The sequence below is a fragment of the Eptesicus fuscus genome, chromosome 12 (assembly GCF_027574615.1).
Source record: "Eptesicus fuscus isolate TK198812 chromosome 12, DD_ASM_mEF_20220401, whole genome shotgun sequence".
In the NCBI taxonomy this organism is placed as follows: Eukaryota; Metazoa; Chordata; class Mammalia; order Chiroptera; family Vespertilionidae; genus Eptesicus; species Eptesicus fuscus.
This window is the reverse complement of record NC_072484.1, coordinates 31024966-31169144: the sequence shown is the minus strand read 5'-3', so window position 1 is coordinate 31169144 and position 144179 is coordinate 31024966. Positions and strand designations below refer to the sequence as shown.

Here is a 144179-nt window from a genome sequence, read left to right as displayed (position 1 = left end):
GAACTCTTGGCCAGAAGGTCAAGTTATCTCCAGGTGTGTGTGTGTGTGTGTGTGTGTGTGTGTGTGTGTGTGTGTTGAGGGCAGAGAAGGGTACTTCTCAGAGGCTGTGAGTCCCAAGCTTGTCATGCTCTTTGGGTTGGTGGCCGAGAGTGCCAGACTCCTCAGCTTGCTCTGGCAAAGTCCCATGATCCTGGGACAGGGACACCAAAACACATATGTTCACAGCCAACTTCCAGAACCCGTGTATCACTGAATCTTTGAACAATGGGTTCTTTGAAATTTTTAACCCTGGAGTCTTGGAGGCCTAGAATCACCCAGCTCAGACTCCCAGGCTGTAGAAACTTTCCAATCTAAAATAAAGGCGGGAGCAAAACGTTTATTGAGCACTTACTATGCTCTAGACACTGTTTACAAACATTAACTCGGATAGTCCTCACAACCATTCCATGAGACAGTTACAGCTATGCTCCTTAATTTACAGAAGTGGAAACCGAGGCACCCAAAGGTCATGTGTAATCTGCCTAAGGTCATCTAGTTAGTGGGGGTGGGGCTGTCAGTAGACAAACCGAGGCCATCTGGCTTTAGGGCACACTGCGCTGCCTCGGACACTTAAAAATCATTGAGACTCAGAGTGTCGGAGTCATAGAAAGTTTCAGGCTCTGAGAACCACTGAATCTTAAAATCAAGCGCTTGAGCACCCACCATCACTGACCTGTCAAATTCTGCAGTCATAAAACCCAGGCATTTTACAATCCTGGAATTCTACACTCTTGGGGGCCTTCAAACCAGAGAAGTTTGGGTTCTGGGATATTAGACCCAAGGTCAGCCCTCTCCTATGGCAGAAAGGAAACTGAGGCCCACGGAGAGGCAGAGCCTGGCAGACTTGGCGGTGGTATTGGAGAGAGATTCTAGTGAACAAAGAAAGGCAGACCTGGGCGCGCAGGGATCTGTTTGTGATTAGCGGTGGGACTTAATAATGTGGCTTAAGAATGTGGCCACGTTACCGGTACCCCTGCAGGTTGCTGCCTCCTTTCTTCCCCCTCCGTTGCTGTCCTCCAAGCCTGCCCTCGCCAGGCTCGATATCCTGTTTATATTACTGACAAATTGAATTTTCAGGAGTTGGCCTCCTAGCAGCCAGCTTAATACAGTGGAGGTTTTCGGTGCCTGCGTGCTGTTATTTGGTGAGGTGCCGGCTCTCCAGGATCCCAGAGGAAGCCCAGAGAGGTTGTGAACATTCAAATCACCAGCCTAGGAGGGAGGAGGACAGGAACCATGGAGAGTGTGGTGGGGGATGGACGGGGCCAGGGGCAGGAACAGAGATGGGTGTCCCAAAGGGGGAGATGGTAAGCCCACAGGGGCTCCAGGCCGCTCAGGCTACCTGCAATTGCAGGTCCTATTTGGGGGCTCTCAGCCTTTCAGAGACATCAACCAAGTAGGGCTTGTCCAGAGGAGAAACAGGGGAGAGGTGGGTGGGAACCCTGAGCACTGTGAGGGTTTAGCCTGGAGCAGATGGGAAAGCGGTGTGAATTCTGAAGCGTAGCCTCTCAGGCGCTGAGCATCTTGAAGGCCGTGGAAAGACAGGTGGAGTCCTTGGGGCCAGATCTAAGACCGAAGGGTGGAGACTCCCTGGAGAAGGTTTTGGTTCCATTAAAAGCCATGGTTCTCTCATGGACACAGACAACAGCATGGTGACTACCAGAGGGGAAGGGCTGGGGGGAGGTAGAAGAGGGCATAGGGGGGATAAATGGTGATGGAAAGAGACTTGACCTGGGGTGGTGAACACACAATACCATATACAGATGATGTATTATAGAATTATACACCTGAAACTTTTATTAACCTTTTATTAACCCATGTCACCTCAATAAATTCAATGAAAATTAAATCATTTAAAATGATTGCATTAAAAGCAACGGTTCGTGTTCATTAGATTCCACATATTAATGAGATCATATGGTATTTGTCTTTCTCCCACTGGCTTATTTCACTTGGCATATTCTCCAGGTCCATCCATGCTGTCCCATAGGGTAAGACTTCCTTTTTTTTTATAGCTGTGTAGTATTCCATTGTGTAGATGTACCACAGTTTTGTTTTTTTATCCACTCATCTGCTGATGGGCACTTGGACTGTTTGCAGATCTTAGCTATTGTAAACAATGCTGCTATGAACATAGAGGGGCATATATTCTTTCTGATTTGTGTCTTGAGATTCTAAAGAAGGCGAAGGAAATAACTAAAGAACATACATGCATACCCCATGGACATGGACAATGATTTGGCAAAGGCCAAGGAAGGGGTAGACAGGGAGGGTGGAGGTGGGCAAAGGGGATGGGGAAGGGGGACTCCCGCAATAATGTTAACATTAAAATTTTTTAAATAATTAAAATAAAGGCAATGGTTCTTAAGGTACAATCTGAAATCCTTGGGAATGTGGGTCCACAAGGTCAAAACTACTTTCATAATAACACTAAGACATCATTTGCCCCTTTCGCTCTCCCAGGAATTTTCCATAGTTGATATGATATGTGGTAGCACCATCACTCTGAAATCAATGAAAATAAGTAATGTAAAAAAAATTAATGCCCAGCCAATGTGGCTCAGCGGTTGAGCGTTGACCCAGAATCGAAGAGGTCACTTGTTAGGTTCCCAGTCAGGGCACATGCCTGGTTTTGGGTTCGAAACCCAGTAGGGGGTGTACGGGAGGCAGCCGATCAATAGTCCTCTCTCATCAATGTTTCTATCTCTCTGTCCCTCTCCCTTCCTCTCACTAAAATCCATTAAAATATTTTTCTTAATTTCATGTTGAACAAATATAAAAAATGTTAAATAAAGACAAGATCTACATTATTGATTTTTTCCTTTTGCCTCAGTCTCCAATATGCATTTTCAAAATATCATTAAAATGTTTATCTTGATTACTGAGATTTGGGGCACCCCTTAAATTTCATGCCCTTTTAACTCACCCTAGTCCTGGCTCTGGTTATAATCCACATGAACAAAAACTCTTTGGGTTCCTCAATAATTTTTAAGGGTGTAAAGGGGTCCTGAGACTAAAATGTTTAGGAATCACTGACCAAAGGGATCATGTTCCTTCAGCTCAAACTACCCAACAATGGAAGAATCACATTCCAAGGTACAGAATCCAAGAGGGATGAAAAAAAAATCACGAACAGGGAAAGGGGACAAACATCCAGCATCTCTTGTCCAGATGCCTACAGCATCTACCCCTCAGACCTCCTGTTGCCCATCTTTTCAACTGAGAGATCTTCACATTTTCCCACTTAAAACCTCCCAATGGCTTCCTATCAACTGACCAAAACTCAGCTCTTCACCATGGCTTACAAGGCCCTGAATGCCTGGCCCCGTCTCTTACTCCTAGCCTCTACCTTGCTTCAGTCTTAACACACTGACCTCTTTCCAGGTCCTCCACAGGCCAAATCCTTCCCTATACCAGGCTGTCACACAAGATGTTCCCTTGGCCTGGAATATTCTTCTCTTCACTCTTCTCAGAGCTGTTCCTTTCACCTTCCTCTGCCTGATTGTTATCTCTTCTGGGGGCCTTCCCTGACCACCCTATAGATAGCAGGATTTCTCTGGCATCATCTCTCAACCTCTTGCTTGCTTCCTTCACAGACCTCATTACCAGCTATTTTATCTTTATTTTATTTATTTTTTTGGCTGAGATAGTTCTCATCCATTCTCCCCAGGAGACCATGAGCTCCTCCAGGGCAGGGATCCTGGCTGTCTTGATGCTGACATAGCACCTGGCATGTAGGAGGCCCTTGAGAAATGTTTGTTCAGCAAATAGACAAATTCATTATGAATGAATGAATAAGTAAGTGAATAAATGATTAAACCTGCTGTGCACTGATGCTCAGGCACTCATCAGGAAGCCCAAGGCAACACAGAGTGCTGGGAATGTCAGTAACCAAAGCTGGATGGTATGTGAGGATGTATGAAGCGTTAAGTGTTCACCCCACTACCCATCAGCATTAATCAAGCGGGAGAAGAGAGAGACTGGTCTGGCCAAAGAAATGGGTTGGGGCCTTGAATACGAACCTCTAGGCCTTTGCGAAAGCAGTTGCTACTGCCTGGAATGCCTTCCAATCTTTCTCTGACGATTCATATTTTATTCACGATCAAGGCTCAGCTCAAATAGCCCTGCCTCTAGAGCCCTTCCTGGACTCTCTTTGGGTCAGAATGAATCATTTCTTGCTCTGTGTCCTTTTTAATAGGACAACAACCCTTGTCTACTACCTAATTTGAAGACATTAGCTTATAGAAATGTCCCAACAGCCTAGATGTCATTGTTCACACGCTGCCTAACCTCTCTGAGCCTCAGTTTATCTTTTTTTAAAATAGTCCTCCTGTTACAGGGTCACAAGAGTTCCATTTCTACCGAGCTCTTAGGAAGAGCTCTGCCCAGCACACATTAACATCTCAGTTCCGGTGGCTCATTCTTGTTTGATCTCTGTCAGCCATCCTACCTAATAATAGACAAATATGCAAATTGACCGTACCTTCACTATGCCCACGATTGGCCAGGAGGCGTGGGGGGGCGGGACTTGGGGTGGCTGGGGTGGCTGATTGGGCCGGCGGGCCGCTGAGCTGCGTCGCCAGCGGCGGCACGAGCTCAGCGTTGGTGCAATGGCTGTGCTGCGGCACAGAAGGCACCGCGGGGTCCATCAAAAGTGGGGGAGCCACGCCGGAGGCTTCTGAAAGTCCTGGTGCACCAGCGGACAGGCACCCAGCTCCCCCACGATCGAAAGCAAAAGCGTGGGAGCTGGGTGCCTGTCCACTCAGGCAGCAGGCCTTTCAGAAGCCTCCGCCATGCCGGAGGCTTCTGAAAGGCCTGGTGCACCAGCGATCGAAAGCGTGTAGGGGACCCTACATGTGCATGATTCAATCATGCACTGGGCCTCTAGTCATGAAATAAAAGGCCATAGGATAAAACTTTCCAAATGGGCAAACCTTCTCTGATTTCTAAAAAGTCTTGGGAAACTTTAAGGCTGCAGAGAAGGGGACCTTAGGAGTAAAATGTAAAAATGGTGTCCCTGCAGGATGATTTGTAAACTGCCTTCCTCATCCCTTAGGAGGGATTGCGTAAGAGGTAGCATTTATGAGCACCCCAGAGACCTCAGGCTCTATGATAGGAGCTCTGCGGCACCCCTTGTTGATTTTTCCCAGCCCCATTATACAGTTGGCACCACTGAGGCCCACAGAGGTGAAGGGACTTGCCCAAAGCCCCACAATGGGTCAGAAACAGAGTTGGGATTCAAACTCAAGGGCAGGCCCCACAGCCAACACCCATCACTAAGGAACAAGGGTAGTCATGAAAACCAGGGCAGGAAGAAGGCTGGAATATTCCAGAGACCCAGAACTGGACTGCCCAGCTTTGCCCAGGCCAGTGTCTAAGCCTTCCTGTTCTGGGCTTTCTTTCCATCTCCCACCCTCCCAGATTCCTGCGCCATTTTCCCTGTGCAGGAGTACTAGAATTTCTGCCACGCCTGTTATCTTCCATTGATTCCTCATGTGGAGGTCGGTATTCAGGGATTTACCAGGGAGGGCTCTCAGCATACCTGTGAGGGAGTGCAGAAGGCAGGCCTGGGATGACAGAAAAGCTGACACACAGTGGAGCTGCAGCACAACCCTCAGCTGGTCCCACAAGGAGCTCTGGAGCTGAGACGGCCTTCAAAACGTCCCCAGCTGGGGGGAGGAGTTGAGTGTTTGTATTGCACACCAGGTAGGGGCTGGGCCCAGGAAAGGATGATCCCTGGGCAGGGCAATTCCCTGCTTCCAAGGGCAATTCCCCACTGGGAACCATCAGCAGCTGATATTTCCATCACCTGGAATGGGTCGCCCCAGCCTCTACTCCACATTCACTGTGTTTGTATCAGTTGCCTCTTGGTTTCAGGAAAACAGCTCTTGAGAAAAGGAGGGGATTTACTGGATTGAAAAGCTCAGGATGGAGCTTCGGGTGTGGCATGGTCTAGGGCTCAAATGTAGTCATGGGAGTGGGTTTCTCTCCATTGTTCCACTCAGCACCCTGCCGAGTTGGCTTCACCTCTGGGACTCCTGTGGAAGCAACATGGCTGCATCAGCAGCATCTGTCTGGACCCGTCACTGTGGCCGAGGAGTGCTACACCTGGTTTGGCTGAGGCGTGATTACACTGATCAAAGAGCAGGAAGGAAATGAGACAAGGGGAAATTTTGGAAGAAGGGGGAATGGATTCCAGGGAGGTAAGCATCCAACTTTGACCGTAGGAGCCTACTGTACACTAGGTAGCTGTTGTTCACGTTGCTGATTTACAGATGAGGAAATGGCCTCAGAGAGGCAAAGTCATGCTCACAGTTTTGAAGGGGCAAAGGCATGCTTTGAACCCATCTCTGTCTGGCAGCAGAGCCCAAACTCTGATTGTGCTCCGGCATCCTGCTTTCCAGGCGACATCTGCTAGAACTCGGGCTTGCTGCTGCGTAATTAGGGCGAGGATGGCGTTCCCAGGAGGCCTTCCTGGACACCCTCTCAGACAGCCTGACAGCGACACTTGGCAGCACTGGCTTTAAGGGAAACCACACTCGGAGCAAACTCGTCTGGGACTATCTGGAGAGACAGACACAAGAGCTGGGAGGCAGCAGCCACGGCCTGCTTGTCTGACCTCAGACTAGCCTGGAGTAAGAAAAGGCTCCACGCTCACAGGGCTTCGTGGGGTTATTCTGAATAATGGTAACATGTAGTGAGCACTTTCTTCATGGCGGGCATAGTTATAGGTCCTTTGCGTGTGTTAACTTCTTTAATCTTTTCAGCAACCCTGTGAGGTTGGAGCTGTTATTAATCCCCATTGTTGGGTTGTGGAAACTGGGGCACCATGTGGCCTGCGCTCAGAGGAAGTGCCCTGAGTACATCCTGCTGTTTATCATCATTAGCATCAGAGGTTCTTGAAGCCTTGGATTCTGTGGGTCTCTCCAGGACTCAATTTCCCCATTCACAGCTCCTACCATCTCTCCAAGACTCAATTTCTAGCACATCATGAAACCAGCACATTCTGTTCTCTTTCTTCTCCTCTTCCCTCATTCCAATCAAAGAAACAAAGGCCAGAGTTTGGAAAGGGGGTATCCTGTACTTAAACACAAGGTCACAAAGTTAATGAAGGCAGAGCTCAGATTAACCCCAAATCTCATAGTCAGCAAAGTAATACTTTTCATTATTACTTTTCATCATATAACAAAACAAAGGCTGAAGGGAATGAAATGAATGATTTATTCCTCTCTATTTTAGCCTAAGGTACAAAATTGGTGCCAGATAGATCTTGGATAACCCTGTATAGAAAGGACAGATAATGTGTGTGTGTGTGTGTGTGTGTGTGTGTGTGTGTGTGTGTGTGTGTGTGTGGTGAATGAATGGATGAATGAAGGGGTGAATGGGCAGGGGAGTGAATGGATGACTAGATGGATGGGTAGGTGGAAAGATGGATGGATAGATGGAAGGTTGTCGGGTGGATGACTGATTATTGGCTGGGTGAAAGGGTAGATTGGTTGAAGGTTAGGTAGAAAAATGGGTGTATGGATAGGTGGGCAGGTGCTTAGATGCTTGAACACTGGGGTGGTTAAGTGAATGGATACGTGGAAGAGTAGATGGGAGGACAGATGGAATACTGTTGACAGAAGCACAGGCGAGTGTCTCTGGCCTCCTGGCTACCTCCTCCCAGCTGCCTTTTCCAGTGGAAAATTGAAAATCACGGGCCCTGGGAAGACATTTCCCTGTGTGGTCTGTTAATAGAGGCCCAGAAAGGCCAGCTGAGGCTGTCAGCTCACCCCCCACCAGGACCCTGTTATTAGCCATGCTCCCCCACCCCGCCCTTGGGTGGAAGTATGAGCTGGTGGCCACTGAGGAGGTGGGCCCACCCGGGCCCCTCATTAAGCCTTATTAAACCCACAGAGGGGGAGAAAGAAAGGGAGGGGAACTTTCTCCCAAAGGTCAACAGTTGGAAAAAGAAGGTACAGACGTACTCAGGGGTGGTCGTCTATTCCCGGCCATGAATAATGTGGAAGTTTGTCAGGCCCAGCCTGCTCCACCCCCATCTTGCACACTGGGAAACCGAGGCCCATACAGGAGAGAAAAGGGGCACACACAGAAGTCAGGACAGAGCCAGACTCAAACCCAGGCTTCCCAACTCACAGACCGCAGCCTAGCTTTTCCCTGAAATCGGCAACCTCAAGATCGACACTGGAGCAGGAAAAGAGTTAGCATGCAGATGGCTCCTACCCTATGCCAAGCCATTAACCAAGCATGCGTGTTCATGAAGTCACTTGTCTTCTCTGTGTCCCCACAGTTAAAATGGAAATTGTGCGTCCTTTCACTTATTCCACATGTATTCATGAAATATTGTCTATTGGCCAAACTCTGATCTAGGTGCTAGGAATATGGCACTAACTGAATTAACCAAGGTTTCCACCCTGCAACAGACTTACTTTCTAGATGGGGAAAGAGGAATAAACAAGAGGGTAAATAAAATGCACTATGAAGAAAATAAAATTGGGCCATACTAGATGGACAGGGATAGAAGGAACATTCTTTGGGTGAGATGGTTGGGGAGGGCCTCTCTGAGAAGGTGGTCATGGCCAAGGTATTTGTTTGTCAACCAAATCCATGATTCACATGTATGGGGAGCTGGCAAGTGGCTGCCCAAGCAGGGGCAACATATCCTAGCCCTCTCTGCATCCAGGTGTGGCCATGTGACCAGCTCTTGCCAAAGGGATGGGAACAGAAGTGATGAATGTCACTTCTGAACCTAGGCTTTCAAAAGTGAGTGAGCTTCCTCCAGGTTCTCTTGCCTTTTCCCCTGGCTGAATTCAAATGACAGCAAGGCCCCAGGATGGAAGAGCCTGGATCTCTAAATCACCACATGGAAGACAGCCACCCATTGCACTGGCACACCCATTACACCATTGAGAAATAAACTAGTGTGCTACAGCCACCACGCATTCCAAGGTCTTTTGTTACAGCACTTTAGCCTAACATAAGGCACATCATACTGTTTGAACTGGGGCCTGAATGACACATGACAAACTGGGTTAATGCATTGCAGGCAGATGCAAAAGTCTCAAGGTAGGACTGAGCTTGGCATAAAACAGGAACAGAAAGGATGCCAGTGTGACCATAATGAATGGCACAAGAGGTGAGACATGCAGGCAGTGGCCTCAGTCATAAGTCCGGGCCTTAGAGGAAGCCACTGTGAGTGGGACCATAGCAGGGAGAAATCCCATCTAGTTCACATTTTGAAATGACCCCTCTGGCTGCTGTGCAGAGATGAGATGGAGGGAGGCAAGAGTGAACACGGGACCAGACAGAGGTGGTGTAGTCATCCTGGAAGTTGAGCACTGTTGCCTGGATGAGGCTGGGAGCAATAAGAAGGAAGTGAAGTAAATTAATTCAGGGTATATTTAGAAGGGCTTGCTGATGGGTTGGTTATGGAGGGCAAGGGGAACTAAATAATCCACAAACCATTGAACAAAATCTAATGCAGGAGCCAATTGATATTAGTGGATACTTTGGGGGAGTCTTTTCAAGTCATCTCCACCCTTCCCCAAGTACCTCCCACCCATGGTAACTCTGCTTAGCTCATAATCTGGTCCCTCCCCTGTGGCTGATTGGATCAGAGATGGGCTCCTGATTGGAGCTCAGCCAATCAGATCATCCTGGCTGTCAGAGGTGTGGCTGAGATGGGAATGGGACCAGCACCTAGGGCTATCTCCCCAGTGAGCCTAGAAGCCAAGAAAGAATGAGTTCTCCCAGGCCTATCCACCTGCCCATCCCAAAGAAGAAGAAGCATGTAGCGCAAATGGAGTCAACCTCCCTCAACCCCAGCTGTAACCACCACCAGCTGAGCATGGAGAGGCTCACTTTTGCAGAGACCTAGCCTGGCAGGGCAGCAGTGGTCTCCCAGGGCAAAGGATGGGAGAGGCGGGCCAACTTCTGGGCCCCAGGCTAGGAAGCATGACCACTGGGTTCTGTCCATGTGTAAACCTAGACAAGACATTCCCTTGGGAAGGGGAAGGGAGCTCCATTTCCCCCATCTGTCAAGTGGCTGAGTGTGGCAGATGGTATTTTCCAAAAATGGCCATAAACGTATTTCCATTTCCACATGCATTTCAAGAACATTGCTCCTCTCCTCCACCAAGAAGAAGAGTCTATTTCACCTCCCCTGGAACCTGGCCAGGACTTGTGACTGATAGTGAATAGAATGCAGCAGAGGTGACACTGTATGACTTCCAAGGCTGAGTTAGAAAAAATAATACGGCATGTCCCTGGCTCTTTGTCTTGGGAAACTAGTTGCCATGTTGTGAGGAAGCCCAGGCCCCATGGAGAAGCCTGATGTAAATGTTCAGGCCAACAACCTAACTGTGCAGGTCTTAGCTCCTGCCTGGGTTCAAACACATGACCCTCGAAGCATTCTTTCACCCTGGTTTCTTCATCTGTAAAACAAGGATGACAATAATAATACCTCCTTCCTTGTTTTATCAGGATCACGTGACTTCATCCACTTATGCAATTAGAATAGTGCCAAGCACATAAGTTATGAGTAAACCTAAGCTAGTATTAAAGTAAGGAGCAATAGCTACAGAGCCCTAGACCAATACATACTCAGTCAATGGTGGGGAACCTTCTTTCTTTTTCTTACATGTATCACCACTCACCCAGCATGATATTTATCTGCTTATGTGATCACTGTCCCTGTCCTCCACCGGAACGTGAGCATCATGAGGGCAGTGATTATGTCTGTTTTATTCTCTGCTTTATCCCCAGATAGGTGCCAGGACTGAGCAGCAGACCCTGAGCGACGGATGAATGGATTACTCTGACACACGTTTCTGTGAAAGAGAAGGCTAAGGGGCTGCCTGTCAAGAGGCACCAGACTGCCCTGTTCACATGCCTCCTCGGGCTTTTATTGTAACAACAGCTTGAACTAAAATTAATCTCTAGATACAATCAGCAGGGTAAGTATCCTTGAGAAAGCACATGCTTCTACAAGGTCGTGTCTAAAGACTAAACATAGAGATTCCAGTAAAACACCTGGGGGCTTGGACTTGTTTGGAAAAGTCAAGGCAGGGGCTGCCGCCTTCAGCAAGATCCCCCTAGAGGTCCCCAACCTTTCAGAGAATCATCCTTACAGACTTTCCAACCAAGTCCCATGCTTCCCCACAAGTAGGTACTCAAGGAATATTTGTTGGATGAATGCATTTCTATTCTAATTTTTAGATTCATGCACACAGCAAGTGCTCAATCGATGTTGGTCCTTCTCACCCCTACCAGCCCCATTTCCACCTGCTCTAGAAGCCCTTCTGGGCCTTACCACATCCACTGATGGCCTTGTGGCCATAGGTTCTTAGCCATCCAAGGCCAAGTTCTCCACTGCCCTTCTCAGCCCACCTCCCACACCCTTCATGCTTCCTGTTGAAAACACTCACCTTGCTCCCCCAGCCCTCCGGCCTGGCATGTGTGTCATTACAGGATTTGGGGACTAGAATCAACCCAGAGAGGAACCTCTGCTTCCCTGCCCACCCCCAGCCCCAGAACAGACACACTCTTGCCTCTGGACAGACCATGGAGATTTCCCACATTGCTGAGGGCCACACAGTCAGATGCCACTAGCTCCTCCTTCCTCCTCCCCTCCTGGCTGCAAGGGCTGCAGTCCCACCGGGACCAGAGCCATCCCCGTGCGTGATTCTAACATCTGTAATACTTTCCCCTCTCCTTGTAGACCTCCTCCTCCAAATTCCTCCTGCTTCGTTATTAGTATATATAAAAAATAAGAAAATTAAGCTGTCTTAATCATTTTCCATATTAGCTGACAGCCGGCTCCCATATGCCTGGGAGTGAGACCATTTCTCCTATGTCCCCCTCCACTTTTCCAACATAACCAACACCAAACAAGGCCCAGTTGTCAAAAACCCCCGGTCTTGGAACCTCGACAACCCTGTCTCCTGGAGGTCCTGTCTGGCTGGTGTGGCCTGAGTCATAAGCAAAGGATGGAGGTTCTCTTATGTTCCCAGTAAGCACAGACATCAGGGCGGGGCTGATCAATTCCGGGCATTATCACTCACAAAAATGTCTCCCTTTTCACTTTGTCTGCTTTGTCCAGCCCAGAAAAGGAAAGAGCACGGATTTTGAAGCAGACAGATCTGAGTCGGAACTCCAGCCCTGCCATTTACCATCTGTGTAACCTTGGGCAAGCAACTTAACATCTCTGAACCTCAGTTTCCTCACCTGTACAATGGCAGAGACAATAGCACTGTATGGTCAGTGCTGGGATAAAGAGTCAAGAAGACACCCTAGCTGGGTTGGCTCAGTGGATAGAGCATCAGCCTGCGGATTGAAGGGTCCCAGGTTCGATTCCGGTTAAGGACACATGCCCAGATTGCGGGCTCGGTCCCCAGTTTGGGTGTGCAGGAGGCAGCCCACCAATGATTATCTCTCATCATTGAGGTTTCTATCTCTCTTCCTCTCCCTTCCTCTCTGAAATCAATAAAAAAATATTTTTAAAAGGAGTCAAGAAGATCATGATAACAATAGCTAACATCTGTTGAACCTTGCTATATGCCAGGCACTGAGCCAGGCCCCTACTTGCATACTCTCATTTAATATACACAACAACCTGCTTAACAGACAGGGAATGGAGAGGCTGAGAGATTGGGAACTCCCCTGAGGACAAGCAGCAGGGAGGTGGAGCAGCTGGGATTCTAACCCAGACATCCTGATCCCAGCCCTTTCATCTTCAGGACCCATCCTGGTGCTGGCCCATTGCAGGTGCTCCATTCGTGCTCACCCTCCTCCAGAGCTTCACCTCGGTCTTTTCCTCTGTCTTGGCCTTGAACCTGGGCCCCAGGGATTGGCAGCTCTAGTGTGTCCTGCCCCACTCACCCACCCATCCACCCATCCCCACAGCTAGGCTGTGGGCATCAGGGGGGCAGATAAGGGCCAATGGTCCATGCAAAGGTGACTCAGATGGGCCCAGCTCCACGCTGGCTGTTCATCAGAATTGCCCGGCAGCCCTTAAAAGTGCACTAGTAGACATCTGTGACCCATCCCTGGTATTGAAAAGATAGAAGTCCTGAGTTTAACTTGAATTGAACATGTGAAGTCTCAAGCCAGAGGAGATAAACTATTTTTACAGACCTAAAACTTGGAGACTAATTTTCTTTTTCCTTAATTGTAAACCAAGCTGATTTCCCCCCCAATATATCACCTATAATTTAATCAAAATATCCCAGATAGAACTTGCCTAAGATAGGCACCCCTTCTTAGACTATTGATATTGATATTGACATGTCAGAAAGACTTCTAATATTTCCTCTACAGTTTTGATCCAAGCCCTGGCAGTTCTAGTGTCTGTATATTAAGTATTATTTCTGAGCCAGGCACTTTGCATATTTAATTTCTCATCCTTTCTATACCCCCTTGAGGGAAGACCATTTATCTCCATTTTACAGATGAAGATATTGAGGCTCAGAGTGTTTAAATGATCTGTAAGAACCCGGACTGCAGAGCCATGTTTTGCTAACATCGCCGCTGCATGATTCTCCAGGAGGCCCCTGCCCCACAGTCCTGACCCATAATCCAGGAAGTCTCTCGCCTTAGGCCAGCCTGATGTCTTCACTGAGAGCTCCCTGGGCTCAAATCCCAACTCAGCCATTCACTAACCATGACCCTCAGACAATCTTTCACCTCCTCAGCTTCTGTGTCCTCCCACGTTCAATAGAAATACTATCCCCCACCTCTTAGGGCTGTTCCATGGAATGAAGCAGTCATGTCCCTAAAGTGCCTGCACAGAGTGACTTAGGGAAAAGCCCAAGACTGAAACTCTACCTCCATAAGCGGAGACCCAAGCAAGAAATAGGCCACTGCAGTCTGGCTACTGACATTGTCTGTTAAGGGAAACTTACACATGAGCCGTGTCTTAGGCAGCAGCAAGAGGAAATGGATTCCTGCAAAAAGCATGGTGGGGGCGGCGGGGGGGATAGTCACAGGGAGTAGTACATGAATGCTACCAGGTATGGAAATTACTTCACACGCTTGACCAGGTTAGGACAACAAGCTGTTCCAGGAACCAGCACATAGCAGGAGGCAGGAGAGGGGTGCTGACTGATGTCAGGATGATCATCAATTAAGGCCAGTCTCTAAGGGGGGTTTGCATAAAGCAATCTCCGTTCTGGCCCGGGTCCAGCTTGCGGGACAGACAGTGCTCATGTCAGGGAACAGTCTCTCCTCCACACAGAGTGGCTAGAATTCTTATTGTACTTCTAAGTCCCCAGTGGGTGCTCAAGGAGTCCTTATTTGTGGTAAAAGACTTGGAACAACAAAAACAAGAGACTGGAAAGAAATGTCACCAATGCTGGCAGTAGTCTCTCTGGGAATGAGATTATGGATGACTTTGTTGTCTTCTTTGTGATTTCCCCCTTCTCCCACCACTCCCCCCACCCCCACCCCCGAAACTCTCAGCTTGGAAGAATATTATGCCATGCTTCTCTAATTCTATGATGCTCTGAACTTTGAGATGCCTTGTCAACTGGACAGCATTGTTTCAGAGAGAAGGAAATCCTCCCACATGAAATTGTAAGATTTCTCCAGATTTCAGCAAAGTTCAAGTCTAAGGGGAAGGTGTCTTAGAATCAAGGAAATGCATTTGTAATCAAGTAATCAAGATTGTGGTCTGCAGGGGGAGAGGAGGATAAAATTTCTTTTCAAAAGGAGAAAGGATACATCGAAAAGTTTATAACTTTTCGGAACCCTGGAAAGTCAGCTTAATTCTGCCTGCACACACCTGACTGACCTGGTTTACTTGAAAATAAATACAATACCTGGGCCATCCGGGTCCTAATGCCCCAGCATCTCTGTGCTGGGACTTGGGGATCTATATGTTCAGCTGACGGGGCAGATCCTTGGACCTGTGTTGGAATCAAACTCCTTCTTACTTTCTGTCTCATCTTATAGATCAGAAGTCTGAGTCTGGGGGGGAGGGGGAAAGGGGGAGGAGGGAGGAAGGGCGCGGGGGTGGGTATTAGGACCCTCCTGCTTGAGTGGCATGAGCAGCCAGTTGTTTCCTTCACCCCAATGGGTCTTCCTCATCCCTTGCTCATCTTGCTCTGTCCGCCTGGAGCTGTTTCATCCTTCTCTTCCTAAGGGAGTCTCCCCTGTTTCTCATTAAGGAGACTCTGTGTATTTTTGTCTCTTTGAGGACTGAGTTCTATTGTCAGCAAATAACTTTAAATAGAAAAAACATGCCCCAAAATTAAACTGGAGAACAGAAACTAAATAGCAAGGGGGTGGGTAGAGAGTCAGCCTGCTCTTGCGTGCAGCGGGTGGGCTCTGAGCCTCCCTTCCCACATCTCAGAGACGGAGGTCCGAGCAGCCACCTCCTGGTGCCGTGAGGACCAGATGAGAAATGCAGGCCACGCACCTTGTACAGAGCCTCTAAGTGGCCATCACCCACCGGAGACACTAGCCAGGCGTGCTGCTTTGCGTTTTGAGACAATCATGTGGAGAGAGTGTCAAGGGACCCAAAGTCCTCCAGTTAACATTTCCCAACCAAGAGCCATTTTAAAACACGCTGTCAGCTGTCATTTTTTAAAATAGGTACAATGGGGAGACCATCCCTCCACCGCCTTCTACCCCATCCAACTGTTCACAGCTGAGAGGGATCTTCCGAAAGCCTAACCCAGATCTCATGATTCTCCAGCTCCAAAACTTGCCAAAGCTCCCCATTGTCACAAAACGTAGATCAACACAGTCAGCTCCAGAGGCCTCCAGGGTAGAAGCCACAATGATTTCAAATGTCAAGTTTCATCTTCCTCGACCTTCCTCCCGGCCTCTGCCCAGCCACACAGAGCTGCCCCTCGGTTCCCCAAAGACCCAGTCACTCCTTTTTTCCTTCCAAGTGCAAGTCAGGTGCCGAGAGCCTTCGCTCCAGCCGCACTTGTTACTGTCAGAATGAGGCCCCTCCCTTGATTTATCCTTTGTCCCTTTCATGCCCCATCCTTACTCTAATTATTCTCCATCCCAGGACCCCCTCAGACACGTGTGGTGTATGTCTTTAAATACGCACATGTCCTTGAGAAGGTGCAATGTTGCTTTTTGTGTGCATGTTATTAATACCACTGTTCATTGCCCTTTTCACTCAACACTATGTTTTAAGATTTAGCCTCCATGTGTGTGCAACCGTTTCCTCTGACTCCCGAGTAGTCTGCCACAGCGGGCATCCTCTATGCCTTACCCGCCTATTCTCCTGGGGTTGGAGGGTTCGGCTACCTCTAACTCCCTACAAAAAACCTCTGGACCACTCACTGGTTATGAAAGAGAACTTAACCAAAGTTTCTACTTATTGCATAAGCCCGCCATCCTTTAGTGACAAATGGCAGATGCTCAACTCAAAGACAAGGACAAAAACATAAGACAAAGTGTGGATTTGTTAGCCAGAAGAAAGCTTTGAAAGGAAGGGTGGCATCTATGAACTCTTCTCACGGGCCTGTCTCTTTTATGAGGACACAAAACATCTTCCCCAGAACCCTCCCAACAGCTTCCCTTACATCTCCCTGGGCAGCGTGGGCCACATGGCCACTCCACTAGGTAAGGGAAGTGGGGACACCAGTATTAATTACACGCTCGTCTCCAGCCTCCCTGGTGAGAGTCAGCAAAGGAGAAAGGGGTAAGATTGGGCTCCTGGGTGATCAGCCCAGGCCTGCCTTTCTACCGCACAGAATTTTGGCAAAAACTTGGGTTTGCGCCCTAGCTGGTTTGGCTCAGTGGATAGAGCGTCCGCCTGCAAACTGAAGGGTCCTGGGTTCGATTATGGTAAGGGCACATGCCCAGGTTGCAGGCTGGATCCCCAGTGTGGGGCATGCAGGAGGTAGCTGATGAATGATTCTCTCTCATCATTGATGTGTCTATCTCTCTCTCCCTCTCCTTTCCTCTCTGAAATCAATAAAAATATATTTCAAACAAATTTGGGTTTGCTAATAGCACTCCGAAGGCCACAAGCGTTTTATGCAACTATCTTTATTGTCACTCACGACCTATTAAGAGAAAAATAACATTGGAAGGGGCAATAATACTTTACATTTGTTTAACAACAGACTTTTCAAAGGCGGAGAGACCAGGAAATACTGAGCACAACCCAGGCCCCCAGACCACCAACGCCTACCGGCCAGCCCTTCTCCTCTGGTGACTGTGTCAGTCGGGCTGAGCAGACTCTGCCGGGCCACTCAGGATCTCCACGCTATACAACCTGTGTTCCTATTCCTGGTCTTATATTTATTTGAATCCCCCTTAGCATTCATGATATTTTATTTGACCAGTCGACCACTCCCATCTTGCTACCATAGTTCTGTTCTGACTCCTGAAGTTCTGCAGTCCTGGCTGCTTCCCCCACCTGGTTGCCAAATGCAGACTGACTGACTGACTGACTGACTGACTGGGGACTCACAGCCGAGCCCTTTGCTTCTCCCCCCTCCACCATGTATCCCAGGGCTTCTCAATCTTGACACGTAGCCACATTGCCTGGAGGACCTGTTAACATAACATGGCTGGGGGTCTCACCCCATACATCTGGGATGACACCTGAACATTCGCACTTCTAACAAGCTGATGGTGATGATGCTGGTCCTGAGACCACACCTGGAGAGCCAGTCACTGTCGCAACCAGCATTCAGAGCGTTGGTTCTTAGCCTTGACTGTGTATTGGAATCTCTGGGAGAGCCTTAAAATACGGATGCCTGGGCCCAATCCCCAAGAGTTTCCAATTTTAATTATTTGCCTTATATCTTGGGTACCTAGAGTTTATAAACCTCCCTAGGTGATTCCACTTTTACCCGAAGTTGAGAGCCCCTGGTTTGGCTCTCCTAACTCCTAAATGCTCATTCCTCCTAGATTTATTTCCTTTTCCCAGTCTCATCTTCTGAGTTTCTGCCCAGGGCATCCACTTACTCACTCACTTGGATGAGTTGCAAGCACCTCAACGTTAGCACATCTGAAGGGGAACATGCTGCTTCTTTATCTTCCCCATCTCAGCAGACTGCAACTACAGTAAGTCTCACTTAACATCATGGATAGGTTTTGTGACTTCCAGCAAAATGACCTATAACAAAACCAAATTACCATAGGCTAATTGACAGAAACAAGAATTAGGTTCCTACGACATCTCATCAACATCCTAACAAAATGACTGAATAAAATGATGTTATCAAAGACCTGCTGTATATCCCTCTAGTTGTCCAGACAAAAAAATCCTTAGCATTATCCTTGATTTTTCTCTCCCCTTCAAGCCCCATGTGCAATCCTTGGTTATACCCTGTCAGTTCCACCTCCAGAACATGTCCCCCAGTTCTGTTCTTGAGTTCTGTTCTTCTCTCCACCTGCACTGCTAACACCGGGGCAGGATACCCCAACTCTCCCCTTGGTGGTGTCTGCAGCATCTTCACCTCATCTGCTCCTGCACCAATGTACTCTCCAGACAGCGGCCAGGATGATCTTGAACATCATAAACCAAACCATGGCTCACTCCTACTTACTAGTAAAGTCCTGCAACACTTCTCCTCTCCCTTGGCATAAGATCTCAGCTCCTGCCCCCTTCCCAGCCTGATCTATTCCACTCTCTCCCTGGCATATGGGCTCCAACCATACCAGTCCTCCTTCTGTCCCGGCTTAAACACATCCAGCTGTTTCTTGCATTTGTTGTTTCATTCACCTGCTCTTCTATTTCCCTGGGTCTCTGCTTGACCAGCCCCATCTCATCCTTTAGGTCTGTTTTTGTGTTCTCTCTCCAGAAAGAAGAACCCTGACCCACCTGTTATTCTTTATCATCACAATCTTCATCCTTCTCAGCACCTACAAGCCTGCAGTTCTTTGATTTGTAAATTGACTGGTTCTCGGGCTTCCCCACTAGATTCCCTGAGGGCAGACACTGTGTCTTATTTATAGCTGGAGCCTCTGTGCCTGGAAGAGAGACAGAAGGAAAGATACAGGTATTTGGGGAAAAGGAAGCGGGGGATGGGAGAGAAGAGAGAAAAATGGGAGGAAGGTCTGGCAGTGCTCAAGAGTTCATAAACTACCCACCACACCTTCCGTGCTTCTACCCAAGAAATGTTCAAATCGGAGGTTAGATCTCAGGTCTCCAGCTTGGTAGCTCAGAACTGCTTCCGCTAAGACGGGAATATGTGAAAATGCCTTAAGTTCTTTGAGAGCAGCAACCACGGCTTGTTTACCCTTTTAACTCTGGTGAGTGTACTGACCTGGCCCTGAGCAGGTGTTCAATATGTTTCACGGATGCTTTGAATGGCATTTACCTGAAGGAACTCTGATTGTCTTGTCTCCGTGTCCCCATTAAATGCGGCAAGCAGTTCTGATATCCCTGCCCCAGAGCTGCTGCCACCCTAAGGAACCCAGGCTGGCGGAAGGCTGGTGGCCACCTCCACCTAATGGGGATTGCTCAGCTGCCCTCACCGTCGCTGCAGCCCTAAATCTCCCAGGTGGCCCCGGTGGGCCAGCCTGTCCCGGCAGCGGAGCATACCTCTAGTGTGAGCACTCTGCAGGAGGATGTCTCCCTGCCTTTGCTAGCACACAGTTAATCCCCCAGGGGCTTCCTCTAATTAAACCCAAAACCACAATTATAGCTGTATCAAAGCGCGTGCACATGGTGCTGCTTACCAGGGACAGATTTACAAGGTGTTAACAACTCCAGAGGCAGTCCTGCCCCAGCACCAAGTGCTACAAATCACCAAAATTGCAACCAAATGAGTCACTGGGGCTCCAGATATAATATCCAGGGAGGCCTGCTGGGTGGTTCTAAGAAACTTGTGAGGGTGATTTAAAACACGCTAACGATACTCCTGCCACAGGGCCTTTGCACTTATGATTTATACTTAAGTTGTCTCACCTTGGACCAGGGTCCAAGTTGGCTCCTGAGTCATTTTACCATGTCTCCATTAGAGTTTGTATCGAGTAAAACTGCCATGTGGTACGACAAAATATTCCAGGCTTTTCTTCCAGGCCCTCATTTCCTGCCTCAGACCCAGAACAGCCATTTCTCTGAGTCCTGGTTCCTTTTAAATGTTATTTCAAGACCATGATCTGAATGCTAGAGATGCTCATTGATACTAGTCAGGTCATTATTTCTAGTCTCTGTTCATACTGGTATTTTCAATTCTAACTACGAACTCGGATTGTTTATTAAACTTCTTTTCAATATATTTGTATTTTTTTTTCTCACCCACTGACAATTCTAGTTCTTAATGGCACAGGGATGATAGCAATAGTCCATTATTAGTCATGTGCTTGATCCATGCTACACATACAACTGTCTTAAATTAATAATAGTATTACTATCACCATTATCTTCTCATTTTATCTGTTCATCTGAGTTCAGATTGAAAATTTTTGCATGTTTTGAAGTCCCCATTTTTAAGCTTACACAATCAGATATAAAACCTTTAATGCTACATGCTCTTCCTTTCAGACATCACCTAGTCATAGGTCTATGAAGAAATGTGTATGAATGTTGGCCACCAGCCTTTATTTTTACATCTATTTATTTTTGTTATCTGAAGTTCATTTCTAATAGATTCTTCAGGAAAGGGTCAGGGAAACAGTATTCTCCAAATTCTCATATGTTGTTAACAGTTTGTGCCCTTTGTATTTGAAAGTCAGTTTTGATGGATACAAAATCCTTGGTTATTGTTTTCTTTCCTTGAGTATCTTAAATATGTGGCTCCATTTTCCTCTACCATAAAACCTTGCTTTCAAAAAAATCTGATGGCAATCTAGATTCTTTCTTTATGTAAGGACTTTTTTGGCCTCGTTACCCATCTTTTGTTTATTTTTCTTTAAAGTATAGTAATTTTACTGGAATATGCCTTGGTCAATCAAGGTCAATATTATTAGGTGTGTAGTGTCCCCTTTCAATATATAATTTCAATTTTGTTTTTTGATTCAAGAAAGTTTTTTTGAGTTGTGGTTTTTCATATTTATTCTCTTTGGTGTTTCCCGTTGCTTTTCCCTCTTAGCGCTCTTATTATCCATATGATATGTCTTCTTTGTCTACCAATGTCACTTTTTCTTGAAAATATTTATGCTCTTCTTCATTTCTTTTTGATCATTTAAGAACTTCCCCATTCTCACCTTATTTATTTATTGTGTTGATTCACTCTGTTCCTGATAGTTTAGACTTCATTTTTTTTAACAGTGTTCCTTTTATTTCTAAGTGTAATTTCTGAGTTTTCACTAAAGTATTTTAGCTTGATTGGAAGGAGCACATTGCAGCTCTAGTCTACTTTATGAATATGTTCCTTTGGAGTGCTTTCGTTGTCTGTAGGAACCTTATTATCTAGATTGTTTTAAAATAATACTTTTGTATGGTATTTGACCTCCATACTTTTCTGAGGCTAAGTTTTATGTTAAATTAGTTTACCTGGATATTGTAGGAAGAAACCATTTAGAATAACCCCACAATTCAGGTGACCTTTTTGAAATTCGTAGGGCTCCCTTTTTTGTTGCTTTGGTATAATGTCCCACAAATACAATGGCTTTCTTTCTGAGATAGTCTGGTTCCCTTCCCCAACTTTAGTGGGGACCTTCTCTTTATTTTATCTGCTCATCTCTATCCTGCTCAGTTTTATACCTGTTAGCGTTGGGGTTTACTTTATGTTCAGTGTCTGTCAGACACTTATTGCTTACGTTGGCTTCTTCTGTCACAGACTTAACAGCCCACAGATTTTGAGACTATTGATGGTTTCCCCACAGTGTGCTTATGCTTAGAGTTAAAGGGAACACTTTGTTGCTTAGTTTTGCTGTAATTGTTGTCCATTGGGTTTTGGTTTGCTATCTATCTGCTATGAGTATATTTATGTGTGTGTGTGTGGGGGGGGGGGGGGCGGTTAGGAAAATCCAAAAACTGTGCTTCTATCCTTGCTGCCATCTTCCCAGAATTTTCCCCCCAAATTTTTTTTTTTTAATTTAGGCTGGACCAAATTCAAACCTGAGTCTTTCACTTAAGACTATATGGTGAACATCAAAAACAGGCAGTGGTGGTGGTTGTGGTAGTGACTGATGCTGCCGTTGCTATTGCATTTTAAAAGAGAATATTAAATATCCTATCTAATAATAGACAAATATGCAAATTGACCATAACTCCGACACAACCACAAGCCACGCCCACCATCCAATGAGAGTGAGTATGCAAATTAACCCAAACCAAGATGGCTACAGCCACAGAGAGCAAGGTTTCCTAGGTAACAGAGGAAGCCAATCTTTCCGCCTGCCCTTGCCAGGCCTAAGCCTCCACTCAAGCTACAAAGTTTCAATTATAGAAAGTAAACAAATTCAAACAAATGGCGGCAGAATGGAGCTTGAGAGAGCAGGCCAGGGTTGCCGCCGGCAACAGGGGAAGCAAAGCTTTCTGCACACCCTGGCCGGGCCCACCCGCTTAAGGCAACAAAGTTTCAATTATAACCCCAACACAAATGGCTGCCGGCCTCAGAGGGAGCCCCAGGCTTGGCTCCGCTCCAGGCTACAAAGTTTCAATTGTAGAAGGAAAATAAATTCCAGATACCAGGGCCTCCGCTTGGGTTGCCAGGGGGCGTGGCCGGCCTGCAAACCACCACAGGCCCCTTGCCCAGGCCGCCCCACACCCCAAGGGAACCCCCACCTGATCCGAGACGCCCTTCAGGGCAAACCAGCTGGCCCCCCACCCCTGTACCAGGCCTCTATCCTATCTAATAAAAGAGTAATATGCAGATTGATCATCACTGCAACACACAATATAGCTGCCCCCATGTGGTCAAAGATCCTGCCCCCATGTGGACACAAGATGGCCACCACAAGATGGCCAGCAGGAGAGGGCAGTTGGGAGGCACCCGGCCTGCAAGGGAGGGCAGTTGAGAAGGACCAGGCCTGCAAGGGAGGGCAGTTGGAGGTGATCAACCCTGCAGGAGAGGGCAGTTAGGAGTGACCAGGCTGGCAGAGGAGGGAAGTTGGGGACAAACAGGCTGGCAGCAGAGTGGTTAGGGGGTGATCAGGCTGGCAGGCAGAAGCGGTTAGGGGCAATCAGGAAGGCAGGCAGGCAAGCAGTTGGGAGCCAACAGTCCTGGATTGTGAGAGGGATGTCTGACTGCCCGTTTAGGCCTGATCCCGGTGGGCCTAAACAGGCAGTCGGACATCCCTTGAGGGTTCCCATATTGGCGAGGGTACAGGCTGGGCTGAGGGACAACCCCCCTTCGTGCACGAATTTCATGCACCGGGCCTCTAGTTTTCAAATAGTTGTCAACCTTTAATAATAGCAAGATTGCAAATAGAAGTTCAGCTTTCTAACTCCTCTGAAAAAACTGGAAGTTCTGGATACACTGGGCTTACACTTCAACATGGCAACAGTGGGCTGGTCTGTACAGTGGTGACCCCATCCTGAGGGTATGTGTTCACTCCAGGCACCACAGCCCCATTCCAACTGGCTTCACGTAGTTATGTATCTGCTTGACCCCACAGGCTTTTGAGTTTGGCACCCCTGAACTATGAAGACCTGGGTTTTGTTAATTTCATACAACTGGTATAACAAAGTCCCACAAACTCGGTGACTTGAAACAAGAGAAATTTACTGTCTCATAGTTCTGGAGACCAGAAGTCTGAAAGCAAGGTGTCAATGGGACCTTACTCCCTTCAAATGCACTAGGGAAGGGTCTGTTCCAGGCTTGTCCTAGGTTCTGACAGTTCCCTGGCTTGTGGCAGCAAGCTCCAACCTTTCACATGTTCTGCCTGTGAGCATATCTGTATCCAAATTGCCCCCCTTTTATAAAGACAACAGTTACTTATATTATACTAGAGGCCCGGTGCAAGAAATTTGTGCACTGGGGGGTGGGGTGGGGGGAGGGTCCCCTCAGCCCAACCTGCACCCTCTCCAATCCAGGACCCCTCGGGGGATGTCCGACTGCCGGTTTAGGCCCGATCAGGATCAGGCCTAAACCGGCAGTCAGATATCCCTCTCACAATCCTGGACCACTGCCTTCTAACCACTCACCTGCCTGCCTGCCTCATTGCCCCTAACTGCCTCTTCCTGCCGGCCTGATCGCCCCTAACTGCCCCCCCCTCCCCTGCCAGCCTGGTCGCACCATGCAGCCTGCTGCTCAGTCGTTTGGTCACCCCTCATTAACCCCCCTGCCGACCTGGTCACCCCACGCAGCCTCTTCGGTCATCCATTCGGTTGCGATGGTCGCTTAGGCTTTTATTATTATAGATTAGAGGCCCACCCTACTCCAGTATGACCTCATCTTAGCTAACTAAATCTGCAGTTATCCCTATATCCAAATAAAGTCACATTCTGAAGTACTTAGGGTTAGGACTTCAACCCATGAATTGGGGGGGGGGGGTGCAATTTAACCTACAACACTGCATTTCCTCAGTTTCTCTTTGGGAGAGAATCTATAGGCCCAATGTCCTTTGAGACTCCAGAAAAATCAAACCCAAGCCTATATCTCTCCAATCATTTGGAGGGGAAACATATTCCCATTGAGAGTGGTAACATTTTATCTGTGTTTCTCCAAGGCAGTGTTGAGGGTCCCTGATAAGCCTCTTGCTAAACCAGATGGGGAGAATTCTCCAGATGAAACTGATAAGGGAGGGAGAGGGGGCAGACATGAGCAGCATTCTTTCCTAATAGAGCTGGAGCCCACACCAGCTCATACCACAAATTAATCTTACTTCACTTACTTTTCTTAGATCAGAGAATGGCCCATTGAGTCAAACCTAGAAAAGGTAAGGGATCCAGCCAAGCTACATACTAGTAGAGAGATGGGGAGCTGGAACCCCCTAGTTCCAAATCACAGTCCAGAGTCATCACATCATATGAATCAGCCTTAAAACATGAATTCTAGAAGAAAACTTTTTTGGCAGGTCCATTCCCGTAACCTTGGTGATGTTTATTTGAGACAATCCTCACTTCCCTGAATTCAGCACCCAGCTGAACTGCCCAGCTGTGCCCTCTGCCACAACTCTGAAGTATTGTATCACTATGGTATGGTTTGGCCAGATCCACCAACATCTGGTCTTTTATTGACTCCATATTTTTCTTTATGACTATTTTTTTCTTTCTGTAAATAAATATCTTAAAATGTATTATGTTCTGTGACTTTAAGTGAAATGACATATAACAAAACCAATTTTACCATGTTAATTATTACAAACAAGAGTTAAGTTCCTATGGCATCTCATCAATGTTATAACAAAACAACATAAAATGAAATAACATTATTTGAGGACCTGCTATATTTAAATAGATATATTTTAAAATTTAGAAATCACATCACAACTATAAATAAAAATGCAGTACCCTTGTTATGACTCAAAGGTATCTTTAAAAGTTAATACTCTAAAAACTAAATAATGTCATTAAACTCTTGCTAGATGCTCTTGCCTACCTCAAAAATTTGAACCTGAGACAATCTCTCTTTGTTAAAAAAATATATATATACATATCAGTAAGTGATGGAGAGATGTGAAAAACACATATAGCACCTTCTTCAAGTTATCATCCGGACCAATGAAGAGTTGGAGGTGGACTAACACTCCCCCTGTGTGCTTCAGTGCCTTTCAGAACTCTGCTGAGTCCCGCATAGGTCCCCCCTTAGGTACTCCATCCTCACTTGAGGAAACTCTGAAGCAATGGAAAGAGAACTGGAGGGAAACTCATTAGTGTCACTAAGTCACTTCCTTATATCAATCAGGAGTTGATGTATAACAACCACCCCAAAGCTCATTGGCTTAAACCAACATTTATTATTGTAGTTCGTGCAACATTGGATCAGCTTGAACTCTGTTGATCTTAGTTGGATTTGATCATGTGACTGTGTGCTGGGTGGGGCTTTGTATAAGACATGATATGCTTTTAAAATAGTCAAGATTCTAGTATTTTTTTTGTTTGTTATATTCTTCTAGGACTCAACAACTAGTCAATGTAACTACATTTCCAAAGAATCTGTGTTTATATTTCTACTAGATGCCCGATGCACAAAGATTCATGCAGAATGGGCCTTCCTTACCCTGGCTGCTGGCACAGCCTTTGCTCCGGCCTGGAGCTGCCTTTCTGCCTTCCCAGGCTTCCCAGAGGCCTGGAGTGGCTGGGGCGGTGCAAAACGCCTGCATCGTCGCCATGGTGACGACACAAGCATCCCGCCCCTCCCCCCCCGCCGCTGGATGCCTGTGTATGCAAATTAACCTGCCATCTTTGGTGGGTTAATTTGAATACTCACTCCTGATTGGCTGGTGGGCATTGTGAAGGTACGGTCAATTTGCATCTTTCCCTTTTATTAGTGTAGATGATTCTTTGGATTTGTTTCCAAGGTTCAAATACTTGGAATATTAACTGAAGGAATTTTCCCTTTACTTTTTATAACCTTTGTCCTATTTCCTCATGCAGAATAAAGTCTATTTTAGTGAGAGTTCCATGTGTCCTTGAAAAGGATATGCATTATGCTGTTGTTGGGTTGAGTATTCTATGTATGTCAATTAAGTACAGTTGTTTGATGGTGTTGTTCAGTTCTATATCCTTGCTGATTTTATGTCTACTAACTCTATTGGTTACTGAGAGAGCAGTATTGAAAGCTTCAAAAATAATTGTGGATTTATCTATTCACTTTTCAGTTTGCCAGTTTTATTCCTGTATATTAAAGCTATTTTGTTATATACACTTTAGAATTGTTTTGTCTTCTTAGTGAATAGACCAAATTATTATGATGTAATGTTTTTCTTTATCCATAGTGAGTTTCTTGGCTCTGAAATTCACTGTGATATTAATATAGTCACTGATACATGTGGCTTTCTTATGATCAACTAGTAGCCCTACACATGAATCCATGCGCCAGTAGCTCTCTGTGGGGCCTGGCCACTCCGTGCCCGCTGCCCAGAGGCTCTCTGCAGCCCAGAGGCTCATCCATGGCAGGCGCGGAATGCTTGCCTTGCTGCTGGGGCAACGAAGCAAGTGTTCTGCGCCCCAGCCTGGCCAGAGGCTCATCCGTGGCCGGGCGCGGAATGCTTGCCTCATGAAGTAAGCATTCCGCCAGGCCGCTCATGCTGCCCGCTCTCAGCAGTCCCCCCCCCCCCCCCGGACTGGGAGACTATGACGGGGCTGAGAGGACCAGGCGCTGCCATCTTGTGGCTATGGGCGCTGCCATCTTTGTGATGGAGTGATGGTTAATTTGCATATTACCCTTTTATTAGATAGGCTGCTTGCACAGTATATCATTTTTCATCCTTTCAATTTTAACCTGCCTATTTTATCATATTTCAAGTGAATTTCTTGTAGACAGCATTCAGTTGGGTCATTTTTAAAAATCCATTTTGGCTATTTCTGACTTTTGATTGGTATGTTTAGACCATTTACATTTAATGTATATGTTGATATGTTTGGAGTTAAGTCTACCATTTTATTTCTATTTCTTCCCTTGATTTTTTTTTATTCCACTGTTCTTCCTTTCCTGACCTTTCTTTTATTTTTGGTTACTTGGACATGTTTTACTATTCCATTTTAATTTGTTGTGTGTTTTTACTGTATGTTTTTGTATAGTTTAGTAGCTGCTCTATTGATTAGGGTACATACTTAACTTGTTACAGTCTATATAGAATCAATATTTTATCACTTCAAGAGAAATTTAGAAATCTTGTCATCCTATATATGTGTTTAACCTTCTCATTTATGTTATAGTTGTCTTATATATTACATTTACATACATTAACATTTCCAACACAGTGTTCAAAGTTTCACTTTTAGTTGTCAAAATATTTTAAAGAACCCAAGAGAAAAAAAATGGTCCATTATTTTTACTAAGATATTTACCATTTTATGGCCTATTATTAACATTTATGTTGTTCTTTCATTCCTGATCTTCCAAGTTCCCTCTGTTTAAAGAACTTCCTTTGGCAATTCTCTGAAAGCAGAATTAATGGCTATGAATTCTCTTACCTAACAATGTCTTTATTTATCTTCATTCCTGAAGGTTATTTCTGCTAGGTATAGAATTCTGAGTTGACAGTTCTTTTCTTCCAGCACCTTACACATGTTGTTTTATTTCCTTCTCATCTCCATGGCTTCTGATGTAAAATCTGCAGCCAAAAATGGCAAAGTATTATACAGGAATGTAATACAGTTAATAAAAATAGTGTTATTTTTCTGGATTTTGTATTGTTTGTAGTATTTGTTAGATTTTTAAAATTTGTGATTTATTTTCATTTTCTTCTTTCATTCAAAATAAATATTTACATTCATACCTAAATATATAGTCTTAATTTTTATCTTTTTTTTAAAAGAAGGTTGCTCAAAATGGTGTAAGCTTTGACCTCACATAAATTAGATCAAGCCCTAGTCTTCCATGCCTTCAAGGAGATATCAGGTATTGGCTGAGTCCCAGCCAGATCCCTCCCTCTTGGCATAGTACATAGCTGAAAAAATCTGTAGGAGGTGCCTAGACAGGCAAGTAGCCTCCCACAGATTCCCACAGGTCAGAGAGTTGAGGTGAGCCAAGCACCTGAAAGAGGCACGGGTGGGGCACCAAAAGCCAACAGTCCCAACTGGAAATCAGAATCAGGTGGGCATAGCAGGATCAGCCAGCATGGCTGCAGGACTAGATGCATAACATGAAGGTCCAGATGCTCCCTCCCATCTTATGGAGCCCCTTAGGATTTAGACATAACCCAGTAGAAAAGAAGAATATTAAACTGACTGAGATTTCAACCTCAATCTCTCCTCCTCCTCCTCCCTCCCACCTCTGCCCACCCATCCATGTCTTGCCCCTGTTTCTCCCACAATAGGCCACGCACACTCTAGCCCAGCCTCAGGGCCTTTGCACTTCCTGATCCTTCGCTCAGATGGGGCCTTCTTCCCTGGGTCTTCATGAGCTTCATTCCTTCAAATCTTCCGCCGCCTCGTGGGGCATGTACACCCTGGGTAAAATGACACTCATTCTCCATCACTACATATTTCCTCCTGCTTGCTTTTCCTTCAGAACACTTATCACCACTTACGACATTCTCTCGTATATTTATTTGCTTTTCACCTGTCTCTTCTACTGGGATGCAAATTAAGCTTCCATAGTGGCAGAGATTTTTATCTGACATGTCAAGGTTATACTCCTACCCCTTAAGAAAAGAAAATACCTGGTACCCAGGCGCCCTTGAGACACAATTGTTGAATGACTTAACTAATTAATCAAACCTCAGCTACCTATATGAATGGAAGTTAATACTAAATAAGTTTATATTAGGAAAAAAGAAAGTTATATTTACTGGAATTTGGACCTAGCTCATCTATGCTTAGTGCTTAGGCTGGTTTTTAAGAGTCTTGCTGAGTGTAAAACTCTATAATCTGTCCTGCATTGGTTTCAGAGTTTCTATAATACTGTGATTCTCTGTGTCTGTGTCAAGGATCATAGACATCCCAACCTTGGTGGCTCTGGACAGCTCACCCTGAAATAGAAAGCTGGATTTTAATGACTCCAAGCTGTACAGGATAAGCCAAGGGCACCCAGCTTGATTCACACAGCAGTTCCAGCTTGGAGGGATAATTGGAAAGATTATCACCAGGAAATTGTTTACAGGACAAGCAAGCTCCAGACACAGCCATCACCACCCCCAGCCTTGCCTGGTTTTTATTTCATGTAAGTGATTTTCTGAGCAGAGGAAAGGGTATAACCCTGCTTAGTTCGGTGGACTTACAGAGCTCCAGGGACAAAAAAGGGGGCACCCAGAGAGGTCAGGGATGTCCAGGCCATCATGACCCCATTGGGTGCCCATGAGGCTATATGATGGTTCTGGCCCTGGGCCCGCACACCCACGTGCCCATGGGGACCAGGCAGATGACGTAAAAGAGCAAAGATGGACAGATAGAAGCCAAGGCAGACAGGACATCCATATCCCTTCTCAAGTGGGCAGCTCTGACCAATTTTTGCCAAACAGGGATGCCAATGTGGCCAGATTTTTTGATTTCTCATTAAAAGCCAGAAATCCAAATTTGTATGTGAAATTTCCCAATTTTAAATGTTGGCAACAGAATCAAAAAAATTTAAAGCACTATTTTCTCATTAATATTTCCATGTAACAAACCACTCCAAATGTAGTGACGTAAAGCAGACATTTATTATGCCCATGGATTTCTGTGTCAGAAGTCTGGACGGGGCACAGTGGGGACGGCTTGACTCCGCTCCACAGAGTCTGGGGCTTCAGCTGGGAAGATTCAAATGGCCGGGGCTCGAATCAGCTGGGGGCTTCTCTGCTCACATATCTGGTGCCCCGGCTGGGATGACTCAAAGGCTGGGCTCAGCTGGACTGTCCACTGGAGCGCCTACATGTGGCTTCTCCATGTGGCCTGGGCTTTTCACACCATGCCCTGGGTTCTGAGACAGAGTGCCCAGAGAGCCAGCACTGCATATGCAGACAGGGAGCATTGAACATCCAGAGAGGGAGCACTCAAGGATGGCCTTTTATGATCTATCTTTTAGTCTCATAGTGCCACTTCCACCTACTCTACTGGTCAACATAGCCACAGACCCACCCAGATTTAAGGGAAAGGACACACAGACTTCTTGATGGGAGGAGGGTCAGAGAATTTATATCCATTTATAAAAACATCATGCACCGCGTGGCCATGCCAAATGGGTCTGCAGGCTGGATTTGGCCAGAATGTTGCTGGCAGCATCTCCCAAGGGCAGAAGTGAAGGAAGACCTGGCTTACACGGTGAAGTGAAGACTAGCACCAACATCCCCAGAGCAGAGATATGGGTAGGGAGCCAAGAGCAGATGGGTGTCTGCCAGGGAGGACTTCCCTTAGAACACACAGCCAAGTAGGACCTGGTCCAGACCCCAATCCACACACCATCATGGTGCCTGCTCACCGCCATCCTTTCCCCTGTGCACAGACTCGGGTCCATCCCAAGCTACATCCTGACCCCAGAACACATCCTCAGCATGCGTGAGGCATCCACTTCCTCATGGACCCAGAGCCCCAACCATTTTCTCTTCTCCTTCCTTCCTAAGAGAATCTTAAGTCCTGGGACACAGAAGGCTGATCCCACTCTTTTTCTGGAACCTGACATAAGTGCCTCTGGTGCCCAAGTGCTCCCAAGAGGGAAATTCCTTCCGGACTGATCAATTACCTTCTCAAAGGCAATCCCAAGGGGACTGCACAGAAAAGGGTGTGCAAGGGAAGAGCGAGCACAGACCATGAGAACTGTACTCTAGGACTCCTTATATCCACTCTTTCATGTATCACAATGACCTTTGGGAAGCAATGGTTTCCATTTAAGAGATGAGCATATTGAGTTTCACAGAAAGTACATAACTTGCCCAGGGTCACTCAAGCAAGTGGGTGGGTTCATTCCAGGTGGAACCATGGGATTGGCTCTGAACAATACTTGTGTGCGGGACAAGAGATCAGCCTGCTTAGAGTGGAGGAGGTGGGTTAGGGAGAAATGAGGTGGCCCAATGGGGGCCAGACTATGAAGAGACTTGCAAGACCTACAGAGAATCCTCAACTTGATCAGTCAGGCCACAGGGAGCCACTCAATAACCTTGAGCTGAAGGGTGACTACTAATTAAGGCCAGTGATGATGCAAGCAATTCCTTACAGAGTGTCTTATTTTGCAGATCTTCTTTTCCATGCATTTCCTCATTTGATTTCCACCCAAAGTGATTAGGCTCCCCATTTGCCAGATAAGCAAAGTAAGAGTCCCAGAAATTACAATATGCCAAGGCCTCCTGTCTCCCCACCCCAGTCAGGGAGGGGCAGTGGAGACTGCCTGGTACTGGACTTCTGCCATTATGGCCACCTAGCATCACAACCCTGTCCAACCTTCTCCTTTTGGGAACTCTCCCTTCCATCTCTGACTCCGCGGGATTTTAGTGGGACTGTCAGTCATGTGTTCCTATAGGGGTGGGCACAAGGCCAGGCTGACCAATCAGAGTCCTTCTCATGGATGCTACGGGAGAGAGAGTCTCCGCGTTTTCTGTAGGGATACTAATGGTGAGAATCATGTAAACCTGGGGCCATTCCTGCCTGAGGATGAAGCGAACAAAGAGAACAGCTGGCCAGAGAGGTCGATGGAGGGAGACTGCCCTAATGACACCAATGAGAAGCCCCAGATTCAGCCATGCCTTGCCTCTGAGTGTGAGAGCCACTTTGATTTACTTTGTTTCTTGTACTCAAAGCAGCCCTGACACACAGATTTAGGAGTTAGTTATGATGCACTTCAAGTTTTAGAACCACTGGTCCACGCAGCCCACGTTGGTTCCTTTCCTCTGACCAGCTATTAGCTCAGAGAGACATTGGACAAAATTCTGGACAGAGATGTGAGGGGAACCTGTAGGGAGGGAGCTTCTGGGAAATGTGTACGTTCGTAATAAGAGACGTAGGATGAAAGGTTGTCCTCATTAAGATGTTTTTGGTTGCAAGCAAAAGAAAATCCAGTTCTTAGGAGCGTAAATAAATAGGGGTTTTATTCTTCTCACTTTCTAAACTTCTAAAGGTGGGCAGTGCCTAGCATTGCTTCGATGGCTCAGCAATGTCCTGTGACTCTCTCGGTCTTTCCCTCCGAGCGCAGGATGGTTGCCACAGATCAGGTGTCACGTCATGTTCCAGACAGGAGGACGCAAGCAATCTCTGTCCCTCTTACTGGGGAAAGTGGAGGCTTCCACGTATGTCTCACTGGCCAGAATCGGCACATGGGCACTTCTGGCAGCAAGGGAGGCTGGGAAAGTGGATATTCGGTTTTTCCAACCTTTATAGTGGAGGCAGACAAAGAAGGCTGGGGATGGTTAGGATGGGCAAATCCACAGCGTCCTCTCGCTGAGTTGAGTTCCAGCTGAAAAGCTTCCGGACAGGAAGTGTTACCTGCTTCTTCCTCAGTAGTTGGGGGGTTAATAAAATGGTTCGGGAGTCAGGCTCAGGTTTGGTATGCAAATAAATGAGGCTTCACCACAGCTGGTACAGACTTCTCCAACATGTCTGTCCACTTCTCTTATCTTACGGTCTGTTTCTCACAGAATCATACTTCCTGGAATATCAGAAGGATGGGCACCCAGAATTTACCACAAGAAGTGAACAGGATAGAGCAGTTTGGGTTCAGTTTGGGTTCAGAAGAGATAGAGCAGTTTTCATGCTGAGTGACCTTGGGCAAGTGGCTCTACCTCTCTGAGCCTCAGTTTCTTCATCTGTGAAATGGAGCTAATGAGAGTCCTTATCTCCCCCCAGAGAGGTTATGAGGATGAAATGAGATCAACCATACGAAGCAATGAGCTCTGTGTGGTATATAAGGTAGGTGCTCAGTGAACTGGTACCTATTAAGGTCATTACCATCAATTATGTTAGCACACGACTAGTGTCGTAGAGTTGAGGAAGTTGCTGTTCAGATGTCAGGACATGAAAAACTAATGGGCAGGTTTCTTATTACACCTGCATTAACAATATGCAAAATTAAATTCTCTTTGGCACTCACATTTCCATGTAAGTGAGCCCCATCATCAGCATGACTATGGTACCCTTGAGTGTAGGGGAGGGTGCCTTCCCTCTTAGCTACTTTATCAGAAGCTCAAGCCTAGGGGAGGAGGGGAGGCCAGTGACTGTCCCTCCTCCCAGGATGGATGGAGGTGGCAGCATTCTGAGCTGCCCTCCACACTTCCTGACATTTGTGGTTTAATCAAGTCCCATTAATCCCCTCCCAGTTTCAAAGCCCGACACAGGAACCACAGACTCCCACGGCCTCTGACGGGAATCGTGGGGCTAAAGCCAAGGGGAACGCTTTGAAAGGTAATTAGTGTCCTTTGAATCCAGCGCTCTTTGATTTCGCTTCCTGGCTTTAAACGGTCACAGGAGATTTTGCGGCAGGGGAAAACATAAAGGCAGCATCAGGAGTTCCTTACTGGGCTTTCTGCTGCCTCTCAAATCCGGCCTCAGAGAGAACACTTGTGAATATGTTCAAGGATGGATGCATTGTTGAGTTGTATGGGGGGCGTCGGGGGAGGAGATATTCATTCATTTAGGCTGACACGCTGTGCACCAAGCGCCAATTCTAAACACTGGATATACAGTTTTTATTGATCATTCATTCAATCATTAATTCATCTCTGTGCCAGACACTGAACTAGGCCCCAGGGCTGTAAACTTATTGTTTAGTGAAAGAGGCAGACAATAAACAATAAATAAAAATAATTGCTGTTGGGGATAAAGTACCAATAACTAATTAAACTGGGTGTTCATTCAAAGAAGAGTGCAGGGAATGATTTTACAATGGTTAGTTAGGGAAGGTCACTCTGAGAAGAGAACAGTGCCAGTGGACATCATGATATATACAAGCCAGTCACTTAAGTCAGGATCATAGAGGGTAGCTTATTGATACAGGGTTGCACTGGTTGCCATGGCAACCCATAGACGGTTATCAGCTCTGTTTGGGGAAAGCTTAAGGAAGCTTTCTTTTAAGAAGGAGTCAATACAGGCTACATATGCTGTTGTAACAACTCTGTCTTAAACCAAAGGTGGAATTTTGGTCCACACATCTAACATGGCTTGGCTGTGGCTCTGACCACACGACCATTCTCTCTCCAGGACTCAGTTCTTATGGCAGAAGGAAGAGAGAATTCTGGGGAGCCTGAACATGTTAAACGTTCCAAGCCTGAAAGAGACATGTGTTATTTGTACCCACAAATTACTGACCAGATCTTGTCACATAGCCCCAACCCAACCACAGGGAAGTGCCATCACAGGCTTCATGCCCAGGAGAACCAGCTGCGTTTGGGGAACAGTGTAAAGGACGGCGTTAGTGAGTAACTGGACTAAGCCCTGCAGCAGAGAAACAGGACATGTGAATTGTAGACAGAAGAAGCAGAATGTGCAAGGACACAGAGGACTAAAATAGTCTGAAGTGTTCAGGTAGGTAGAGTGCTAGCAGGAAGTAGAGCAGAAACGGTAGTCACAAAACCCTGTATGATAGGCACTATTATTATCTCCATTTTTGAGATGAGAAAATGTGTTCACAACCGGTATTTGAACCCATGTGGTCTGATCTCAGTGACTACATTCTTCATTTCTATGCCACATTGTCTATAAGGTAGGGAAGGGCCAGATTACAAAAGATCTTTAATGACAAACTAAGGAGGTTGGCCTCCTCAGGCCAGGCAGCCACATTTACAAGCTGTGGTGGTTGTAGTTGTTGAAAATGTATATATTTTATCTGCATATTAAATATACAGAAATACTCTTCTCCCCTTGGGTCTTCTTAAAATGGGAGGCCCTCTTAATGTATCTTTTCTTTGCCCTCTTTTAATACAGATGAGATTGCAGAGATATATTTCTCTTCAGTAAGAAACAGACCAAGGATAATTTTTTTCTCTCTGTTATATTTTTTTAATTTAATAAATCTTTATTGATCAGATTATTACAATTGTTCCTCTTTTTTCCTCCCATAGCTCCTGTCCACCCGATTCCCACCCCACCCTCTGCCTTTACCTCCCCCCCACTGTCCTCATCCATAGGTGTACGATTTTTGTCCAGTCTCTTCCCGCACATTTTTGTCCAGTCTCTTCCCCACACCCCTTTTCCCCCAAGAATTGTCAGTCCACTTCCTTTCTATGCCCCTGATTCTATTATATTCACCACTTTACTCTGTTCATCAGATTTTTTATTCAGTTGATTTTTAGATTCACTTGTTGATAGACATGTATTTGTTGTTCATAATTTTTATCTTTACCGTTTTCTTCTTCTTCCTCTTCTTAAAGAATACTTTTCAGCATTTCATATAATACTGGTTTGGTGGTGATGAACTCCTTTAGCTTTTTCTTACCTGAGAAGCTCTTTATCTGACCTTCAATTCTGAATGATAGTTTTGCTGGGTAGAGTAATCTTGGTTGTAGGTTCTTGCTATTCATCACTTTGAATATTTCTTGCCACTCCCATCTGGCCTGCATAGTTTCTGTTGAGAAATCAGCTGATAATCGTATGAGTGCTCCCTTGTAGGTAATTAACTGTTTTTCTCTTGCTGCTTTTAATATTCTCTCTTTGTCTTTTGCTCTTGGCATTTTAATTATGATGTGTCTTGGTGTGATCCTCTTTGGATTCCTTTTGTTTGGGGTTCCCTGCGCTTCCTGGACTTGTAAGTCTATTTCTTTCACCAGGTGGGGTAAGTTTTCTGTCATTATTTCTTCAAATAGGTTTTCAGTATCTTGCTCTCTCTCTTCTTCTGGCACGCCCATAATTCGTTGGTACGCTTGAGGTTGTCCCAGAGGCTCCTTACACTATCTTCAAATTTTGGATTCTTTTTTCTTTTTGCTTTTCCGGTTGAGTGTTTTTTGCTTCTTTGTATTTCAAACCTATTACTTGATTCTTGCGTTCCTCTAGTCTGCTGTTAGGTCTCTGCATAATATTTTTTATTTCAGTCAGTATATGTTTAATTTCTAGTTGGTCCTTTTTCATATCCTTGAGGGTCTCGCTAAATTTATTGGCCTTTTCTAGGAAATTCTTGAAAAACCTTATAACCGTGGTTTTGAACTCTATATCCAGTCGTTTGCTTTCCTCCATTTCTTTCATTTGTGATCCGTTTCTTTGTCTCTGCATTTTTGCAGCTTCCCTGAGTTGGTGGAGTAGCTTTGTGTGGTAGGTGTCCTATAGGGCACAGTGGCTCAGCCTCCCCAGTTACCTGAGGTGGACACTCTTGGTGCACCCCTTTGTGGACTGTGTGCTCAGCCTTGTTGTAGTTAAGTCTTTATTGTTATTGGTATCACTGGGAGGAATTGACCTCCAGGCCAATTGGCTGTGAGGATCAGCTGTGTCTACGCTGGGAGAACTTCTGTGCTGGAGACAGCCTTATGGGACAAGACTTGCAAAATTGCAAAAGCCTCTGTGCTCAGCTTGGATAGGGCAGAGTTTCAGGGTGGAGCCGACAGCCTTGGCTTCCCATCAGCCCTGCCCTATGAGGCCCCTTGGTCTCAGTGTCCCTCGGTAATCACTGCAAGCACCTCTGAGAGAAAGCCGCCCTCGAGTTTCTCACTGAATGAGTCTGGGTTCCCAGAAACTCGCCCGGAACTGGAGTTCAGTGCAGTCGGGAGCTTCTGTCTCCCTCCCGCTTTAGAAAGCCAGCCGCGCACTCAGCCGCCGTTCATTCAGCAGTCAGTCCTTTCTGTGCGCACGCGCATGCCTCCAGACCTCTGCCTTCTGCAGCTCCCCTGAGTCTCAGTGTGCTTTCTCTTTTCCTGACAGTCCAGATTCCTCCCCAAATGAATCTGGTTTCCCAGAGTCTCGCCCGGGACTGGAGTTCAGCGCAGTCGGGAGCTTCTGTCTCCCTCTCGCTTTAGAAAGCCAGCTGCACACTCAGCCACCCGTGCATTCAGCCACCTGTCCTCTCTGCGTGCACGCATCTCCGTACCTCAGCTCCTCTGAGTCTCAATGTGCTTTCCTCTTTCCTTCTAGTTGTAGTATTTCCACTCAGCCAGCTTTCCTGTGGTTCTGGATGGTGTTCGTTTTGTCTTTTAGTTGTAGTTTTGAAATTGTTGTGCAAGGCAGCAGTTTAGGTGTTTACCTATGCCGCCATCTTGGTTTCTCTCCGGATAATTATTAATGATCACTAAAATTCCGTTTCCCTGTAGGGATCAAGTAAAAATGGTAGGGAATGTAGTAAACTAGAAAGAATCATGTTCACCACTATTCTATTGTAACATGTAGAAATGTTGTATCATTTAGATATTTTAGAGATTTTGTGAAATGTCCCAATTTAACAATATTGACTTAAAGCATGGTGCAAGCCTAAGAAAATACACCTATAGATCAAAATGCTCAGAGGAGTGAGAGTATGCATCCTCCACATGGTAGCCAGTCTCTGAGATGGCCTCAATGATCCCATCTCCTGATATCTATTCTCTTGTATCATCCTTTCATATACTTATACTACAACATATATTTTATTTTTAACTTAACTTGTTAAAGGGAAAGATTTGATTAACAGCACAAAATAATGTCATGCAAATTGAATAATTAATTGCTGGTCTGAGGCTTGCCTTGTTTTACATTGTTTTCACAAACAGCAGAATCAATATTTAAAGGAATTTATAGTGACCTGTTCAAATGGGCAATCATCTTGGTGGCAAACTTTTGTTAAAATCTTACATAACTCAAGCTTTATTAAAAAGCCAACATAATGGCCCAGCTGGTGTGGCTCAGTGGTTGAGCGTCGACCTATGAACCAGGAACTCACGGTTTGATTCCATGTCAGGGCACATGCCTGGGTTGTGGGCTCAATCCCCAGTGTGGGGTGTGCAGAAGGCAGCTGATCAATGATTCTCATCATTGATGTTTCTATCTATCTCTCCCTCTCTCTTTCTCTCTGAAATCAATTAAAATATATATATTTTTTAAAAAGCCATCATAATTGAAAAATGGGTTCTCCCTCTAAAGGCTTAAGTAACCAAAGCTTGAAACAGTTAATTTAAAAGTAAGCAAACAGCCCTAACCAGTTTGGCTCAGTGGATAGAGTGTCGGCCTGCAGACTGAAAGGTCCCAGGTTCGATTCTGGTCAAGGGCATGTACCTTAGTTGTGGGCACATCCCCAGTAGGAGGTGTGCAGGAGGCAGCTGATTGATGTTCTCTCTCATTGATGTTTCCAACTCTCTATCCCTCTCCCTTCCTCTCTGTAAAAAAATCAATAAAATATATTTTTAAATAAAATAAAATAAAATAAAAGTAAGCAAACAAAACAACAAAGCCCCTGCCGCAGACCCTGCTGAAATACTTTAAAAAATCTAAATGAGCCCAGCTGGTGTGGCTCAGTGGTTGAGCATTGACCTATGAACCAGGATGTCACAGTTCATTTCCCAGTCAAGGCACATGCCCTGGTTTCGGGTTCAATCCCCAGTAGGGGACGTCCAGGAGGTAGCCGATCAATGATTCTCTCTCATCATTGGTGTTTCTGTCTCCCTCTCCTTCCTCTCTGAAATTAATTTAAACAAATAAATAAATAATCTAAATGAGCTTAATCTTTTCGAAAGTTATGTTCACTTAAAAGCTATAAAATCAGTCATCTTAAATCTACAAAGAAGGGAGGTCTTTATGGCACCGTCTCCTTAGAACCTCATCTTTTTCATCAAATTTGGCCACAAACAAATTTCTTTGCGCCCTTGTTTTCAGATTCCTCTTGCAGAAAAGGCCAAGTACAAACACGGAAGAGTAACTGCCTAGGCCCATGCTCGGCAAACTGCGGCTCAGAGCCACATGCGGCTCTTTGGCCCCTTGAGTGTGGTTCTTCCACAAAATACCACGGCCTGGGCGAGTCTATTTTGAAGAAGTGGCGTTAGAAGAAGTTTAAGTTTAAAAAATTTGGCTCTCAAAAGAAATTTCAATCGTTGTACTGTTGATATTTGGCTCTGTTGACTAATGAGTTTGCCGACCACTGGCCTAGGCAAGTAGGAAAGTGTTCCAAAATAGTATGCAAACAACAGAGTTCTGGGTTGGTCTCTGGAACTCCATCTGAACCAGGACTATGACTTTGAATGGGATCTAGAACGGGAACTTGAAGCTCTTCTGGGTGGAGGGACATACAATGAGCCTTCAAGGGTGGAGCAGGTAGGGGAGATTTGGAATGACCTAGATTTTTACTTAATATCACCTTTTGATTTTCTTCGGGGGAATGATAGAGAACGAGCCTGTTTTGAGGCTTCCCATACTCATCCTTAGACCTGTTTCGAGAGTGCAAATGGGAGCCCTGATCGGCCTTGGGCTTCGATTTGCTCTTTGATCTAGATTTCCAGCCTTTTGACCGAGACCATAAACAACCTTTGCTCGGAGACCTGGATCAGGAACAACTTTTTGAGATCCTTTGCCATCTGCTGTGGCTGCTCGACTTACGGCCTTGATCTGCTTCCAGTGTAAGCCGCCCTTGTCTAGTTCCTGCTTTATCTTTAACTAGCTTTCCCGTTGCAGGAAAATTCCTGCAATGGGATTTCCTGCTGCACTCTACCCCGCCTCCGTTCCTCCCTTGCCGCCCGCCTCGCCTTCTCCTCCGGCCCGCCCGCATTTCCCTTCGCCCCGGCCCCGCCTCCGCCCCGCCCTTGCCGCCAGCCTCGCCTTCTCCTCCAGCCAGCCCGCGTTTCCCTTCGCCCCTGGCCCCGCCTCCGTCCCACCCTTGTCACCGGCCCCGCCTTCTCCTCCAGCCAGCCCGCGTTTCCCTTCGCCCCCGGCCCCGCCTCCGCCCCGCCCTTGCCGCCGGCCCCGCCTTCTCCTCCAGCCCGCCCGCGTTTCCCTTCACCCCCGGCCCCACCTCCGCCCCGCCCTTGTCACCGGCCCCGCCTTCTCCTCCAGCCCGCCTTCGTTTCCCTTCGCCTACGGCCCTGACTTCACTCTTCCCTTCTCCTCCCCCCGCCCCCCTGGCTTGCTTGCTTCTTCGAAGCTTTACTCCCCTTTGCAGCTCTTGGCTTATTTCGACACTGTCTTGATATGCAAATTAGCCGCCATCTTTGTTGGGGCAATTTGCATATTCATCCTGATTGGTTGGTGGGCGTGGTTTGGCTGGTGGGCGTGGCTTAGGTGTAGCGAAGGTGCGTTCAATTTGCATATTTGTCTATTATTAGATTAGATGAGCCTAAAATTTTTGCCATTTATTTCTGTGCCATCCAGTTGATCCAAAGCAAGCTTCATGTGAGAGTAGGAGCGAAACTCAATTTTACTCCTTCGTGTGTGAGTTCTTTGTGAGCATCTGCATAGGTTACTTCACCTGCTTATCTCATGAAACGCTTTAAATCTTGCCAACTGCGACGACTAGAAAGATGTCTACCATAAGCCTGAATTCTGTTCCAACAGGTGATCCGATTCGTCTCTTCCCGCAGTTCTCTGCCTGCTGTATCCTGCTCCACCACCGCGGCGTCGGTAGCTGTAGCCATGGAGATAGCGCCCTGTGCTCCGTGATCACGCACCCGCAGAGGTTCTTGCCATTCATCTGTGTAGGGCAAAGGGAGTCCTCCAACTCCAGGAAGCAGTACCCATTTTTAAGGTCTGTTTCGAGGAGTCGGCCATCGTCACTGAAAAGGTGCTGGATGTCCTTCTCCCAGACGTGGTAGTAAGGGGTCCCCATGGAGACATGGCGTATCTGTGGCTGACGCCCTCCGCGGCCCCCCCCCCCCCCATCCCAGCACACACCCCTGCCACCACGACCGACAGGGCCTACCACAAGGCAGAAGCCGCGGTCCAGTGCTGGATGGCAAGAGCCCAAATGCGCACTTCACAGGGCAGCCGCGGCCAAGTCCAGCACAATGGCTGCAGCCTCTCCTATACTGAATCAGGGCTGGCTCATGTGATCAGTAGAACGGGGCGCGGCAGAAGTGACAGTGCATGGGATCTGAATGCAGCTCACAAAGGCAGTGAGATGCTACCTTGTCCTTTTAAATCGCTTACTCTGGGGAGAGCAGCCACCATGACAGGAGGACACTCAAGCTACCCTGTGTTGAGGCCCGTGTACAGAGGAACTGAAGCCCCCCACCTACAGCCAGCACTGACTGGCCAGCCCCCTGAGTGAGCCTTCTTGAATGAGAATCCCTCAGCCGCAAGTCAAGCCTTCAGATGAGAGCAGCCCCAGCAAGTCCCTAACTGGAACCTCAGGAAAGACCCTGAGCCAGAACCACCTGGCTGAGCTGCTTTCAAATTCCTAAACCCATAGAAACCATGAGAGATAAGAAATGATTAGTATTGTGTTAATCCAGGATTTGGCAAAACTTTTACATAAAGAGAGTAAAAACATTTTAGCCTTTGTGGGCCACATAGTCTCTGTCCAAACTATTCAGCTCTGCAAAAGTAGCCATCGGTTATACGTAAACAAATAGGCATGGCCGTGTTCCAATAAAACTTTATTTGCAAAAAACAAGCAGCAGGCCAGGGATTTCCCTCTGAGGACAATGGTTTGCAAAGCCACTTTGTTTTGTGATTTTTATGCCGCAATATAGAACTAACCCCCTCCCTGAATTTGTGGAGTGACCTGAACGAACACCTCACATTTCAGACAAAGCACACTGTCGGTGATTTGGAGGCCAGATTAGAAGCTCCTGGCAGGGCAAGCATAAAAAGGCAATGGTCCCAGGAAGGGATGACGAGCCAGGCTGGAGTGGGAGCTGTGTGGACCCAGGTGATGGCATAGATGTCTTTTGTGCTTCCTGCCAATTAACGGCACAAGAATGATATTAAAGCCGTAATGGAAACCTTTCCCTTGAACTCTCCCTGCACTGTCTAGTGCTGACTTTAGACGGTCTGAATAATGAGCAAATGGGACAGTGCTGAGCAAAGCTGGCATGGGGCAAGCTCCTCAGCTCTTAATGAGAATGCCGACATCAACTGAGCCATGAGCCTAGAACAAAGAACCACCCTAAGGAGGGTCCTAGGAACACTGCCTGTCACCCAGTCTCTGCCCCTTCCATGTGTCCTCTGCAGCCTGTTCCTCGCAGCTCCTTTGAGGACCCAGTTCCCACCCTTGCTAGGATCAAGGTTACAGCTGGGCCAGTGCACAGCCTGAGATAGACCTGAGCCTGAAACATCTGTACATGTGGGGATAGGGCAGCAGAGGGAGCAAGATGCTCAGGAGCTGGGGAATATGGGGGCGGGATGGAGAGGCAGAGGATGGAAAATTCAGGAAAGTAGGAGGGAAGGGAGGAAAGGGGAGGGAAGAGAGAATCAAATAGGCTAAATACAGCATGTAAACAACACTTCAGAATCTGGCTTCTCTCCTGGCCCATCCCTGTGGATCCCATTCTATAGCAACCTAGGTAGCACCAGCCTTTGATCCCAGGGCTGCACAAATAGTGACAGTCATCCAGGAATCCCAGCAGCAGTTTGGGGATTCGCTCTAATTGGCTCTCAGTGCCCATATGCCCAAGCCAGTCACTGTGACTAAGAAATACCTAAGTCCAGGGCTCCATCCCCAGTCCTCCTGGACAGAGGGAAGGAAACCAGGGCATTTTCCAGGAGAAAAGGGAATGGATGCTGGGAGGATGGAGTCACAACCATGAATGCCCCTTTAGAATTTACTGGCTGGTCAAGGATTTCCTATCCGGTCCCTTCCTTGTACAAAAGGAGAGATCAGGCTCAGAAGAGGGAGGGATGTGCCTATTGTCAGACAGCTTGTCAGGGGTGCTATGGCCTGAATGTCCGTGAGCCTCTAAAACTGATACGTTAACGCTCTGACCTCTAACACAATGGTATTAGGAGGTGAAGCCTTTGGGAGGTAATTAGGTTTAGATGAGGTCATGGGGGCAGAGCCCCATGGAGGGATTAGTGTCCTTGAAAGAAGAGGAAGAGACCAGTGCCCTCTCTCTCTTACTGCCCCGTGAGGACACAGCAAGAAGGCAGCTGAACAAGAAAAAAATCTCATCAGACAGTGACTCTGCCAGCACCTTGATCTTGGACTTCCCAGGTTCCAGAACTGTGGGAAATAAGTGTTATTTAAGTTCCCCATCTATGACATTTTGTTACAGCGTCCTTAGGGGACCGAGACAGTGACAAAGCCTGGGCAAGATTCTAGGCCCTGCTCTCTGGCACCTGTCTCCTCAGGGGCAAGGCCAAAAGAGCCAGGCCCCCAGGGAGCCAATGGGTCTGAGGCCACCAGTTAAGATGTTCAGGGAAGGGGCTGTGAGGTCTTACACAAGGGCTTGAAGTATGGGCCGAGTTTGTATGTGTGGGGAGCAGGGAGGAGGACAGGGGTTTCCTCAAAGGGAGTTCTGTCTCCCGGCTCTCTCTCCTTTGAGAACCTAACAGTCTGGTGGCAGAATAAGACAGGTGGACAGACAGTGGCCACAGAGTGTGACCAAGCTATTATGGGAAAAGCATTTAGAGAGGGTGTAGGGCCCTCGCCCAGCTTAGGGAGATCAAGGAGGCTTCCTGGTGGCAGTGATGTTTAAACTGGATTTTGAAAGATGAGCACCAGTTAGCTAGGAAGAGAGGAAAGGCCTTACCAGTGATGGGAACATCATGTACAAAGGCACAGAAACACAAAAGCTCATGATGTGGTTGTAAAACAGCAAATAGTTCCCTATAGCTAGATGTGCCAGAGAAAAGTAGGCAAGGAAGCTGGGGATGTAAGCAGGTGCTGATGGCACAAACTGTGTCTGAAGCTGGCCAGAGCCCTAATTTTATTCCCCTAGCTCTGGGGGAACAGGGAACGGTAGATTGTAAGATGGGCAGTCGCCACTCATAAATATACAAGTGGCTTTGATCTTGGGAGGCCTGGAAGTGGCACCGGTATGTAAATCAGGACTCCTGGTTGTAGAGGGCAGAAGCTGGCCAACTCAAACCACCTTGGCCCAAAGCACAGTTTGGGAAGGATCCTGGGATGACTTGTGTCATCCATCCAAGTTGTGTGAAACATCTGTGGGGAGATGACTGTGTACTTTCTTTCTGGAAGACAGTTGAGCAATATGAGCTAAAACCTAAAACATACATATTCTTCAAACTTCAAATTGTACTTCTAAGAATTTATCCTAAGAAAATTAGTAAGGATGAAGGCAAAGGTTTAGCCTCAAGGATATTCATTGCAACACTATATAGGAAATAGCTGGAAACAGTCTGAATGTCCAACAAATAAGAGTCTGGTCTGGAAATCTGATGATGGGCTATGCTTTACTCATTTGATCTGTTGCTGTGGTCAAGATTGACAGTTCCCAGATGTTTGTCCATGGGCCAAGACTGCTCAGTAAAAAAGTGTTTGCTAGTCTGTGGCAAAAATCAGAAAAATAGGAACAACAAAAAGATGTTCATAAAACTTTTTTTTTTTCCTGTAACATTATCTCCATTTTACTTCTTTGGCTTGATGATGATAATGGATAACTTTTTACTTCTTTCCAAGCTGCACATAACAAAATATTATTTTCAAGGTGGCATAAATCAATAGGAGCTTATTTTTTTCATGTTAAAAGAAGTCTGGAGACGGTGACCACTGGGGAAGTTTCGGTGCTCACCAATGTTAGGCAGATAGGAGTCTCTGTGATTCTTTTGCCTTTCCCTCAGGTCCCAAGAAGGTTGCCACTGCTCTTGGCATTCTATCCATGGGTCAAGGTAGGAAGAGGGGGGATGAGATGGTACCAATGACATTTTGTGTTTTACAGGAAAGCAGAAGCATTCTCAGAAGTCTCCAGCAGACTTCCTCAATGTGTCATTAGCTAAATTAGGTCACAAGGCCACTGTTAGCTGCAAGGAAGTCTAGGAAATCAATAATCTGGCAAAAGAAAATGAGATTACTATGTTGGATTTACTAATGACGATTAATTGTCTGGGATTGAGTGCATGGCCCCTCAAATAAAACAAAGAAAAAAAGGGGTAGAGAGGTAGGAAGCAACTATGGAGAGGGGAGCGAGCCATGCCTGCCACACTGGATGAAAAAATAGTTGGTAACTCTAGATTTTTGGAAGGTGGAATTTACTAGTCCATGAAATGGTGAAGACTAGGGACCAGTGGAATAAGATGACTGGTTTTCAAATCAGATTCCTGTGTTGCCCAGAGTTATGTAGAGGCTACTGTTGCGTGATAAAGTGGCAAGAAGGGATGGAGGTACTAGCACCCAATCTTTCTTTAACCCAAGCACTTACACATTTATCTGAATATTATATTGAGTATCCACATAAAAATCTACTTGCTGTATGTGTATATGTGTGTATATGTATGCTTTTGTATATCTTTATACATATTGATACATGTACATATATGTGTACTTTAGATAGATAGATTGATAGATAAATAGATAGATAGATAGATAGATAGATAGATAGATGATAGATAGATAGATAGAGATAGATAGATAGACAGATAGATCTAGTAAGATAGGCAGCAGTGATTTCAAACTGGTAACCCTTGGAGTCCAAGTCATTATTTAAAATCTCTTTGACTTTTAAATGTCTACACTGGCTATCTATTACTCCACAGATTCAAACATTTCTGATATTTTTAAGATCACAGTTCACATATTTATATTAATTTTTGTATAAATTAATTTACCCTACTCACACATTTACATTCATTTTAATACCATCCAGTTCACATTACATTAACTGCCTGGCCCCTGAGCACTTGGTTTATGACTCCTGAATACGCCAGGCATTAACAATGGCTCTCTCTGGATCATGGTCGTTTTTAATTTTTTCTTTTTCCTGGTCTGGCCTGTCTAATTTTGCTAAAATAAACAGACATGGCTTTTGTAATAAGGGAAAAAGACGCCCTTTTAATTAAAAAGTAATAACAATGTGGCCTGTGATCCTGAGGGCTGTTTGGGCCACGCTCCATCTGCCCCCACCGAGCCTGGCTCTTCTGACTGCTGCCTCCCCATCCTGCCTCAAATGTGTCGCCAAGTGAGTGGCTGGGGTCGCGCCCTTGACCTATGAGTGAGGCTCTCCCCAGAGGTGTGAGTGGGAGCTGGGGGCTGGATGACCTCTGAAGAATGGGCCTTTCCCAGAAGAATCTGTAAACCCAGTTGGAGTCTGAGGCCCTTTCGAACACCGAACTCAAGCGTGGGGCACTCAGTTCCTGCAAATGCCAACTGCTTTGCTCTGATGACTGGGGCTGTTGATAGATATATTGCTCTCAGCTAGTGTGGTATTATCACACCACAGTTTCACTCTCTGCTACTGCAAGTCACCAGGACAACATCTGCTTTGAATCTTTTCTCATTATGATCTAAAAAAAAAAAAAAAAAGAAAAGCTGAAATCTAAGCCACCCCTTTAACACGCTGTGTCTCTTCCTCCTTTCTTCCTCTCCCTTTCTTTCCCCCCTTCTCTGTCTCTCTCTCTTTTCTTTTTCACTCCAGAAACTTCATACCAGGTCTGAGTTTTGAAACTGTCCAGCCCAAGTGCCCTTCTGCCAGTTCAGCAGATGAGAACACTGAGGCTCAGGGTGGAGCAGGGATGCGATCACAGAGGTTCTCAACTGACCTGCTAAGTAACCCGTGGCAAGCAGCTTGAGTCCCTCCGCTTCCTTAGCTACAGGGCAGGATGGTGCTAACAACCTGCCCACCTCATCTCGTTCCAGGATCCCCTGCAATCGCAGATCCGATGGTGGACAGAAGGCCCTGGTGATCAGCAAGGCTATGGTCATTGTCACTCAAGGGCTTCTAGGTAATTGGTGACAGAATTAGGCCTTTTTAGAACTCAAAAATCCCCCGATTTCTAATTGTGGCATCCTCTACAATGTACTAGGGAGGAAGGACTGAGAAGACACTAACAATAAGATCTTCTAGCCTGGGAGTGCTAACTCAGTGCCTTACACAAAGGGCAGCTTCACCTACGAGCAACGTTCTGCAGTCAAGCTCTGACCTCGAGCAAGCACAGCACTCTCTCTAGCTCAGTCTCCACGGGTGAAAAATGAGGGCGAGAATGGTGCCTACCTACTGAGCGTAGGATGAGGATGAAATGAAAGCGCGTGAGCCCAAGGTAGCACAGGCATTCAACAAAATCACGCGGCTTCCAAGACCAGACTGATCCGGGTCTTCCCCCAGTTTGCACTTACTTCCGGAGCAGCTGCCACCTTTGTGAGTCTCGGTTTCCTAACCAAAGTTTATAACAGTCTCCTCTGTATCAGGTTGTGAGGATGAAATGAGGCGACACACACACAAACACGGTCCTTCGGCATGGGATGGCTTCTCCCCACAAGAACAGCCTGAACCCTAAAAAGAGACAACAGCTTGCTCTGTGCGAGGCCCCATTCTAAGCACTCTACCAGCTCACTTCACCTTCACAACCACCTGGGAGGCAATATAACTAGTAACCCCATTTTGCAGACGAGGAAACGGAAACCCAGAAAAGTTGAGAAGAACAGCACTTTCCCCAGGGTGAGAAGTCTGGAATCTCCGGGCCAAAATGGGCTACAGACAAAATTACAGGACACCCTTCTGCGGTCTGATTCTGGCCCTGCTCATTGTCTTTGAGCTCCATTGTGGCTCTTTGGAAAGTGTAGGTAACTGATACAAATTCTGTCTAGTCTGATACAACTGACTTTCCTTCCCTTGTGGAAAAACTAACTGCCTCCATTTAGAACTCAATTCCCTTGCTCTGTACACATTTGCACTTTTCTTACTTTCCCTTTGAACCAATTATAACATCTATCTGGTTCTCTCAGTGTTTAACAAGTAAAATAAAATCTTTAACACATGATTATACCTATACTGGTAAGAGAGTCATGATTTTACCATTTAATGAAAGTTTCTTTTAGCGGGGCTTTAGAAATCAGTGTCTGATTCTATGGCAATAGTCCTGAAAATCAATCCTTCCATTGCCCCCTGCTCACCTCTAGGGCTGAGGACTCAGCCCTTCCATGTGTATTTTCTAGCTAATCCCCATACAGGTAGGAAATTGGAGCCCAGAGAGGCAAGGCAACTTAGTCACAGTTACACAGCTAAGCCAACACTTTCTCTTTCTGGAGGAGTGTGTGTGTGTGTGTGTGTGTGGGTGTGTGTGTGTGTGTGTTCTGCCTCCTTGAATAGAGTGTGAATCCAGCTCCAGGTAGAAACCCAAGAATTCATTTGGGAATTTCTGGTGTGTGATGGGAGCCAGGTGATGCTGTGGTTAAAGAGCAGGTTCCAGAGGCGTTGGCAGGTGGCTCAATCTCAAGGGAGTGAGGCTGCAGCATCACGGTTGGTGGTGTCCTTAATTCCTCCAAATCCTGAAGAACAGTCCACGCCGATGTGGTGGCTCACTTCTGTTCCTTCCTAGATCTCTCCACTGAGAAACTTGCCCAAGGTCTTAGTATTTGTAAGTGATGGAGACAGGATTTAAACCCAGAAAGTCTGACTTTGCTTCAGTCTGCAAGACCTGGACTTAACCCAAGTTTGTTCTTCCCCACTGTGTAATCCTGGCCAAGTTACTTAACCTCTCTGAGCTGCTTAATCTCTCATGAAGTAGTTAGAAAAATTGAATCTCTATATATAAAAGCCTAAGCGACCAAATGACCGAATGACCAGTCAACCTGTCGCTGTGATGCACACTGACCACCGGGGGCAGATGCTCAATGCAGGAGCTGCCCCCTGGTGGTCAGTGCACTCCCACAGCAGGAGCACCGCTCAGCTGACCCACAGGCACCAGACACAGCTGCTGGAGCGTCGCTGCGGCGCCTCTCCCAATCGGGACTAACTGGGCACGAGCCTGCAGCAGGCGCAGCAGGGCCGGGATGAGCGGGAGTGGCAGGCAGGAGTGGCAGGCGGTGTTGGGCAGGCGGTGTTGGACTGCAGTTTAGGCCCGATCACCACAGGCCACACCAAGGGACCCCACCAGTGCACGAATCTGTGCACTGAGCCTCTAGTTAGATAATAAAAGCCAAGTGTCAGACACATGGTAAATCCTCAATAAACAGCAGCTGCTTTCCAAGGCCTCATTATCTCAAATAATGAGCCACCACTTAAGAGCCCCTGGCATGAGTCAGGCACTACGGGAGGCACTTTAGTGGCATCACCTTTAGGAATCATCCCAACCCCTGGGAAAATACCGTTATAATCCCTATTTGACAACTGAAATGATGTGACCAAAGTTGCACAAAGGGTAAGTAATGAGGCCAAGATGTAAACCCAGGTTGCTTGACTCCAAGACCTAGACACTTTTCCACTCTGTACATTCACTAATTTATTCATTAATTCAACAAATTTTTATTGGGCGCCTACCATGTATGCCAGGCACTGTTCTAGGAGCTACAGGTACAGCAGGGAATCAAACAGTCACAAATGTCTGTGCTCATGAAGCTCATATTCTAGTTAGGGGAGCATCAATCAGACAAAGCTTCTGGCCTTTAAGGTAAGACCGGTTGCACATCCCCCCTGCCTGACCAAGGTGGGGCAAGTGCCTGAGGGGGCTTTGGGGCTGGAGCTGGACATGGCTGGTGTTGGAGGCATGGGAAAGGATCAGAACCAAGTCTATGAAAGGATGGACACAAAGATGTCTGCTGAGGGGCATGGAGGATGTGGGAAGGAGAATGGTCTCAGAATCAAGCAGAGCTGACCATCCGTGCCCCCGGGGACTTGGGTTCTCTGAGGACTGTCGCTCCTTGAGGGTCAACAATGTCCAGAGCTCAACGCAGGCATTTCCATGCATGAAGACTGTGACTGCACTGAGGACAGAGCCTGCGCAGGTCCCCCAGTCTAGGGCTCCCGGGAACGTACTGCTAGTCAGGATAAAGGGGATATGCACCTCACCCTGCACGGCTGCCCTTGGTGGGCATTCGGGTGGGCCCGAGCGCCCTCTTGTGGCTTCCCTTGTCTGCATGGACCCTCCATGTGTCCTGTGGTTGGAGGGGCTTCCCATGCTTGGATCATTTCTCTGTCCCCAGCCTGGATCCTTTTCCCTAACCCAGCCTTTCTTGCCTCCAGCTCAGGCCCGAAAAGCAGTTCTCTCCCCCTTTCCTGTGGAGAACTCAGAACACAAAGCTTGGGTGCCTGCAAGCCCCTGTGATGCCATCACGGGCACAGCCGTGTGGTGCTGTAGCATATAGGCGGAACATCTGGTTCACATTTTGACTGCATCACTTAGGAGCAATTGTGCAACCTTGCTGTGCCTTACTTTTTATACTTTAATAATGAGAGTCCTAATTTCTTTTTATTTCAAATATTTAATGAAACATACTGCCAAGATGAAAGAGCAGGGGTTTTGTGCAAGCTGGTTACAGATCCATTTCCTAAGTTATTTGCTGATGAACTATTATCCGCCGTTTGCATTGACCGTTCTTCTGTCCTACCTTAAATCCCCGATCATAATTCATACTCCAAGTCTGTTTTAAACATAGAATCTAATATAGATATTAAATATTTTTTTAACTTTGAAGAACTTTAGTGAAAATAGTACACAAAAGTTATTTTTAAATTAGCTTTTAGGTTATCAGTGTTATACACCCACCTACTTTAAAGAGTTAAATGATTCTATGAAACTTCATAATAGCTTCTACCTTAAAGAGTTGTGGGATTAAATGAGATAATACTGTCCACTTTGTCTGTTAAAATCACAAAAACAGTCCCTGTCTCCCACCGGCTCACACACACACCTTCTGTATTGCAGGGGCCTGAAGTCTGACATTTCCCAGAATGACTTGCCCACTGGGTTCTGGGTAAAATTCAGCCAACAGGAGGCAGCAGAGGCACATTATTGCTTCTCCAACAGCAATGACAGAACCCGGAGTTTCAGGGTTCAGCTTTGCAGTCACCTCCGCAGGTTTTGAACGCTGCCTTTGGACAGGAGGGCAGCTGTGGTCATTGCCGGTGCTTTCCTGCCGTCCTTGCAACTTCCAGACTCCCTGAAAGCTGCCTGCAGCCTAATCTTTACATCCCAACCCACCCAGTGGTTTTGTAAGCGCCACATTTTTTCATGTTAAAGCCTTCCTGCTGGATGTGGAGTGGCCAGGGCTCTCACTCATGGCTTATAGGGGTATGAGATGGTACCGCCACTTTGGAAATCCACTTGTAAGAATTTACCCAAGACTAATGAGAACATATGTCCACACCAAGACCTGTATATGAATATTTATAGTAGCATTAATCATAATCACCCCAAACTGGAAATAACACAAGTGTCCATCAAGAAGGGAATGGATAAACTGATACATTCATACAATGGAATATTACTCGGGAATGAAAAGGAAGGAACTGATACAACAACATAGATGAACCTCAGACATAATGATGAGTGAAAAAATGCAGGCACGAAGAGTATTTTAAGTGTTAGCCATGGAGGGATAACAACCTCTCTTCAAGAAAGAAACTGCCAATCAGCTACGCGGAGTAAATGTCGCCAGCAACCTCCAGCTGTAGCACCTTTGGAATAATGCTCAGGCCATGCTCTTCACAGCAGCCCACCCAGTGATGGGCACAGAGCGGGTACAGAGGGACGCCTCGCCACTTCTGCCCGACATGGGAGTCTGTGAGGCTTTGTTCTGGGGCTCCGTGTTGGGCTGGCTGAGACTTTCTCACAACTGCACTGAAGCCTGAGGCCCCTCCTTTCCAATTCTCATTGTTCCCCTTTTTTCCCAGGTGTCAGACCTGCATCATAGTGTGAAAGTCCTCCCCACCTACTCCTGTTCTGCACCCCCTTTTTGGTTTTAATTTTTCCCTTTTTTTGTTAAATTTATTGGGGTGCCCCCCCTTTTTTTTAAACAAGCCTTATCTGTTATAATTCTCTAGCATACTAACTGTATTCTGAGATCGCTTCCCAGGGTCCCAGACCAACAGATACATTTCATTTTTGTGAACTTTCAAGAGGCTAAATTAACCAATAGAGACAGAAAGCAGACCAGTAGTTACCTGCACCAGAGGTCGGGGACATTGGCTGCAGAGACGTCTGAGGAAACTTTTGAAGCAATGTCAATGTTCTGCATCTTGATGGTCATGGTGACACTGGTGTATACATTTGCCAAAACTTACTGAAGTGTACAATTAAACTTGTGGTTTTATTGTATGCAAATTACATATCAATAAAGATGACATTTTAAAAATCTCTACCTTCCGGAAATATCTAGAGTGCCTGATAGTTACAGGACTGTGTACATTTGTCAAAATAGAATTATACATGAAAAGGGGGGATTTGTACTCTATATAAGTTATACCTTCATGAAAAAAGAATGAATCAGGAAAATAATTTCTATTTATTACTATGTGACTATTATTTTAAAGAATTTTGTCATATAGATGGGGGATCCATTGAAGGACCCACACTTCCTGTTTCAAACTTTATTGTAAAGTTACAGTAATCAAAAGAATGTGGTACTAGAATAAAGGTAGGTATATAGACCAAAGAAACAGAATATAGAGTCCAGAAATGAACTCTTTCATATATGGTCGAGTGATTTTTGACAAGGGTGCCAAGACCATTCATCCTTGGGGAAATGACAGTCTTTATAACAAGTGGTTCTAGGAAAACTGAATATCCACATGCAAAAGATAAAGATGAACCCCTACCTCATACTACACACAAACATTAACTCAAAATGAGTCAAAGTTCTAAATATAAGACCTAAAACGATAAAAGTATCAGAAGAAAACGTAAGGTAAAATCTTCCTGACATTGGATTTGACAATGATTTCCTGAATCCAACATCAAAAGCACAGGCAACAAATGAAAAAAATAAACAAATTTAACTTCATGAAAATGAAAAGCTTTTGTACATTCAAAGACACTATAAACAGAGTAAAAAGGCAACCCACAGAATGAGAAAATATATTTGCAAGTCATATATCTGATAAGGGATTAATATCCAGGATATATAGAGAACTCTTAAAATTTTCACCAAAAATTTTCAAAATCTATATGTGGAACACTACAAAACTCTGGTGAAAGAAATCAAAGAAGAATTAACTAAAAGGAGAGAGATTCCATGTTCATGAGTAGTAAGACTCAATATCGTTAAGATGTCAGGATTTCCAAACTTGATCAATAGATTCAATGTAACCCCAACCAGAATCTCAACCAATTGTTTTATGGAAATTGATGAATTTATTCTAATATTTATGTGGAGAGGCAAAAGACCCAGAAGGGCAACACTACATTGAAGAAGTTGAAGGATTGATATTATCCAACTTTAAAACCTACTATAGAGCTACAGTATTCAAGACACTGTAGCCCAACCAGTGTGGCTCAGTGGTTGAGTGTCGACCCATGAACCAAGAGGTCACTGGTTCCATTCCTGGTCAGGGCACATGCCCAGGGTTGTGGGCTCAATCCCCAGTGGGGGGCCTGCACGAGGCACCTGATCAATTATGTTTCTCTCTCATTCATGTTTCTATCTCTCTATCCCTCTTCCTTCATTTCTCTCTAAAAATCAATAAAACATGGTTAAGATATTTTTAAAAGACAGTGTAGCCCTAGCCAGTTTGGCTCAGTGGATAGTGCATCAGCCTGCGGACTGAAGGGTCCCGGATTGAATTCTGGTCAAGGGCATATGCCTGGGTTGCGGGCTCAGTCTCCAGTAAAGGGCATGCAAGAGGCAGCAGATGTTTTTCTTTTTCTCTCTCCCTCTCCCTTCCTCTCTGAAATCAATAAAAATATATTTTTAAAAAAGACAGTATAGTATTGGCGATGGTGTGAACAAATAGATCAGTGGAACAGAATAGAGACCTTAGAAACAGACCCAAATAAATATGGTCAATTTATTTCACAAAGGCAATATAATGGAAAAATTGTATTCTTTTCAACAAATGGTGCTGAAATGGGCATCTGCATGAAAAAAAAAATGAAGAAAACAGAATCTAGACACAGACTTTACATCCTTCACAAAAATTAGCCCAAAATGAATCATAGAACTCCTAAAAGATAACATAAGAGAAAATGTAGATGACCTGAGGTTTGGCAATGATTTTTTAGATACAACATCAAAGGCACGATTCATGAAAGAAAGAATCAGTAAGCTAGACTTCATTAAAATTTTTAAATTCTCCTCTGCAAAAGACATTGTCAAGAGAATAAAATGACAAACCACGGTCTGAGAGAAGATATTTTCAAATGACATCTGATAAAGGACATTAATCCAAAATATATAAAAAATTCTTAACAATAATAAGAGTTGTTCAGCAATAAGAAAACAAATAACCCAATTAAAACTTGGGTCAAAGACCAAAGAAAATATACAAAGGGCAAATCATATAAAAAGATGCCCCACATCATACATCATCAGGGAAATGCAAACTAAAACAATGAGATACCACTACACACCTATTAGAATGGCCAAAATCCAGAACATTGACAACATGAAACGCTGGTGAGGATGTCGAGCAACAGAAACTCTCATTCATTGTTGGTGGAAAGGCAAAATGGTACAGACACTTTGGAAGACAGTTTGGCAGTTTCTTACAAAACTAAACATACTCTTTCCATGCAATCCAGCAATTACACTCTTGGTATTTACCCAAAGGAGTTGGAAATTTACGTTCACATTTAAAAAACTGCACATGTATGTTTATAGCAACTTTATTCATAATTGTCAAAACTTGGAAGCAACCAAGATGCTCTTCAGTAGGTGAAAGGATAAGTAAACTGGCTCATCCATTCAATGGAATGTTATCCAACACTAAAAAAAAAAAAAAATTAAAATGCTGCCATGAAAACACAAGGAAGACTCTTAAATGCATATTACTAAGTAAAAGAAGACAGTCTGAAAAGACTACATACTGTATGATTCCAACCATATGCTATTTTGGAAAAGACAAAACTATGGAGACATAGTTTGCAAGATGAAAAGATCAGTGGCTGTCTGAGGTTAGGAGTAGGGAGGGCCAAGTAGGCAGAGCACAGAGGAGTAGGGCACTCTGTATAAAACTGTAATGGAAATATGTCATTACACACTTGTCCAAATCCACAGAATGTACAACACCAAGAGTGAACCCTAATGTAAACTATGAACTATGCTGATAGTGATGTGTCGATGTAGATTCACCAGTTATAACAAATGCACCACTCCGTGGGGGAATGTTGGTAAAAGGGAGAAGCTATTCATGTGTGGAGACATGGGCATATGGGAAATCTCTGTGTCTTCCACTCAATTTTATTGTGAATCCGAAACTGCTCTAAAAAAATAATGGCTATTTAAAACACAACCTAATTCAAAAATGGGCAAAGGACTTGAATAGGAATTTCTTCAAAAAAGATATAGAAATAGCCAAAGAGCACATGAATTGATGCTCAAAATCACTAATCATTGGGGAAATGCAAAACCACAGTGAGATACCACCTCATACCCATTAGGATGGCCACTGTAAAAACAAAACAAAACAACAACAAAACAGGAAATAGCAAGTGTTGGCAAGGATGTGGAGAAAAGGGAACACTTGTACAGTTGGTGGGAATGTAAATGTTACAGCCATCGAAGAAAACACTATGGAGGTAGCTCAAAAAATTAAAAATGGAATTATGATTGATCAGTTACTAGTATTCTATTTCTGGGTATATACCCAAAGTAATTGAAATCAGGGTCTTAAGCAGATATTTGTACTCCCATGTTCATAGCAGCATTATTCACAATGACCAAAAGGTGGAAGCAACCCAAGTGTCCATCAACAGATGAGTGGATAAGCAAAATGTGATAGATATAGATAGAAGTATTCCATTGTGCATATGTTAATGTGGCTAGATATAGACATAGACTATGAAATATTACTATAATATTCTGGCACGTGCTACAACATAGATGAACCTTGAAGGCATTATTTTAAGTGATATAAGCCAGTCACAAAAAGACAAACCCAGTGTGATTCCACTTATATGAGGTACCTAGAATAGTTAAATCCTTAGCGACAGAAGTAGAATGGTAGTTGCCAGGGATTGGGAGGAGGGAAGAATGGGGAATTGTTGTTTACTGGGCACAGAGATTCAGTTTTGCAAGATGAAAAGAGTTCTGAAAATAATGGTGGAAGTGAATGCACAACAATGTGAATGGACTTAATACTACTGAACTATACCCTTTTAAACAGTTAAGACAGTTAAATTTTATATTATGTGTATTTTACCACAAAAAAAAATCTTTCAAAAAAACGAATAGAGTGATATTAGTTATATTTTTAAAAAATAAGAGTTCTCTCTTCCAGATGTCAAATATGCTGGGCACCCCACTGAAAAGGGGAATAGGAGGTCTTGGGTTTCAGTTAGTGCTGAGCAGTACTAATCATGGAGAGCTTCCTTGAGGAGGTGAGGTGGTTGGGCTTATGCTAGGCATAAGGAACAGAAGAAGGATTCCAGTGGTGAATGATTCTACCTCCGGGTCCACATGGGACCTGCCCCTTAGCTCACCTCTACAGTTTCCAGGGAGACGGTTTCCAGAGAACTTGGAATACTCACATTGCTGTCACTTGGCAACCAGGAACTGGTGGCTGCAGCCACCTGCCACGTTCTTCCATCATCCTGGGCCCATGGGCTCTGCACTGCCCAGGCAGCGGGTGCCCAGCTAACGGGGCACCTTCCACCTGTTTACCTTCTCAGCCACACACAGGCCTCACAGGAACAACTGAGATTCTTGGTAACAGAGGTAAGTCCACAGAAAGTGCTGGATGGATGGCCAGGGTCCTGTGGGGCCCTCCTGTTTGTTCCCATCCGTGGAGAACCATGGAGACCCTGAGGTCCAGGGTGGACAGAACACAGTCCTGGCCCTCAGGGGACTCACAGCCTAGTGCAATAGTCAGAGCTTACCTTATTCTTTCCATACAAATGTTAGTGCCTACTCCATGATGGCTGCTGGGCCAGAAACTTTCAAAGACCTGGCTCACCCTTAATTGGGGAGGGGGTGGTAGCAGATGCCACAGTGCCCCACTCACTCCTCAGCACTCGCCACTAAGCACCAAAGGCTGCTTTCTCTAAACTCTGCAATTCTCTGCCCGAGGGCTTTTCATGCCCCCAGAAGCAGCCCTCACTCAACCTGGGGCAGACAGGGAGTGAGGGAGACACCCCAGTTCCTTTGCTCTCAATTGGGACAACTCATGCCCAGGTGCCAAGGGGTGAAACCTTGGCTTGATCACATGACACCTAAGGCTTAACTTCCCTTCCTTGTCTCACTCCCCTCCTCCCTTATTGCTATATTCTGGAATCAGGTCCCAAATGAACCCTTCAAATCCTTGTCTCACATTGGCTTCTGAGGGAACACAAGCTAACAGGGATGATGATGTATAACAGGGAACCATAATTCTGTGGGGTCAAGTTATAACCAATTGTACACAAAGCAGTGGACAAACCAAGGGGGGTGGGGAGCTGTCTGCCCAAGGGCAGGCAAGGGTGGGAGCACATTGTCTGTAAAAAAACAACTTTAAAGCAATAATAAAACTGATCAACAGCCAGTCTGCTTTTTATTATCACCATGAACCAGACATTTTAATCATCTTGAATGATAAAATTCTCCTCCCCACGGAGTCTGCTAGCTCTCTCTGTCCCATGCCCGCCCTTTGGCACCCCCACTGGCCAATGGCACTTGAGAGGAATTAATTTTGGGCAGAGGAGATGAAGGGAAGCCTCATTCAGGAGGCAGCATTGACCCTCTAATCACAGAGTACTGCCTGCATTTCACACGTCCAGGCCTTTGCATATGCTGTTCCCTGTTTCTGGAACACCTTTTGCTCCCTATCTTCCACTACAGTTCAGTGCAGTTGGGCATCTCTTCCTTTAAGAAGTTCTCCATGACCCCTAACCTGAAATAGTTGCCTCCTCTGGGCTTGCACAGACCTCCAAGTGTTCCTCTGCCATAACAGTTTCCACACTGGGCTTCCTTTGTATTTTTTTTTTTACCACTAGACAGTGAGCTCCATAGTGGCAGGAACTATGGCTTGTTCATCTGGGCCTGGATCACAGTAGGCACTTAGGGATAGGGCTGCCACTGGGGTGGGCACCTTTGTGCAGTATATAGCCTGCATCACCACCCGGGGCAACCCAGCCTATGAGGTTTGGTTAATGATTAAATGAATGAATTGGTAGAATTTTCCATAACTGGTGAAAGACATTGGGAGCAGAAGAGACACAGCAAGTAAAATCAGGGATTCCTGAAAATGCAGAGAATCTTGGTGGAAAGAGCAAATAGCCTTAAGCCACCCGCAATACATTTCAGGAGTTCCACAGTCCCCAGCTGCAGCATCACCCAGAGTGTGGTCAACATACCTGCATTCCATCTTAGACCTGCTCATCTAGAATCTCCACAGATGAGGTCTAAGAATCTGGGCATCCAAGGGTTACTTCAAGAACACAGAATTTTGAGAGATACACGGCCAGCTAACAAAGTGAGTGGTAGACTGCAAAAGGGTGAGTGAGACTAGCCCAATCATTCATTCATCATTCATTCACACATGCATGCATGCATTCATTCATACATTCATTCATGCATTCATTCATTCAATAAGTATATATTGAGCTGGGAAGGTACTCAGGCATACCTGTATCCAAGACAAACATGGCCTCTGCTCCTTTTCACAGTCTAGTGGGAACACAGTCATTAAATAAACAAGCAAACAAATGCCCAATATAGTACCAGGTTATGATGAATACTTTTCAGGAAAGAAAAAAAAGTGGTTGCATGAAGGAGGTTGTTCTGGATGGGTGTCAGGGAAGCCCTCTGCTGAGGCTAAATGGAGATGAGGGAAGGAGTCACCTAAAAGGAAGGAATGAACCATGCAGATGTTTGGAGAAAAAGCACTGCAGGCAGTGACAGCAGTACATGCAAAGAAAGGTCAGTAGAATAGAACATGTAAAAGAGAGAGGCTGGGTAGGAGGCTACTGCAATAGTCCAAGCAGGAGAGGCTAGAGAATCAGAACAAGGTGGAGGCGGTCAGACTCAGAATATATTTTGAGAGTGAAGTCGACTAGCTTTGCTGTTGAAGCAAATGTGGGTGTGAGAGAAGATGGGAGTCAAGATTACTGCAACCAAGAATGCAGGTGATGAGGGGAGAGTTAGAGTAGCTAATGTCAGAGAGAGGTAAGTGATGAGGGCGGGATGGGATGCAGACCACATGCAGGTTCCTGTAGACCATAGGGAGGACTTTACTTTTCCTTTGAGTGTGATGGGAGCCCTGGGAGTTTTGAGCAGAGGTGGGATGTGATCTAGTGTATGTTCTAATGTAATCTCTAGTTGTAGAACATAGAACAGACGTTCAGGAGAGGGCAGTTCAGAGGCAAGCGTGGGCATCAAAATGAGAGATGATAATGGCTTGTAGCCAATTGCTGACTGGGATGGGAAACTAGATTTCAAGAAACCTGTTGAAGAAATAATAGGTGGTAAAAATAGGCAAATAAACTATTGAAATTTAGTAGTAGATCAAGAACTTCAGCTCTGTGGCAGGCAGCTGTTTTCTTGGGGGAAGTGGCCTTAATTCTCTGAGCTGGTTTTATCATCTGCAACATGGAGGTGATAATGGAACATACCTCAGAATTGTTGTTAGGGTGATGTAAAGGTTTTGGCACAGCATCTAGCACACAATAAATATTTAATAAATGCTATCTTAGCCGAAGCGGTTGCTCAGTGGTTGCTTTAGCCCATTGACGGAAGAGTTGCGGGTTCGATTCCCAGTCAAGGGCACACACCTGGGTTGCAGGTTTGATCCCTGCTCTGGTCTGGGTGCATAGGGTAGGCAACCAATCCATGTGTCTCTCTCACGTTGATGTTTTTCTCTCTCCCCCTCTTCCCTACCCTCCACTCTCTTTAAAAATCAATGGAAAAAAATATCCTCAAGGGAGGATTCAAAATAATAAAATGCTATCCTAGGAGCCAGTCAGCTAAGTCCCAATTCCATCTCTGCCACACTCACTGTATGGCTGTGTTATCTTGGTCAAATTTAACCTTTTGTATTTTTGTTTACCCATCTGTAAAATGGGGCTATAATTAATACCAACCTTATATGTGTCACGAGGATTAAATAAATGAATACAAGTAGTGAAGCATTTCGAATAATGTGGCACGTAGCAAGAAATGACTAAGAGGCGATTACTGTTAATAATATATTTTTGCCATATTTCATAACATCTTCCCCCATTAGCATGCGCCTACCCCATTCTGCTGATGGGAAGTCTGTGGCTCAGAATAACGTGGCCTCTCCTCCGGGACCCAACACCCTACCTGTAGCGGTCCTGCTAGCAACCTGGGAACTTCCGGATTCCAGCTTTGAAGGGCCGCGCCCCCAGGGGTCCCGCCCCGCCCCGCCCCGCCCCGCCCGCGCCCTGCCTGGCGGAACCTTTCAAGTGTTGCGCTCATGTTTCCTGCCCGGGCGCGCTGGAGCAGCTGCGCCGCTCTTTAGAGCTACTTCCGGCAGCCGCGCCCCCTTACCCGAGGGCGTCTCCATTTTGGCGGTGGGTGGAAGCAGCCAGAGCGAGTGGATTATCGGTGCGGAGTCATCAGTACTCGGAGGGCCGGTCGGCTCACCGCACTTTCTCACTTCCTTCCTCTGCCCGCAGAAGCCGGGGGCACGCATGGCGGGCCTGGAGGTTCTGTTCGCGTCGGCGGCGCCGACGATCACCTGTGCGCAGGACGCGCTGGTCTGCTTCCTGCACTGGGAGTTGGTGACGCGCGGCTACTACAGCGTGGGTGCCGGCGAACAGGTACGCCCGGGAGCCGGCTCGGAGCTAGGGTGCAGGGGCTAAGGTGTCTTCCGCCCAAACCCAGAGGACCGAAGGCCTGGGGCAGAGCTCTGACCTCCCCCTCTCCCAAGTCTCGGATTCATGACACCATTGGTACAGACGGCGGTTGGGGAGGTGCTCTGCTGCCCCAACTCAGCTCAGAGCACCTCACAACACAGCTGTGTGGAAAACCCACGGTCAGAAACTTGCTTTCGGCACAGCCTGCCCGTCTCCGAGGCCAGGGCTGTGTGGGCCTGGCACCGAGACGGGTGTAGCTCCCCTGCGCACTCCTCACCGACCTGAAGTGTCCGCTAAGTTCCTTCCCACACAGTCGGGGCGGGGGAACTGCCCTCATACTGTTCTGGGGTCCCCACCGGATAGCGGGATCCAAGCACGGGTGTCGGGGTGAGCTTGGACCTACCCAGCCCTTGTCAAGGGTCTTTTCTTCACGCCTCAGCCTGGGCCAAGAGAGCTCACACCCTTCATCCTTTGCAGACCACTCGCTGCTGTCGTCCCCAACTCGGGCTCTGGAAAACAAGCACCTCACACACGTACACACATACACCCTGCGTATGCGGGCCAGGGAAGGTTTCCTCCCCACAGCTGTCCCTACAGGACCAGCCCCTCCTGCTCTCCCTCCCTCACCGCTGCCTCCGGAAAAAGGAAGGGTCGATCACACACACACACACACACACACACACACACACACACGCAGCAGGAGCCATTTCTCCCTCCCAAATGCCTCTTCGTGGCCTGTCTCTTTACCCTGTACTTCAGACCTTGGGACAAGGTAGAGACAGTCCCCACTCACAAGAGTCCCGTTTCCCCTTTCAGTGTATAGTCTGCCCAGCATTTCCTCACCTGCCGTACTTCAGCTTTCTAATCTTTAACACTCTTTCACTTCCCCTAATCATTTCATTTCGGTCTTTCCTGGGAACGTCTCCCAGAAAGCTGATGTGTGGGATAGCACATGGAACAGTGGGATGGGAGAGAGGAGTTGGACTTGGTCATGACCTTGGAGCTCCCCCAGTGGCCCTCAGCTCCCCCCACCTCTTTCCTTGTCTTTCAGATCTAACACGCCTGCCCTGCTCTCTGCCCCTTCTCATGTACCCCACTCTCCTTATCTCCTGCCAGCTAGCTACTGCTTCTCTAGCACTGTCAGAACCTCTCTCCCCAGGAACAAGTGTTTGTTACAGAGGGCCTGTGTGACTCCCTCTTCTCCCCATGCTAAAAAGACATGTCAACACTGCAGATCTGCTTCCACCACTCATCCCTCTCACATCCTGTCAGCAACTCTGATTCAATTCGACAGCTTAGGTTATTGCCTCCCTCCAGCCAGCACCATCCCCTTTGCCATATACTCTGGACTCCAAAATTTTCAGGTGAAATGTGCAGAAAGAATATGATCTCATTTTAATACTTATTTTAGAAAGTAAATAAAAGATCCTTAATTCCCAGAGGTCTATCTAGTTCCACTCTGTTCGTAGTGCTATGTGCTGCGTTCATACAGAAAATGGTGCAGCTCCACACATCATAAGGGAGGCCAGGGAGAGTGGGAGTGAGGGTTTCGGAAGGCACTGCCCACTGTTCATATGACTACCCAGTGCTAAAGCGTGCATGCTCTTTGAGGGGATGGGTGCTTGTATTGCACGTTAGAGTATATCTTTGCTGCTCTTGGCCCCTTTTTTATTAACTGTCATTGGAGCTCAGGTTGCATGTGTCCTCCTCTCACTTCTGCTGAGTCTGCTTCTTCAGAGTTGAGGCATCTTTCCTAGTAATTTATTTAAGAGAGGGTTTAATTTTCTGGCCTGGGACCAGAAGACTCAGCAGAGACCAGTAGTGTCTGCCAAGCTCAGAGGATGTGTGTGTTGCCTATCCAGCCACCTCCTGCTCCCCACCCTTCTTGGGGTGATAAAAGAGAGAGGAAGGTCCCAAAAGTGTGTATGTGCTTGATTATATAATATATTGGCAATTAAGTAAAAAGCTAAATTGTCTCCTCTCTTTGGTTTTGTCTCCTTTGGTACTGGGGAATTGTGGACATAATACTTGATTAGGAGAGCAATGTGTTCACTGGCTTCAATAAAAAGCCAATATTTGAATTTGTATTTCTTTCTTGAAGTCAGCGCCATGCCTCATAAGAGCTTTACAGCTGTGTCAAGTGGCTTAGGTGGCAAGGGACAGAGATGGTCATAGACTTAGTTAGAGAATATTGTTTTGTGTTGTGAGAATCTAAAGATTATGATGAAAGAGAGAAAATGCCCAGAATGATCAGTTTGAGTTTCTTTGGGCGCATTTTAGCCCAGAGGCACTGGGATGAACTCAAGACCATTAGAGAATGCATCCAGCCCCAGCAGTTTGCCTAAGGGGACAACTATATTTCCTTTCTTGGAGCCAATCTGGTGGTCCTGGCTGGGAAAAATCTGCTCCAGCCATAGCCAGGGCAACCAGAAGCTCTGACTACCAAATCCAGCTCTGTCCCTGACTTACAGTGACTTTGGGCAATTCTCAGGCCCTGTCAGCCCTTTCTTAGATTTTCCTCCAAGGGAAGTAAACTACATAATTGCTCTTTGGCTACTTTCCAGTTGTAGCTCTCTGGGAGGCCTGATATTTGTTGTCAGGGCCTAGAGGGCAGTTGAATGCCATATTTGGACTGATATCACTGGGGCCAGTCCCTCTCTGTCCCACCTGTTTTCCCCACATCAAGGCTGTTTTCCCCATATCAAGGCATCCCTTGGGCTGAGGAACATCAGTGAGAGTCATCACCTCACTTGGCCCCAGGATTCTTTTTTATTCTGGATGCCAGAGGTTATGGGATAGTGAGCAGACTGAGTTACCTATATTCTAAGAAAAAATTCTGATGGGTTGCTATAGATGGAGGACATATATTCAGAGGCCCTTAACAGAACAAAGACAGGTATATTATCAAATTCTTGGCTTCCAAAATAAATCTTACGTCCACAATGCTAAACATGTTACAGGAAACTTACCCAGTTGGGATGAAGGGAGTTTCTCTTTCTCACTTAGCAGAGTGGTTTGATTAGTTTCACTTTTGGTTTCCTTCACTCATTTCTCTGCTTCAAGCCTGGGAGTTTCCTTGTCATCCAGCCAGGGTTTAAACCATGCCAGTTGCAACATCTTGACTTTTATTTGGAACCTCTCCCCCCATTGGATTCCTGAATACCAGGGGTGATCAAAGAGGAGAGGCCCCAATTCTCCACTCTTGGCTTCCCGCTGTCCTTGGGGTGTGTAAGGCCTATGTTCCTGGACCTTTGTCTTTTGCCCTTGTTCTTCATCTTTGGTCCCACTCTCTCGTACTATATTCTCATGAATACAGATCTTCCCAGTCCACTTTCTCCATATTTAGCTATATAAATACGCATCCATGAAAAAAATGTATTTTATGTGCATTTTTAAAATGTGTGCATAAATGTCACCCAGTTATAAATCTCATTTTTTCTTAACCTTTCTTCGTTATGTGTATATATATATATATTTGTATATATATATGTATATATATATATACACATATATATTTTTTACTTTTATCTGTAATGCTACAATTAGATCTAGTTTGTTCCTTATCACTGCTATATCATGCTCCCCTGTGAGGATATGTCTCATTTCCCCTCCACTTTGGTGATGAACATTCTTTGTCATGCCCTCTGTGCACAGGGTTTCTTCTAGGAGTGGAGGTCATGGCGTGTCAGCTCACCTCATTGCACTAAATACTACCAGATTGCCCTCCAAAGTGGTTGTAAGAGTTGAAGTGGCCACCAGCAAGCAGTGTCTGGGGGTTCCTATTCTCCCCACACCCACACAAACACCTGACAAAAAGTAGAAATATGGATAATAACCAATCTGATGGGTGTAACCTGGTATCTCATTATTTCAACCTGTGCTTCTCTAAGTGCTAGTAAAATAAACAACCCTGTATACACTGCTAGCTGCACTTACCTTTTGCTTATTCATATCTTTTGCCAGTTTTTCAAGTGGGTTCACAACTTTTATTCCTTTCCAAGCATTTCCTTTATGTGCTAATTATTAATTCTTTTCATTTGTAGCCATGGCAAATACCTCATCCTAACCTGTGGCTGCCTATTTGTAGTGTCTGTTGTTGAAGAGAAGCTTTAAATTATGAGTAGTCTCAAAGGCAGCACTTTTTTTCTTTTGTCGGTTTTGTTTAAGAAATCTTTCCCCACCTGGAAGTCACCATATTAGTTCTTACTATAGAAATAGTTTGAGAACCATTTTTCAAACCCTAGTGTATAAAAGGAGATCCTAGGGCTGCTAAAAAAGAAAAGGAAGGAAGACAGCACAACTCTCAGTGATGCATTTTTCACCCACCAGGTTGGCAAAAATATTTACATCGGACAACAGCAATGTTGCTGACCACATGGAGCAACAGGAACTCTTATACATTGCTGACGGGAGTGTAAATCAGGACCGCTTTGGGATACAGTTACACTTTATCTTATAAATTAAAAGTCCTTCCCCCAGACATACTGTGTGGAAATTTATCCACATGTGTAGCAGATGTGTACAGGAGTGTTCATAGCAGTTTTATAATAGCTAAACGGATAAACTGTACACACTCCGGATATCTACCAACAAGTGAAAGTGTAACTTGTATGATATTCATACAGTGGTATGCTATATAGCTGTGAACTATAGAGCAATGGAATGCTATATAGTGAATCAACTATAGTGAAATGCATTGACATGGATTAATCATAGTAATTACCCATGAAGGGGAGGGAGAGAGCTTCATTGGGGATACACTACTCAAGGCATTAGCAGTATTGGTGATATTCTATCTCTTAAACTGGTGGCAGATACATAGGTGTCCATTTTATAATTCTTTTTTATCTTGTACATATGCTATATTTCATGTGTATGAAAATTGTTCATGATTTTTGTTAAGCCACTACAGTAGTCTGGAGGGGGGTACATTAGAATCTGTATTTTAGTAAACACTTTAGTGATCCTATTGCGGATGACCCAAGTTCCAAACTTTTAAAAGCACTACCTTAGAATTTCACAGATTTCCTTGAAATGATTGGCCTTATTCTTGGCAGAGGGATGGCGAGGAGATTATTGAAGCAAGGCAGATTCTTGACAGGTTCCAGTGCTGTGTGACAAAGGCAGTCAGAGATGAGAGAGGAGCGGGAACGGGAGTCCAGAGACCTGGGTCCCAGAGCTCTGACTTGTGGGGGGCCTTGGACATTTTCTTTCTCCTGACCTCTGTGCCCTCATCTGTGAAGCAAGCGATGTGATTAGATTATAAGTCATTCATAGCTGTGTTCTGAGGTTGTAACCTTCCTCCTCTCAACCCTGGTGTCTTCTCAGCCGGATCCCAGTGATAAGAAATCAGAACTGCTGCCTGGTGGATGGAACAACAACAAAGACCTGTACGTCCTCCGGTATGAGTCGAAGGATGGATCCAGAAAGCTCCTTGTGAAGGCTGTCACTGTGGAGAAGAGCATGATCGTCAATGTGCTGGTGAGTGTCTGAGACAAGGAGGGATCTGGTGATGAGAGTAGATGTGGTGAAACCCATTTAACTGTATGGATGAAGAGCCCTAAATATTTGTGAAGCCTTTACCCATTGATCCTACTTCTGGAACTTTATCCTGAGGCAAGAACCCTAAAGATAGAAAAGTTTTGTGCTCAAAGATTTTCACCACTGGTATTGCGGGGGTGGGGGGGCGGGGTTGCTTTCCATCACAGGGGAGTGGTTAAGTAAATTAAGATAAATCCATTCGGTGACAATCCATTCAGGGAGGAAAAACCATAGTCCCAGAGGGATACTTTTAGTTCTTTAGCTACGCTTCTCTTCTTGCTGCCTTGGAGCCTTTACCTCTTGTTTCCTGCATACACATCCTTCATCCTTTCTTTGCTGGGCCTGCGCCCTCCCTTAGTTCACTTCCTCAGAAAGCTCAGTCCTGACTACCTACTCTCACCTGCCAGAAAAATCTAAAGTGTACTTCTCTACTTCATCATTTCATTTTCCTGCCTGGTACCACAATGTGTACTTATGTACTTATTTATGCTTTGGGTTAATGTTTGTATTCTATCGCTGGACAGTGAGCACCATGAGGACAGTGATTTTCTTTTTGTTCTGATTGCGTGTGTTCATGAAAAAGTATGTTTTGGAGGTCTTTACATAGGAATGCATATAGATATACAGTACCTTATTCATTAATTTACTATGCCATATTCCATAATGCCATAATTTATTTATCCCTTTCCCTTTTGATGAACACTTAGTCTTGTATCAGACAAGGTTCTTAGTTTCAAACAACAAAATCCCCTCAGGTTAGTTTAAACAGAATGGGTTTGTTGAAGAATTGGGATAGTTCCTTGAATTATTGGAAGGGCTAGAAAACAGGTTCAAATCTGGGCTCCAGGATAGTGCCCCAAACCATGCTGTTGAAACCACTGCTGTGGCCACCACAAGGATGTTAGGGACTGGCCAGTACTGCCAGCCTGGTGCTCCTTCTCCTGAGCCACTGAGGCTGGAACCCCTCCTTAGTCAGATGTCTGTCTCTTGCTCAGCCTGCTTCCCCATGTTGCCCACCTCCATGTCGAAGTTGTGCATCTTTGGCTCCTCAGTTATATGCCTGTGCCCAGGCTGCAAAAGAGCCTAAGAAGTAGGTGTTCTGGGCTCTGCCTCAAAAAAACGATATTCCTAAATCAGAGAAGTCCCCAAGCATTAGAAGGGTATTTCCTGTATTACAAACAGTCCTTATCTATGTCTCTTTGTGCACATACCTGTTTCTTTAGCCCAGAAATAGTCCATCTCTCACTTTTTATTTTTATTTTTCTAGGAATATGGCTCACAGCAAGTGTCAGATTTGACCCTCAACTTGGATGATTATATCGATTCAGAAAACCTGCTTGACTTCCCCAGGTACTTCTAAATGATAGTTTTCCCTGGGGGGTGAGTGGGGAGCAGAGAAAGAGAGCGAGAGAGCCAGTGGCCAGATATAAGGAAAGGAGTGGAGGTATCCAGAGAATTAAGGAAGGTTAACAGAAGGATCTTTCACTCCTGGGCACAGTCACTTCTCAGTTCTCTTTTCCTATTTTTACTATTTTTAATTTATTTAAAGAGAGGACACATGGGAAATGTCACATGAAATAAAATCATGCAATCAAGAGTCTACAAGTGCTATAGTGGCTACAGAGTAGAGATGGGGCTGGGCCAAGGGGGTCATTTAGAGTAAGCTCCTGAGAATATGTGTCCCTAATCAGGTCTCCATTCCACCCCCAACTTTTTTTTTTAAATCCTCATTGAAGGATATGCTTTTTCATTGATTCTAGGGAGAGAGAGAGAGAGAGAGGAACATTGATGTGAGAGAGAAGCACCAATTGTTTGCCTTGCACATGTGCCACAACTGGGGATTGAACCCACAACCTGGGTATTTGCCTAACCAGGTCGGGAATAGAACCTATGACCATTCAGTGCATGGGAAGACACTCTTAACTACTGAGCACACCGTCCAGGGCCCAACTTATTTATTTAATAGACTATTTTTAGAGCAGTTTCAGGTTCACAGCAAAATTGAACAGCAAGTACAGAGTTCCCATGTACTTCCTGCCCCCTCTCCCCTGCAACGCACACACACATGCATAGCCTCCTTCACTGTCTGCATTCCGCACTAAGATGGTGCATTTTTTTAAATGGATGAACTTGTACTGATGCACATTATCACCCAAGTTCCATAGTTTACTTTAGAGTTCACCCTTGGTGGTGTTGGAGTATGTTTAGGTTTATAAGAAACTGCCCAACTATCTTCCAAAGCGACTGTACCAGTTTGCATTCCCAGAAGCAATGAATGAGAATTCCTATTGTTCCACATTCTTGTTAGCATTTGTTGGTGTTAGTAGTTCAGATTTTGGCCATTTTAATAGATGTGTAGTGGTATCTCATTATTTGTTTTAATGTGCAGTTAACCTAGTGACATGTGATGTTAAGCATCTTTTCATATGCTTATTTACCATCTGTATATATTCTTTGGTGAGGCTCTTCAGTCTTCAGCCGATTTTTACATTGTTTTCTTATTGTTGGGTTTCAATTGTTTATATATTTTGGATAACAGTCCTTTATCATATAGTATGTGTTTTGCAAATATTTTTTCCTAGTCTTGTCTTCTCATTCTCTTAATTTTTTATTTTTAAATTTACAACCCTACAGAAAAGATGCTTGCAAAAATATTACAGTGAACACTCATATACCCATCAACTAGATTCACCAAATGTTTTTAACATTTTGCCATATTTGCTTAATTTTTAGATACTTTTTTGTTCTTGAACCATCTGAGAATTATTTCCAGACTTTATGGACCTTAACTCCTAAATATTTTAGTATTTATCTCCTTAAAAGGGCATTCTCCTATAACCTTAATACAGTTCATCACCCTCAGGAGCTGTAACATTGATACATTAGTATCATTTACTACATAGCTCATGTTCAGATTTCTGCAGTCAGCACAGCAATGTGCCTTTTAACTAGCTAGTCTTTTGGTTTGGGGTTTGAGGGTTTTTTCCTTATCCAAACAAGATCACACCTTGCATTTATTTTAATGTCTCTTAAATTACCTTTAACCTAGTCAGTTTCTTGGACTTTTTGTGTGTGTGGCATTGGTATTTTTGAAGACTTGAGGTCAGTTGTTGTGTAGAATGTTCAGATTTTTTCCTCAGGATTGGATTGATCAGATTATTTCCTCATCATTTGATGTAGGTTGAACATTTTCCACAAGAATACTTCATGGGTGAGGCTGTGTTCTCAGTGTTTCACATCAGGCATGTGACATCTGTCTCACAGTTGATTTTGTTCATTGTTCGCTTGGGTATGATACTATATTCCAGTTTTCTCTACAATAAAGGCATGTGTTTTTCCTTGTGTTTAATAAGTGATCTGTGGGATTATACTAGCAGACTGAATAATCTGCTTCCCACTGGTCTTTCACCCAGTGGTTTTAGCATCTATCGAAGATTCTTGCCTGAATCTATTATTATTGTGACTAGAGGCCCAGTGCACAAAATTCGTGCGGGGGGCGGGGGGGTCCCCTCAGCCCAGCCTGCACCCTCTCCAATTCGGGACCCCTTGGGGGATGTCCAACTGCCGGTTTAGGCCCAGTCCTGGAGATTGGGCCTAAACCGGCAGTCAGACATCCCTCTCACAATCCTGGACCACTGGCTCCTAATCGCTCATCTGCCTGCCTGCCTGGTTGCCCCTAACTGCTGGCCTGATTGCCCCTCACTGCCTCTGCGTGCTGGCCTGATTGCCCCTAACTGCCGCCCTGGCCAGCCTGGTCGGCCCTAACTGCCACCCGCTGCCGGCCAGGTTGCCCCCAACTGCCCCCCTGCCGGCCTACTCACCCCTCATTGCCCCCCCGCTGGCCTGGTCACCTATTACTGCCCCCCTTCCAGGCCTGGTCGCCCCCAACTGCTCCCCTCTGCCAGCCTGGTTGCCCCTAACTGCCCCCTCCTGCCGGCCTGGTTGCCCCATGCAGCCTGCTGTTCAGTCATTTGGTCGTCCCTCACTAACCACCCTGCCGGCCTGGTTGCCCCACACAGCCTGTTCAGTCATTTGGTTGCAGCCTGCTTGTTCAGTCATTTGGTTGTCCCTCACTAACTACCCTGCCGGCCTGGTTGCCCCATGCAGCCTGCTGTTCAGTCGTTTGGTTGTCCCTCACTGACCCCCCTGCCGGCCTGGTCATAGGCAGCCATCTTGTGAGGTCATGAGGGTCAATTTGCATGTTACCTCTTTATTATATAAGATAATTATAAAATAGTAATTTTTTACTTTTTCTATATTTATTAGTTAGCATTTTTTAAAAAAGATTTTCTATTCTTGTCCCCTTTATTTTTAATTTTTAAAATATCAGTGTAGACTTACGGGGGTTTTTTTGTTGTTATTGTTTTTTGTTTGTTTTTTCAGAGTTATAGTCCATTTCTGTCATTCTTTGAATACTCAAGTTGTTCCAGAGTTGACAGTAGGAACCTCTTCAAGCTGCTCCCTTTATCCTTTTGACATGTCCTCGTCCTTCTTTGAGTGTTTTCATACTTTCTGGCACAATAAGATGTTCTAGTCTCATCTTGCACTTTCCTTGCCCCTGCCTTGAAATTAGCCTTTTTTCTAAGGAACCATGATTTCTGTTCATAGGGAATATTATTTAAAAACAAAAATCTTCACCCTGAGTATGTTCATTAAGACTAAGGATGTCATTGCTTCCAGGTCCTCTCAGAGAATAGAAGTAGGCAGCTTATTCCTTAAAGTTTGTTTGTCTTAAATTTCATGCTGATACTTTTACTTTTTATCTAACTCCATGGGATTCTTATTCTCTTATTCCATCCTTGTATCTATCTCCCTCCTGTGGTGAGAACTCTAGTGCCCAACACCACCAATATATTTACTTATTTGTTTGATCCTAAAATATACACAAATAGTTTCTGAACTGCTACATCAGTACCCACCAAGAACAAATCTAAGTAAAGTTTCAGATATGATTTCTTCCCAGGTCTTTTGTCCTTTGTGGGTATCCCACTGAGGATGTATAAAGTCAAGAGTATTGTGTTCAAAAGGTACTTAAGTTAATGCATGTTTTTCCAGTATAATGAAATTATCTGTTTAATATATAGTTTGTCCCATTTACTTCCACTTTATTCCATTTAGGGACTTTTTCCCCATTTTCATTGACCTCCTTGGGATTTTGGAGGAAGCCTGGCATCACTATAAATTGACAGTCATCAGAAATGCCTAGAAACCCTGTTGCATTTAGTTGTATCTAATCAGCAATAACCATTTTGAATCTTCTGTACTCCTCTCAGACTTCCACACCACCTACCTCCATCATTCTGGCTACCCCTCTTTGTCTCCTCCCCTCTTCCATACAACCTCTGTGTGAGGAGAGCCCAACTTGCATTCCTGCTTACCACCTTCCAGTCGGTTTACCACACAACAGTCAGACCAGCCTTTTTAAAACAGATCAAATCATGGTTAAAAACCCTTGCTTGAAACCCTTGAGTGAAATCCTCCACACATTAGGATGGCTACTATTTTTTTTTTAAATCAGGAAATAACAAGTATTAGTGATAATGGGGAGAAATTGGAAGCCTTGTACTCTATTGGTGAAAATGTAAAATGATGCAGCCACTATAGAAAGTGGTTCCTCAAAAGATTAAATTACTGTATGATCCAGTAGTTCCACTTCTGGGCATACACTTGGTAGAGTTGAAAGCAGGATCTTAAAGACATATTTGTACACCCATGTTCAGAGAAGCATTATTCACAATAGTCAAAAGGTGGAAGCAATATAAGTACCTATGAGTACCTAGGACAGGTGAATGGGAAAACAAAATGTGGTATATACATACAATGGAATATTATTCATCTTTAAAAAGGAAGGAGGATTTCAGTGTGAACCTTGAGGACATTAGACTAAGTGAAATAAGCCAACCAATATTGTATGATTCCACTTATATCAGGTACTTAGAGTAGTCAGATTCATAGACACAAAGTAATATAATCATTGCCAGGGGCTGGGCGAGGACAGAATAGGGAGTTACTGTTTAATGGGTACAGAGTTTCCGTTTTGCAAGATGAAAAGAGTACTGAACATGGTTGTTGTTGGTGGATTGCACAAAAATGTGAATGTACTTAAATACTATTGAACTGTACACTTAAAATGTTACATTGATATAGTGTTAAGTATTTTTTAATTAGGGGGAAAAAAGACTAAAAACCCTTCAGTGAATTTTCATTTCTCTGAGGATAAGGAACAAAATCCTTGATGAGGCCTAAAGCCTCGTGCCTAAGCCTCCCAACCTCATCCTGTGCCACTTGCCCCTGTGTCTTAGCCATGGTGCCATGCTTCTCCCTCTTCAGAGTTCTTCCCTCTGCCTGGCATGCTCTCCCCAACTACCTCACATAGCCAACTCCTGTTCTTTCAGTTTCCATTTAAATGTCGGCTCCTCGGAGAAGCCTTCCCTGCCCTACCCCACATTTGGTGTTTTGAAACAACCTTTTAAAATACATTGGTATTTTATGATTAACTTTTTAGAGTTGGTTTCCCCTGTTAGTGTGTGATCTCCTTGAGAGCAAGCCCTGGGTCTATTTTGCATGTAGACCAGCAATTTTCAGTCAGTGTGCCACAAGAATTTTTAAAACATGCAATAATTGACTGTTTAGTCAGGCACACTGACCTCTTTTCCCTTAGATTGTCAAATAAAAAAATAAGCAGCATCCTGGCTGGTGTGGCTCAGTTAGTTAGAGCATCATCCCCTGCACCAAAGGGTCACGGGTTCAATTCTGGTCAGGGCACATGCCTAGGTTGTGATTTCAATCCCCAATTGGGGCACACATGGGAGGCAACTGATCGATGTTTCTTTCTCTCTCCCTCCTTCTCCCTCTCTTTCTCAAATCATAAAAGCATATCCTCAGGTGAGGGTTAAAAATAAAAAATGACAGCCATCAACACAATAACCATTTGTGAATGAATAAAAATTATACCTTTTTTTGTCAGTTCAGCAAAAATATATATATATATTTATATTTTTTAATTATTATATATTATTTTTTTGGTGTGCTGCAGAATTTTAGTAATTTGTGTGCCATGAGATGAAAAAGGTTGAAAATCACTATAGTAGACAAAGGAATCAAGGAGTGAAGTGAGGCCAGGCCTGGCCTTGGGAGAGCTGCCCACACCATGACCCCACCAAACCCCTTAACAAGATATAAGGGAAGAACGTTTGGAGTGTGGTCTCCCTTGACTTCTTCATTCTGGAATTCCACTGGGAGAGAAATTGACAAAACTTGTGGGAAGAATCCAGGCCTGTATTAAGCTGTTCATGTACATTAATTAGGGCATTTCCTTGCCTCAGCAATACTGAGAGAGAAATAGTAATAATGTTTACTTATTTTTTAAAATGCATTTGTTGCTAGGTCCTATGTGGGTGGGTGTTTTGTTTTTTGATTACTGTGAAATGAGGGACACAATAGTACTATTTCAGCTGTTGTTCTGAGAATGAAATGAGATGTCAGCTCAGAGTGCTTAGTGCTGGGCCCAAGCTCTTAGTAAATAGCAAAGGGGGGAAATCTGATCACTAGGAATCATCTCCATGGAAACGGAGGCTTTGAGAGCTAGGGTATGGGATCTGCCTCCTAATTGTAAGGCCCACCCTCCCTCTGCCTTACTGTGCATAGCACTGAGCTGCCTGCTTCTAGTCCCCTTTCCCCATGTGGCCCTCCCTGTCAGGTCATTACGGCATGTCTTGTCTGTTTTAGTTATTTGTGCCCCTTTGTGAGCAAATTGCGATTTGCCAAGGAGGATAAACCTGTTTTATTTGCCATGCCCCTTCTTTGTTAGACAGAATGACAAGATGTCTTTTGCTACTACCACAGTGGCAGTTCTACTGAGACTTGGAAACTGTGAGAACTTCTCTTGGTAGTTTCTGAATCAGACCTGAGTTCTACATGTGAACATTTTACATAGGGATATCAGGGGTCTTCTAAGTACATCACATACCGTTCATCTGATTGGAAAGGAAAGAGGAGTTAGATTCCTTTATCCCTCCCAACCAACTTGGTCAGCGAAGCAGTCAAGTCCCCAGAGTTCTATGTTCTAAGTAGAAACCTATTCTTCGTAGGGATGTATGGACCCACAGGCCCTTAGCACTTTCATGCCATTGCGGGTATTACCACTTTCTAACCATAGCTCTTTCTTCAAGCACAGTGTTCAGGATTGATGTTAAACTGGTTAGAGCAGAGGAGCTCTGGTGGAAAGGGGAGCAGAGCAGGAAATGGAGTCCCTATGCCCCATCCACTTGGCTTTTCTCTCGCCCTCCCTGGACCCCCTTTATGTTCTGCTAAACACCTGAAACCACTGATCCAGTCTAACCTCCGTTTGTTTTATGGTTAATACAATAAATGTATTTTTAATTAAACTTTTAAGAAATATTACAGAGAGACTGTGTCCTTTATACTCTTTACCTTAATGATAACATTGTACAAACTATACGAGACATTATGACCAGGATTTGGCTTGGATACAGTGATACAAAGCCACCACAGGATTGATCCCTCCTGATGCCTTTAATAGCCACAGTTACTCCTCCTCCCTGTCCCTAGCTCCTGGCAACCATTACTTATTCTTCATTTCTAAAATTCTCTCATTTCAAAAATACATATATAAATGGAATCATACAGTATGTAAGCTTTTGGTGTTGATTTTTCTCATCCGTCCAAGTTGTTGCATGCACCAATAGTTTGTTTCTTTGTGTTATTGAGTAATGTTTGTGGTATGGATGTACCCAGTTTGTTTCATCGTTCATTAGTTGAAGAATATCTGAGTTATTTCCAGATTTTTGCTATTAAAAATAAAGGTGCTATGAACACTCATGTACAGGCTTTTGTGTGGACAAACTTTATTTCTCTGCAGTAAATGCCCAAGAGTACAATGGTAATTGCATGTTTAGTTTTTTAAGAAATTGCCAAACAATTTTCCAGAGTACATATACCATTTTACACTTCCATCATCAGTCTATGAGTGGTCTCTGTATCTTCATCAACATTTGGTGTTATCATTATTTTTCATTTTAGTTATTCTGGTAGATATGTAGTGATATCTCATTGTGGTTTTAACTTGCATTTTCCTAATGGCTAATGATGTTGAGCATCTTTTCATGTGTATATTTACATCTGTACATCTTCTTTGGCAAAATGTCTTTTGCCCATTTTCTAATTTTTTTTTACTGTTGTAATTTTGAGAATTTCTTATACAAGTATATATTTCAGATGCAAGGCCTTTGTTTGATGGGGGTTTATAATTACTTTATTCTGTAGTGTGTTTTTTCTTTACAGGGATTTTTACAAAACATAAGTTTTGAATTTTAATAATACCTATTTTATCAATTTTTGCTTTTATTGTGTTAAGTTTTAAGAATTCTTTGCCTAGCCCTAGATTCCCAAATATTTTCTCTAAACATTTTAGTTTTGTTTTACATTTAAGTTTGTGATTTATTTTAAATTAATTTTTAAAAAACTTAATTATCACCTGAGAATATGTTTTTATTGATTTTTAGAGGGAAAATGAGAGGGGGAGGGAGAGAGAGAGAGAGAGAAACATCAGTTGGTTGTCTTCTGGACGCGCCCTGACTGGGAATTGAACTTGCAACCTAGGTGTGTCCCCTGACTGGGATTTGAACATCCAACCTTTAGGTGTATGGGACGACACTCCAACCAACTGAGCACCCAGCCAGGGCTTAAGTTAACTTTTGTATAAGATGTGAGGTTTCTTGCCTGTGTATATCATTGCTTCAACACCATTTTCTCTTATATTGAATTGCTTTTGCAACTTTGTCGAAAATCAGTAGTCTGTACTTGTGTGGGTCTATTTCCGGGTTTTTGGGTTTTTTCCATTGATCTTTGTGTCTTTCCCTCTGTCCCTATCACACAATATTGATTATTGTAGATACACAGTAGACCTTAATATTGAGTAGAATGATTTCTCCATTCACTTCTTTGTCAAGATAGTTTTAGCTATTTTAGGGTCTGCCTTTCTGTATAAACTTCAGAATAAGTTTGTGTCTATAAAAAAAAATAAACCTGGAATTTTGATACAAGTTGCATTAAACCTATCGATCGTTAAACCTATGATGGGGAAACTTGACACTTTTACTATGAACATAGTATGTCTCCATTTACTTAGATCTTAATTTGGTAACTTTCATCGTCATTTTGTAATTTTAAACATATAGAATCTGAACATGTTTTTGTTATTTTTTGGAGGGATTAGAGGTGATTATAAATGGAGTTCTTTTTAAAAAAATGTATTTTATTGATTTTTTTACAGAGAGAAAGAGAGAGGGATAGAGAGTTAGAAACATCAATGAGAAAGAAACATCGAACAGCTGCCTCCTGCACACCCCCTATTGGGGATGTGCGCGCAACCAAGGTACATGCCCTTGACTGGACTCGAACCTGGGACCCTTCAGTCTGCAGGCCGATGCTCTATCCACTGAGCCAAAACCGGCCAGGGCTGGAGTTCTTTCTTAATTTTGATTTTCAAATGTTCATTGTTTGTATATAGAAATGCTGTTTATTTTTGTGTATTGATCTTATATGCTGCCTTGTATATTGAATATTTGGTGAACTCACGGTGTTGGAGTTTATACACGGAGTGGCCAGATTATTATGATCTCTGAACGCATAATAATCTGGCCACTCAGTGTGTGTGTGTGTGTGTGTGTGTGTGTGTGTGTGTGTGTATTTTAGACCCTGTGCATGAATTCGTGCATGGGTGGGGTCCGGCCAGCCTGGCCAGGAGGAGGGGACATGGGCGGTTGGCTGGCCTGCCTGCTGGTCGAACTCCTGGTCGAAGGGACAATTTGCATATTAGCCTTTTATTATATAGGATATACATTGAGTGTCCAGATTATTATGCTTTCAGAGATCACAATAATCTGGTCACTCAGTGTAAATTCCTTTAGAATTTCAAAGTAGACTATCATGTCATCTGCATATAGGGGCAGTTTTATTTCTTGTTTTCTAATCTGTGTGCTTTTTCTTGCTTAATTTTTTTTCAGGTTTGAATGTGGCTTTTTTATTAAATTTTACTGGGTGACATTGGCCAACATGCACATATAGGTTTCATGTGTGAAAATTGAAGGAGCTAGAACTTTCAGTATTACGCCAAATAAGAGTGGTGGGAGAGGATATTCTTGCCTTGTTCCTAAAGTATTCAGACTTTCATTACTAAATATATTGTTAGCTATAGGTTTTTTTGTAGACAAATTGAGGAAGTTCCCCTCTGTTCCTAGTTTGTTGAGAGTTTTTCTCATGATTAGATTTACCATAGTGTCTTTTGTCATATTTTTTCTGCATCAATTGACATAATTATTTGATTTTTCTTATCGATATGGTAATATTGAGCCAGTCTTGCATACCTACAATATATCCTGTGGTTTCTATTTCTTTTTACATATTTTTAAATTCAGTTTGTTAATATTTTGTTGAGCATTTTTTGCATCCAAGTTCATAGGAAATACTGGTCAGTAGTTTCCTTTTTTTGTACTCATTGTCTGGTTTTGATATCAGGGTATTACTGGCCTCATAAAATGAGTTGGGATATGTTTCTTCCTCTTGTATTTTTCTGGGAGTGACTATAAATTGATGTTCTTTTAAAAAATATTAATTCTTTAAATGTTTGGTAGAATTATCCATTGAAATAATCTGGACCTGAAGATTTCTTTTTGGGGTGCTTAAGTATGAATTTAGTTACTGTATTCAGATTATCTATTTCATTTTGGCTGAGTTGTTACAGTTTGTGGTTTTAAAGAAGTGGTCTAAGTTGTTGAATTAAGTTATTCTTAGTAGTCTCTTATTATTCTTTCATTAGCAACAGAGCTGTTGTAAAATCTCATTTCTTTCTTGATACGGGTGATTTGTGTCTTTTCTTTTTATGTTTGCCCGTCTTGCAGTAGGTTTATCAATTTTATTCATTTTTTTTAAGAACCAGCTTTTTAATTAATTTCCTCTACTACTTTCCTGTTTTATTGATTTCTATTCTTTATTATATCATTCTGCTTGTTTGGGTTTAATTTGATCTTCTTTTTCTAGGTTCTTAAGTCAGAATTTTCCTTAATCTCTCCTCCTACCCCCCCCAACCCCACCTTCCCTCTGAGATTTATTATGATTTTCCCCCTCTTTTCCAATGTAAGCATTTAATGCTATGAAGTTTCCTCTCAATACTGCTTTAGCTATATCCCACATATTTTAATATGTTTTATTTTTATTCAATGCTTTGTATTTTTTTCAAGACTTCATCTTTGATTCATGGATTATCTAGACTAAATGTTGCTTAATTTCCATGTATCTAGAGACTTCCTTTCTGTGTTGATGTTTAATATTATTCCATATGGTCAGAAAACATATTTCAGTTTTTAACATTTGTGAGGTTTGCTTTTTGACCTAGGATATGGCTTATTTTAAAACACCTGTTACCCAATTCTGCCTCAATACCTCATCTATAGCTCACATTGCTTATCTCTCATTGGCAGAGAAGTGAGGCCCAGGGCAACCTTCCGAGGGCCCCTGAGCTAGTGACAGAACTAGACCTTGAGCCCCCAGAGCCCTGCATACTTAGACCAGGAACCAAGTTTTCATCAAATCCCCACAGAGCCTTTGATCCTTCCCATGACACATGATGAACACATAATTGAGGGTGGGATGGGATGGGGTGGGTACGGAGGAGTAGCCAGTCCAGGCCCTGTGCCCCTACACTCTCACCTCTTTCTAATGGGGTGGTAAATGAGGAGGGACAACTCAGATGCCTAAGAAGCTTAGGCGCAAATCTCGTAGACAACCTCGGGCTGTTGCCCCCCTCACCCAGGCCCGCTGGGCGGCCCATTCCCACCCTTGCAAACAGTCTAAGCGTACTTTCAAGAGCTGTCAAGGCCGCCGCAGCCACCAAAATTCTGTATTAAGGGTTGCCAGCCAGCAACAAGCAGTTGACAACTCATCTACCTCCTGTAGGACCTACAGGAACAGTGAGGAACTTCGGTCTCGTATTGCGTCTGAAATCATCACACCTCTTCACGAGCCTTGGGACAAGGCTAGTGTAAGCAGTCCCCATCGGGAGTTTCCGCCTGCCACTGCCAGAGAGGTGGACCCACTCCGGATTCACCCACAGCACCCACACGTTAGCCGGCCTCCTTCCTGGTGAGTACAGAGCCCCCAGTGGGCAGCCATGCTTCTGTAGAAGGATTCCAGCCATGACCATCTTGCCATGACCTCCTCACTGGCCCCTATGTGTCTTCAACAGAATTGTCAGAGTCTTAGTGTATGGAGATAGAAGACATAAGTAGAGCAGTGAGTTCTTGCGCTGCCACTAGTCAGCTAACTACCCAGCATCTTAAGGCTGCCTGCCCTCTAGAGTCCACAAAGAGCCTCTGGGTCAGCCCGAGGGTCAGTGCCCATGGGGCTTGTGTGCAATACACCCAGGTGGCTGCTGAGGTGCTTCAGTTATTGATTCCAGAGCTCTTTGTGTGTGCAGGGCCCTGGACAGGCTTTTTGGGAAAATGCAAAGATGCAGAAGTACTGTCCCATAGAGGATGTAGTCCCAGTGTCTTGCCTGTTTCACTTTATTGGAGTCCCCTGACCCCTTTGACAACTTCAGAACTTTTCCAAAACAGCATGGTGTATGAACAAATCATGTCCAAGATCTTTGCAGATGAGCATAGCAGCCTGTAGGGCTGGAGACTTCTGCTCCAAGGGAGGAGAGAAGGACCAGGGAGACTTTAATCTCTGGCTGAGACGCACTTTCCAATTTGGAATCCACAATGTAGTAGTGATGGTAGCATTGGCAGGGGTGGGGGAAGGTTCACTTTGAAGCCATAATACACACTCAGTAAGTGCTAACTGTCATTGTTATTTTATTATGTTTGGCAATTAATATACTTTTGATTAGTGTTTTTTTATAGGAAATTGATTTAATTATTATAATAAGTAATAATTGGCAGTCTCTTTGGCAATCTTCAGAAATACTGGGTCCTGTGGGAGAGTAAAGAATAATAAAAAATGGTTGAGAGGCTGGAACAGCTTGTCCGGTCTAACATTCTTATTTTACAGATAGGAACAGAGGTAAGATGACCTTTGTAAGGTCATGAGCCACTAAAAAAGAGACAGAGGCAGGGCTGGGGTCCAGGTATCCTCACACCCAGCACAATGCTCTGGCTGTGATGTAACCAGACTATGGTGGGCAAGATTTCAGAATAAGGCCTGGGCAGCAGTCAAATTGGAGAAGATTTTTAGACCTTAAGTAGATAATAATTCTCATTTATTTTGGACTCACTGCCCATTTCAAAATAAATATTCTGTGAAATCTCCTTTACTCTCTCAAAATGGAATTCATAGATATTGTTACTTACCAGATGTTCAGTTTCAAATAGATTAGGGTTGACTGCCCCTAACCACTCGCCTGCCTGCCTGATTGCCCCCAATTGCTTGCTTGCCTGCCTGATCACTCCTAACTGATCAGGCAGGCAAGCAAGCAGTTAGGAGTGATCAGGCAGGCAAGCAAGCAATTGGGGGCAATCAGGCAGGCAGGCGAGTGGTTAGGGGCAGTCAGGCAGGCAGGTGAGCAGTTAGGGGTGATGAGGCAGGCAGGCAAGCGGTTAGTAGCCAGCGGTCCTGGATTGCGAAAGGGTGCAGGCTGGGCTGAGGCATCCCCTCTCCCCCCTTGCATGAATTTCATGCACCAGGCCTCTAGTTAATAATAAGATAACTTGTATTTCATTGTTTAGATGCCTGAGCAAGATTTCACTGGAAAACATAGTCAGATATTTGCTGTTGTATGTGGAATTATCTTGAATTTGACAGCAACAAAAACTGGCACATACAGATGAGTCATGTCAGCAACTTGAGTATATAAACTGTGTTGCTATTGCTAACATGACTTTTCTGAAATGGTGAACAGCCCTTAGGAGAATGGCAAACAAAATAATGGATAGACAGTGTTTCTTAATTACATCAGTTATAGTCCTGGAAAATTTTGTATTAGACCAGTATGAAAAATAATTTGTGTTCATATATAAAATAGTCTTGGACTCAGATAATTTATGTAGGCTTTACATCTCCTTTAATGTCTAACAAGTCTTTCAAAAGTTGTGTGGGATGCAGTGCATTCTTTGTTATGTGGGATTCTACTGTGAATTGTAGAGCAGGCAGCATCTGGTCTCTGTCTGTTAATGCCACGAGGACTCTCCAGACACTATGACAAGCAAAAACACCCCAGAGCTTCCACAATTGGCACCTGAAGTCTGTGCCATCCTAATTTTGGAATCATAGACCTGGAGTCTAGAATTATAAAGGTAAAAAAAATCCTATCCTTGGAGGAAGTGGAAGAATTAGAAAATCACCATGTTGCAAACTTTGTCATACACATTGTCAGTAGTTGCTAAAACCATTAGATAAAAGGTTGATGGGGAATTTTATAATAGATGGATCAGACTGATAGCACCTGAAACCACAGATCAATCTTAACCCTGAAAGTAGTACAGCCAGACATTATGTCTTCTATGAATAAGTTCACAGCAACCTGAATCTAGATCGAACCTTCAGTTTCAGAGAAGCATAAGGGATAGAAGAACAAGTTAAACATATACATGAGGATACAGCCAAACATGGAACATGAAAAATTTTTACACAATAAATTGACCTTGGTTTTTTTCCCCATCAAATAAATGAATGGCATGGGGGAGAAAGGGAAAGAGAGGACTGTTAATAAAAGTTATATCAACTAAATACAGTGTTGGACTTTCTTTGGATCTTGATTCATAGTAATTCTAAAAATTATTTTTTAAACATTTGGAGAAATTTGAACACAGACCAGGTATTAGGTAACATTAGGAATTACTGATAATTTTGTTAAGTGAAACAATTAAATTTTGGTTATATTGAAAGAAAAGAATTCTTTATCTGTTAGAGGTATATATTTTACAAATATTTATAATAAGTCTTTTTCTTTAAAGTAATTTCACCCTCCAAAGAATCAGGCATTAGTATAGGTGAAACAAGAGTGGTAGAATATTGATAATTATTGAAACTGAGTGGAAGGATGCATGGGGATTCATAAATTATACTATTTGTACTATTTTGGGCCATTTGAAAATTTCCTTAATAATTATTTTTTATTAATACCAATCTTTCACAAACTCCTTCAGAAAATAGAAGGGGAAGGGACACCTCCCAACTCAGTCTGTGAGGCCAGTATTACCCTGATACCAAACCAATGATATCACAAGAACACTACAAACCAGTATCCCTTCTGAATATACATGCAAAAATCGGCAACAGAATAGTAGCAGAACAAATCCAGCAATATATAAAAAGGATATACATCAAGAGCAAATGAAATTTATTCCAGAATTGGTTAGCTTAACATCTGGAAATAAATCAATGTAATACACTATGTTAATAGAACAAAGGATAAAACCCACATGTTCATCTCAAATAGAGAAAAAGCATTTGCAAATTTCAACACCCTTTCATGGTAAAAGCCATCAGCAATAGAAGGAAACTTTCTCAACCCAATAAAGAACATCTGTAAAAAGCCCACAGCTAACCTCCAACTTAACAGAGAAAGATTCAGTGCTTTCCCTGTAAGATTAGGAACAAGCAAGGGTATCAGCTGTAGGCTCTGCAATCACTCAAGAAAGCAAAGAATCCAGATTAGAAAGTAAGGAGTAAAACAATCTCTATTTGCAAATGACATGGGGTCTTATATGTAGAATATCCTAAGGAAATTTAAAACAAAAAACTTTTTAGAACTAATATACAAATTCAGCAATGTGATAGGATACGAGAGCAATACACAAAAATTGCTTGTATTTCTATACATTAGCAGGGAACAAACCGGAAATGAAATTAAGGAAATGATCACATCCTACCTAATAAAATACTAATATGCAAATTGACCACACCTTTGCTATGCCGAAGCCACGCCCACCAGCCAAAGCCACGCCCACCAGCCAATCGAGGCAAGTATGCAAATTACCCAACAAAGATGGTGGTTAATTTGCATACGCTGAGGGAGGGAGGAGTGAAGACAAGGTGGCTGCCAGAGGGAAAGCCCGGGCGGGGCAGGGGTGCGGGTGCAGGCGCCGCGGCAGCTGCAGCGGCCGCTTGCAGGATTCTTCCTGCAAATGGGCTACTAGTTTACAATAATGCCCAAAAGAATAAAATACTTAAGAATAAATTTAACAAAAGAAGTACAGGATTTATACATTGAGAACTACAAAAGATTGTTGAAAGAAATTAAGGAAGATATAAATAATGGACATCCGTGTTCATAGGTAAAAAGTCTAAATATTGTCAATACTCCCCAAATTGACCTGCATATTGAATATAATCCAAATCAAAATCCCAGAGTGTTTTTGTTGGAAGATTTTGTTTGTTAGTGTTGTTTTTTAGAAATTGGCAAACTGATTCTAAAATTCATATGGAAATGCAAGGGAACCAAAATAGTGAAAATAGTCTTGGAAAAAAAACATTTGGAGGACTTATACTTCTCAACTTACTACAAAACTACAGTAATTAAGACAGTGTGGGACTGACCTATAAAGCAAGGAAATAAAATTGAGAGTCCAGAAATAATCCATACATTCATGGATAATTATTTTAAAATTTAGATGCTGAGGAGCCACTTAGGTTCTTAAGTCTGTGCTATTTATTGAGCTCACTAGATCTAGTCCTGGGTGATTCACTAAGGCCAGTGACACCATCTGGGTTCTGCTCTCATTTCCTCTCACAGGGGAACACCAGGGTACTTGGGAACGCATAAGAAGCGGAACCTGAACCACACTTGTGTTCAGGGAAGGCTTCCCCAAGGAGGGACTGACCTCTAAACAGGAGACAAAGGGTGCTCCAGTCTGAAGGCCTGTCCTTTGCAGAGCCCTAGAAGGACCGGCAGGATAGCTAGAGCTGAGTGCAAGATGGAGTAGGGTGGTGGTGGTGGTGAGTGGTTGCAGAGCCTACAGCAGGCTTCCCCACTCAGGGAAGGGACAGGATACAATACTCCTATCAAGGTAGATAATTACCAAGCGAGTGGTGTGGGCCTCAGTTTAGGAACCTTTACTAAGTGAAGGCTCTTGGTATTCGGGCTGAGAAAGGCTTTAGGGAAGATGTGGGCATTGTTCTAGGCCCACAAGATGGAGAAGAGAGCCTGGGAATGGTGTCAGCCAATCATTAGCCTGCTGCCGGCACAGCCAGCTCTGCACTCTCCTGCCCTTTGTGTTTGTTTTGTTAGCCAAAACCCCTGGCCCCTAGCCTGGGGTTGACCCCACTCAGTTATTTTTGTCTAATCCCAAGATTATTGCCTTTTTTTTTTTAAGTACGTACTTAACTTTGCCCCACTTTTCACCTCGTTGTAGCTCCATCATCTGGATTTATTATGCCTTGCACATATTTGATGAGTTCCCTATTCTGCAAATGTTTTCCTGTGGGTTAGAGATCCCTAGGGCTGGACCCCTACCCTTGAGGCACACACGCTCCCTCTGGCTTTGAAAACAAGGGAGTAAATTAAAGTGATAGCCGCCATTAACAGAGGTTAGTGCAGAGATCCTTCATGGATACCCTGGGAAAGGCTTTGTGGAGGAGGTGCTACCTCAGCCGTGTCTTCATGGGGAAGAGCAGTATTTTTTAAGCTGCTTTTCTTTTTTCATTTGTGTGTCTGAATTATTTCATAGCATTTCTTTCGGGGGTGGGGGTGTTGCATACTGAGGGAACACTAGGCCAGATGCATGGGACTGTCCCTGAAATTAGAGGAAGAATTCGTGTCTGGAGTCCTAGGGTACAACAGCTGTGGAGGATGGGATAGATTTTGGAAGGCCCCTGATGTGGAGTACATGACTCTCCCCATGGGCAGGTGGAAACCACTGAAGGATTCTGTTGGCAGTAGTGCTTTTGGCTAAAGAGCCTGGTGGGTTGGAGGGGGTAAGGCAGAAGGCCGAGCCTCACCACACCTGCATAACACTCTTAGCAGGCAGGACTTATTCCTCTTCTTTCTGCCTCCAATCCAACCCCCATGTCAAAGAGAGAGTATTACATGGCAGTTAGGAACACAAGCTTTGGAGGTTGATCAGCTGGGTTCAAATCCTGACCTTGTAGCTTTACCTGCCAGCACATGTAGCCTCTCGGAGCCTTGGTTTTCTCATCTGCACTTTGGGGTCATTATTCCTGTCTCAGAGGTTTCTTAGGATTGAATTTGATGAATATCACATGTTGAGCTCATTGCTCAGAATATAGTAAATGTTGAATAAATACTTAGCAAGTCCCATTCAGGTAACAGAGATGAGAACAAGACTGAAGGTGTAATGAGTAGAGGGTCTCCCCAGAGAGAACCTTGTTTTATGTTTTTAATTACCTAGTATCCTCCCCTGACCCCCATAAAAGGATTTGAAGCAATGGAGCCACAGTGGTGTGAGGGGACTGACCCGGAGGGTGTGTTTAGTGACTGTGTTTAGACCCAGGCCCTTTGTGGACATTGTTTCCTTACATCAACACTGGCAGCCATTTATCGAGGACAGGAGTAAAGGCCAGTTCTTGGCTTTCATTTGTGGTTGCTCATCTTCCAGACAGCCCTACAAGATCAGTGCAACCTACTTTACAAGGCGGGGAGACAGGTAGGACAGTAGCATAACTTCCCTGAAGTATCTAACTGGGAGGGTGGAGACTGAGGTTGCCCCTCTGTGGGTCCGACTCAGCTTATGCTTTCCTCACTGCACCCTTCAGTTTAGTTCATGTAATCAATTTGTGTACAAGTTCAATGTGGGGCATATGGAGAAAATCCATCTCCGTCCCCCGCCCCATTAGGTTTTTCTCAAGCAAGCCTGTTTCCCGGGACTAGGACACTGAACTAGAAGAGATCGTTGGAAGAGGAGGTGGGATGTTTAGGAGGTATTTTGTCAGCCACTAGTGAGTTGAGTCTGTCAGGTCTTCCCTCTGTAGCCCCCTTTTCCCTCCACCCCCACTCTTTGCCAGCCCCTTTCTTTGTAGCCTAGATGTCTGTAATGACATCCATTCCTTTATTATAGCCACCACCACCACCACCACTACCACCACGTTGCTGGGCAACCCAGCACTCACACTTTCACCTTTTTGTTTTTCCCTCAAATGCCTAATTTGGGGGTGGGGCTTTAGGGTGGGGAGTAGAAAAAGAGCAACACAGCAGCAGACCCATCTGGTACTGCAGGGTGTTAATTACCCCATCCCTGAAAAGCTTGGCATATGCTCCCAGTAGGAAATAGCAGCCTCTGCCTCTTCCCATAGGACATAGTTCTGTATCTCACCCCTCACCTTCCACACCCTCATCTTGCCTACCCATAAACCTCCAAATGCAAACCGGAATTGGGATGGCTGCCCTAGTGCATAAAGAGAGTTGTTTCTCTAACCGTGTGTTGAGGTGTGTCCAGAGCTTATCAAAGGCTACTGGGTCTGCTGGTTTGATGCTGGGTTTGATGTTGGTATAGATGGAGAGGACATTCCATTGTGATGGAGAATTGAGGGCGAAAAGTAGATCTGTTCTACTCCTGAGATCTCTAGGGAGAATGACTGAAAACAGCCCATCTGTAAGGGAGGTTGTTGTTTTATTGTTTGTTTTCATATAAGCCTAACTTTTTTGTTGTTACTACTTACAATTCTTACCCATTTCCCTTTGCTCCATCTGTCCTCCATCAGTCAGGAGACTCTGTCCCAAATCCTGTTCCCCATTTTGAAAAAACAATTTTTCCCATGCTTAACCAGCTTTGCTAAAAATAAATCCTTAGATATAAAGCTCTTATGTCATTCAAAATTCATTTTTTTAAATATATTTTATTGTTTTTTACAGAGAGGAAGAGAGAGGGATAGAGAGTCAGAAACATGGATGAGAGAGAAACATCCATCAGCTGCCTCTTGCAGGCCCCCTACTGGGGATGTGCCCGCAACCAAGGTACATGCCCTTGACCGGAATCGAACCTGGGACCCTTGAGTCCGCAGGCCGACGCTCTATCCACTGAGCCAAACCGGTTTCGGCTCAAAATTCATTTTTAATCCCAGTCTGTATCATTACATATTTTTTAATGTTCCCAATATTTTGTGTTCTGTATTTTTTTAATTTCATAATTCATTGACTCAAGTATTAAGTATATTTTTTTAGCATCTGCTATTATATAATACAGCTATGTTATCATTTGCCTAACCTCAGTGGGGTATTTTTAGCATGTCCAGTATTTCATTTTAAATTGTGTGCACGACATTCATGCACTGAGTGGGGGGGTCCCCTCAGCCTGGCCTGCGCCCTCTCGCAGTCCGGGACCACTCGGAGGGGTCCTCAGTGCCGTGGAGGCGGGAGAGGCTCCCGCCTCTGCCGCTTCGCTCGCCAGCCGTGAGCCCAGCTTCTGGCTGAGCAGTGCTCCCCCTGTGGGAGCACACTGACCACCAGAGGGCAGCTCCTGCATTGCGTGCACGTCCTAGCGACCAGTCGTTCTGCTGTTCGGTCAATTTGCATATTAGGGTTTTATTATATAGGATATATATAGATATATATATATTTTTTAACTTCCTTGAGTTATATTTCCTATGCTGGCAGATCCCAAACATTTTGGTCTTAGGAATCCTCTTGCACTCTCAGAAATTATTGAGGACCCCAAGGAGCTCTTGTTTGAGGTATATCTGTCAGTGTTTATCATATAAGAAATTACAGCCCATAATTTCAAAATACACATTTTGTCATTAATTTTAAAATGACAATAATAAACCCATTATATGTTAAAATAAATAAGAAATTTTATTAAAATAACTATATTTTCCAAAACAGAAAAATATTAGTGAGAAGAATGACATTGTTTTACATTGTTGCAGATCTCTTTGTCTAGCATAGAAGACAGACAGATTCTCATTTCTGCTTCTGTAGTTAGTCTATAAGTGATAATGTTTTTGTTAAAGGTTGTTGGAAAAGAGAGGAATAGTTTAATAAGCTTCTCAAATAATCTTGGGTATTCTTTGCATTTCACCAGAACTTGACATGTGATAGTTTCTTTAAGGGTTAGTTGTAATTTAGAATCCAAATCCATTGCAGTGGATGCTTTATACATTACTAGAGGCCCCGTGCACAGATTCGTGCACAGGTGGGGTCCCTCGGTGTGGCCTGCGGGGATCGGGCTGAAACCAGCATCCAACATCCCCCAAGGGATGTAGTAGTGCACAAAGCCCCAGGGAGGAGCTGCTCCCGCTCATCTTGGCCCTGCTCACCCTTGTCAGCTGAGCATCTGACCCCCCCACACACACACACACCCCCGTCTTCTACCACCACCCCTCGCATCTCCTGGTCTGCCGCACCCAGCTATAGAGAAGTGGGTCTCTAGGGCGGAGCTCCTGTGGCCTCGCTAGGGGTGCAGACTGAGGCTCGCAGAAGTGGGTGAGTACCCGAGGGGCACCCGGGGCAGACCAGGGAGTCGCAGTAGCAGTGCAGCAAGGCCACCCACTTTGCGCACCATCCTGCAAGTCCTGGGGTGGCTCTGGTCTGATAGGAGGAGGTGAGCACTAGGGACAGAGTTCGTGGTCTCTTTTTTTCCTTCCTCCGTCCCTTGGTTCCGGCTGCCCAGGGAGGATGCGGTTGGAGTGGTTGACGAGTGGTGCCTAGGGAACGGCGGAATTTGGGCCGATGGCCCAGCCGCCCAATGCAAACTGCAGCTCAGCCCCATCTGCTTGCAGTCTTTCATAGACTCAATCACCTGTTTCTCTTTTCATCTGTCCAAGTTGACTACTCCCTGGTGGTCAGTGCGTGTCACGGCGATAGGTTGACCAGTCACACAGTCGCTTAGGCTTTTATATATATAGATTACATTTAAACCCCACTGGTTTTTCATGCCTTTGAGTGGATCTTTTACCATGCATGATATTAGAAAAACATATATCCACTAGAGGCCCTGTGCATGAAATTCGTGCATGGGGGGGGGGTGTCCTTCAGCCCAGCCTGCACCCTCTCCAATCTGGGATCCCTCTCACAATCCAGGACTGCTGGCTCCCAACTGCTCACCTGCCTGCCTTCCTGATTGCCCCTAACCACTTCTGCCTGCCAGCCTGATCACCCCCTAACCACTTCCCCTGCCAGCCTGATTGATGCCTAACTGCTCCCCTGCCAGCCTGTTTGCCCCTAACTGCCCTCCCCTGCAGGCCTGGTCACCCCTAACTGCCCTCCCCTGCAGGCCTGGTCACCCCTAACTGCCCTCCCCTGCAGGCCTGGTCACCCCTAACTGCTCTCCCCTGCAGGCCTGGGTCACCCCCAACAGCCCACCCCTGCAGGCCCGGTCACCCCCAACTTCCCTCCTCTGCCTGCCTGGTCACCCCTAACTGCCCTCCCCTGCAGGCCTGGTCCCTCCCAACTGCCCTCCCCTGCTGGCCATCTTGTGGTATCCATCTTGTGTCCACATGGGGGCAGGATCTTTGACCACGTGGGGGCAGCCATCTTGTGTGTTGGATTGATGGTCAATTTGCATATTACTCTTTTATTAGATAGGATAGAGGCCTGCTGCATGGGTGGGAGCCAGCTGGTTTGCCCTGAAGGGTGTCCCAGATCAGGGTGGGGGTTCCCTTGGTGGCATGGGGCGGCCTGGGCAAGGGGCCTGTGGTGGTTTGCAGGCCAGCCACGCCCCCCGGCAACCCAAGCAGAGGCCCTGGTATCTGGGATTTATTTATCTTCTACAATTGAAACTTTGTAGCCTGGAGCGGAGCCAAGCCTCCTGCTGGCTCTGTGGCCGCAGCCATTTCTGTTGGGATATATTTATCTTCTATAATTGAAACTTTGTAGCCTTAAGAGGAGGCCAAGGCAGGCCAGGGCTGCAGAAGTTTGGCTTCCTTCATCGCCGGGGGCAACCCTAGCCTCCTGCTCTCTCCAGCTCCATGGCTGCCATTTCTGTTGGGATTTATTATCTTCTATCATTGAAACTTGGTAGCATTGATTGGAGGCCTGGGCCGGCAAGGGCAGGCGGAAAGCTTGGCTTCCTCCATCGCCGGGGAAACCCAAGCCTCCCCCCTGCTCTCTCTGTGGCCGCAGCCATCTTGGTTGGGCTTATTTGCATATTTGCTCCTGATTGGCTGGTGGGTGTGGCTGGTGGGTGTAGCGGAGGTAACAGTCAATTTGCATATCACTCTTTTATTAGATAGGATTGTTTGGAAAATATTGGTTCACTGAGATGTGCAGATCTGCTAAATGTTGATACATTTTATTACACAATATAAAAAAATCACATTCATTAATATTACCAATCTCATCAGCATCAGTATTGGGAAGCCATCAAGTTAGTGATAAATGCATATTTCCAAATTGCTAATTTTCACTTAAAAGCTTGAATTTTATCATTGGCAACATATATTGTCAGTTGTTTTTCTGAACTAACAAGTTCACATAGTCAGAGGGCTGCTGCAAAGAGTGCCTTGGAAGGACATACAAGAAACTGAAGACTTGGAAGGTTGGGAAGAGAAGACAGTGAGAAGGAGGTTTTTTACTTTTACAGAGTCCATAATCTCCTAACAATAATTCTGAAATCAAAAGAGATCTGAAAACCATGGTATTTTGTTTTCTTTGTTTTCCCCAAAAATCAGATTGGTCCTGAACCTTGTTTGATATGAAAACCTGACCTAAAGTGGCATGAAGCTCCTTATATATTCATTTATCCCACTTGTGACCATTCATTCATTTTGCAGAAATAGTAGGGTATTGGGTACAGGGTGCTGCCTGGGAGCGTTGCACAATATATATTACATGTACTCACCCGACCTTTCTAAAATACAAAAAATTCTGAATTCCAAAACACAGCTAGCCTAAGATAATGGATGTGTGTATCCTTTTTTAGTCTTGAATTTTGAAACTGGTGAATGCATTACCTATTCAGAAAATTAAAAATTTTAATCTTTTGAAAACTAAATTTAGCACAAAGCCAGCTCACGGTAAATAGTGGTGGCTGCTGTTAATCGTCCCTCCGGGCCTTTCTGAACTGCCAGCAGATCTGTTCATGGCCACACTATGTTTCACCGTTACAGCAGCCTCTGTGAGTGTCACTACTTAGATTTACATCTTAGAAGACTGGGATGCAAAGGTTTGGTGATAGACCCTGCCAACCAGCTAGGTAGTTCCCTACCCAGAGTCCAGAGCTCATCTCTTCATCCCAACCCTGAGGCCGCTCCACTTCCCCAGAGCACCTCAGCCATTGGCATGGCGCCCACCGGAGTTGTGTGTCCAGGAGAGGAGTGTTGTGTGTCTGAGAGGAGGGGGAGCATATAAGAAGGAAACTGTGGACAGACTCACCTCAAATCCTTTAAAGGGGCCCCTTTTAGAGCTGGGACATACTGTCCTGTGGGCCAGCCAAGAAGTTGTGCCTACAGGTTAATTATACAACACTCTTTCCTTCAGTTGATTACCAGATGTAGTAGTAGGGGCTTGATTTCAGGGATCATGTGCAAAAGTTACTTTCTTATTTTAAACCCTAGAGCCTCAGTCAGCACATCCAGGACAGAGACTATTTTAAAATGGATTCTGCACATGTGCCATAATGAGCTCACTGAAGTGTGCATGTGTTGAGTGTGAGCCTAAAGGATATGTTATGGCAATATCAAGTACACAAATTATTGGGGTTGGCCTTGCGGTTGCCATTCTAGGCCCCATTGTTCTCCATTTCCTCTCTCCTTCCACCCTCTGTGGCCCAGGAGAGAGAAATAGAGATGGCTGCATGTTTCAGGAGCCATCAGACTCTGTTCTCCCAGCCATTTTTATAGCCACTAGAAGCCCTCTGCTTGCTCCTCTGAAGGGGGCAGTTGGTGGGGATAGGTGAAATACTTGCTGCCCTCTGGCACCAACTGGTCTGACCAGTGAGGCAGGATGTTGGGAGGCCATCAGAGACTTTGACTGCCAGCTCCATGAACCACAGCTTGGGAACAATAACCTTCCCTTGGAAACCTAGTCTATCTAAATCACACTATCTTCCAGTCATGAGGTAGGACTGATTGGAGAAGCACCTGCTTTTGGATTTTTTCCCAGATCTTTAATTAATGGCTTCTTAACCTATAAGCTTAGATTAGGGGCTGTTTATGAAGAATTTGCCATGCCCCAGAACTGTCAGGTTCAGATTGCTCACTGGGGCTCCAAGCAGATTCCAAAGACCACTTTTTCAAATACTTAATCTTTTTTATTTTATTACATTCATATCCATATCCTTTATAGAAGAAATAGAAGAAACTCACCACTGTTTATATTTTCAGTACGCTTCTTTTCAGTTTTATTTATCCACACCCACCCACGCTTTTCACAGTTGATTTCTTAGGCTATTGATAATCCCTTTTTCTCCCACAGTTAACATTCGAACATAAACATTTTTACACATCATTTTAAAACATTCTAAGAGCATTGTTTCCTTGGCTGAATTTAGGGATATGCCCTAATGTACCTAACTGGTCCCTGATTAGGCTGACCCATTTCCCTTGATTAGTGAGATATTTTAATTTGAATTAAGTGTTCTTTCTTTAAGATTGATACCTAGACATACAATTGTTGGATCAAAGAATATAAAGATACATAAAGCTTTTCTATTTTGTGGGTGTATATATATTATCCTACCTAATAATAGACAAATATGCAAATTGACCATAACTCCGACACACCCACAAGCCACGCCCACCATCCAATCAGAGTGAGCATGCAAATTAACCCAAACCAAGATGGCTATAGCCACAGAGAGCAAGGTTTCCTAGGTAACAGAAGAAGCCAAGCTTTCTGCCTGCCCTAGCCAGGCCTAAGCCTCCTCTCAAGCTACAAAGTTTCAATTATAGAAGGTAAACAAATTCAAACAAATGGCGGCAGAATGGAGCTTGAGAGAGCAGGCCAGGGTTGCCGCCGGCAACAGGGGAAGCAAAACTTTCCACACACCCTAGCCGGGCCCACCCGCTTAAGGCAACAAAGTTTCAATTATAACCCCAACAGAAATGGCTGCCGGCCTCGGAGGGAGCCCCAGGCTTGGCTCTGCTCCAGGCTACAAAGTTTCAATTGTAGAAGGACAATAAATTCCAGATACCAGGGCCTTGCTTGGGTTGCCAGGGGGCATAGCCGGCCTGCAAACCACCACAGGCCCCTTGCTCAGGCCGCCCCACGCCCCAAGGGAACCCCCACCTGATCCGGGACACCCTTCAGGGCAAACCAACTGGCCCCCACCCCTGTACCAGGCCTCTATCCTATCTAATAAAAGAGTAATATGCAGATTGATCATCACTGCAACGCACAATATAGCTGCCCCCATGTGGTCAAAGATCCTGCCCCCATGTGGACACAAGATGGCCACCACAAGATGGCCAGCAGGGAAGGGCAGTTGGGAGGCACCTGGCCTGCAAGGGAGGGCAGTTGAGAAGGACCAGGCCTGCAAGGGAGGGCAGTTGGAGGTGATCAACCCTGCAGGAGAGGGCAGTTAGGGGTGACCAGGCCGGCAGAGGAGGGAAGTTGGGGGCAAACAGGCTGGCAGCAGAGTGGTTAGGTGGTGATCAGGCTGGCAGGCAGAAGTGGTTAGAGGCAATCAGGAAGGCAGGCAGGCAAGCAGTTGGGAGCCAACAGTCCTGGATTGTGAGATCGGGCCTAAACGGGCAGTCGGACATCCCTCGAGGGGTCCCAGATTGGAGAGGGTACAGGCTGGGCTGAGGGACAACCCCCTTCCGTGCACAAATTTTGTGCACCGGGCCTCTAGTATAATACAGAATCTCCATTTATTCTCCTAGCTCATGCATTGTCAATGAGGGTAATGGGGGAGGGGTGAAAAAAATCTTAGCGGTTACAATGGTTTGTGGCCCTCCAGTGGGCTACAGTGCATAAACAGATATATACCACTTGTGGTAGGAAAATTTCATGCAGGGACCATAATGAAAAGAAAAGGTTGAGAAGCACTGTGTTCGCTGTATGTGAGTACACATCTCACTCTACCCTTGGAAGCTTTTAAATCTGAGCTTTTGGTTTTGGGTTTTAGAATAATCTTCTGGTCTAAAAGATCTTGGTTCTTTATCCACAGTTTAAGAGTTTGAGAAGGGTGTGAATAAAATAAAATGTATGTGGCAGTTACCACTGTTAATATTTTTCTTTCTATACAATTGGGATGCTCCATGTTCTGTAGCTTTGTATTCAGCCATTGTAACATTATCAGTGTTAGTCTCTGCCAAGGGCCACTTTGAAATATCCCTTGTGTTATGGTTCATACAGGGGTTTCCCTTGTCCCCAAGCCTGGGAGTCAGGTTCAGGCTCCTGGGAGCCCAGGTGCCTGGCTGCTCTGGGACTTATAGTAATTGTCCCTTGTTTGTTTCAGGTGTGATCCCCTGGGCCCATTTGCTGTCGGGGGAGAGGACCTAGACCCCTTTGGGTGAGTACTGCTGGAGAGGTGGCAGCAATACAGCTTGCTCTCCTAGCTTTTCAGCCCAGCTCATTTTCTAATTCTAGAGCTTTTTTTTCATCAGTTTTCCTTTGTGGGGAAGGAGCCAGTCTGTTGCCGAGCAGCTGAGAAGTCATTGCCATTCTGCTCTGTCTTGCCTAGAGCCGTGCAGGAGCGCTCTGAGCGTAGGGGAGGGGCTAAGCCAGCACAGCAGGCAGCTCCTCTGTCCTTTCTGGCCCCTCTTACGATGTGGAGAACAGCAGCCCCCTCCTTGGAGGGCGGATACCATATGGGTTTATCAGGTGTGGGCTACAGAGACCTTAGGACATCTCAGGGCTACTCAGAGGTCACCTCGCTTGATAAGGGGAGTCTTTAATCCCCAGTAAGCTCTGGGTGGTTCTTGTACACACCCACTAAAGTCATCACAGCCTGAGCTATGCACTGTCTTCTCTGAATGAGTCACACTAGATTTTAACCTCTGCTGCAAAGTGTCCCAGCTTGACCATCTGATTTTTAGACAGTGATGAAGTCACAGAAGTGCACAGTTAAGCTTGAACAGTGACCTCAAAGTTTAGGGGAACATCAGCACATGTATCCTAGTTTGAGCACATGAGGTTGGGTCCATGTAACTTCATGAGAGAGATGCTGTCAGGAGCCAGATGGAAGACCCACAGGCAGTCCATAGATTGCCCTGGGGTTCTTTAAATAAACAGCAGAAAAGCTAGCAGCATGGATTGTCTCAATGTTATCCTTAGGCCTTAGACCTAAAGTAGTGCCCTGCAGAGCTGCGTAATGGTTCTGCCATGATGGTTCTGCGTTGACCTTGGCGAATTCTGGCACCTGTTCTTGATCAAATTGCCCCCCTTGGGTACAGGTCATGGCAGGAGTCTCCATTTTGTAGGCTCAGGGACCCTGGAGATCCAGAAGTCCAACTGTGCTGTTTGTGTTCTTGCCCACTTCCTGCCGGTGCTCAGGCAGTCATCCCCGTGTGTCTGCTTGAGCCACCATGCAGGAGTAGCCCAGGCATTCTTAATTCTTAGTCTGTTCTCACCTCCTTCACCTCTTCTCCAATAGCTCCCTGCCATACCTGCAGACCCATTTTTCCTTCTTGCCTCAGGTATCGAAGAGGTGGCATGATTGTGGATCCTCTGAGATCTGGCTTCCCAAGAGTACATGTTGACCCATCCTCGGGCCTCCCAAACCGGCTTCCTCCAGGCGCTGTGCCTCCAGGAGCGCGCTTTGACCCCTTCGGACCCATTGGGACCAGCCCAGCGGGGTAGGTATTCACTCAGGTATGCTGAGAAGTAGGACCTGATGACAGCGCGTCTCAGTGCTGCAGGAACGAAGTCATCACACCAGGCACAGATGCCAGTAGCTCCATGCCCCACTGACAAGAGAGTGGAGCCTCCTCCAGGCCCTGCCAGAAGCTTTCCCGAAGCTTTCCAGGAGCGCCCCGTTCCTCAGTGCCTCCCTCCGTCCAGTTCCCCTTAGAGAGGACCCAGGAGAGGAGAAGCAACTCCCTCACTGTGTTTAGCTGTGTCAGGAACCCCCTGGATCCTTATCAACACTCATGGATAGATATTACTGTCCACATTTAGTAGATGGAGAAAACGGAGGCCTTGAAGGATGAAGTAACTTAGCCAAGGTAGAAGAATCAGGATTCAGTCCCAGTCTGTCTGGCTCTAGAGTACACGTGTGTGCTCTTAAATTCCACGAACCACCCCATCATTCTGGAGTATAGGCTCCCTCAGCTCAGGGCCCTGTCCGCCTGTGGGCCCCTGACCCTCCATCACTCCCAACTCACCAGCCCCTCTTTCCATTCCAGACCTAACCCAGACCATCTCCCCCCGCCGGGCTACGATGACATGTACCTGTGAAAGCCTCAAGAATGTAACATCCCAGCCTTCCCTCCACTCTCCTGGAGCTACCACCTCTGGCCCCATCAGCAACCGTGTTCTTACGGGCTGGGGGCAAGGGACTCTGCCCATGTGTTTGCAGGCTGGCTGGGATTGCCTCCCTACTCCTTGTCAGAGTCACAGCACCTGCTGCAGCTCTCCACTTGGCTGCATATAGGTCCCAAAGAGAAGTCAGACTCTCTCACCACCAGCTCCTCCCCACTTCCCAAGGGAAACTCCGGCAACATATACCCTCTACCCAGTGCAGCGCTATAAGAACAAAATGCATTTTGGATGTTATTATTAAGAACCAAATGTCAATACAGAAGTCATGTTGCCGTCTTCCATTTTTCTTTACTGCACAGTTCCTTCCAATTATGAGACTTTTGAGCTTGAATCTTTGTGGGGCTAAATGACTTTTCCTTCCCTGGGCCAGTTCTTACTTCTCAGGCACCTTCCCTTCATAAATTGCTGTTGGCTCCTGACATCACCAAGATGGGTCCCAGTATGGCTGTGTGGATGAAATGAGTGACTGGAAACCTCATAGGCCACCAGGATGGTTTCACACGGGCAGGCACATTGCAGAAAGACTGCATGCTTCTTGGAGGGCAGAACCCTCCAGTTCCGCCTTAGTCTGTGACTGGGCAGTGGCAGCCTACAAACAGAACAGACCTGAGCACTGATCTCTTTTTACCACTAACTTATTGAGTGACCCTAAGTCCCTTCCCCTCCCATGGCTTTGTGCCACCTATGGAATCTGAGGTGCCCTTCCCATTCTGATGTCTGCTTCTGTGTATGCCGACCCCTGGGAACTGGGGCAGAAGGAAAAGAAAGAAGGTTCAAGGCTTTATGTGGTACTTACAGAGTCTAACTCTGTGCCTCGCGCCCCCCGTGGGCCTAGCCGAGCACAGGAACACGGGCTCCATCTGAGCATGGTGTGGAACTCCGGGAGGAGCGGGAGGCCAGCCTCAAAGCCATTGGCTGGGGTGGATGGAAGAACTAGTCAAGCACGAAACAACCCAGGAAGGCATTCACCCCAGGGATTTCCACCTCTGGAAGCCTGTGCCCTCTGTCCAGGCCCACCTGACCTTTGGTGTTCTCCGGATCCTTTTCAGCCCGAGGAGGCCTGACAGAAGTGATCAGTGATGAACCTTATGCTGGAGTGGAGAGAGCACCATAGAGCACCAGGCTCAGACGCAAGACATCAAAGCACTAGTCACTTTGGCTCCACAACTAGCATTTCAGCCATGTTTGGGTCCTTTCACTTCTCAGCTCCTTGGGTTCCTTCCCCTAAATTAGGACATATTATTTCTCTGTGGTCAGGGGCTACCAGAGCCTTTCTGAGGTGTCTGCTAATATGCTATAGCCTGGGACTGCCTGTCTGCCCTGCCGGAGAGTGGATTAGGGGTAGAATAAATTGGCCCATAGGCCCAAGGTCAACCTGAGATGTGGAGGCTGGGCCAGGGTGGGGAGGCTAACAGGAGTGGGCTCTCTGGGCATTTCTGGCAGACCCCATCTCAAGCACTGATCTAGTAAAAGACCACCTCGGTCCTTTAGAACACGTGTGCTCTGGAGAAGGACCCAAGGTGAGGCAGAGCTGCAAATGTAGTCATCAATCCTAGTTTGCTTCCCCAGGGGCCAGCGATGGTGGAATGTTTTTGTTTTGCAATTGGGTCATACCTGCTACCAAAAGGACATGGGCAATTTACTCATAAAAGCATCCTTTACTATAAAAGGAGGCATTTAAAAGAACATCTGACCAGAGACCATCTGACAAGCAGGGAAGGGGGATAGATCACTTTTAGAACCCTGACTCAGAGAAAAGACAAGATCGAAACAATAAATTTGCCACTTAGATTTACTAGTAGCAGAGGTCGAAAGGATAGTCCAATACATAATTCTGTTTTCTGAAAACAGAAACTTTCGTGATTCATCTTCAGAATCAGTCATTTTTGTGCATGGGTCTCCTTGCATCAAGGACATTGAGTAACACAGATGTCTTAGTTCCATGTGGGCTTTTAGGAACTTCTAGGTCAAGCTGTCTGTGCTTGTAGTCAGGCCACGTCATTCCTTTTCAGCCATAAGTAATTGCCAAGCAGCAAATGGGAACGGTTCAGGTTTGTTTTTTGGAACCCTAAAGGTTGGAGCCTTAATAAATATCAGCACTTAAAAACCTAGTTCTCTTTTTTTAAATAACTTTGTATATAATTCACATACTTATGAAGTTCACCCTTCTAAAATTGCGCATTTAAGTGGTTTTTAGTGTGTCCGCATTATGTGCACCCATCACTATATCTAATTCCTAAACATTTTCACCACTCCAAAAAAGCAACCTCCACTCTCCATCCCCCCCCTTTCCAGCCCCAGGCAACCACTAGGCTATTTTCTGTCTCTAAAGAGTTGACTATTCTGGACAGTTCTCATAAATGGAATCATATAATACGTGGCCTTTTGTACCTGGCTTCTTTCCGTTAATGTTTTTAAGGTTCATCCATGTTGTATAGCATGTATCAGTGCATCATTCCTTTTTATGGCTGAATGATATTCTATTGTATTAATATACCACATTTTCTTTATCCATTATCACTTAATGGACATTTGGATTGTTTTTACTTTTTGGCAATTATGAATACTGTTGCTGTGAACATTGTGTACAAATTTTTGTGTAGAGATATGTTCTTAATTCTCCTGGGTATAAACCTAGGAATGGAATTGCTGGATCATACGATCACTTGATACTAAACTTTTTGAGGAACTGCCAGACTGTTTTCCAACTTCGCTGTGCCATTTTACATTCCCAACAGCAGGATATGAGGATTCCAGTTTCCCTACATCCTTGCCAATATTTGTTAGTCTTCTTGTGTATAGCCCTCCTAGTTGGTGTGAAGTGGTATCTCATTGTGGTTTTGTCCTCTATTTAAAAAAAAAAAAAAAAAAGAATTTTGCCCTAGTCAGTTTGCTCAGTGGTTAGAGTGTCGGCCTGCGAACCAAAGGTCATGGGTTCAATTCCCAGTCAAGGGCACATACCTCAGTTGCAGACTCAATCCCTGCCCCAGTCAGGGTACAAATGGGAAGCAACCAATCGATGTGTCTCTCTGACATTGATGTTTCTCTCCCCACCACCTTTCTCCCTCCCCTCTACTCTTTCTAAAAAAAAAAATCAATGGAAAAATATCCTTGGGTGAGGATAAAAATAAAAAATAAAAAAGAATTTTTACCTAGGCCAAATAAGGTAGAGACCAGAGCCAGTCCCCCTTGGGGAGCAGACCATGGCTTTGGTGATAACCTTTGGGATGGCCATGGCTGGTGAGCCACAGAGGAATTGGGTTCGAATTTTGGGGAAGGTTCTGGGCTGGATGTGAATCGGACAGGTGCTGTCTGCAGTTAAGTTTCCGTGACCTTTCCAGGTCTAGTGACATTCATGGCATCACTTTCACTTGGTTTGAACTTTGTTTATCTGGTGGCTTACAAGTGAAATAAAGGTCTTATTCCAACTTCTGTCTTTTGGTGAAGTGCCATAGACCACTGCACTACCATCCCTGGCAGCCCCCACATCCCCACCTTCTCTTCTTGCCTTATCTCCTCCTAATTTTGAGCTGGCTGTGTTTCTCATTGCAGTCATCTACTCAGTCATGAGCTTCTGACAACCTCCATTAAGAAGCCATGAGTCTCTTGAGACCCTGACTCCAATGTATTATGTTCAAAATGGAGACTTTATATTCCTGCTGGATGGCCAGTACCTGCTGACACATTGTTAGAAAGCGGTAGCAAGCTCCACACAACCTCACTCTTTGGAACTCGGCTTCCCTCGCGGCTTCCCTTTCTACTGTCGTGACATTCTGTTACTGATCCATGCCTCACTTCAGAGAAGGAGAATTAGAATGTGTGGGACAGTTAATGTCCTCTGCCTCCTTCTAATCTTGTCTACTTTGGTGCTGTGCCAATAAGACAGGCCCCACCACCAAGGAGAGGAAAGACACCACACACACACACACACACACACACACACACACACACACATTCATATCCTCAGCTTTCTCTCATAAAACATGCTTGCTTGTGGGCCACTACCAACCATTGGAGAGATTCAATGACAGGCAGCCAAGTCCTCAGCTTTTGTTTGTCCTCGGGATACCACAAGACACACCCAACTCACTTCAGCTATGCTTGGCCCTGGATCTGACCTGTAGGGTGGGTCAAAAGGCAGGAAATGTGGGCAATGATGGGTGGCAAGTCTCAAGTGACTAGGGACAGACTCTAAAATGCAAAGAGGAGCAATGATAATGAGGTTCCAATATTCCACTAGTGGCAGGGCTGGGTAGGAGATACCAAGTGAAAAGCCCAGTCCCTACTGAGGCTAACTGTGCAGTCTAATAGAGGAGCCTAGGTGGCCCCATAAAGCCATGTCCCATATGAACTGCATAAAATAAGTGAGAGTGATGTGATGGGGAGGGGGAGTGGGGTCCTGCTGAACAGTTAGTCCAGTGGTTAAGCTGCAGTAAACAGAAATGACTTGGGCTTTAAAAAAAAGGGGGGGGGGGGGGGTATAGAGATTTAGCAAGGTTACATCATCATTGTCATGATCTGGGGATCAGGAAACTCCAGAGCCACATAGCAACTTTCAACAGAAAGTGAACGCCCTTTATACTGCCATCTTGACTCCCACTCAGCTAGGTTCAAATTCAAGGCTTAACTGAATGCATCTGATAGAACCTATATTATCTCTCTAACCATAGCTGCAAGAGAGCCCGGAAAATGTCTTTGTTCCCTTTTCCCACCTTTCATTCAGGAAGGTGCATTGGGACAGAGGTCTGGTGTCCTGGTCTCCTGTGTCTGTCTGCACTGCCAGCCATGCTTCCCCAGCTCACCCGAACCAAAGGGTCTCCTGCGATGCTTGCTCCTAAAGTATACTGTACACCCTGAGCCCAAGCCAGACGGGATCCAGATCTCAGGGAAGGGCCTTTAAATCCATGTTTATGAGTTCCTCAGGTGATTCACATTATCAGGCAAGTTTGAGAACTGAGAAGGGAGGAAAAGACTTTCTACATTGGTACACAAATCAACAGCAGCACCTGGAAACTTGTTTGACATGTAGACTCTCAGGCTGCATCCAAGACTTATTAAATGCGAGTCTTATGTGCATATTAAAGTTTAAGATGCTCTAGTGTACAAACTACAATGTTTTCCTTCACCTGGATATCAGGTGCAATCTTCTTGGTTCATGGCACAATATGATTAGTGCATGCAAGAGCCCCTTGTTTTAAGTTTTTCTACTTTTACCTCCATTCGCTTGACCCGTGAATCAAATGTGTCTCATATGTTTTTAAATATGCATACATTCTTGTACTATAGAATACATTATATCTTCAAATAATAACCATAATGCGATACTATCCTCATTTTCTAGGCCAGAAAAAGACACTTTGGAAAGGTCCAGTAATTTGCTCAAAACCAAGCCGGGGTCTCAGAATCAGGCAGGCATGGGTGCACTCTCAGCCCTACCTTTGCCGGTGGGTGGCCTTATCTGCAAAGTGAACATCGCCTCTACCTTCGGGATTGTTGTAGGGTCCGGCCAGATAATGTGTCTTATAAACAGATAGTTGGAGCTCAGTGGCTACCAGCTGTTACTATTACTGAATCACATGAGTAGATAAGCCTGGGGGCTCATGGACAAGAAGAAGGGAAACTGCCCTCCAGTGCTGGAAACAAGCATTATCTGGTACTCGGAGTACTAGGCTTTTTCTAGTCATGTATGGTATCCTAGCCACCGCTGCCATAACACTGTTGGGAGCATTGGTTGAGGTGCTGGACTTGCCCTCTGGGGGTGGTAGCATGATGGGAACCTGGGTCTGCCTGGTTCTAAAGCTCTTTCGGTAGAACCGCTGCATCCTATGCAGGTGAAGAGCATGGATCCCTTCAGAAAACCTATTTCTGAAGCTGGAAAACGAAGTCAGGGCTTGTGTGAGACAGGAACATGACCCCAGGATGGTCTAAGACTCCTAACTCAGTCCTGTCCTGTTTGTGAGGTGTTATCTCCTGTATCTGAGCACTTCCACATACAGCCACGGTGCCCAGGGCACCCAGGTTAGGGGCATCTGCACAGGAGCATTAAACAGAAGAAGCAGGCCCACGAAATCCCTGTTATGGTGAGCGCCTGAGCGCCTCCACGGGGCCCCAGAAATGGGCTTGGGCTCTGTGCAGGGCTCTGTCACCAAATAACGCTCACCTCTGCCTCCTGAGTTGAGTAGGATAGGAGCTACTCTCCCCATTGAACAGATGAAAAAGCAGGCCCAGAGCAGTTAAGTGACCTTTCCAAGGTCATGCAGACCACAGAATTTCTAGCTCCAAGGCTCTCCCTAAAAATGCCCCAAACAGGTTGGCCCCCAAGTGACTAAAATGTAAGTCCTCTTCTCTTTCCCCCTAGTCTCTTCCACCTCCCTTTTCCCCCTCAGCAGTAAGAGGAAGGAGCCATACAAGTTCAGCACCTTGGTCAGCGCCCACCTTCCTCGCAGCTGCCAGAAGCAGCCTTTAGGCCAGGTTAGGTCAGAGTCTACTACCCAATCCAGGATGGCCCACTCCTGGGACAGACAGGCATCCCTAAAAGACGGGCACCTGGCTGTAGGTGTCCTTCCCCTCCTTCAGATTAGAAGCACAGGAGCACAGTCTCATCCTGTAGACTGCTTGGTGCCCAGGGCATAAATTCAAGCGAGAAGCCTGTGAAGAAGAGAGGGACATGCAAGGGCCCTGAGCCATGGTGACCTTGGGCAAGTCCTTCAGCTCTTCCCCTCTGTAAAATGGGGATAAAGGTGGGCCTGACTGTTGCCAAGGTCCTGTCCATCTGTGAGATTCCATGATTTTAAGTGGGCGGGGTACCTGACCAAGTTCAATACTCTCCCACCTGCCCTCTCCCCCACAGAACTTCCCAGCTCACATTTAAACCATGGGCCTCAGAGGGGCAGCCCACAGCCCATATCTGTCCACAAACATGCTCTGACTGGCCTGCATGTTATTAAATTTAGTAAGATGCACCACGGCATATTGTTGAATTTGAGTCCTGACTGCTATTTACCAGTTCTCACCTTGTGACCTTGGGTAAGTCACTTAACCCACCTGTTCCTCGGCTGCCTCATCTGTAAAATGGAAGTAAGATAGCATCCACTCTCCAAGGTGGTTATGAGGTTTAAATAAGCTAGTAGAGGTAAAGACTTAAAAGAGTGCCTGGCACAGAGAGGACACTATTTCATGTAAAAAATGTGATGATCTAATGTGTGATGCATGACTGGCTCACTGAAATACAGTAGCAGGAAGTCTTTTCTTTTTATTCTACCAACCTCTGTCTATTCCCCCTTTCTCATCTCAGCGGTGAGCGTCCAACCAATAGCTAACTGGTCAATTTGATTTTCAAACTCAGTCCAATTTAAAACTTTCCTACTCACAGCCAGTTCTAGGATGTCTCCTCTGATCTCTTAAACCCTTGCTCCACTATGGTGGGGTAGGGAGGATGAAGGGAGAAAGATAAACTGTCTCTTCACTGGCCATGATGTTGGGGATTGTGGGGAGGTGCTCTTATTCTAATTCACACTGTTTTTGGTGTGTGTGGGGGGTAGGTGGGGGGGTTTGATTGGTTGGTGGTTTTTGTGTTTGTTGTTTTTTTGATGCTGGGGTCTCCAGTAGACAACATGAATAATTTGGGGAATGGTTAGAGCTTCATCTTAGACTCTCAGAGAGGAGTCGGGTAGTCAGGGTCTCTGTCCAGTTCTCCAGAGGCCCCACAGTCCATCTGCTTCTTAAGGAAGTATGCTGGGCTGCATAGCCACCGGTACCACCCCACGCTCCAGCCTCCCTTCACTGCCCTTCATCAACACTTGGAGCCCAGGAACACCGGGGTCCTTCACCGCCCTCCAAGGCCTCAGAACGCTGGGAGGGGATGCAGGACTTCCCTTCTTCCCCCCTAACTGTCAATACCACCATCCCTTCAAGCTAGCATGGCTGTTCCCATGGGCCTCCCACATCAGAAATTCTGCAGGTCAGACACAGACCTCGTCCCTATGTTCACAATCGCCCTTATGCTCCAGAAGATGCCTTTCAAGCCCTCGAGAACACCTTCCTTATATTTTTCATCTGTTTGGTGCTATACCTCCAAAACCAGCACAGAGTTGACACTCAGATCTTTGTTGGAAGAATGGATCATCTTGGATGAGCAGTACTCGAGTGGTCTGCAGGCCATGCAGTTCAGCAGCCTCCAGCTGGGAGGCAGAGCTAGTCCACTTCCTGGGAGAACTCCCGTCTCTGTGAGTGATTTAGTAAGCCCTGGGCAGCGGTGGGGGGATGCCTGGGCCCAGCAGGTAACATCCCAGGAGAACACTCCCTTGTCCTCAGATTTGGCCCGTCACAATTCTCAGGCAGTAGGATAATCCTTTTCTCCACCCTTTTACCTACACAGAGGTCCAGATGTCCAGCTGCTTTTTTTTAAATCATGAACTCTGGCAACCCTAAACCCATCCATCATAGTGCAACAGCCAGCCAGCGCTGACACAGCGCCCCTTTTAATCCCGCCACTGCTGTCCACAGCCACCTGCTTCATTCGTGAATGTCACCTGCAGGCATTGGCATTTGGGCCCCTGCTTTCATTTTTTATGGGGGAGGGTGGAGACTCAGGATGAGAGTCAGATGCTGTCGGTGAGTCAGCAATAATAACAATTCACCTGTGGGTATGTAATCCCTAGGAGTGGCTCCAGTAAAAGGAGATGTGGACACAGAGAGAGGAATCAAAAAGAGAAGGGTAGGGAGAGATTGGAGGAAGAGAAGAACTGGGAGAGAGAGAGAGGGATGGCCTTTTCTGAATGCCCTTGACCCTACCTCAGTATTGGCCCAGATGCCCCACCACCCAGCTCCCCTGGCCAGCTGTCCTCATTACCCTTCCCCCAGGTCCAGGAGAGCAGCAGCTGCCACTTCAGTCTTGGCAGCTCAGATGCTGAGAAGGGACAGGCTGCCGAGATGGAGTCCTAGATTTTGAGGTCAGTTCCCTGGCTGCAGCTGGAGACCACAGTCCCAGGGACTGGCCTCCCCAGTGCCAGTGTCACCCCTTCAATACACGTGGCTTCCAGAGTCTTCCTGCCACACACATCTGCAAGCAATCGTAATGGCTGACTGAGCCTCAGCACATACCAGGCCCTGTGCAAGGTGCTGGACCAGCATGAACTTGAGTCCTCATAACAACCCTATGATTTGAGGACTGGTCGCCCCATTCTATAGATGACGAAATGCCAACTCCCATGATGATGCCCCTGCCTTACAGCATGCCTCATCTCGACACTCCAGCACAGAACCCGCAGGCCTCCCTCCCAGCTTGCTTCTCCCCAGTACACACCGGGCTGTTTTATGCCCCTCAGCCTCTGTTTATGCTGTTCCTCTGCCTGGAATACCTTTCCTGCCCCCCTCATCCAATACTGCCTCACTGTTTTAAGATTCCTATTATCATCCCTTCCACAAAAGCCTTTTCTAAAATAAAACAAAAAATAAAAAACACAAAAAACAAAAGCCTTTTCTGACCCCAACTCAGTCAGACAATCCTGTGCTTCCTCTGTACCCCCAGCCCCCAACACACACACCGCCTACTGGGCACTGTCCTGTTTCCCTAGATGGTCTGTGACCAATTCAAGGGCAGGTGCCATTTGCCCCACAGTGCCTTGCCCAGGGAAGAATGCAGATGAGGTGTAAATGAATGGACAGATGGACGGGAATAGCTAACATTATTGAGGGATTATGAAGTGCCAGGCACTGTGCTAACTGCTTTGCAGGTGCCAACTCATTTATTGCTCACCATGTCTTATGAGGAAGGCATGGTTATTAGCACCCCCATTTCACAGATGAGAAAACAGAGGCTCAAGGGCATTAAGCAGCCACCAAGCATCCAGGGAATCAGCTTCCAGAGCCCTGCAGGGCCTTTGTACTTTTATCTGATGGATGATTCCCATTGGACCCCCTCCATAAGGGGCCCTGCCCCCAGTCACTCAGAAAGCTCAGAAGTGCCTGGCCTCCTCGGAGGAAGGAGGCGACAGTCTTGCCATCCTCTGCACCATTCAGCTACCCTGGGCCCTCCCACTGCTCATTAACAACCCGGCCCAGGAAGAAGAATGATGTGAGGAAGAGGGTGTTCCTACCAAAGACAAAAAGATACAGCATGCCCAGGGGTGCTACTCTCTCTCGCCAGGCTCTGGTCACTGGGGCATTGGGTTTTCTCAAAGGAGGGGAGTTGGAAGCTTGGGGAGCCTCTTGACTAAATCCTGCCTGACTCCACTACTCTATCCCTGAAGATACCCAACCCTTGACCAGTAACTGCTAACATACCTCCACTGACAAGGAGCTCCCTACCACTCCAGCCCAGGCAGGTCTCACCAAGCTTCTCCTTCCCTTAGCTGGAGTTTACCTCCTCGTGGACAAGGAAGCCCATTCTCTCCCAGGAAAACCAGCAGATGCAGCTGGCGGCGTCTCCTTGACTTCATCAGTACCACCGACACCCCACTTCCCTCCCAAACAGAACCTATAGACAGAAATCCACCTCCTGTGTCTCTCAGTGATGCCTCCCTCCCTCCCCCCCTCATGCCCCCCCGAAGCTCTCCAGACACAGGGTAACGTGCCCGTAGCTTTGAAGAGCCTCTGCTTGGTTCCCCGTTTCCCTCAATCCCCGGAGAAGGCAGGTCGGGAGGTTCCAAATTTTATTTGGAGGACCAGGGAGGTGGAATGATTTGCCCGAAGGCCTACAGGGAAGGGATGGCCTGCAGGACCTTGCTCACCTGGTTCCCAGCCCAGAACCACACCAAATTCCAGGTAGAAAATGCTCCCTGGACATCTCTCTGCTTCCACCCGTCAGGGAGCAGGAAGGATAGAGAGAGCAGCTTAGCATGGAGAGGGGAGACTGTTGCTATGAGTTAGCATCCTGGGAGCTGCAAGGCCTGTGGCTTCTGAGAAAGAGAAAATGTTATCAATAGCCCAGAGGCCGCCCTGGCTGGGAGCTGCTGCAAGAGCACATGTCCTTGGCTTCTGAGCTAGGTCAGACCAGAGAGAGCTGTGTGTGCGCGAGTGTGTGTGTGTTCATGCACAATGTGTGCATGTATGTGTATGTGTAGGTGCATACATGGAAGGAAGAGGACATTTTAAAGAGAATCCCCATAATTTTATTAACAAAATAAACTGATGAATGGAGTGGATCCAGATATTTGGAAGCATGGAACAGAGTGTGGAATCTTGGAGAAGGCTGGGGGAGGGGAAGAGGGGTGGGGATTGATGGGTAGGAGATGATCAACCAAAGACCTTGTATGCATATATGCATAACCCATGGACACAGACTATAGGGTGGTGAAGGCCTGGGGTGGGGGGCAGGACGGGCTGGAGGGGGTCAATACGGGGGAAAGGGGGACATATGTAATACTTTCAACAATAAAGATTTTTTTTAAAAGAAACATATAATAAATAAATAAATAAATAAATAAATAAATAAATAACATCCCTAAGAAGGTGATGCTTATTCCCAAGGAAGGGAGCGTAATGGTGGAATCTCCAGCAGCAGGCATTTTCAGCTGGGAGACGCAGAGGATGCCTGAGGTGGGCAGATGCGATGATGGATATTGGGGCTCCAAAGGTCCAGGCCTGGGCACTCCCTTGAGTGAGGGAGAATCAGGCTGGTGGATCTCAGGCTCCTAAACACCCGGCAAATGTCCCCAAGACTAGCTGGAACCTGGCTGTCTCCTGATAAGGCTGGGGAGAGGGGTCCTCTGCCATCAGGGAGACCCTCACCTCTCCCACATGAAGTGGCACCAAGGCCCTGAAACAGGAAGGCAAGGAGGCGAGTATGGCTTTCCTGGAATAAGCCAGAGGCAAGGGGTGGGAAACAAGGTCAGGAAGGCCCCGGGGCCATATTGCTTAGGGTTTTATAGGCCACTGGAGGCCCAGTGCACGAAATTTGTACACAGGTGCAGTCCCTAGGCCTGGCCTGCGATTGGAGCATGAGCGTCTGGCATGGAAGGGCAGGTCCCAGGTGACCTCTGCGCCCTGGGCAGCACCTGAGTCCCCGGGCCCCTCTATGCCCCCCCCCCCTCCACCTGAGTGAGTCACAGTGCCCGAGTCCTCACACGATGCTGTGGTGAGCGTGGCCAGACGCCGTGGGCGGGGGCACAGCATGAGCCTCTAGGCCGCCCAATAGCACCACACGGAAGCTGGGCGGACAGCGTGCTCCCAGCCGGCCTTGCAGACCGCCTCCTGCGTGAACCCATGGAGACCAGCCCCTACAGTCCAGGCGGCTGCGGCAGGTCCCAGTGGCTGTGGCCCGACTCACCAGGAGAAGGCCACGGGGGGGGGGGGGGGGGGGGAGGGATAGAGAGACCTCCCCAGCGCAAGCCCTTGCGTCCTGGGGGAGGGTAGCGGGGGAGTGAGAGTTAGCTTGGCGGACACCCCGCATTCTCACCGCACCTTCATCCCCGTCACCCCCACCCCCAAGTAGCCGGTGAGAGGTCATAGTGCATCGCCTACACCTGCCATGTTCCACGCTGGCCCCTGGTGATCAGCACACATCATAGCGAGCAGTTGAACTCTTGGTCGAAAAACCGCCCAAGGGAACAATTTGCATATTAGACTTGTATTATATAGGATTGTGAGGGACAGACCCCAGTGTGGGGGACCTAAAACTTAGGCAATTTAGGAGGTCATCCTTTTAAAAATCAAAATTACAAATAAAAACTTGACTCAGGACCTTGGAGCCTATGCAAGTGAGGGGCCTTCCCAGGAAACCCTCCTCTGGCCAGGGCAACAACTTCTGCTTTTGCCTGGAGTGAGAGGGAGCCATAGGAGGGTTCTGAGCGGAGGAGTGACCTGCCCCAATTAACCTTTTAACAGGATTCATCTGGCTACAGAGTGTTGGCTGAATCGGGAGCAGAGGGTGGGCAGCAGTCAGAGTCTGAAGATAGAACCAGGATCTGCGGGTGGGTAGGATGAGGTGTGAGAGAAAAAAGGCAGACAGTTGACCCTGAGGTTTTAGGCCTAATCCAGTTATCTCCAGCTGAGGCGGGGAGGAGATTGAGCATTGACCGAGCATTGACCGGACTTCATTCCATGCAGGTCTCTATCTCATCTCCTACCACCTCCCTGAGCCCGAGCTTTCATTCTTCTCACTTCACAGATAAAGAAAACGATACACTCGGAGGTGGAGCAACTTGCCTAATGTCACACAGCCAGTAAAGAGCAGAGCCTGGGTTCAACTCCAGTCTTCCCAACTCCCACATCGCTATCTGTTCTAACACACCAGGAAAAGCAAGTCGTGCGCCCTCGTAGCATGTCTGGTGGGAGAGGCAGTTCCTGGAGGTGAGGCCCGTTCCAGTGACCACAGGGTCCTGTGGGCCCACTCCGCACTTACCCCCAAAAGGCCTGCAAAGAAAGTCCTCGGCACCTGATGCCTCTCTCCTTGCTGACTCCTCCCTAACCTCATTTCTCATCCACTGACGGGGGGATTTCAGCTGCAATCTTGGAGAAATGTTTTCGGCATCTCTCAGGTTTTCTTAATTCACTGACAAGGTAATGACTGCCTCGATCCATTACACACATTTTCTAAAGGAATTTCTGCATTAGGATGCAAAGCAGGCTTCTCTGGCTTAGAGAAAACCTGAGATTCCTGGGATTTAATCTTCTGATTTAGCTCCTAAATACAATTCACTGCATTTAAACTATAGGAATTGATGATCCCAGGTGCATCTACTCAACATGTTTAGTCTCCAAATGAGTCCCCCACCATCCCAGTAATCCATATGGCTTGGCTTTGTGTTTTTATTATCATTATGAATTTGAAGGGCCTTAGCTCATCATGTGGGATGCTCCATTCTACTGTCGTTTACCTGGAATGGCTCGTGCCACCTTGTGCATCCACTCCTCGCCGGGAGCCCAGGGGAAACGGACACAGTGGTGGAAGCCCTGACCTGTGAATCTTTCACCATCTTGAAGCTTTGTTCTTTTCAAACCACATCATCCCTTCATCACCAGGAACAGCACCTGGCAGGCCAAGCTGAACAGCCCTGTGCCCTCCAGCCCTCCCCTAGCCCTCTGCTTCTGGCAAAACCTGCCGGCAGGGGCAGATACTTGATCTTCCATAGAAGCTGTGACGTTCACTGCCCAGATGTTCCACTCATCAGACTGAAGGCTCAGGTTACAGCTCTAATCAGGGCTGCTCTAGCCTACAGACCCCCTGCCCACCCCCAAGAGACAGCCAGGATCCAAGGCCCCCATGGCTAGTGGAGATGGAGTTAAGCAGGATCTGCACGGAGTCAGGGGGCTCACTGAAATGAGCTCTTTAGGATCTTCCCACCCGTGGCCTAGAAGGCATGTACTCTCAACGCCTTCCAGGGCCATTCGGACCAGACAATGTCTCCCCTCGTCCTCAAACACCTATATCTCCCTGCCCCCTGGAACTCACTTCCTTTCCTTGTCAGTAGTTTTTTAAAAAGAGTCTGGACAGAGCCTGGCAACACTCCACAAGAGACACGAACAAACCGTGATCAACGTGGCTGGAGTTTCCAGGCCCCCCAAATGTGCCTGATTTCTCCCCGGATATTTTGGGACTGCACTTGACTGCTGAGAAGGGTTGGGGGAGAGGGGGAGATTACAATTCAGCACTTAAAAAAAAAAATTTTTTTTTCTGCTATCAGAATAAAGTCAGGCCCGAGAGAAATACTGTGGAGGAGGGGGAGGCAATGCAGGGCCCACCTCGTGTCCACAGAAACACACAAAGCCCTCACCCTTTCTTGCATAAGAGAGCCCTCTTGTTCAGGGAGTTGGTGAAAACTGTGCACTTGACTTTGTGAAACGTGTGCTAAGATCCAGTCACTGCAGGAAATTCAATCCCAAGACCAAAACCAGGCTGCAGCAAATGTTGGATTTAACCTGGCATTGCCGGGAGGCTTAGCGAACTCGAGCAGGACCGTGAGAGCTGCTGCAGTGGCCCAGACAACGGCACAGAGAATGGCCAGTCCCTGCCCAACACCCTTCTCCCTGAAGGAGTGGCCAGAGGCAGATACTGGGCGCTCATCCTAGGGCAGGACTGGAGGGGCCCAAGGGATCGTCCAGTCCAACCCTCACTTTACAGTCAGGGGACAGAGGCCTGGAGCGGGGAAGGTCACCCCAGTGCTGACTTCTCCCCTCACTGTGAAGCCACCTCCCACCTCAGATGGTCAGGGCTGAAAGGGGTCCCTCCAAAGTCGCCCAGCACCCACACTTCGCTGATGAGCACTGTATACAGAGATTCTGGAATTTCCCAAGGCATGAGGAACAGGATGGGCAACCTTTCAAACTGCTCTCAATTGTCAGAAATGCCAAGAAACCTCATCCTCCAAGGGCAGCTGTTTCTGAACTTCTGTATTTTTAGCAGCGGAAGCCATCTCCGAACAAAACGCATACAAAACCTCAAGCTACAAAACAGATCAGGGGGCCACCCTCCCGCAGGGGAGCCTGAGCCAGGCCCTGGCCTCCCCCTCCAGCACCCACGACTCCTGCCCCAGGCCCCTGTGTGGAGCTCAGTCTAAAACCCAAGGCCTTGAGGGGCCTGTAGCCTTGGGTTTCAGATCAGGAGAGCTCCTAATTAAGACCCCTGGAGGGTGCGGCTGGTCTCTGAGACCTGGACAACTTCGTTTTCCACCAGGCCCTGGCCCCCTTCCCCACTGAGCTGTCTCATGCGCAGGTTAATGGAGCCATAGGTCTTCCTGGAGCCCCTGTAGGGGACGAAGGTCGGCCGGCGGTAGAGCTCGCCCTTGCAGAGGGAGATCATCAGCAGCACGGACAGGAGCATGCCGCCCACTGTGAGCAGCCCCAGGCCCGCGATAATGCACTTGTCCAGGTGGGAGCCCAGGCGGGCGTAGTACATCTCTAGTCGTTCCATCTCCCGCGCTGTCACCGAGTCCGGGTTGACATGGGCCTCACGGGGAATGGCATACGCTGTCACCACCAGGAGGATCCCACTCACCAGGAAAACCAGAGCAGAAACAAAGCCGTAATCCACCGGGCGGCTTACGGGCTCCAGGCCTGGCCCTTCTTCTGAATGCAGGGACAGGTCATCCCGCTGGGATGGGGGCCTTGAGGGTACACCCCTGGGAGGGCTGGGGGAGCTGCCGAGTCTGATGTCCCCAGCGTTCTGGAAATGGGTCTCGTGCTCCTCCGAGGAGAAGCAGGCGTTCTCCACACCCCGCCTGGATGGGGCCACGAGGCCTAAAGGAGCTGGTCTCCTTGGGGTCTGGGGACCACTGCTCAGTGTCTTCAGTTCCAGACCAGGGGGAGATGCCATTGGGAAGGAGGGCCCCAGCTCATCCCTTGGCCCCTTGGCAGCTGGAAGAGAAAACAGAAAGTCAGTAGAATTTAGCAAACCTCCACCAAGATCCTGCTGGTATTGGACAGCACACTGGACCCCAAGTGATGTGCAGCTGAGCCAGGCACAGTTCCCACAGGGGGAGCCTGCCCGAGAGAGGGGAGGTGGGAATGAGACACAGACAGCAGTGCGATCCGATCCGTGCGAGGATCCTGCCCCACCACTGGCTGGCATGTGGCTCTGGGCAATCCATTTATCCTTTCTGGGCCTCGGTTTCCCCATCTATTCAATGACAGTACTACTACCCGCCCCCTTACTTAATGGGGCTGATGTAGGGATTGAGATAATCCATATAAAGCTCTCATGCTTAGTAAGGATCAGCGGCGGGCTAGGTTATGATGGAGGGAACGTAGACACAGTGGCTGTCAGGCTTAAATCCCAGCTTCACCACCTGGGCTTGGGCAAGCGATGTGGCCTCTCCACGCTCAATTTTCTTATCTGGTAAACGGGAATAGGCAAAGTGCCTCCCTCACAGGGTCAACTTGTGGATTTCATAAAATAATGCATGTAAGGCCCCAGCCAGTTCAATTAGCGGACACTATTGTGATGAAGTGAGGATGACTAGGAGCAGGGGAGGGATAGAGGTGATAGCGGTGGTGTGGGCACAAAGAGGAGCAAGTCAGGGAAGATTCTGGGAGCTGGTGGCATCTGAGCCAGATCTGAGAGGACGAGTGGGGATAGCGGGACGGGGTACCTCACAGGTCATCTGGGAATCCACTCTCAAAGGACTCTACACGCCAGGCCAAGGAGTCAGGGGGGTGAGCTGTGGGGGCGGGGAGTGCTGCCATCTGCCTAGGTTTCAGAAAGCTCTTTCTGGCTGCTGTGTGGAGACCAGGGGTCCAGGGAGGACTCTGATGTGGTCAGGGGAGGCATGGATGGGGACTGAGAGGAAGGAGCATACTTGAGAGCCACGGCTGAAGTCAACGCCAAATGCCTTCATGTAAGTAGAAGCTGGGGGATGCAGGGGGCTGGCTGAGGACTGCAGATGGGGAGACAGAGGGAGAGGGGGAAAGAGAGCACCAGGAGGATCCCACTCACTCTGCTCAAAGAGGAGGTATCCCACCCCAAACCAGAACACACTCCCGCACAGTCAGACGGGTAGACAGCACATGTGCCTTCCTGCCAAAGGATACCAATTTATAGCTCATGGGCCAATTGTGGCTCACAGAAGTTTCGGGGGGTTTTGTTTGTTTGTTTCTGGTCTGTTCATTTGTTTTTGGTGAAGTATTTGCCAATATATAAAAAGCAAAATATTTTACATTTTAAGCTTTGGATTCCTGGCTTCTCTTATAAAATGAAGAATCTCAATACCTTAGGCACCCATTTCCTCTCACCTCAGCTGGAGTTGATGGAGGCCTCTCGTTAGCAGGTTCAGTGCTGCCCCCCACAGGCCCCATCGAAGCCCCCTTCCCCACCTGGCATGTAAAATTCCCGGGCCCACAGCAGAACTACTCTGTTCCCCACACACACCGATGTCCCGGGAGTACAGACACCCAGGGCCCCCCAATTGCAGAGTGGCTTACACGCTCTGGTGTATCTACATACACCTACCCCAGTGATGGGCAACCTTTGAGCTTGGTGTGTCAAACTTCGCCAAAAAAACTGAGCATAACTCGGGTAGTGTGTCACTTTGAGGAAAAAACTAACTCCAAGACTCTAGTCGCAAATGTTTCATCCTCAGGAGCAGCAAATGTTTCATCCTCTGCATGCGGCCGCCTCAGCGGCCGCGTGTCATCAGAAATGGCTACGCGTGTCAGTGCTGACACGCGTGTCATAGGTTCCATCACTGACCTATACACATGATTCTAGATGTTTCTGTGCACTCTCATGCCTGAATTTATTTTCCAGTGCATTGTTGTTCCGTGTGTGTGTGTGTGTGTGTGTGTGTGTGTGTGTGTGAGAAAGAGAGAGAGAGAGAGAGAGAGAGAGAGAGAGAGATGGGGCAGGGGGGGTATGAGTAAGTTAATGAAGTGAAAACGGAATGAAATGAATGAGTGAATAAATGAAACTCAAAGAGCCTCAGTGCAGGAAGACACGTTTTTCTATCTTTCTGATCTTTTTTCCAACATGGACTTGCATTGGACACCTCTTAGCTCACACAGAGCCTTTCATCTGAGTACAAAGCCTGTTTCCACTTACAACCCAATTCTATCACCGCATTCTTCTCTCCGGAGTTCCAATGTAGTAAGTGTTTACTGAGCACCTACACCCCTGTTGGGCCCCGTAGTGGGCACTTCCCTCAGGGGTATCTGATATAACCCTCCCTCACCAGCGCCGAGAGCAGGAATTACTATCCCCATTTGACAAAACGTGGCCAAGACCCCATGGTGTGCACGTGGGCACCCGAAGGCAAGCACAGGTTCTTGTTATCACCTGCAAACCCACTCACGCCTGCACCAGCGGCATCATTCCACCCGCCCTCACTCTAGACTCGACTTTCTCCCACTATTTATCAGCCACTATAAGCAGCTTGAGGGCAGGGAGGGATATGTGTGAATTCCGTCTGGATCCCCAGCCCCCTGCCCAGGGCTTAGAACACGGGCAGCCCCCAGGAGTGGCTTGGCAACCTGCCCAGGGAGACAATCTCTCCCACACAAGGATAAGAGAGGCCAACTCAAGGCCAGGCCCGCCCGACTGCTCCCACTCCCAGTAAACCGAGAGGAGCGATGGATTGTTTGGCTTTTCTACTCTTTGCACCAAAAGCGTTTTCCTGAGTGCCCAGCGCACACAGGGACTGGTGATGACAGCTGCTGCCCAGTGGATGTCCAGATGTGCTCCCTCACCCCCCACCCCACCCCCAGTTTTCAGCACTCTCCAGAGAACTCAGCTCCTGGAGTGGCCCAGGAACCACCTTCCCAGCTTGGCACCCAGATGCCTCCGTATCCCAGAGGAAATCCAGGGCACCCAAATTCTGGCAGCAGGGCTTTCACCAGCAGGAACCGGAAACTTTTTCCTCGGGATGCCAGAGTTAGGAAGAGGGCAGAGAAAAAGGGGACTCTCTCTCACACAACAGGTTCAGAGATGCCCACGTGCCCAATCAACAACCCAAAACATAAGGAGAAACAGACAAACGGACAAAGATGCTGGAGGCCACTGCTCACACTGGCAGCTGTACCCGTGACACTCCAATTTCACCTGCAGTCCAGCAAGACCCGAAAGGCACACCCCAGTTCTACAGTCACACCCCCAGGGGCCGTTTCCACGCGCAGCACCCACAGACATGGAAGCCACACTGTGTGACCCACAGATTCACGGGTCACACAGGTAATCACACCCAAAAGGGATAAGGCTGGACGGACACACACACACACACACACACACACAGTTAACTACCGCAGGGCTGCTAAGGTCTACGCCAGACCCACCGGGGCCCAGCACCACCGCCAACCCGCGCGCGCACTAACACGCGGGAAGACAGACGCAGAGCGGGCGTGGATGAAGCCTCACAAAACCCAATGGACAGATACACGAGTTGTACACAAAGACTTGGGGGGCGCACAGACGCACACGCAGGTCCACGCTGTGACACCCAAAGTTCCGCGCAGGGAGCGCCAACCCCCGGCTGTCCGCCGCCCCGGCGCACCGCCTGCCCGCCGCTCACACCCCTGCTCCTGCCCTTGACCACTAACGCGGCCGGGCCGGGACGGACTGCACCGGGCCGAGCGGCGCCGGCAGCGGGACTGCCTGGCGGCCCAGGGAGACCAGGTCCGCGAGGACCGGCGTGCGCCCGGGTCCCCTCGCCGCGTGTCCTTCGGCCGGGCCGCGAGGTCAGGCTCGCTCTCCGTCGCCGCCCTCCCCGCCTCGGGCCTCCGCCTCCCGCCGCCCCCGCAGTCCTCCCCGCGTGCGTACCTGTGCCGGGCCTCCTTCCCTGCCTCCCCACGCGGGCGGCTCTGCGCCCCGCGGCCGCGGACGAAGGCGAGGGCGCGTCCTCCCCGGCGCCCACCCACCTCCCGGCAGCCGGCGCCCGCCCGCCGGAGTCTCCGCTGCGGCGCAGCCCGGGAGGCGCGGGCCCGGCCGCCACCGCCTGTGCCCCCCCGCCCCCAGCTCCCGCCCCCTTCCCGGCCCGGCGCGGAGCCGCTGCCGCCGAGGCGCACGTACCTGCTCGCGCCGCGCGGGGCTGCACGGCGGCGGCGGCGGCCGCTGGGGGCTCCGGGGAGGAGGGACGAGAGAAGGGGAGGGAGCCGGGGATCGCCGGACGCAGCGGATCGAGCTCCGCCCGCGGCCGGCGAGGGCGCCCGGAGAGTTAGCGTGGGAAAGGACGGGGAGGCCGGTAACAGACGGGGGTGAAGAGAGGGGGACATGGCGCCATCCTTCTCCCCTCCCCGCCCCTTAGGGCTTATCTGCGGAGCCGGGGAACTGAAGCTCGAGGGCGAGCGGCCCGGGCGCAGGGGCGGGGCCGGGGGGGGGGCGGCTGCTGAAGAAGACCCCTCCCCCGCCGCTTGCCGGTCTCCACCGCTGGGGAGCCCCGACTCTGCCTGTCTCAGACCTGCCTCCGCGCCCCAACCCTCCGCTCCCTCGCCCAGCACACAGCCCCCAGGTAGGACCTGGTCCTGAGGGCCCGACGGCCTTCGCAGACGCGTGCGGCTCCGCGGCGCAAGGGCGCCACCTGAAGGCTGGAAGAAAGCCATCGAGACACCCACACCCTCCCACCACCAGCCACCTCTCCCCCTGCTCTGCTTTCTCCGTGGGACAGTGGGGTGCACAGCCCCAGAGAGGAGCTCTCTTGGTCCCCGGGAGCCCAGCGCGGTGGGTGTGAGTGAACCGGTGGTGAGTAGGGGTGACTTTCACTGTTTTTTTTCCCCTTTACAGGGTCTCGATGAAGGTGAATCAAGTGAGGTGCCCAGAGCACAAGAGTTAAAGAGACACTCCTCGTTTGGGGGCCCAGGCCAAGTCCAAAGAGAAGTTTGGTCTGAAGGTCATGGGCTCCTGGGAAGACTCGGTGGCCACCAGCGTGGCCTCAGGTAAGTGCTCTTGCTCTGTGAGCCTCAGTGTTCGGCCCTGCTGATGGGATCCCCCCAGGCTCCCGGGGCTCTGAGGGGTTAGCAGAGGTCCGCCATCTGGAAAGGTAAGTAGGGGAGGAGCCCTGTCCTGGCTCCTCAAGCCACCTTATTGGAGAGCCTGCCCTGCCCTGCTCCAAATGCCCGTGCAGCCCTCAACAGCCAGGAGAGCCGAGGTCACCCTGGAAGCCGGATGTCTGGGCCTTTGAGGAGGGAGACGGAGGCAGGGCCTCCAGGGTTGGGAAGGCTCCGGTCTCTTCCTGCCTTCCCAAGGGCTGGCTTGTCGTTAGGGACTTCGAGGGGAAGCGAGCTGCCACACCAGACTCCAGAGCGAATCCCAGCGCTGCCGCTCCCCGCTGTGTGGCCTTGTGCAAAAGGCTCCCTCTCCGAGCTCAGTGTCCTCATCTGCGAAGTGGACTTGGTAAGGGTTTTGGGGATCAAATGAGATACTCCCTATAAAGCACGTACATTTTCCTCCCTCCCTCACGCACGGCCCTGCCTCAGAGCCATGGCCTTCGCTGCCCCTTCTGCCCGGGACACTCTTCTTCCTGAGATCCCCAGAGCTCCCTCTCTTATCTCTTTCACGTCCTTGCTAACGTGTCACCTTCTCAGGGACTTCTTCCCAGACCATCCTTTGTTTCGTTTTGTTTTTAAATATGTTTTTATTTAGTTTAGAGAGAGAAGAAGGGAGAGGGAGAGAGAAACATGAATGAGAGAGAATCATTGATCTGCTGCCTTCTGCACACCCCCTACTGGGGATTAAGCCCACAACCTGGGCATGTGCCCTGACTGGGAATCAAACCAGTAACCTCTTGGTGCATCAGGACTTTGCTCAACCAACTGAGCCACACCGGCTGGGCCCCAGACCATCCTTCGAAAAATAGCATGCCCCAGAACCCTTTACTCCTTGATTTTTTTTCTCCATAGATTGATCGACTCCTGATTCTAGCTTATCTTCATTAATTGTCACTCCTACCAAAAATAATTGCAGGAGACAGAGGCTTTACCTGTTTCCCTCCCTGCTGTATCCCTAGAGATGAGAAACACAACCCATGCATTGGAGGCCATTAATAAATAATTATTGAATAGAGAATGGAGAAAATAGGCAAATATTTACTGAGCCTCTATTCTTTCCCCTTTTAAATCAGAGTCACCCATAGGCTGTGTTACATAGCAAACACTTTTTTTCACTGACAGCATAAATCTAGGGTACAAATAAGAATTATAGGTCCACAGTCCCTTTTTAGAGACCCTTGTCTGAATTTAGAATTTTAAGAGTTTAGAAAGATGACATGATACGTATACTGCAGTTTATAGAATACTCCAATGCAGTCCGGGATAACACCCCCAAATGAATGGATATTCACACTAAGCGGGCTAGATAAAGACTATAAATAGCCTCTTATCAGTTCAGGAAAGATTTTGCCACAAAATCACTTGGGGGAGAGAACTTAGAGCTTTGGGGTTTGGGAGTTCTGGATAAGGAGTTGTAGATATATGGAAGAACAGAGTACTTTCAGGCTGCCTGAGGTACCCCTCTTGATGTGCAGTTGACATGTTTGCTATTGATATTATTTTCTCCTAAGAAAAACTAGTCCAGAATGAATTACTAGTAATCATTTGAGCTTAAAAATAAGACATTGTAAAGTAGTTTAGCCCTAGCTGGTTTGGCTCAGTGGATAGAGCATTGGCGTGGGGACTGAAGGGTCCCAGGTTTGATTCCGGTCAAGGGCACATACCCAGGTTGCCGGCTCAATCCCCAGTAGGGGGTGTGCAGAAGGCAGCCGATCAATGATTCTCTCTCATCATTGATGTTTCTATCTCTTCCTCCCTCTCCCTTTCTCTCTGAAATCAATATCAATAAATATATAATAATATATAAATATTTTTTTTTAAGTAGTTTAGCCCAGCCGGTGTGGCTCAATGTATTGAGCATCCTCCCAGGCACCACGAGGTCACGGTTTTGATTCCTAGTCAGGGTACATACCAGGGTTGCAGGCTCGATCCCCGATAGGGGCCCATGCATGAGGCAGCTGATCAATTTTTCTCTCTCGCTGATGTTTCTATCTCTCTCTCTCTCCCTCTCCCTCTCTCCAAAAAATCAATGAAAACATATTTTAAAAAGAAGTTTATAAAATCAGTTATGTATGGGTTGTCGAGTAAACCCCCCTTGGTTGGTCTATCTGAACAAATGAAAAGTCGGATGTATGCAAAGCTGCTCATCCATTTCCTCACTCACTCATTCTCTCTGTTTTGTTTACCATCATCCCCCCACCCCCTTTCCTTTGCCCTATTTTTTCAAGCTCAGTTTAAATTGTACCTTTCCTATCATCTCAGCTCCAAGTGTCTCAACCCACACTGATCTTCCCTTCACTGCTTATTTTACCTAAAATCCTGCAGTCTATGTAACAGGTCAATCATTATTTATGCACATTTGTTTTAAAAGCTTTGTTTTCCCAGCAAGACTATGTCTGCCTTAAAGGAAAGACAGGAACTGTATTGTAACTTACTTCATCTGCATCACCCACTGTATCTTTCAGCCACAGTGTTTCTGTAACTTCTATAAATAAAAAGAGGAACTTTGGAAAACATGAGTTTTGGGGTCAAGTGAATTTGAGAAATGCTAAATAATTTGTTCCCCTGTCAGAGATTTGCAAAGCATATTGGCCTTAAAGGCTCTAAGGAGTCCTTCTCTAAAGAAACATGTATTAGCTTTATCAACCACACATTTCCTATTCATGGTTAACCTCAGAACTCCCCTTTTCACTAGGAATATCCTGACAATCATTTTTTTTCTTTATGTTTAGTTTTTTCAATTTATTTAAATGGAAAAAAAATCTGTTTACCCCATTTCTTCCCCCCCCCTCCACCCCCACCTCTGGCAACCACCAATATGTTCTCTGTATCTATGAGCTTGGGTTTATTTATTTATTCATTCGTTTGTTTGTTTATTTATAGATTCCACATATAGGAGAGATCATATGGTATTTGTATTTTTCTATCTGACTTATTTCACTTAGCGTAATACTTTTGTTTTTCAAATATATTTTTATTGATTTCAGAGGGGAAAGGCAAGAAAGAGAAAAAGAGAAACATCAATGATGAGAGGGAATCATTGATCAGCTGCCTCCTGCATGCCCCAATTGGGGATCGAACCTGCAACCCAGGCATGTGCCCTGACTGGAAATCAAATCATGACCTCCTGGTTCATAGGTTGACGCTCAACCTTTGAACCACATCAGCTGGGCAAAAATTTAATTCTTGAAAGATAAAATAATTTAAAATTTTATTTAAGCACAAGTTTAATATCTTTCTTTAGTGATATGCTTTTATTCTTTTCTCTTTATCTGTTGTGTATTTACTATAGGTTTCACTTTGTAGTTACCATGAGGCTTACATATAACAACTTATATCCATAACAGTCTATTTTAAGTTGAAAACAACTTACGTTTGATGCCGTTTTAAAACTCAATATTATTACTATCCCTCACACATTCCATTTTTGAAGTCACATTTTACATCTTTTTATTCGGTGTATCCCTTAAATAATTATTGTAATCCTAGTTGATTTTACTACTTTTGCCTTTTAACCTTCATACTAGTTTTATAAGTGATTCATTCACTACTTTCCAGTGAGATTTATCCTCTCATATACGTTCTTGTTACTAACAAGTGCCTTTTTTTAGCTTAAAAAAGTTCCTTTAACAACAGTATATATATGTTCCTTTAACATTTCTTGTAAGGCAGATTTAATGGGGATGAACAACTTTAGCTTTTGCCATTCTAGGAAATTCTTTATGTCTCTTTCACTTCTGAATAACTTTAGATAGAGTGGTCTTAGTTGGAAGTTTTATTCTTTTAGCACTTTGAATATATCATACCATCTCTTCTGGCCTGTGAAGTTTCTGCTGAAAGATCTGCTTATAGTCTGATAGGGGTTCCCTTGTACATAATAAGTTATTTTCTCTTGCTGCTTTTAATATTCTCTCCTTAGCTTTAAATTTTGACATTTTAATTATAATGTGTATTAGTGTAGGTCTTTTTGGGTTCCTCTTATCTGGAACTCTCTGGGATTCCTGGGACTGGATGTGTTTCCTTCCCCAAGTTGGGGAAGTTTTCAGCCATTGTTTCCTCAAATACTTTAGTCCCTTTCTCTTTCTCTTCTCCTTCTGGGATCCCTGTTTGATATATATATATATACATACACACACACACACACACACACACACACACACACACACACACGGCTAATATGCAAAGTGTCCCCTCAAGAGTTCCACCAGGAGACTGGGAGATTGATCACTCGCTATGACGTGTGCTGACCACCAGGGGGCGGCATGGAATGAAGGAAGGCCCCAGGTGGCAGCCAGGGAAGGAAGACCCCGGCTGCCAGCCAGAAGGCCCTGATCAGCCCTGATCTCCGGCCAGGCATAGGGACCCTACCTGGCACAAATTTCGTGCACCAGGCCTCTGGTTGTCCTATAAGTCCCTTGAGCTATCTTCACCTTTTTTTTTTTTTTTTTCATTCTTTTGTCTTTTTGCTGCTCTAATGGGTAACCATTGCCTTGTCTTAGAGTTCATTGATTCTGTCTTCTACTTCATCTAGGAGAGACTTGGAGACAATTCACCATAAGCCCCACCCCAGGTGCAGTGACTCAATGATTGGGACTCAAAACCCAGAGCTTCTCCCTTAGGATCAAAGGATTTGAACCCCACATTGGGCAATCCAACTTTTAAGACATACATTTGAGAGATGAGCCCCAAAAACGTCTAACTTTGAAAAGCAATGTGCCTCCCATCCTGAGGCCCACAAGACTGAAGCAATTTGAGAAACTGCTCTTATTTTTTTTAAAATATATATTATTGATTTTTTTACAGAGAGGAAGGGAGAGGGATAGAGAGTTAGAAACATCGATGAGAGAAGAAACATTGATCAGCTGCCTCCTGCATACCCCCTACTCGGGATGTGCCTGCAACCAAGGTACATGCCCTTGACCGGAATCGAACCTGGGACCCTTCAGTCCGCAGGCCGACACTCTGTCCACTGAGCCAAACCGATCAGGGCGAGAAACTGCTCTTAAAGGTCTCACTTGCTCAGGCTTGCTCAGCCCAGGGCCCAGCTCAGAGGCAGCCGGCTGTGCCCAGTCTTAACCTTTTGCACTCGGATGTCGAGTGTGACCCGACACGGTTAGCATCGGTAGCAGCTCGTATGTCGAATTGTATTGAATGTATCAATAATTTGAAATATTAAAAAAAAAATCCAAATAAATAAGTTTGTATTGAAAAGAAACTCCAGTTTTTTATTCTACTGCCGCGCTTTGTAAAATCTGGGGTATTTAAAAAATTAAATCCCAAGTAGAATAAAGGAATCGAGAAAAAAGCAAGCGAGTGCAAAGGGTTAAAGTGAAGGAGGTTCACCTGCTTATGTTAAAGTGTCAGCCTGGGAGCCAGGCATCTAATTTAACACAGTACCTGGGAGTCTGCTGGGACTGTCCAGGGATGGAAACTGGCAGGTGCCATCTTCACACTCTCCCTGTGCCATGCTCCAGAGCACCAGCATCGCCCAGAATGGAACTTTTGCACATGCCTGATGTCCCACTTTTTGTGGCTGCTGCCTAGGGGACACCTCTTGTGGCTTGGCTCTGGAGGCCGGAGATCAGGGACTATAATAATTGGTGTCGCCCAGAAAAGAGCTTATACCCTTCTCTGGCACCCCAATGTTTATGACTACTGCCAACGGACACCTCTACCTTTTCTGGCTCTGGTGGCCAGTGGGGCTTATGCTCGTGGGTCCCACAGGACTATAACCACTGGAGAGTTTTAACAGCCACCCCAGCACACAGCAAGGGATAACAGACCCAAGAGCTTGGTCTTTCTGTGGAGGATGCCTGTTAGCTAATCATCATGACTGAGACCTGAGGGGCAGGCTTCTCATTAAATATGCATGGCGGAGCCAATCTTAATCCTTTCTAGAGACCCCAGAGGGTAGGGCTATCCTTGTGCTCACCCTCTGACATGCTCTGGAGCACCAGTGTCTCCTGAAGGGAGCTTTACCTGAGTCTGCACTGGTTTTTGCAGCTTCTGCCCAGGGGACACCCCTTGGTTGCCTGGATCTGGTGGCCAGTGGGGCTTGCATTCTGGGACCATGGCAATTGGAAAGTTCTTGGAGAGCTGCTGCCCCCGGGGCATTGCACACGCAGTGGACTGAGGCCGACCCCCGTCTTTCTGTGCAGGAGGCCTCTTTGCTTGTCCTGGAGCTTCAGGTCTGACACAAGTTTAGTGGCCTAGAGAGTTCCTCTCAAGGAGCGTGGGCTGTGGATGCCATCTTGGCGCTCCCCCTCTGCCTTGCTGCAGCTCACCGGTATCACCCAGAAAAGACTTACACAACTCGTCTGGAGCCCTGATTTTTGCAACTGCCACCCAAGTGACACCTCCCGATCACATGGCTCTGGTGGTCAGTAGCAGTCCCACAGACTGTTTATATTTGCATGCTTTTAAAAGCCGGTGCCCGAGGAGCTGGCTCCCAGTCAGCCTACGTCTAGGTGCTGAGATCCTCCCCATTAGGACACTGACAGGTCTTGGCACATCCTCAACTCCTGGGAGCTATTAAGAATGCAGTTGGCTGCTTGGACAAGCACAAAGGTTTGAGAGACAACCAGGAGCTGAGGCAGGGCTGAATCACAGAAGTTCATGTCTTACACAGGCCACTCCTTCAAGACTGGGAGAGCTGGTTGCTTCATCTGCTGTACAGAAACCAACACAGAGTCAAGCAAAATGAAGAAACACAGGAATATGTTCCAAATGAAAGAACAAGACAAAAACCTCAGGAAAAAAACAAAACCTTAATGAAATGGAGATAAATCATTTACCTGATAAAGACTTTAAAGTATTGGTCATAAAGATGCTCACTGCACTGGGGAGAAGAATGGTGAACACAGCAAGAACTTCAATAAAGCGAGTATGAGCCCCTATTATACACTGTTAACGAGGTAGACATCATCCCTACCCTCGAGAAGCTTGTGTTCTAGTGGGAGGAAAGGAAAAGGAGACATAATCCTGCTGTTGTAGGAAGTGCCACAAAGCAAGGATGCATAGGCTGTGCAAACTCGAAACAGTGCTGACCTAGCCTGGAGATGGAGTGACTCCCCAGCAGAAGCGAGGATTGAGCAGAGATCGGAGAGATGAATAGGAAGCAGCAGAGAGACTGGCCGGGGCAGGGGCTCTAGGAGAGAAGGGAGTATGGTGAGTGTGAGGCTTGAAGGAGATGAGTGTGGTTGCCATGGAAGCTCAGAAAGGAAGTGGGAGGAGAAAAGGGTGGACTGTCAGCAGGCCAGGTCACTGCAGAACCTTATGGGCCAAAGTGTTAGTTCTTTATCCTCAGAGCAGTGAGTAGCCACTGATCAGTGAGAGTAAAGGGTTAAAATCTTTTCCTCTTTTGCGTGAGAATTATACCTTTCGTTAACTGTCTAGCACTGTCTCCTTGGAAACACATAAACATGTGTCCACTATGTTACTAGGCAACATTGCTGTGATAAAAATGACCCCTGAGGAGGAGGCTAGAATGGTCCATGTGGTAATGGATTGGAGATATCAGTATGAACTCGTGCTTGGCTTGTATAGATGCAGAAGATTCCATATAAAAATATGTATAGATATGTATACACACTGGATTAGTATACGTGCATGATTTCCTTTCTCTGTCAGCCAAAAGGTCCTAGAAGCAATGATACTGCATAACAATAAACACACCTAGTGCCCAGATCTTGGTTTCTAATACCATTCTCCAATGAAAAGGAATCGGGGAGAAATGGCTGATTGTAGGACTGGGGCAGGAAATAAACAAGATGAGCTTGGAGCATCATATAGTGCCAGAAAGTAAGGAAGTGCTTAAATAAACAAATATCTATCTCCCTCCCTCCCTCCCTCTCTCTCTCTTTCTCTCTCTCTCTCTCACACACACACACACACACACACACACACACACACACACACGCACGCGCGTTGGGGTATATCAAAGGACATAGGGACCAACAGGAAGAGCTCCCAATGGCCAAACCTGGAAAAATTTGATCCACAAAATAAATAAAGGAATATTGGATTATAACCTAAAGTATGATCAATGAAAAAAATGGGGAGAAAAGATAAATCTCCCATGAAAGGGAGTTGGGGTGGGGGGCAGAGCAACTTTGCAGGGGAGAAACCTGACATGCCTGATTACCTCACGCAGGTGATCAAGGTCAACAACGGTCAAATCATATTGACAGTACATACCCTTGATACAATATGATGAGAATGGCACTTTACCTCTGTGGTTTTCCTCCCCAATCCCATAACCCTAGTCTAGCCATGAGATAAAATAAATGCCAGTTGAGGGACATTTTTCAAAATACCTGAGCAGTGCTCCTCACAATGATCACGGTCATCAAAAATGAGGAAAGTCTGAGAAACCATCAGCCGTGGAGCCTAAAGCGACATGATGACTACATGTAGCATGTTATCCTCAATGTCATCCTGGAACAGAAAAAAAGACATTAGGTAAACACTAAAGAAATCGAAATAAAGGACTTTAATCATGCATCAATATTAATTAATTGTAACAAATGTATCATACTGATATAAGGTGTTAATAATAGAGGAGATGAGTGTGAGGATATGGGAACTCTCTCTTACTACCTTCCCCATTTTTCTGTACTCTAAAATTGTTCTAAAAATGAAGTTTTTTGCCCTAATTGGTTTGGCTTAGTGGATAGAGCATCAGCCCACAGACTGAAGGGTCCTGGGTTTGATTCCAGTCAAGGACACATACCTCAGTTGCAGGCTTCAAAGATCCCGGCCCTGGTCTGGGCACATGTGAGAGGCAACCAGTCAATGTGTCTCTTTCATCAATGTTTCTGTCTCCCCGCCTCCATTCCACTCTCTCTAAAAATAAAAAATAAATAAATAAATAAATAAATAAATAAATAACGTGGTTTTTTAAAGACTCTGATTGGTAAGTTACATCTGGGCTAGGAGGAGTTATAAATGCATGGCAGGAAATCATACTTGGGGCTTCATGAACCTGGTGACACATATAACTGGGCAGGTGCAAAGATATTGGCTCCGTGGGACATGAAGCTTTTAAGCCAGGACGGCTCCTGTACCCATCGGATGGGGATCCGGCCTTGCACCTGCACTGTACCGCCCTGCTGGATGGCAGCGAGGACTCCTGCTGGGAGAGGAGCGCCGGATGCTAGCATTCGTGGGGCGCCATGCTAGCGAGCTGAGGCTCCTGCCCAGTAGGCCAATGCCAAGTGTGGCTTAGGATCATCTCCTGCGCCTGAGGGTGTATTTGAACCGAAGAAGACCCTTTGTGGACATTGTGGTGGATGGCAATGAGCAGGAGAGAGGTTTGCATTTTGAAAATATCCTCCCTGTGGCCGCTCGTTCTCCCTCAGGTGCAAGGGGACAAGAGAGAACATAGAGACCACTTCATTTCTGTCCCTCAGAAAATAATCATTCCTTTAAAGAATAATTTAAAGACAAATATACATAAATCAAAGCAGAGACGGTAGGCAAAAATTGAAGAGGAGGTACGTGAGTAGCAGCAGTTTGAAAAATACAGATCAAATCTGGCCCCCTGCGTTCTAGATGAGAAAACTCTGAAAACAGCCTGCCATCTGTCAAGGGGAGGGATATGAAAGAATAGCCCAGGTAAGACTGAGATTTCGCTAGGTGAAGGGAGGGGGAGAAAGGAGGAGTATTCCTGGAAGAGGGAACAACACTGAACAGGCTCAGAGGTGAAGTAATAGTAATGAATTGTGTGTTTATTTTAGTTTACAACCAGTTATGTGGGCCTCTCCGTATGCCAGGCACTGTTCTAAGTGCTTTTCAAATATCAACTCAGTCATCTTACCACCGTTTATGTAGGTGCATCATCCCCATGCTCCCCCTCGCTGGCACGCTGGCAGGTGCTCACGTGGGAGGGTGGGAGGGTGGGAGGGTTTGAGGGTTTGAGGGCTCTAACGTGTGGAAGCTTCCTCCTGCTACACATCTGCCTCTTGTGTATTTTACTAAGTGGGGGAGAGGGCTAAGGTGCCTAGAATAGGAGAGGGGACCGCCCCAAGGGTGGGTAGGGCCCTAGACTGGGAGTCAGAAATGGAGGCAGAGCTAAATGACACCTCTGAGTCCACTTGCCCCATCCAAGAGATGGGAACTCTGCCCATGTGCCTCGGGGCAGGTCACCTGCACCTCTCGCACCTCTGTGAGCCCTGTGAGCGCCACGGGAGTCCGCTCTCTGCCATGAACTTCACGGAGCTGTTGCGAGGAGCAGGCCCGGCCCTGAACAAGAAAACACTTGGAAGAAAATAAAATAGGCGGGCGGGTTATAGAAAGGGCCTGCGTGGGGGAAATCAAGGGACCTGACTTCAGCCGCTATATTTTTAAGGACATTGGTTTGACTCCTGTATTAAAGGGAATGGGAAAAAATAGTGTTTTTAGTAAAGCAGAACTTAATTCTGTCTCGTGTAAAAGTATACTTGGCAGTTAAGCCTGGCATGGCGGCGTCATCGGTCACAAGAGACCTGGGTTCCTTCTATCTTGTTGCTCTGACATCCTCCACTTCGTGGTCCAAGACGGCTGCGCCACCTCAAGCCCTTGTGGCTACATTCCAGTCAGCAGGAGGATGGGGGGAGAGGCAGGGACCCTCCTCCTTCCTTTTAAGAGCACAACCCAGAAATTGCACAAATCCCTTCCGTTTGTATCCCATTGGCCAGGATTTAACCACGTGGCCACACTTACCTGCAAGGGAAACTGGGACTGTGTCTTTTGCTATGAATGACTAGGAGAAGGGATATCAAGGGACAAGCGATTTTTGCCACAGCTGCTGAATTGCTTGGGCAACTCGTATCTCCATCTGAGCCACAGTTTCTTCATTTGCAAATCCCTCCATTCCTTCACTCATGGATTCATTCTACATACACTAACTAGTATATGTGCTAGGTTTGTGTTACAAAGTACTAGTTTTGAGCCACTTGACTGCTAATGGATCCTCCTACCAGCTGGACCATAAGCCCCATGAGGTCAGCTGTGAGGCTCTTCCTTGCTCACCGCTATACCCCAGCATCCCTGTGCCCCCAGCATCAGTGCAGGGTCTGACACACGGAAGCCATATTATTAGCTGCCCACGAATGATGCACAGATGGCGATTCTGGCTTTTGTATTTGGTGAAGACATTTTCCCTTGCTCAGAGTTTAAGTTCCTTCCCGTTCCAGGCCTCCTGGCTCCACCTTCCCTTATCCCCACAGCCAAGCCTTTCTGAGCTTATGAAGTAAAATGAGCCAGAATCCCAAGATTAAAAATAAATGTAAGTGCATCAAAAGAAGTTAACCATGAGAAATGGCTTTCCAGGTGATTAGGTGTCAGCCCTGGAGGCCAAGGACAGAGCGCCAGACCCCAACTGTCATGCACTCCTATCAACCCTCCACTGTGTTGGACAGAGATCCCACTGGGCCTGCCCAGGAGCTCAGCAGATGGCTGGCTCGAGCCCCTGCCTGACGCTCCATCACTTTAAAACAACAGGCAAGACCTTCCACACAGGTCAGGGAGAACAGGTTCTAATTCCAGCCCTGCGGGGTGATCCTGAGAAACCCGTGCCTCTTTGTTCTGTTTTTTTTTTTTCAGTCCTCATTGGAGGAGTGAAGACATTTTTTCCATTGATTTTTAGAGAGAGTGGAAAGGAGAGAGAGAGTGAGAGAAACATCAATGTGAGAGAGACACATTAATTGGTTCCCTCCTGCTCGTGCCCTGACCGGGGGCAGGGATTGAACCTGCAACCGAGGTATGTGCCCTTGACTGGAAGTTGAACTGGCGACCCTTCGGTCCTCAGGCAAACGCTCTAACCACTGAGTGACACCAGCCAGGGCCAGGGCCTCTTTGAATGTCAGTTTCCTCATCTGAAAAAAGGGGCGAATTGTAGGATCTATCTGCAATCAACTATAAAATGCAGGTAACAATGGTGTCTCCCTCATAAGCAGAAGTTCCTAAACTTCCTCAGTTCACAGCACCTTTAGCATGTCAGTAATTTTTTCAGAGTGTGCCAGGCCCAAAGAAATACCTAACAGTTATTAAGCAATTTGTTTTAAACAACTTAATAATTATAGTTTACACAGTACCCAACAGACATTATTGTGTTTGTTTGTTTTTTAATTTTAAAAAATACTTTGCGGTGCATCTGTGAGATTTCTGCCATACCTCAGGGTGCCTCGGCACATGGTTTGGGAATCGAAGCCAGAAGGTTTTGAAGATGAAATGAAGTTACGGATGGCAAGGTGTGGAGTAGATCAATAAATGTTGATTGTCCCACATGATCCTTCAGTTCTCTCGTTCTTTCTGGGTCTCCTGCCACGGCCACACAGCCATACTTCCTATTTCCGGCTCCCACCACCGGCTGGTTTCTGCTCGCCGCCTTTCCTCTGGGCCCCTCCAGGCCTCTGGCCCCACTTCTGAACTAACTTCCTTCCTGGTGTAGAATTGCTGGTCCCACTTCCTCACCCCTCTCCGACCCCACACACTTGACGTGCCCTCTTCCTGGGTAGAGTGTACATCCCTGCCCCTTAACTTGGGACTTGGCCAAGGGACTCACTTTGCCCAGTGGAATGTGGTGAAAGTGACAGTTCTGAGCTTAGGCCTTAAGAGGCTTCACATGGTTCCACTTGCTCTCTTATCCTTCGCCATTGAGAAGGGAAGAACACCCTCCCCCCGTGGCCCAGTGATTCGAGGAGGAGGACAAGAGACCCATGAAGCAGGCTCCCATCTGCAGATCTGAAGTCTGATGCAGACCACCCCCACCAACCCACCGACTCAAAGGTGGAAATAAACAATTGTTATTTGAAAGCATGGAGTTTTGGAGAGGTTTGTGACACAGTGTCCTTGTGACAATCCAACCTCTGTACCCAGGTCCTACAGCCGAACTTGGCTCGCAGTAGGCACTCAGTAAGTGATTGTTGAAAGAGAGAATTAAAAGGTATCTGCTTCAGCCCTCGCCAGTGTGGCTCAGTGGATAGTACGTCAGCCTGTGGACTGAAGGGTCCCGGGTTCGATTCTGGTCAAGGGCACATACCTAGGTTGCAGGCTCGATCCCTGGCCCTGGTCGGGGTGCGTGCAGGAGGCAACCAATCAAAGTGTCTCTCTCACATGGATGTTTTCTCTCTCTCTCTGTTATTCCCCCTCCCTTCCACTCTCTGTAAAAATCAATGGAAAAAATCCTCGGGTGAAGATTAACAACAACAACAAAAAAGATATCTGCTTTATAGCATGTTGTGAAGAATAAATGGGGTGCCAGTTAGAACTGTGTTTGCCCAATTAAAACTGGGCTTCAATGTCTCACAGAACAGGCAGATGCTATTGGTGATTCTGTGACTCAGAGATTGCAAAGCCCTTTGTCTTACTTAGGGTTTTCTTGCCCTTTGTCTTACTTAGGGTTGTAAGGTGGTTACTGTAGCTCCAGGCATCACACCCACATTCAAGGCAGAAAGATGGGGAAGAAAGTAGGAATAGAGGGGAGCATTGTTGACATTTTTCCTTTTGTCAGCTAGATAAAAGTTTTCCTAGAAGTCTGAAAGCAAATTTCTGTTTTGATCTCATTTGCTAGAAATGCGACACCTGGGCATCCCAGAAGCAGGGGGACTTGGAGGATGAACATTCCCCTTTGTCTAGATGCTATGGATAAGTGAAGAAGGGAGGGAGGGGACTGGGGACACAGAAGGAATAGATGGGGTATTTGCCCCAAGTGAGATTTTATCCTATCTAACAAAGAGGGAATATGCTAATTGATCATCATGCTGTTGCAAAGATGGCAGCACCCACAGCCAATAAGGAGGGAATATGCTAATTGACTGCCATGCCCTCAAAGATGGCAGCACCCAGTCCCCTCAGCCCCACAGCCACCCAGGGCCGGCCTGAGGCGCAGACAAGCCTCGGATGGTGGCTGCCCAGCTGACGCCCAAGGCACAGGCAAGCCTCAGATGTCGGCTGCCCAGCTGCCCCGGGTGTGCCTGAGGCTCAGACAAGCCTTGGATGGTAGCTGCCCAGCCGTTCAGGGCTGCCGGAGGCTCAGGTAACCAGGGCCAGCTGAGGCTTGCAATGTGGGCAGTGGCAGCAGCAGAGGTGTGATGGGGCGTCGCCTTCCCCTGATCCCCGGGTGCCTCCCCCCCCTGAGGGCTCCTGGACTGAGAGAGGGAGCAGGCCGGGCTGAGGGACCCCCCCCCCTACAGTGCATGAATTTTCATGCACTGGGCCTCTAGTATATAAATAATAGAAATACATGTTTTATAGAGAAAGGCTATCTATATATATAAAAGCCTAAGCGACCATTACTACTGAACGACCAGAACAACTGGAATGACCAATTGACCAGTCGCTATGACACGCACTGACCACCAGAGGGAAGATGCTCAATGCAGGAGCTGCCCCCTGGTGGTCAGTGCGCTCCTGCAGCCAATCTCCTGTAGCCAGCCAACCACCCATGGTCCCTCCCCCGGCCGGTCAGCCCCCATCAGCCCCTGGTGCTAAACAATTTGTAGACAACCTGCTACTGGATCAGGGTTTTGTATGTAGCTGAGCAGCTCCCTTGCTATGATCTATTGAAAGTCAGCCCACAACACAAGGGTTTGTCTTGCTCCCATCCTCTCCCTTCCCCAGGGGCCGCCCACCCACCATGGTGGCAGCACAGCAACAAGAAAAGGAGGTGGGGGGGGAGGGGCGGGGAACTGTGCGGTGGCGGAGCACTGACGGCAGCATCGGCATCCGGCATCAATTTCTTCCACACCCAGTCCAGCGACCGTCACCTCCTCTTCCGACCCCGCCAGGACCTTTGGTCCCTGGGCTGGAACGGGGAAACCAGGGCTGGGTGGCAGCGGACATGGCCCTTTCCCAGGGGGGCCGAGGGCTGGCTCCCTCCTTGGGGCCGGTGGCCATCTTCCTGCAGCCCCTCCTCCGGGATGGTCAACCCCCAGCGGTCCCTCCCTCTGTACCTCCCCCAGCCGGCAGGCCCCAGTTGTCCCAGTCCAGCCCCAATTGGCCCTGATTGCCCGCTGGGTCTAGGGTCCCCACCCATGCATGAATTTGTGCACCAGGCCTCTAGTAGATATATATGTCACTTAGAGCCCTCAGAAGAGGACACCTAGTTTCATAATAATTGTTGTTTTCATCATGTAAAACTTCGCAGTCTCTGTAATCCTATCAGCATCAGATCTTGGATTCTGGAACTTGCAGGCACAGAGGCACCGTTATCCCAATGGTCTCCCTCCTGCCCTTCCTACCTTTTCTCTTTAGAGCACTGAAACCCTTTAAAAAAAAAAAAAAAACACTACATTTTTCCAATGTGAGCCACTTCCTGATCTCATTAACTTCGTCCTCAGTGATTTGGCCAGACTCTGCTTCCAGCCTGAAGCAGGCAGGAGATTGTATAAGTCAACGGTCCGTCAGGCCCATCACCAGGCCAACGTCAAGGTCTCTCCCAAGGACACTGAGATGAAAACAGCAGAAGAGCCAGCCCCGAGGCTTGGGCAGACCCTGGAGTGGCTGAGGAAGGAACTGGTAAGGCTTCGCATTGCTTTTTACCTGACGCCGCCACCCCGCATATTCCAAGGTTTGCTGGTCCCCCTTCCCAGGTGCCCCATTGGCTGGGACAGAGGCTGCAGGCTGGGGTGCAGGCCCTGCAGGCAGCCCTCTGGGATCAGCCACACAATGCACAGTCACCACCTCAGGTACAGGGATAAGTAGGTCATGGCCTACATAGGAGGCTCTGGGTGCACTGCGTGCCAGACCAGCTTCAGAAATTACACTGAGTCCTGGGTATGTGCCCAGCTCTGCTGCTGTGTGGCTTCTACCAAGTGGCTTTACCTCTCTGAGCCTCAGTTTCCTTATCATAAGATGGGGATAACAGTTATACCCACACTGCAGGGGTTACTGAAAGGATTCGGTGAGAAGATGGTGTAATTCGCTCGGTGTCTGCTCAGCACATCTGCTACAATCCTGACCCCGGTGGCTGTGGAGTACAGCCACTGTCTTAGCCTGGGTGTACTCTATGTCCACCTGGGGAGAGGCTCGCACAAGAATTGGGGTAGTAACGATTCATTTTGGAGGTACAAGCCCAGAGCAGTGAGAGTGAGGAAAATGGGGAGTGGAGGCCAAGGGCACATGTGCAGGTTGTGGGCTCGATCCCCAGTGAGGGACTTGCAGAAGGCAGCCGATCATGATTCTCTCTCATCATGGACTAGAGGCCCGGTGCATGAAAATTCATGCACTGGAGTGGGCGTTCCTCAGCCCGGCCTGCCCCCTCTCACAGTCCAGGAGCCCTCAGGGGAGGGAGGCGACCCTGCCATCAGGGGAAGGCGACGCCCCCACCACACCTCTGCTGCTGCCACTGCCGGCAGCGCAAGCCTTGGTTACCTGAGCCTCAGGTGGCCCTAGGCGGCTGGGGGCCTGAGGGGAATGGGTGCTGTCATCTTGTGGATGTGGGCACCACCTTCTTTCAGGGCATGACAGTCAATTAGCATATTCCCTCCTTATTGGCTGTGGGTGCTGCCATCTTTGCAACAGTGTGAGGGTCAATTAGCATATTCCCTCTTTATTAGATAGGATGTTTCTCTCTCTCTCTCTCCTCTTCCTTCCTCTCTGAAATCAATAAAAAAATATATATATTTTTTTAAATGTGTGGGAGGAAAACCCTAAAATTGAGAAAACACAGACAACGTTTTCCCAGGAATTAGGAAGGAAAGGCTGCGTGTTCTCGGGGGTTTCCTCTTTCTAGCTCTCTGCTCTCATGGTGTTATTACTCCTGCCTGCAGGGTGTACTTCACACTAATATGAAGCCATTATCACCTTAATGCCTATAAAATGATGGGTTCGTGAGGGTTATAGCATATAAGTGGGGTTGTAAATAAGAAGAATCATATTTAATGTTGATGATGATGATAATGAAGATCATCACCGATCTTGGTAGTTCAGCATGTCCTATTTTAGAGTGGTAACTAATTCATTCCATCCTCATAATGTTACTGGGACCAAAGTCTATGTGCCCAATGCTTCAAAAGGCCAAAACTCAAAATGTCGGGGTTTGGAAGAAGGAAAGGTTTATTGATCAAGAAGGCACCCACCGAGAAGATGAGAGACCTAGCGGTGCCTCAGATCCATCTTGCCCACTGGACCAGGCCCAGGGTTCCTAAGGGGCTGAGGAAGTGCTGGTGCTGGTGGGGCACGTGTTAATTAGAGGACCTCGGAACCTGGCCATCGATGGTAAAAAGGCATCAACACTGGATCTTCCTGGACAACAGAACCTTGACTTCTGAAAGGATTCCAGTGTTTAAGTTACAGTTATGTCCTGGTCCGGTGGTTCTGTGAGGTGCGGGCTGGGGCATGGGAGGTGGAGGATGGGAGGTGTGGGGGGGGTGGTTGTGGTGAGACCTTGGTTCTGGGTGCAGCTGGAGGCCAAAGTTCCCTCCCCTGTGCCATGCTCCGGCTGCATGATTGTGGTCTTGGTCTGCTGTGTCTGAAAAGCAACTCAGTATCTCGTTGCACCATATAGGACCATTTTGAGCTAGTTACAATAAGAGCCTCAGAAGGTAGGTAATTTGCTTTCCATTTTGCAGGTGAAGAAACTGAGGCTTTGGTGAAAACGGCTTCTTTGAACTTGTGGGCTTGTCTCCGATAAGACAGTAATGAGAACAGGCTTTCTGGGGGAATGCCCAGTGTACTACCTGACCCCTCGCAGACCTGTTCTCTCTCTCCTAGGCTGAGATGCAGATCCAAGACCAGAAGCTCCTGCTCACACTGCGGCATCTTCACAGTGTCCTGGAGGAGCTGCGTTCTGAGAGTGCCCACTGGGAGGATGCCATGTCCAGCAGAGGGACATCGCCCATCAGAGCTCGAGCAGGCTCCGAAGGCCGGGGTCAGCAGCCCGTGTCATCCAGGCGGCTGGCCCAGCTCCTCCAAGGGGTAGATGGCCGACGAAGCTCCCTCCCTTAACTGGTCAGAGATGACCCTGGGCTTGAACCCCCCACCACTAATCTAAGTTTTATGATGCTGTTGGGGTGGGGGACACTGGGATGGGAGTCAGGAAGTCCCTAGGTTCACCTCTGTCCTCATCTACTAAATGTCCCTGGACCCATCACTCAACTTCTCTGTGTCACTCGTTCTTTCTCTGTCAGTTATCAGCATTTTTGATGAGGCACAAATAAGGTTTTGGATGTGAACATGCTTTGAAAAACACAAATATGTTACACTAGCGTTCCCGTTGCAGGAAAAATCCTGCAATAGGATTTCCTGCTGCACTCTACCCCGCCTCCGTTCCTCCCTTGTCGCCCGCCCCGCCTTCTCCTCCAGCCCGCCTGCTTTTCCCTTCGCTCCCGGCCCTGACTTCGCTCCTCCCTTCTCCTCCCCCCTCCCCCGGCTTGCTTGCTTCTTCGAAGCTTTACTCCCTTCTGCAGCTCTTGGCTTCTTTCGATGCTGTCTTGATATGCAAATTAGCCACCATCTTTGTTGGGTAATTTGCATACTCATCCTGATTGGTTGGTGGGCGTGGCTTATGTGTAGCGAAGGTGTGGTCAATTTGCATATTTGTCTATTATTAGATTAGATGGTTCTGGAAAGCACCATGAAGTAATCCTATCCTTGGGAATTTCTCAAAAAGTAATTGTTAGAACAAAGAGCTCAGTGTGCAAGGAAGTTTATCTAGTCTTGCCAAGGTGAAAAACAGAAGCCTGTGTAAAGCTTGATGGTTGTTTTCTGTCTTCCAACAGGACTTCTCATTCCCCTTTATCTGAAAGCAACAGACGCTGTCACCATTCTGGCCATAGGGATGGACATGTGATCAGGCCTGCCCAATTATAATGCACTAGAAGCCCGATGCACGAAGATTCGTGCTCGAATGGGCTTTCCTTTCCCTGGCTGCAGGCACCGCCTTTCCACTCAGGCCCAGCCCCTTTCCACTCAGGCCCTGGAGCCCCCTCTTTCCGCTCCAGCCCCGCCTTCCCATGCTGCCCAGAGGTCCTGAGAGACCAGGGGTGGGGCAGAACACCCGCCCTGTCACTCAGCGCCTGTGTATGCAAATTAACCGCCATCTTTGTTGGGTTAATTTGCATATCACTCCTGATTGGCTGGTGGCATAGTGGAGGTATGGTCAATTTACATGTTTGTCTATTATTAGGTAAGATGGTCACTCTAACAACATGATTGGCTAAGTGGGTTGGCTGAGTGGGTCAGCACAGCCAATCACAGCCTTCTCTGGGATTGCTAGCTGGATGCTTGTTCTATTGCAGTTGCAAAGCTGGGACTGCCAGAGGCCATGTAACCTGCCAGGTGAGGAAGACCTGTCTGTGCTCAGAAAGAAAGAGGCTAATTTTTTTTAAAATATATTTTATTGATTTTTTACAGAGAGGAAGGGAGAGGGATAGAGAGTTAGAAACATCGATCAGCTGCCTCCTGCACACCCCATACTGGGGATGTGCCCGAAACCAAGGTACATGCCCTTGACAGGAATCGAACCCAGGACCCTTCAGTCCACAGACCGATGCTCTATCCACTGAGCCAAACCAGTCAGGGCGAAAGAGGCTAATCTTAAAAGAGAAGTAGAGAGAGGACCACGCAGAGATAGGCTGAGCGGTAGAGTGCTTGCTCTTTTTAAAAAGTCCCTGGTTTCGGGTCCTAGTTCAATGAGTTACTCCTGCATTCTTTCCAGCGACTGAAGCCAGTGAGTTCCACCACCACCACACACACCAATTTGTTTTTGCTTAAGCAGCTTTGAGTAGGGTTTCCCTCATTTGCAACCAAAACAGTCCTGAAGAATACAATCCAGATGTTCATAGAAGCAAAGGAGGGGAGTGATGAAGAAAACAGCATTTCACTCCTTCAGGGTTGGCAATAACAACTCTGTAATAGCAGGCAACAATGTTTATGATGTGGCAGAACATTCAGTGGCATGGGGTGCTGGAGTTATAACTTTGAAAAAAATAGAAGAGGCGAAAATAAAAAGTCCTGTTGTTATTGTTGTTACGATGGTATGATTATTGGTAGGCCTTTTTATTTTTTAAAATCGACTTGCATGTTGTTAGAATATTGTTTTTATGGTTTTGAAAAAGTAAACCCATTGCATACAAGCACAAAGTGTGGGGGATTTGCATTATATGTACAATGTGTACAGGCATACTAATCTGAGGTTTTTTAAATATAATAGTTGATACTATGAAAATACTTCTCTATTGACGGCTAAATGGATAAGCAAAATGTGATATATACATAAAGTGGAATTTCACTCAGCCTTCAAAAGGAAGGAAATGCTGGCATGGATGAACTTCAAAGACATTCTGCTGAGTGAAATAAGCCAGTCAGTCACAAAAGGACAAATATTGTATGATTCCGTTTATATGAGTTATCTACAGTAGTCAAATCCATACAGATGCAAAGTAGAATAGTGGTTTCTAGAAGCTTGGAGCATGGGAGTGGGGAGTTTAATGGGTACTGAGTTTCAGTTTCGCAAGATGAAAAACATACTGGAGGGATGGTGTGATGGTGGCATAACAATGTGAATGTACTTGATGCCACTGAACTGTACACTTATAATGCTAAAATGGCAACATTTCTGTCATATTTTTAATATAACACAATTAAAAATAAATACTTAAAAAAAAACAGCACTGTGACGCTGGGCTGGGGCTGGGGCTCAGGCTTCACGAACCACATTTCTGTGTTACCAGTGCCCCATGTTAGAGTTTGTTGGACTTTGCCAATAATCAGGATGGGGCTAGAGGAACACCCCAAGGCTGGAGGAGGGAGAAAGAATTTGCTTCTTCATCTTTGTTCTCTGTCGCTTCCTGTTCCTCATAGCAGCAACACCTCGCCATACTTCACTTCACAGGAGCAATTTCTCCCCCTGGCACCAGCCAGCACCCTCTTGTCAAGGTTCTAGGTCCCAGACCCCATGGGCATCCACCAAATGCCAAGCTAGGAAGATATATTTGGAGAGTCACACACTGGCTCTATGACACGTGAGACAGGAAGTGCTATATGTCCCTTCCTCCCACAGCCCATTCAATAGAATAAGTCACATGATCTGTCCCAGGAGGCGGCTGGGAACTGTGGGTAACAGAGGGAGCGGCGTCTGGTGAGTACCAGGGTGTCAGGCACATGCTCCAGTCTCTCTCAGCTTCCTTGTCCTGTCTGAGCACTGGGAGCATCTCTTGTTCTAACATTTGTTTGACCCTGACACCGGCTCCTACAACCCTTGTAAATTCCTAATTATATTGATTCTGGGTGGGCTCCTGGATATGGACTGATCACCAGAAAGACCAAGCCATGATTGGAAACTTGGAATTTCCAGCCCCATCCCCCATCCTCCAGAGAAGAGAGGGGCTGGAAATGGAGGTACTAATTGTTCATGCCTACATGAGGAAGACTCCATAAAATCCCACTAGTAGGGCGTTTGGGGAGCTTCCAGTTTGGAGCATCCACATAGCAAGAAGGTGTAGATGCTTTCCTGCACTGGGGACCCTCCCAGACCTTGCCCTATGTACCTCTTTATCTGGCTGTTCCTCGATATCCTTTCATAAACTGCTAAAGGTAAGTAAGTGCTTCCCTGTGTTCTGTGAGCCATTCTAGCAAATTAACTGAATCAAGAAGGGGGCCATGGGAACCTCCAATTTGTAGCCAAGTTGGGTGGAAGTTGTAAGTAACCTGGGGACCTACTACTTCTGATTGGCATCTGAAGTGGGGTGGGAGCCATCTTGTAGGACTGAGCCCTTAACCTGTGAGATCTCCATGTAGATAGTGTCAGAACTGTGTTAAATTGTAGGACACCCAGCTGTTGTCATGGCGAATTGCTTGGAAGTGTTCTGTGTAAAAGCAAAGGAAAAACACACAGGAGATGGAGAACGGGGTCTTTCCCTACTCAGGAGGGAAAGTCTAGGTTTTTCTATTCAGGCCTAAAAAGCAATGGCCAAGGAAGCAAAAGCAGGGCCATTGAGAGCAAATTAAACTGGCAATTCAAAGTTTGGCGTTTGACAAATGTTTTTGTGTCCCTTAACCAAGAGCTAAGGTAACTGCTGTGTGGATGGGCGCCACCTACTGTCCATGCACCGTCATTCTTCCGGGAACCTGCCTGCCCTGGGTTGTAGGACTGGCTCCTTCACCATGTGCTTTCTTATTGTGGGGCATCTTACTGGGAGGGCCAAGGAGGATAAGGCTTTCTGGCCCTTGAGATCTGGGCTTGAGTTTCAGCTCTGCCCCTGAGTCACCTGGGGCAAGTCACTTCTCCTCTGAGCCTCCATTTAACCTTAAATTTAAAATGAAAATGACACCTCTTAGATCTGTGAAGAGGATTGTGGGACAATGCTTTGTAAACTGGAAATAACTGGAGGCAATGGAAAGAAGCATGGTCTGCAGTTTAAAAAATATTGATTTTTTAAAATACTTATTGTGCACCAGCTGTATGCCAGCCACTATTCTGCATGTGGGAAGATAGCAATGAATAAAGCAGACAAAATTCATGTTTTTATTCAGTTAACATTCTAGCACTCCAGTTTCTGAGTCATTCATTCACTCATCTACAAATATTTTCCTGATACTACGATGTGTTGGCACTTTCCTAAGCAGTGGGCATGGAGGGATTCCAATATGGCTAGAGCACAGGGAGCAGAAGGAACAGGGTTGAACCAGGTTTTATGGGGCTTAAAGCTTTTAAAGTTTAGGGTATTCTTTTCTTAAAGAGAAAGAATACAAAGTCATAAATACAGAATTGGGTTAGCAAATAAATTTTTTAGAATAACAGAAGAAATAATAAAAATTACAAAATTTTAAAAGCTGATAAATATCACAAACATTATACAATCTAGAGCCAACATATTCTTACTAATTAGCTGCATGACATAGCTCTTTAATAATTTTTCTCTACTTTTTTTCTGTATATTCTTTGATCATCTAGTCATAAGACAATGATTATGTTGTTAATCCTCACCTGAGGATATTTTTTTCCATTGATTTTTAGAGAGAGTAGAAGGAAGGGAGGAAGGGAGGGAAGGAGGGAGGGAGGGTGAGTGGAGGAGAGAAACATCGATGTGAGAGAGGCATATCAATTGGTTGCCTCCCACATGTGGCCCTGCTGGGGATCAAACCTGCAACCCAGGTATGTGCCCTTAACCAGAAATCAAACCCCCGACCCTTTGGTATGAAGGCCAATGCTCTAACCACTGACCATACCAGCACGAGCTGATTTTGTTGTCTTTTATAAATATACTAGAGACCCATGCATGGATTCATGCACCAGTGGGGTCCCTCAGCCTGGCCTGCACCCTCTTGCAATCCAGGACCCCTCGGGGGATGTCAGAGTGCCAGCTTCGGCCCAATCTCTGCAGGCCAGAGAATGTGAGGTTGTTTAAAGGGTAAATGAGACAACCTATCAACAAGGAGCCTGAGACCTATATCAATAGCCTATATATTGGATGCCATCGCCGTTCCAATAGTTATTAGTATTTACTATGAAGCTCAAGGGAAGAAGCCAACTTTGGATCCTTATGGTCTAGTATGATTTTTTCTTACATTCTAGCAATTGGCTTTAACTGTTGAAAACTGATATTCCAGGCAGAAAATGTTTTCTGTCTCCAAAGTGTTGGTCAATGTGAATGATTGCTTTAATTAAAAAAAATATTTTTATTGATTTTAGAGAGGAAGGGAGAGGGAGAGAGAGAGAGAAACATCAATGATGAAAGAGAATCATTGATTGATGGGCTGCCTCCTGCATGCCCCCTACTGGGGACCGAGCCCGCAACCCGGGCATGTGCCCTTGACCGGAATTGAACCTGAGACCCTTCAGTCTGCAGGCCCACGCTCTATCCACTGAGCCAAACCGGCTAGGGCTGAATGATCTTTTTAATAACAACAGTAATAATAGTTAATATTTATAGAGCATTTGTTATTGCTAGGCTCCTTACATGCTTCATCTCATTTATCTCTTACAATATCTATGGCACAGATACTTTTATTGTTATCATTTCCATTTCTCAGATGAGAAAAACTGAGGTTCAAGGGATTAAATAACTTCTTCAGGGATCCCCTTAGCTAGTTTGTGTGTGGAAGAGATGCGACTCCATCCTAGGGATGTTCAGAGACCAGGGAGAGGAGTCAGACATTACTACCTTTCACAATTGTTCTGTAGGGCCCGGTCATCCCCCTGCATCGGTAAGCTTTAAGGTTAGAGAGTGCCTAGAGTTGCAAGGACAAAGCTGGTGACTTCGTGCTTGGAGAGGAGTGCCTGGCCCCCGCCTCGCCCCGCCCCGCCCCGCCCAGGCCCCTTGTCCCTCCCGTCTCCTTGATTCGTCACCCGCAAGCCCATCCCAGTCCTCGCCCAGCGCAGCCCACTGCCCCGCCCTTCTCCCCGCCCAGCCCCTACCACTCCGCCCACTCGCCCCGCCCATCCCCTGCCACTCCGCCCTCTAGCCCCGCCCATCCCCTGCCACTCCGCCCTCTAGCCCCGCCCATCCCCTGCCACTCCGCCCACTCGCCCCGCCCAGCCCCTGCCACTCCGCCCACTAGCCCCGCCCAGCCCCTGCCACTTCGCCCTCTAGCCCCGCCCAGCCCCTGCCACTCCGCCCACCAGACCCGCCCATTCCCTGCCACTCCGCCCACTAGCCCCGCCCAGCCCCTGCCACTCCGCCCACTCGCCCGGCCTCTCACTAGCTGACGCCCAACCACTCTGAGAGCGAAGCGCCTCAGGCTGGACGCACTGACCCTGCATTCCCTGCTGGGGCGCACCTGTCCCGAGATCCGCGCTGAAAGTAGGGCTCAGCCTGAGGGACCACGCGGGACCTGGGGGCTGAAAGCGGCTGAGTGATGGGGCCGCGGCCGCACGCATCCCCGCACGCGCCTCGCGGGGCTCCTCACAGGCAGCAGCCACGAGTCCCCCTCGCCTGAGGGAGAAACTTCTGGGGCTGGAGGCGTGCCCCGTTCTAAGTCCCTCCTGGGGGCAGGGGCGCTGGCGCCGCCCCTCTGGCCTCGCTTCCCCTCTGGGAGCACCGGCCTCGGCCTGGACCGCTGCGGAGTCCCCTGTGGGAGGAGCTTTGGCGTCCCCGCGCCCGGCGGTCGCCCCCTCCTCACAGCCCTGGACGCCCCCGCCCCAGGACCTCCCAGTTCCCCGCCCCTCGCCCCGCGTGCTCCCCTGAGGAAGCGCGCCCTCCGCGGCTCTCCCCGCGAGCGAGCGAGCGTCCCCTCCTCCCGCCCCGCTCCCCCTCGCCCTCCCCTGGCCCCGGGTCCCTGCGTTCGCGTCGGCTTTCCTTTTCCCGGAGCCCAGCCCGTCTCGACGTCGCCCGCGGGACTGGCGGGGTTTGTCTGTGAGAGGGATGTGAGCCCCGGAAAAGCAATGCCTCGGGAATGTTGAATCACGGGGTTGGCGTCCTTTCTTCGGAAAGTGCACTGACCGTCAGACACCTGGGAGCACTTTAAAAGGATGGACTGGAGTTTGTTCCAAGTTACCAAACACGCAGGCTAAAGGGAAGGAACGAGGAGCCGAGCAGCCGCCGCCGCAGACGGGGCACTCCCGCCGCCCCGCTGAGGAGTGGGGTCCGCGGGGTGGCGCGGCCTCTCTTCGGGGCCCAGGGGTTTGGTTCTTGGGGTGGAAATGGGCCTGGATCAAAGTCCCGCTAAATTTTTAATTCTGTGGCTGATTTTGTTTTTGTATTTATTTTGGCTCAACTTAGAACTTTAGAAAAGAAACACACACACACACACACACACACACACACAACACCCAGAAGCTTTATAGTGGCAGCTTAAAATTGTTTATATGTGAGCAAAGTCATGATTCTCCCTCTAGAAGTCAGCGAAGTATTATAACTCCCCTTTGCTTAATAATGGAACCTATGGTGTTCGTGAGAAGAG

The 144179-nt window shown here is 46.8% G+C and overlaps 3 protein-coding genes and 1 pseudogene across 4 annotated transcripts; 2 read left to right on the top strand and 2 right to left on the bottom strand.

Annotated features, from left to right (window-relative positions):
• Positions 1-40621: 40621 nt before the first annotated feature.
• Positions 40622-41120, bottom strand: LOC103285815 (serine/arginine-rich splicing factor 6-like; annotated as a pseudogene).
• A 15787-nt stretch (positions 41121-56907) lies between these two features.
• Positions 56908-97226, top strand: PSMF1 (proteasome inhibitor subunit 1). Of its 2 annotated transcripts, none has more exons than XM_054723792.1 (8): positions 56908-56996; positions 60893-61036; positions 66401-66553; positions 67881-67963; positions 79589-79774; positions 94927-94980; positions 96107-96265; positions 96815-97226. In XM_054723792.1, exons 2-8 carry the CDS (start codon positions 60908-60910, stop codon positions 96864-96866), a joined length of 816 nt encoding a protein of 271 aa, XP_054579767.1. In that variant the 5' UTR covers positions 56908-56996; positions 60893-60907; the 3' UTR covers positions 96867-97226. The 2 variants fall into 2 exon arrangements, with proteins under 2 accessions (XP_054579767.1, XP_054579766.1); XM_054723791.1 differs by lacking the exon at positions 56908-56996 and adding an exon at positions 60736-60787.
• Positions 97227-112482: 15256 nt separating this feature from the next.
• TMEM74B (transmembrane protein 74B) lies at positions 112483-117420 on the bottom strand. The gene is made up of 2 exons (XM_054724466.1): positions 117382-117420; positions 112483-113243 (listed from the first exon to the last, which is right to left on the bottom strand). Exon 2 carries the CDS (start codon positions 113200-113202, stop codon positions 112504-112506), a length of 699 nt encoding a protein of 232 aa, XP_054580441.1. The 5' UTR covers positions 113203-113243; positions 117382-117420; the 3' UTR covers positions 112483-112503.
• A 16304-nt stretch (positions 117421-133724) lies between these two features.
• C12H20orf202 (chromosome 12 C20orf202 homolog) lies at positions 133725-136283 on the top strand. The gene is made up of 2 exons (XM_028145105.2): positions 133725-133853; positions 136050-136283. The coding sequence occupies exons 1-2, from the start codon at positions 133788-133790 to the stop codon at positions 136281-136283; spliced, it is 300 nt and encodes a 99-aa protein (XP_028000906.2). The 5' UTR covers positions 133725-133787.
• Positions 136284-144179: the final 7896 nt, after the last annotated feature.

Bases quoted from the DNA above. Each gene is read 5' to 3' on its own strand.
- PSMF1 (XM_054723792.1), top strand. From the start codon at position 60,908: ATGGCGGGCCTGGAGGTTCTGTTCGCGTCGGCGGCGCCGACGATCACC. The intron at 66,554-67,880 runs GTGAGTGTCTGA...TTATTTTTCTAG, and splicing joins GCATGATCGTCAATGTGCTG to GAATATGGCTCACAGCAAGT. The intron at 96,266-96,814 runs GTAGGTATTCAC...TTTCCATTCCAG, and splicing joins ATTGGGACCAGCCCAGCGGG to ACCTAACCCAGACCATCTCC.
- TMEM74B (XM_054724466.1), bottom strand. From the start codon at position 113,202: ATGGCATCTCCCCCTGGTCTGGAACTGAAGACACTGAGCAGTGGTCCC.
- C12H20orf202 (XM_028145105.2), top strand. From the start codon at position 133,788: ATGAAAACAGCAGAAGAGCCAGCCCCGAGGCTTGGGCAGACCCTGGAG. The intron at 133,854-136,049 runs GTAAGGCTTCGC...TCTCTCTCCTAG, and splicing joins AGTGGCTGAGGAAGGAACTG to GCTGAGATGCAGATCCAAGA.